This window comes from Bicyclus anynana, chromosome 19 (genome assembly GCF_947172395.1).
Source record: "Bicyclus anynana chromosome 19, ilBicAnyn1.1, whole genome shotgun sequence".
Taxonomy (NCBI): Eukaryota; Metazoa; Arthropoda; class Insecta; order Lepidoptera; family Nymphalidae; genus Bicyclus; species Bicyclus anynana.
In genome coordinates this window covers 6,133,225-6,248,706 of record NC_069101.1, presented here as the reverse complement: position 1 = coordinate 6,248,706, position 115,482 = coordinate 6,133,225, and the positions used below count along the sequence as shown (strand labels likewise).

The 115,482-nt window shown below is 36.4% G+C and overlaps 2 protein-coding genes across 2 annotated transcripts; both read right to left on the bottom strand.

The window, feature by feature from the left end:
• Window positions 1-1,185: 1,185 nt before the first annotated feature.
• On the bottom strand, window positions 1,186-91,286 carry LOC112055165 (monocarboxylate transporter 3-like). The gene is made up of 12 exons (XM_052887430.1): window positions 91,084-91,286; window positions 22,233-22,414; window positions 18,375-18,547; window positions 17,661-17,811; window positions 16,135-16,253; window positions 7,570-7,737; window positions 6,459-6,618; window positions 5,196-5,337; window positions 4,216-4,347; window positions 3,631-3,805; window positions 2,865-3,017; window positions 1,186-2,636 (listed from the first exon to the last, which is right to left on the bottom strand). The coding sequence occupies exons 3-12, from the start codon at window positions 18,493-18,495 to the stop codon at window positions 2,104-2,106; spliced, it is 1,854 nt and encodes a 617-aa protein (XP_052743390.1). The 5' UTR covers window positions 18,496-18,547; window positions 22,233-22,414; window positions 91,084-91,286; the 3' UTR covers window positions 1,186-2,103.
• A 7,975-nt stretch (window positions 91,287-99,261) lies between these two features.
• LOC112053440 (pickpocket protein 28-like) lies at window positions 99,262-104,664 on the bottom strand. The gene is made up of 8 exons (XM_024092845.2): window positions 104,561-104,664; window positions 104,112-104,204; window positions 103,375-103,514; window positions 102,797-102,927; window positions 102,215-102,274; window positions 101,366-101,564; window positions 100,003-100,176; window positions 99,262-99,349 (listed from the first exon to the last, which is right to left on the bottom strand). The coding sequence occupies exons 1-8, from the start codon at window positions 104,648-104,650 to the stop codon at window positions 99,274-99,276; spliced, it is 963 nt and encodes a 320-aa protein (XP_023948613.2). The 5' UTR covers window positions 104,651-104,664; the 3' UTR covers window positions 99,262-99,273.
• Between the last annotated feature and the right edge of the window lie 10,818 nt (window positions 104,665-115,482).

The window sequence follows — 115,482 nt, the reverse complement described above, 5'->3', positions numbered from 1 at the left end:
AAACGCCTCAGTAAACGTGGAAGTGCTCGGTCGCATCCTAGCTCTTAGTTTTATGACCGGAATTTCCTTGCCACTTCCTTGTGCCTTCGCGGAACCACGACATATGTCCCACTAAATCTATGGGGAGCCCATATACAGTGACATTTCGGTTTCTGTATATTTCTGCACAGAATTCCATGGGCCCATTGTGCATATGAAAATTTTTGCAAACATACAGGCCTCTTCCTTTTGGTTTAGATATTAATAAAATAAATAAAAATAAAAAAAAATAAAAATAGCTGTAATTGTAAGGAAATAATCCTTACAATTACAGATTATTTTTTTTTTGAAAATTATTATTAAGGTTTACAAGTTTTATAGATTGTTAGTGGGTTAGTTGATATTATCTAATTTTTTTATATTGTGTTAGTAATGTTTATTTTTCATTTTATTATTCTTTTTTGTAAGGACTGCATAAAGCAGTGAAAGCCAGGTTTAGATATTGCCGTATTTATATTTTATGATTAATATAAATTATTATTATACGAATACGTATATAATATATTCGTATCTACTCAGTATCACCACAACACATTTTTATAGGGATAACTTATCCAAAACAAAACATAATTGTAACTAACTTATTACTTTTTTATATGATTGTGTATAAAGAACCAAATATCTGGAGGCACGGCAATGACTCCACCAAGTCGAGCAAAAAAAAAAGATTGACTTGTTAGGTTAGCTCAATAAGAAATATATAAAAAAAAATATATATAATAATGAAAAATAGGAAAACATCGTGAGAAAACCTGCATACCAGATAATTTTCTTAAATCTCTGCGTCTATGAAGTCTGTCAACCCGCATTGACCCAGCGTGGTAGGCTATTGGACTAGCCCCTTTTATTCCGAGAGGAGACTCGAGCTCAGCAGTGAGGCGAATATGGGTTGATAACGACGACGACGACTAAGAAATAACTTGAGATAGAAAGTACCTTAATTATGGACTGAATAAAGTAACTAAATTACGGACTGAATAAACTAACCAACATGGATCTCACAACTTATTACGGTAGAACAATTGAGTTGCGAGAATTGGTATATTTTACAAGAGTTGTTTTTAATGCCATATATGTAATATTTATTACATAATATGTTAGTAAAGTTAACATGCAGACGTGATAAATAATACGCAAAATCGATCGGTTTTCATTTAATTTGTTTCATCAATAATATAATACCTCACGTTTAGCATAAAAATAACAAACGTATGAACATGAGAAACATTCCAATGTCTGATTACTTACATAAAATATATTTGTAACAATAACAAAATTAATAATATCAAAACAATAATAAATTTCAATTGTACATAACTTACTAAAATTGACAAAATTACTTTAATACTATTGGGTTTCACTTTATTTAATTATTTTTTTATAGAATAATTTTTAAAAGTTTCATTTATTTCCTCTTATCTAAATCTTAATAAGAAAGATTGTTATTCAAAGTTTTTCTTATAATTTTAAAGACGTTGAACAAGGTACACAGAGGATTTATTTTAATTAGAATTTTACATTATTTCAATTTTAACTACATTTTTGGAGGTCCCACATTTATTTGGAGAATAGGAAAAATGGTCTAACAGTCGCGTACAAGACCCTATTTTATTTATCAACATTCCTTTTAATAAACATTCTTTATCTAAAACTTTTATATTAATAATATCTGAAACGAATTTATGAAATCATTTTGATTCAAAAACGTACATATATTTCTATAATTACTATAAATTTTGTTTAATTAGTATAATAAATAAATCATTATTAGATAAATAAAATAATCAACATTTATTTTTTTATAAAAACCATTGAATTTCATCCTACCATCGGTCACAATAACAAAAGGCTGTACTATGCCATGCTTCAATAAGAATCAGTTTTCTATGTTACCAAGATGGTGCCATTTATTGCTTCATCAATTGATCTATCACATTGACATTAAAAATAACGCCTACCGACAAAAATATTTACATTTATTATTTTACAAAGTATCTATCAGGTACCAAATTCACTCTGAACAAATCAACACTCAAAAGTCATTAGGTTAAAGTTGAATTTGGATTAGACAGACGTCGTAATTTGTTCTATTAGGTGGTGTTCGCGGCGATGACATGGAGCCTTACAAGAGGCCGAGCGACTGAAGGTGCTGCCCTGACGTGCTAAACCTTCTGGAACACTTCGCGAAGGTCGCAGCAAAGCAGCGCGACGACAGCACTCAGGGTAATGTGCTGCTGAGCAGCAAGTGCGATCTAATGGAGCAGCGTATGACAGTGACTTGGGCAATCGCGACGTACACCTGGGCCCAGGCCAAGCACAGTAAGCAGTTGCTCCCCCTGCACTGCACGCACACCAGGCTGGCTCACACCTCGGTGGTGGAGTCACACACAAGCAAGCTTCTGATATGGTAGGTGCTGGCGCCGGCGGCGGTGGTTCTGGATCTCGTTTGGAGAAACCCACGAAGAACAACATCAAGGCGCCGGCTAAAGTGGCAGCTGTTGAAAAATAGAATCCCGCTCTTGGTGCTTGCTGATTGATGTAACCTGTCACAGGTACTCCAACTATCACAGGAATTGCCTCCGCTCCTTGCACGAAACCTGATAAAGAAATAGTTTTTATTGTTGATGATGACAAAGAAAACAGATAAATATTGAAAGTACTATCAATTATTGACACTATTGGAATTACATACTGCATTATAAATTATGATGTTATTAAATTACTTATCAAAAAAAACCTAGAAAAAGAGAAAGAAAGGGTTATGTTGGTCACTAATTTTTAATTTGGCGTGGACGTGGCGGTGGAAGTAATCAAAGACCACTTACTCCAAACTTTCGTAAAATGTCTTCCTCGAACTCGTTCCATAGTTAACATTTTCATTGAATACAAAAATCCTCCCAGGCATAAGCCATACATCCAAGCAAAAAGTACGTATCCATGATATCCTTCGACACTGCTTAGAGCGAGCATGGAAATTCCTGCAAACAAACAATACTCTAAATAACTGCACCATGAACTAGTATAATAAAAATTTTAATAAAAAAAATACAACCGACTTCAAAACCTAAAAACGTACCCACTAAACTAAAAAGTGAAAAATAACATCATAATATGTTCTACCTGCTGATCAGTATGAAGGCGGTGTTAAGCCGGTGATGTATTAATTCAAGCCATGTGAGAATATCTTATTGATTTAGATTTTGCAGACAGTGTTGTTTCATGTGGTCCTGTCAGAAATGGCTGGATACCGTTTCAAACAAAAAAAGAATTTTTGTAATCGGTCCAGGCGTCTTTGAGTAATCGGTGTACATACATAAAAAAAAAATACCGACCGAATTGAGAACCTCCTCCTTTTTGAAGTCGGTTAAAAACAAATCAATAATGCTTTGATTGCGGTTGTACAAGAGTATAAGCCATCTAAAAATGAGTTGTAAAACAATGTCCATAGATCAACACATTGTCAAGAAGTTCTTACAAGTTCTCTTAGAACAAGATGTACGAGTAGAAGAAATTAAAGAAAAAGCTATAGGAAATAAACTTGATTTTGAATCGAGAGCTATAAATATTTTGTGATACAAAGTATTTGCTTACCTATTCCCAACATGGCTGTTTGACACAAGTACTGCTTGGACACAAGGCACTGTGCTGACGGTCGAACGAGCACGAGCCCAAAGCCAGCACAACCCAGCACAGCAGCAAATCCAAGGAACGTTTGCAACAACACCAATGCACTCTCTTCCAAACCTTCCTGGAATCCTTGTAAGGCCTGAAAAGAACAAAAATAACCATGCAGAACTATGTCAGTAGATTGACGTTTACTGTTCGACATAAGCATTTCGTAGGAACTACCGAATACGACGGTATTGAGCCGCCTACAAACAGCGGCTCCCTACGTTTGACGTCTTCAGTCAAGTTGAGACCCCAAACGTCATATAGATCTTCGAATTATGTGCTCCGCCCAATGCCACTACAGCTTTGCGACTACAAGTTAAATAACTTTAGTTCTTCTGCGGACCTTCTCTTTTCCGATTCGATCAATCAGACATACTCCAAGCATAGCTTACGCAATCGGCCGCTGAGTGACTTTGCCTTCTGGAGTTAGCGACCAAGTTTCAAAAGAGTAGTAACTAGACTGAACTTGGGATTCACACCTTTTTGCTTAAGATATAGACTTACCAGAAAAAACACAGGAGTGTAAAGCCCAAATGCTGCAAGTCCAGCCGCTAGCAACAATACTTTCGCTGATCGTGAGTTTAATGGAGTTAAATCGATAAATGAGGACGATTTTAGGCCTTTCTTCTCTTTTACCTGCCAAACAAACGAAAATCCTTATATAAAAATCTGTACAAAGTTATCAAGTGATACTTCAAACGTGCAATGATTAATTTTATGGGGTCGAGTGGAATGCTTTACCGTGTTAGTCGTGTAATAATTGGAGTTGACAGGGAAACTGTGAATAATTAAAATGAAAATTTTCACATTGAATTTCACAATAAATTATTATTTTATTAAATCTCGAGATTATGAACTTGTTAAGTTGCAAAAATTCTAATTTGATAGAGGATTTAGAATTGAATTACTTATTTTGCATTGAAATAGTATTGGTCCCTCAACACTCAACTATGTGACCTATTCTATATCAATGCTATTTTTAATCGACTGTTCTTAATCGAATTTTGTGTTTAAATCAAAATAACTGAAATACGTCTTTGAAGTCGGTTAAATTTTTATGTAAAAAAGAAGTTAAGTATATGTTTTTTTTATCCTTTACAAGATAGCCCTTGACTACAATCTCACCTGATGGTAAGTGATAATGCAGTCTAAGATGGAACCGGGCTCACTTGTTAGGAGGAAGATTTAAATCCACACCCCTTTTCGGTTTCTACACGACATCGTACCGGAACGCTAAATCTAACTATCTACTACTATCCACAGCCGAAGCTTCCCATCAGCCAGACCTGGACCAATTAAGAAAATCTCAATCCGCCCAGCTGGGGATCGACCCGGGGACCTCCGTTTTGTAATTTCACCGCGCATACCACTGCGCCACGGATGCCGTCGAATGTGTCAACAAGTCTTTAAATATAATACTCGTAGAATAAATACAAGAACATTGATTTGTAGATTTTTAATCTCTTCTATTGGTTACAGTATACCTTTCTTCGTTGATTCTTGAGATGCAAAATGGCGCGTCGCTGCGGATGATAGAGGGAAGCGCTTCGGTAAACAGCGCTGAGAAAAAATGCCAACACCAACACGCCCGTCACAGCTTGCAACCCTAGTCTCCAACCTAGTTTTCTGTGAAAAAGTTGTACCAATATTTACATCAAACAGACTGAGGGATTAGCTAACATGATCCAATATTTGTAATCTCCTTTAGTGCGTAATAGTCGTAAAATCGACAATTGCTGCCAGGAAATTGTATTAAAAGTTTAATGATCTATTTTATTATTCAATAAGCTTATTGAACAACCGTGAAGTAGAGCCTACTTTTATTTAACTTTGATGATCGTTAAATTATGTAATGTAATCTCAAGCTTGGGGATAAGAATGTATGCATACATTGCCTAGAAATACTCTGCTTGCCTAATCTCGTACTTAACAAAATCTTAATTCAGAGCAATCATGTCAAGGTCAAGACAAAACCCAGCAAATAGATAGACATAGTCAAAGTGCATACACGCCTCTTCAAGAAGAACATCATTGGTAGAAATTGATTGTTTTTCGAATAAATTCTTCCTCAACGAAATCAATCTTAATGAAAACAAAACTAAGGTTTTGCTTACAGGTATACAAATATTTTGTTATGATCTTTCGTTCCGTGGTAAGTTGGTTCAGATACGGATAATGTGGTCCAGGGATTGAATCCCCGGTCAGCCCAACAAAAAATACGTTATTGGGATTTTTCTTACAAGAAAAACCTTAATAGCAGCTTGGTGTTGGGAAGTTAGAATAACCCTGTGCCTCGGAGAGCACGTAAAACCGTTGGTCCCAAGCCTCATCTCTCACCTCTGCTATCCCATCGGACTATGAGAGTGAGTGAGAGGAATGCATCAGAGTACATCTGTGCTTGCGCACTGACACACTCAGGCCAAAACACACATCCAGAATGGCCCTCTCAGAAGAGACTCTTTAGAGAGTCGTTCTGCCTACATCTTCTGCTTCTACTTTCGGGCCCCATCAGGCGATGCTTATGCGCTCGCCCAAAACCCCCGGTGACGCCGCTGAGGTCCTATAAAGGAGCCTATGGCACTTACAAAAAAAAGTGCAAACACACACACAACCTTGTGCACTTGTAATATCTCCTGCGTACATGGTTAATATCAATATTAGATTGATCCGCCGTGGTCGAATAATTCGGTTGGAAGCAAATCATTATTATTTTATTTTGTTACATATTCATAATGTCTTACTCTTACCCCACAGCTTCCTTGTAAGCTACACTAAACAGTGCGATGCCAACGCCGCCGCCAGCGTGTGCCACCAGCTCCACAAACTGCCGACGTCGTCTGAAGTAAGTGCCCAGCACCAGACCAGCGGCTTCGCGCACTAAGCCACAACCCACCCCTAGAACCACACCTGGGAAATTTAAAAATACCATGAACTATTTCGCTCTCCAGCTAGATGGTCCGACGACATCAAGAAGGTAGTGGGAAGTGGTTAAATGCGGAAGGCGGAGGATCGTGTGTGGTGGCGCAATCTTGGAAAGACCTAGCAGCAGTTGATGATGATGAACTATTTGAAACACCGAAAGAATGTTCCATTTTGAGAAGAATATTTTCAGGAGCTATTTCTGACTTCGACTGACATTATAGTTTCATAAAAGAATTTTAACGGAAGAATCAACATTTAAGGAATATCTATTAAGTGGGACAGAATAACTGAGGAGATAAGGGTTAGATTGGTATAGTCATTTGACGTGGAGGGTGAAAGGCATGTTGTTACCAAAATAATGTTAAAATTCGAAGGCTAAAGAAGAAATCGTTGGAATGTGTGAGAAATATGTGTTTAAAAGGTGTAGATGATAAATTGTCGAATAATGGAAGAGATTGACATATTTTGCCGAGCCCACGATAAGTGAAAGGAGATAAGGAAAAGGAGATGATGATGACTGTCAAATGTTAAGCTTTTCTTATATTGAAGTTTATGATATTAGACCGCCATACACAGGTCATCATCATCATCATCATTAACAACCCATATTTGACTTACTGTTGAGTACGAGTCTCCTCGAGAAAGGGGTTAGGCTAAGAGTCCACCACGCTAGCCCAATGTAGACTAGCAGAATTAAGATAATTCTCAGGTATGCAGGTTTCCTGACGATGTTTTTCTTTCACCGTCCGATACGTGAACTTTAACTTCTTAAAATTCACAAAACCCTCATAGCAAAGCGCCATGATAGTACAATGGGTGTGACATCTGGCTTTAGTTTAAAGGGTTTTTGTATGTACCTCTAACTTTTCAGCTATGTGCATTTTAAGAATTACATAAACCAATGCGCAGAGAAAATAACATAATAATAATAAGTACCGTAGCTTAAAAGAGTTTGATGTAGTTGCGTAGCGAAGGACGTGAAGAGACAAGCGAGCGGCAAGAGCAAGCCTCCGATGAGAGCGGCCATGCGCGGTGACTTGCGTCGCGCGGCTACCAGAGCACCGGCGGCGCGGGACACTCCCACGCAAATAGCTCCAGCCCATACTATATAAAACAAACATTACATTTCTGGGTCATCATCATTATTATTTACTTATTTTAAAGGCCCACTAAAGCCAGGTCTCTCTCCTTAAAGGAGAAGAGATATTGAGCTTAGACCCAATGCCCAATGGGGATGATGACAAGGTTTGAATATATTATTTTTATTCATTCATTCGGGTAAATAGGGTCAATGTTAAGTAATTTATACATAAAAAACAAAGATTGTCTGGATATTTGCAAAATAAATGAGATTATAAAATTTCAAAATCTATTAAAAACTTTTATCGGAATTAGATGAAAATTCATACAGTTTTAACTTCATTACATTAAATTAATACGTGAACTATGAACATAAACGCACAAATAACAACGATACTAGTTATTTTGTTTGAACGCACATACAAATCTAACGATCATTACATTACCTACGACGTCATTAGTTCGTGCCATTTTGCATGGGGCGTTTTTCAGGGATCCACGGCAGCGCCGCAAATCTGACTCTTAAAATCCCTATAGCTCCGAAAGTAATGATCGCAGATACCCTGTTCCTTTTGCAAAATTGCTTTATATTAGCATACTCTTAATTTACATACAATTTAAAAAACTGTCAGGGATTTGGGGTATATTGTTAGATTAATATCGGCCACTTTATAGATGCTAATGATAGTATCCGGGACCGACGACTTCATGACTGAGTAACGGGGTGCACCTAATACCACTAACGATCTTACCATCTCCGGGCTAAAAATGTTTACTGAAAATATCTTAGAAGAAAGAAAACCTCAGTAGGTAGGTATTCCAATGACCCGACTCAGGACCTCGTGATCTCCATGATGCCATATAAAATATTCTGTGAATATATATCAATATTTGAATCTAAATTCTAGTGTCTTCAAACATTCGACGCTTTGTCGCAAAATATAGACTTTATAGGACTCAAATCCAACTTTCGTTGGCGTGAGTTTGGAGTATCTATAATATTAAAGTCTACCTAAACCTCAATCGGCCCAGCCGGGGATCGTACCCAGGACCTCTGTCTTGTATATCCACCGCGCCACGGAAGCCGTCAAAATACACTCCTAGATTATCCATCATCATGCAGTCACAGAAGTTTGACGTGCCCTATGATAATAATTATTGAAAAATCAACGTTCCAAATAAAGAAAATGATGTGATGACTGACACTTATACATATCTGGTTAATTTCTCATTATTTCAACATAAATAAGCTTAATGTATTTAGATTTGCAAAGTTCAGTTAAGAAATTTATAAAATGCGAGCAGTCAATTAGTAACTTTTAGTTTTACAAGAATTTTAATTGGCTTGGCTCGATATAATAACTTTTTTAATTATTTACGCTTGATATCCTACTAATATTATAAAGGCAAAGGTTTTGTGTATATGTGAAATTGTGTAAGTACGTTTGTTCCTCTTTTACGCTGCGGCTACTAAAGCGATTTGGCTGAAATTTGGAATGAAAATAGATTTTACTTTGAATTAACACATAGGCTACTTTTCATCCCGGAAAAATTCACGGTTCCCGCGAATCCCACGATTCCACACGGACGAAGTCGCGGGCGTCCGCTAGTATTACATAAAATGTAATAGAATATTCTAAGACTCGTATTCTACGAATCCATAGTAATATTATAATTATCTATCTCTATTTGCGTAAAACAAAGACGAATCAAATCAAAAATCTAGTAAATTCGTTTATTTCAAATACTAGTTGATACCTGGGCTTAGTTTACACTTCACTTCAATTCACATCCCTTCGGACACTTTCGAAACGTGAAGTTTAAACATTTATAAGACTCTACCACCGGTTCGGAAGGTATGTTCAGCTCAGAAGAGCTTACAATAAACTTAACTGTTTCTTTTTGAAAATCATTATTTTTCAATATAAAAAAATATTTACTACTTGTGTGAAGATGATAGCCGATCAACTACCCAAATCTTTGTTAACTCATTTGGAAAGCTAAGTTACCTTGACTAGTTTGCTTACTTGAATTTATTGTTGACTATTAAAGTTATTAATTTATTAAAAGCTAAAATTTGGAATCGTGACTTTTACTGGTATGAATATTTATAAAAGGTATTACAACACCACTATAAAGGTCGTTGTTCCATTATGCCTCCACTAATTCAAACTTTGCGCCATCGATAACAAACGTTGCACAGGATTTAAGGCAATGGCAACACAGCTTACGTACACTTTTGTTATGCACATCGTATTTATAATCAATTGGAGCTACTGTTTTTAAGTGGTTCATCTCGAAAAGACAGCTGTTGTCACCAATACGGCAGGTCGTTGAAATCGGGAATAAAACAAATCTTCAAGAACGAAAATTCCCTGTACGTGGAGTCAACGAGAGCAGTAGCAGTCCAAGGTACGTAGTGCATTGTATTGTTATTGTCTAGATCTTGTAACACGTCGTTATCGTCAAACACCCAGCGCGGAGTTTGAAATCCCAGTGTAGCCGGGCCACAAAAGTGCAGGTTGCTACAGTCGTGTAAACATCCACATCTGAACTAATCTGAGACGTTTTAGATAACCGAATGCCAATGTACATCGACGGGCGATCTGAAGCACGGTGTTTTTGGCCAAAAGTCCGTCAACGTGTGTAAAATAACAGTTACCTACAATTCTTATTAGTGTAAGTAGGTAATTACACTATATATAACTGTAAAATGTCTATCAAAATATATACGCAAATCAATATTTGCATGTAAAATCCATACAACCAAAATGTCGAAGTTAAGAAAGATTATTGATCTATTTTCTACATTTGACTGAATAGTAAACTATCCCTTGCAAGGTGTCGGTATGGGAGTTGCCATATGTATAACTAATGTAAATCCGGTTTCTCTATTATTTTGACGACATAATAGAAGTACTTACTACTGTTTTAGCAACATAATGGTGACAAAACGGTCCAGTTAATCACATTATTATGCTCTGTGGGGATAAGATCGTATATTATTCTACAATGGCTAATGTGCTCGGACGTTTACGCTGGATTAGTTTGTATGAATGGGATGAAAGGGTGGATAATATAGTATAAGGATATTCTACATATTATCTACTGTATTAACGAAGAAGTGTGTATTTGTGTATTTATAAAATAAATAAATTAATATTTTTAGATTTTTGTGAAAAATAGTTTTGCAATGGTTTGACTGGTTTGATACATCTTACTCGTAGAGCTTGGCACATAATGTTATGATCATTATAATTAAAAAAAATAGTTAGTCATATAACTTTTTGAATTATACAGGGGCGTAGATAAAAATTAGTAAAATGTAGGTCTCAATCACAACAATCTCCTTTTTTCCATGGTTAAGAGTGCGCCCAAAAGTTGGAAACATATAGATCAACTCACTATCATATTTATTGTAAGCGAGCATCTTTATTTATATTGTAAGAAATCTTTACCTTTCATTTGCCCCCCCTCCCCCCCAAATAACTTTAATTCCTAGGCTCGCTACGCAACCGGAATTTTACCATATGATTTTGTGTATTTGTTCTTGAAAATCTATTACAACGTTTTTACGTAGGTATATGCCAGGCCAAAGAAAAGGCGGGTTTAACAGAGAGGACTCGAAGTTACACTCATTCTATACCTACCAAAACTGTCCTATAGAATTGAATATGGAAATATAAAAAAATGCTCGTAAATATATTTCTGTTCTGATATTATATGACAAGCACTTATAATTTTGTTAATAGTAGTAATGTAAAGTACCTGTAACTTAACAAAATTCTATTTGGAAGATAACGCAAGTAATTTCCAACTGTCAACAATAACGACTAAGTTAGTCAATCTATATTGTCACCTTAATATTCAGAACAGACCCTGAAACTTAATTAAGTCAATAATTCAATTGAGTTTCTCATTGAAAATATTGACTAAGCTGAAATTAATTTTCTACTTCCTAGAATACTGTTACTTGTTCATTTTGATAAAAATGTTTATTAAAGTTGTTTCTATTAAGTTGTTCCTTTTGTTGTCGATGTCCAGTCGACTCGCACAAAACGTTTCTAATAAGAACAGCGAAGATGTGGAATGCCCTTCCGGCTTCTGTGTTTCCTAACACTTATGATTTATGCACCTTCAAGACAAGAGTGAATAGGCATTTTCTAGGCAAGCGCGCCTCATCCTATAGACCTCATCATTGCTTTCCACCAGGCATGATTGTAGTCAAGCGCAAGTCTATTATGAATAAAAAAAAAGTTACTAACGAACGAATATGTGAACGGGCGACAAAATGAAATTGTAAAATATTTGACAAATTGATAGAGTGGCACGTCAAATCACACTGCATTGGCTAGTCCGTATAAACGAGCAAAATAGTGAAAAACATACGAGGGAGAGTGTAGGTACCACCTTTATATCGCGTACCTATCACTCATCTATGTCTTTTTCCCCTTATTTTTCATACAGTTATGGTAGGCGTCCACAGATCCGCATCGTATGCATCGGACGCATTGCATCGAACGGATTTTAATATTCTTTGTATATAAAGTTATACAATTGCGTCCACTGATCCGGATCGTACAGATCGCGTCGAACGGATTTTATTTGCCTTTAATTCCCTTTGATGCTCCATCCGATACGTACGATACTTATCATAAGGTGAGATTGTAGTCAAGGGCTAACTTGTAAAGAATAAAAAAAAAACAATGCGGGTAAGTGGACGCCTACGTTTATTCGACATGTCCTGAGCCCACAATCACTGTTCTTCCCACGCATGTATGGCCAACTAGTTGGTCACGCTATTCTGCCTCGTAGGTCCAGTGCTCAGCATTCAGCTTTTGACTTTTAGCCACTTGAACGCCACTTATTGGATCAAAATTACGCAGATATGCCCACGGCGCGAGTTTTCGCAATTTCCGTGCTCTAACACTATAACACCGATTTTAAAGTAAATTATATCGGCATGTAGGTAGGTTATTGTTTAGTGACTAAATTTATCTATAAATACATACCGCAAACGGTGTTTAACACTTCTTTACAGGTTAGCCCTTGACTACAATCTCACCTGATTGTAAGTGATGATGCTGTCTAAGATGGAAGCGGGCTAACTTGTTAGGAGGAGGATAAAAATCCACACCTCTTTTCGGTTTCTACACGACATCGTACCGGAACGCTACATCGCTTGGCGATACGTCTTTGTCGGTAAGGTGGTAACTAGCCACGGCCGAAGCCTCCCACCAGGCAGACCTGGACCTATTAAGAAAATCTCAATCGGCCCAACCGTGGATCGAACCAAGGACCTCCATTTTGTAAATCCACCGCGCATACCACTGCACCACGGAGGCCGTCAATAATAAGATGATTATAATGATATCATAATTGTTAGTAATTTTTGAACTCTCATTGTTATATTATTACATAGCTCTTTTTTTTTTTTTTTTATGCTTTACAAGTTAGCCCTTGACTACAATCTCACCTGATGGTAAGTGATGATGCAGTCTAAAATGGAAACGGGCTAACTTGTTAGGGGGAGGATGAAAATCCACACCCCTTTCGGTTTCTACACGGCATCGTACCGGAACGCTAAATCGCTTGGCGGTACGTTTTTGCCGGTAGGGTGGTAACTAGCCACGGCCGAAGCCTCCCACCAGCCGAATCCAGCCAGCTCTATGTTACTTATTATGTTTTTAATCAAAATTAACTCACCTGGAAACATAATCAAACTAAGTTTTATTTCTCTGTAGGTAACTGCCCACGGAATAAACTTTGGTGAAATTTCGCAAAAGAAACAAGAAAAATACTTACTCTATTGAAACTTTTACCTGCGCTTGATGGATGATAAATCTTCGCCTATTAGGTAAACCGTCCTACATTCGTGGAAACATCAGTCAACTTCATGAATTGTTATAAATCATTATATTTTTTTGTTTATATATTTTACTACCTGACGCGTCGTTTCCGTTTTCATAAGAATACGGGAATAAATTATAGCCTATAGCCTTCCTCGATAAATGGGCTATCTAACACTGAAAGAATTTTTCAAATCGGACCAGTAGTTCCTGAGATTAGCGCGTTCAATCAAACAAACAAACAAACTCTTCAGCTTTGTAATATTAGTATAGATTTCACGTGTGTGTATCTGTGAAGTTAATTTATTTCTACGTGTTTTTGCAGCGACGGGGATTGCCCATTATTTTGTGGTCGGAAACATCTGGTGCAGGTCCCAGGACTAGTTGACCTTGGGTAAAGGTACCTTTCAGAATACATCACACACACACACACTCATGCACACTTATGTTGTCTGCCCGATATGTTCTCCATGCCGAAACTAAACAAATTATGATCAATAACACCGCGAAACCATCAACGTGAACCAGCAGCGTGACGGTGTGAACGCTACTCAACAATGAACTGTACACAAATCAACAACCACCCTCTTTTAGAATTTAAGCTATCGTGAGTGTTATTCATATTAATTGATTATAAAAAATACGGCTAAAATTCACGTAATATAAGGTCGGAGTATGCCCGACTAGTTTCAAACCCATACCCTTAGTCATGAGCTGGTGCAACGAGGCACGATCCAAATGATGAGTTTGGATACTCCGACGATATATTACGTAAGGTTTAGCCGTGTTTTTATAATCAACTAGCGGACGCCCGCGACTTCGTCCGCGTAAATTTCGATGTCAACTTTACTACTACCCCTACCCTACCCTACCCCTACCCCTACCTACCACTACCCCAACCCTACCCTACCCAACCCCTACATCTACTCTAAATACAAATACCCCCTACCCCTACCCCCACCCTACCCCTATCCTACCCCAAATCTACCCCTACCCTACCCCTATCTTACCTTCACCCTACCCCCATCCTACCCCTACCCTCCCCGTACCCTATCCCTTTCCTACTCCTATCCCACCCGTACCCCTATCTCACGCCTATCCTACCCCTACCCTACCACTTCCCTATCCTACCCGTACCTCTACCCCTACCCCCACCCTACCCCTATCCTACCCCAAACCTACCCCTACCCTACTCCTACCTTACCTTCACCCTACCCCCATCCTACCCCTACCCTCCCCGTACCCTATCCCTTTCCTATCCCTATCCCACCCGTACCCCTATCTCACGCCTATCCTACCCCTACCCTACCACTTCCCTATCCTACCCGTACCTCTACCCTACACTATCCCTACGCTTCCCTACCCGTACCCTACCCTACCCTGTAACTTCTCTATCTTACTCCTACCCTTAGCAAAATCGGTCCAGTCCTTCGAGAGTGGTGGTATGACCAAGAGAAATAGAGACTTCTGTGCTAATAATATAAAGAGGTAAAGTTCGTGTTCTCTGGATCTACTGGACCGATTTGGAAAATTGTTTTACCAATAGAAAGCTACGTTATTTGCGAGTGTCATAGGCTATGTTTGATCCCCATATTCACACGGGAACGGGAACTACGTAAATGAAAGCGCCGGGCGTCATATAACGGAATTTCTGCGTTTTTTAGAAATTTTGTATTATCTCCGAAACTATTTAAGTAATTAACATACTGTAAAGGGCAAATCTTATCTCCATAATATCCTTGTGATTATTAAATAATTTATTTTAATAAGGATTAAAGTTTAGTTGTATAAATAATGACGTAAACCTAAGTATATAAAATTAATAATTTTTAAAACACAAAAGGTACTATATCTGCTAATATATAGAAGATAGATATACGGTGTCGCGGACTTTTTTGTAGAACTTTTAAAGATACATAAAGTCTTCATACATTAATTTCAATTTTACACAATAGTTAACGCAGCGCATGCGAATAAGTCTGTTTAAGAGGAGTTCAGTCCGACCTGTATGACAAAAACTGTAATAGCTCGGCTAATATATATGATACCAATATAAAATATAGCCTATAGCACTCTCCGATAATGTAGCATTCTACTGGTGAAAGAATTTTTAAAATCGGACCAGTAGTTCCGAAGATTACCCCATTTAAAAAATGTGACAAACTTACAAACTTACAAACTTTACCTCTTTATAATATTAGTATAGATATAGACTAGTATAGATATAGATTAGTATAGATTAGTATAGATTATAATATTAGTATAGAAGTATAGATATAGATTAGTATAGATAAATACCCTCTTGTTTAAGTATATTATCGATGTTATAACACCTTTATACGATACAAATACCTACCTATTTTGAATAAAATATAATTATATTCGTATTCGAGGAATTCTGGTTCTTCTATTTCCGGAAGTGGTTTCCCTTTGAGTGTATTAATAATAGTGACATCACTAAAGGCTTTGTATGCGTGACGTATAAGAAGGTCAATGTAGTAGAAATCTTCTATGAGGCAGGAGGCCTGATTCAATTCAAATATGCTGTTGTTGATGATGTTATTGAACTGACCAGCGTGGTCGGCAGCCGGTCCCAGGTGCCGCAGCGCGTATACATGCAGAGCTCCGTAGGCTAGCTGTAGCCCCGTTGACAGCAGGTGGGCCAGAAAAGCCGCGCCGCATACGATCCAACTGAAATTAAGATGTACATTTAATAAATCCTTGAAACCTAACGTCATCATTATCAACCCATATTCGGCTCACTGATGAGCTCGAGTCCCCTCTCAGAATGAGAGGGGTTAGGCCAATGCGGATTGGCAGACTTCATCCGCCAGCATCCAGCGGCTCCCTGCAACCCACTTAATATCCTCAGTCCACCTAGTGGGGGGTCGTCCATCATTTATATTAGAACAAACACTTGATCTGATTTAAGTAAATATTTCAGATTAATTATATTCTTGGAAGCAAACCTTTCAATCTTAAGTGCTTTTCTCTGAAACTGTACATAGCTAAAATAATATTAAGTTTCCTGTTACATTTTAAGATTTCATACATTATGTAAATTGCGAGCTCATCTCTGTAGTTTCTCGGAATTGTTTATAATATTATCATCACAACCCGAGCTCGCTAAATTACGCTTTTGATTTAAAACTTTCGTGTTCTACTCTTGCTGGGTTATTCTATTATGCGGTACTACGTCGTCCACATTAGGTGCTCTAAAATAAAATATTTACATTTTAAATATTACAATAAGATACCGCACTTTACCGGTACCTTTGTGAATGACTAATTTCCATTTTATGACATTAGTGCTAAATATTTCTTTAGTTAATTCAACGCTATTTTAAAATAGGTTGTGTATATCTGTTTCACTTTTTATCTTGCGACGAATTTTTTTCTATAAACATCACCAGAGAATAGATTATATCTTATAACAGATATAGTTAGTTAATTAGTTATAAGAAACAAAATTCAAGGTAGAGTCCTTTTCATGAAAGAAGTCCCGCGGCTAAACCTGAAATAAATTGACAGCGCCTTACACAAATGACAATAAGACCGCCATTATCAAATGACAGTATGCGCCGCGTCTGGGGGACTTCTTTCATGAAAAGGATTCTATTTAAATAATATTATTCTTGGGATTCTCTAACGCCATCTTAAGTCGTTGTTTGGAGGGTATAGTTATTACCACGAACCATAGTAGGTATAGACTTTGATAGATAATAGATTAGGTAATATAGTACTAAGGAAGGTTTTGATGATTTAACCCCTAAATATAAGTGCTATAGGGGTGCAAGTTTATAATTGTGAAAATAACATAGAAAATGCCTCAAGGCATTATGTTTCGCCTGTGTCAATTTTTAGTTTAATATTAACTTAATTAATTAGGTACAAGATTAATAACCACTAAACAAACGAAATTCTTCAAAGCCGCGTGCATCGTTTGATGCATGTACATATATGCACATAAGCACATAACAGGTAACTAAAATATGAATAAATATTATGTACTTAACTAAAACATTCATCGCGTACACACGCAAAACACTATGAACATGGGTAGACTAAGCTTCGCGGTAATACTTTTTTAAAACTTACCCCCACCCACCCTCGGGGTAGAAATGGTGTTTGATTGCGCGGGTGTCGAGCTCCCGGCGCCGCAGCGCGGGCACGGTGCGGTGTAGGGAACGCAACTCCCTCTCCCGGAGCGCGCCCCCGGTGGACTCGTCCTCGACTTCTGGCCATCCATCTGTCAGCAATATCGACTGTGTCAAACTGATGGTCGCCAACGATTTATATGCTATTTTCGGTTTGTAGTGTAGTACATTTTTGTGTTTGTGTTTATTTACTAAGCCGCCACACTATGCTTTACGCTCTGCGGTGATGTTGCCCTGTACGGTACGGTTTACGGTAGGCGTCCGCAGATCCGCTTAAGAATCGGACGCGTCGCATCGAACGGATTGTTGTACTCTTTGAAGAAGTAGAAAGTCATACAAGTGCGTTCACTGCTCCGCATTGTACGGATCAACGCAATCTATCATAAAATTAAAAAAAAGAATTGTGCAATGCGTCCGCTACGTACAATGCAGATCAGTGGATGCCTGCCTTTGTAGTGCTCTAGTCGCGGGAATAGTCTCGTGAATATTCGTGGAAATATTTCCATGAGTATTCGTGGCAAGAGTGCGAGTAACGTGGCCACGTTTCAAGGCCGATGCCGACGGCGACCACCAGCCCGCGTCCATCAACCCGCCGTGGCCATGCTCGCACCCGCACCCGCGCGCACCTAGTGCTCGCAGTATACAGACAGCGTACCGTAGTGAGGCAAGCAGTTGTAGCTGTTGGAGAGCGGTCGGCAGCGGCAACGCGGCGGCGGGGCGCGGGGCGGCGGCGGCGGCGAGGCCGACGGCGACGGCGACCACCAGCCCGCGTCCATCAACCCGCCGTGGCCATGCTCGCACCCGCACCCGCGCCCGCACCCGCGCTACCTGCACAAAAAGAACAATACTATAAATCTCGCCGAACTTCTAGACAGCTCCAGAAGAAGGGTGTGACAGCGTAGATACAAAATATCTCAACAGAGCAAAAACACCTGTGCAGTTGATTCTGCGACGATCACTATAAGATGACCAGAATAGGGCCTAGGATTGGACTGACGACGCAGTTATTCCAAGATTAGTTGAGACTTCATAATCATCTCTTGAGGATGCTTCGATTCAAGTTTTATTATCATATCTGATTATTATCAATTCAACAAATTTTAACAAATTAAACTGAAATAAGGTCATAAATAGTAGATCTATCTAAGACCCACTCTAACTTTGATCCAGACATTTGGCATTAACACAATATATCGCATACCTACTTAATATTAATTAATTCCATCATTATAGTATCTACAAATTAAAATTTTAAACAAAATTTACAAATGTACATTAATTGACTTGTTTAAATAAAGAAGTTCTCAAATTCCTCGTCGAAGCTCTAATTTGCAAAAGACACAATTTGCATATTATCTACTAATATTTTGTCCTTTGAAATTTAAAATTAAGCTTACTTCACAAGGTAGGTCCCTGAAGTTTTGTAATGTATGTCCAACAAAACTTGTCTCTTTCTGTTATCCTCGACCAACACGTTGAAACACATAGGTATGTGATTATCACTGTTTCTAAAGTTCTCAGCTAGTAGCCATTTGAAGCAATGTTCAACATCGTAGCAAACGGACGATATTACGTTGAACGTTACTGCAATAACGAAAGTTTCATCTCCACAATCTGTAGAACTGTCGGGAGATTTGTCTTTAAAGGGTTCTTACAATTCTTCGTAAGTGGATATCGTTTTATTTATTTTACGAGTATCTTCAGCAGTCTTATGGTATTTTACGATAATGTACAGTTCAATTTAAATTATTTCAATGATTTTTTCCATAATTATAATGAAATCGTATATTTTCCTACTATTAAAGGTGCGAGACATACGTCTCTTAAATATACTTACAACTGAAGGCGACTCGGTAAATCGATTGAAGTATACGTTCAACCCACGCATTTTGTCCGCCCACTTCATCTCAAAATAGACACTAGTTTAACAACCTTAAGCTACTGTTACACATGCTCAATTCAAGCACGAAAGCATGCTACTATTGTGCAGTTGCTACTTATTAGCATGTGTATCTCAACATTGCTAATAATGAGCATGCTTATTTCGAGCTTGCTCAAGAATCAACAGTCGTGCAATTTATGAGCATGCTAAAGGGGGCGTGCTTTTAACGCGTCTGAACAGGTTTGTTTATTGAGTATGCTAGTCGATCAGCATTGCTATTCTGTATTATCTTCACCTTCATCTCTCCCTGTCTAACACGATACTATAGACAGACAGCGATAGATACAAAGGGTTTCTTCTTTTCGTTATCACACCATTTCACCTAGAATAATGTTTAGTACTAGGTACAGCTATGAATGTTATTTAAACGGGTACATACCACGATAAAACGACGAAATTTTTATTGTCGATATTTCGAAAGTTGCCAGTTGGTATGTACCCGTTTAAATAACATTCATAATGAACAACCACGATACAAGTTTAAAATCATTAGGTACAGCTAGTTATATAGAGCAATTTATTCCCAAGCTACTACTACTAATATCCTGTTTTGAAAGTGTTGAAAGGTTAGCCTATATGATTGTGAATCTGTGTTATATCAGCGCTTATCATCCGGCCGGATTGTAGACAAGTAACTACACCGGCAAACATAACCTACATAAATTAGCTACGTACGTAAGGAGCTTGCAATTTACTTGTACTACTTACTACGGGTGCAGCTTAAAATATATGCTGTATAATTAGTATAGTAATGGTGCTTACTGTGCCGCTTAGAAGCAACACCGTTTTATATAAGGAGCTAATAACAACATAACCAGCTACAATAGTAATATTGTTTGGTTTGCTACGTATTATAGTGTTAATGATTATATAAATGATAAAAAAGCTTGGTGCTAAACTGCATTATACGACTGTGTGCTTGGTTTTAAATCAGTTTATAAAATGGTCGTACACAAAAAAAACCTTGGCTGAGTTTGTTGTGGGCTCTTCTCGGACCAAGGCACGTTTGGAACACTCGTAACTTTAATTTTTAGTTTTCGACTATTATTACCATTAGATTAAATACTATATATAAGACATAATTCAGACATTTCAAAAGTGCTTGTAAACTAAGCTTAATTGAAATAAATGAATTTTGAATTTTTTAAATTTAATTTTATGTATGGCGGTCCAGTATTTTTTTTTCAAGTGTAGCCTTAGTAAACTATCTACTATATTTACATAATCCATTACTAACCTAAAACTACAGTTTATTTTGCTACTTAGAACCAACATTATGTTACATAAAGATCGTCTATATTACATGGTGCCGGCTACAAGCGTAATAGCTACGTATTTTTAGCGTAGCGTAATAGTTACGAGTCTGATTTGCTACGTATTTTAACGTGGCACGTCGATTCTCTTTCTACGATCGCAAACGCTTCGAAAACTAGATTAGAATGGCAGACCTTGATCACGTGACCTTTCGATAGCAAATATCATTCCCATACATTTTTCTAGTTTTCGAAGCATTTGCGATCGTAGACAGTTCGTAGACAGACAAATCGTAGATCGTACGTACAGGGGCAGGATTTTTTTCTCAGTGTAGCCTTAGTAAACTATTCACTACCGTCCCAGTCTTCTTACGCCCATTTGCATTTAAAAGATTACATTCAGAAAGTCGCCGTTACACTCTAATTCTTCTGTTTTGTTGAAATATAGTTTTTCTGCTCTCTAGTATCACATCTCACTCGGTAAGTAAGGACACAATTGCGTTGAAACATTCAAATGCGACACACTATGTCCCCGTATTACTCGGATGCATCCAAGTCGTACTGCACGCTTCTTTCGTTCGTTCCACTTTGCACCTGACGTATTTCAAAACGGACACTTTTTGTTAGGCTCCAGCTGGCACGGTGAATAGTGAATTCTGAAGAGAGCATTCCCATTTTGTAGTTACTTTCAAACTGTAACTGGAAATCCTCTTGACGCGTCCTAATCGAGTTTTTAACATAGCTTTTTCTGAGGTTATGGTAACTAATCTAATTATAGTGCTGTGTAAGTCTTCGTTAATAAACTTTGTTGAGAGTATTTTACACATAAATAAATTAAATTATGTTTAAATTTTTTTAATTTTAGTAAACGTTCTAAAGTAGTCGTTGATCCATGTTATGTCAACAACTACTTTAGAAATCTAATAAACATGTTGTGGTAAGTTATAACTTTAGTTAAGCCTTATACCTAAGTTACTTTAATTGTAAGTTTTCAACTTTGATTATCACCATTAATTAACTCATGAGAAAACATGGCATTTCAAAAATGCTTGTAAAATGAATTTTGACTCTGATTTGTAGTAACATGTCGTATAGTTACATTAAGATCTCCTATAGTGGGTCCAATAAGACCAGAAGTAATCATTCACCAAGTGCATGTATTAGGTACAACACCACTCAACACTTTTTCATTGCCGCGACGCATCCGACACGACTTCGTCACGCGCGCCTCTCCCACATCTCCCCCCGTCTAAGCGCCCTTCAGCACACTGCATTTCCTAACGCTGCACAATCGGTCAGTCTACAAGTAGTCAGTTACCTAGTGCAGGTACACCGCTCCACGCCTTCGCACACGCTGTACACACTGCCCCGACGCATCCGACACGACTTCGTCACGCGCGCCTCTCCCACATCTTCTCCCCGCCTCAGCGCCTCTCAGAACGAACACTCCATTTCACTGCACATCAGACGGCGAGCGCAAGTGTTAACTTCATTTTGTACCTGGAAATATTAAAACAATAGGTTAGTTAACAAATTAGTAAATTACCTAATCCTTACTTATAGTATAAGCAGGCCTGGCGCACGTGTTTTAGCGCAAACGTACATGGTCGAGGTTCCCTGGGGGTGACTTAAACAGGCGAGTGTCGCCGCTCAGATCGGACGCTTTGCACACGCTGCGCGACGTGCCTCGCCCTTTCGTTATCGTTCGTCGTTTGTAATATTATTAACCAAAAATGGGGTAAAAATTGTTGTGCATTTGGCTGCCTTAATAATAATAAAGATCGGAGACTCGCGTTTTCAAACTTCCAAAGGATGTAGGAAGGTAATGAAAAAGACAAGACAACCCTAATGTTGTTTGAGTAGATGTAATAAATATAAAAACTGTAGGTAAATAAAACGGCTTGCTTATAATTTTATTCGAACTGAATTGCACCGTATTGTGTCGTAGCGAGAGTCGCTTTTTATTTTAATAACGTTGCGGAGTGAATCTTCTGTACTTGTACATATATGTTTTCTGTGGTATAAGCGATCTAACCCTTCAGTTTCATCACGTTTCCGTGGCACTATCGGAAAAATAGCCGTGCCGTACCGTGTTCCAGATTACTCTATCTCTATGACAATTTTTTATTTATATTCATTCAGCCGTTCTGGAAGTCCTAACTAAAAAATAACTGGATAACTAATAACTAACTCGACATTGTTGTACGTGGTGTACAGATGTTAACGAGTTACATTTCATTTGTCAATAATATCGCAAATATTTTTGCCAACTATTTTAAGCATCCGATGACACTTTGTTCATGTTTCCATGGCAGCCGAAGAACGTTAGCAAAAAAAGTTTTAGTAACCAGAGAACAAACTGTTAGAAAAATCCAAAATTTAAACGAGTTAACTTTATAAATCATTTCAAGTTTTTTACATTAGGTACAAACCATTCACACAGTAACAAATTTTCAAAAATAAATAAAAGTTGGCTACAAATGTCTTTGTATGATTATTCAGGCATATGAAGGCAGTGTAGAATGAAATTCAAACAAGAAATCTCAAGTCAGACGCGAAAATCGTTTAAGCCTCTTTCTTATTCGGCGCTTATTCGCACCCGTTTTAATGGTAAAGTAACAAGGGATCTACGAGTGACGGGAAATCTTTGTGTCATTTCTGTTAGAACTGTTATTTTACACATTGATATCAAGCTTTTTATGTCGTTTAGGTATATCAGGGCTTGCGTGGATTGCATTTAAAAAAAAGTTGATTTTAAGCAGAAGGTATTGTTCGTTCATACCTACTCGTATGTAGATATCTATAATAAGAATCTGGGCCTGTAACTACAAACGCTTAATGCTTCGAAAACTGACAAAATGTATGGGTATGACAGATCCGATCGACGACTTGGTCACGTGACCTGTCGATAGCAAATATCATTCCCATACATTTTTTAATTTTCAAAGCGTTAGCGTTTGTAGATAGACAATCGTCGTGACACATACCTACCCTGACAAGTAAATTTGAAGTGATGCATTTACACGGATAATTTGAGAAGAACGGACAATTATTGCTTGGCAACGCGTAGGTAGGTAGATAGATCAATCTGAAGCAATTCATTAAAATTAGGCAACATTTTATACTTTTACTTAAATCCCGGAAAAAATCCACGGTTGTGGGTTTGAAAAACTGAATTTCACGCAGACGAAGTCGCAGGCATGCGCTTGTATAATAATATAATGCGAAGTGAAGAAAATGTCATCCGCAATGACAGATCGCAGCTGGGGAGCGGATCTTGAATGAAATATGAGGGGCTTTAAAATATTGAAATCAGCATTTTAGTTTAATAATAAAAGCTTTTCCACTTCATTAAGCCTCAAAAGATGCGTTTATTTATAACATCATAATGACGGCGGATAAGAGAGAATGGTAGAAATTTGCATAAAAGATCTCTCCATTACGGAAATAACCAAAGTCTTTAGAGACAAGACTGAACACGAAACATCGACACATTTGAAAACAAGAAGTAGGTTGGTATTTATCCATCTTATTTATCTATACCTACTAATATTATAAAAGTGGAAAGTTTTGATTGGTTGTTTGTTTGCATTTTGATTCTCTGAAACTACTGTACTTATTATGTTACAATGGAGATGATGACTAGGTTTGAATATATTGATTTTTATAATACATTCGGGTAAATAAGGTCAATGTTAACTAACTTAAACATAAAAAGCAAAGATTTTTTGGATATTTGCAAAATAAATACGATTATAAAATTTCATAATCTATTAAAAATCTTTTATTGTAATTAGATGAAAATTCATACAGTTTTAGCTTCTTTACATTAACATAATTAATTGTGACATTTTTTAATATGTGAACTATAAACATAAACGTAAAAATAACAAAGATATTAGTAATTTTGTTTGACCACCCATACAAATGTAACGATCATTATATACCTACGACGTCATTAATTCGTACCATTTTGCATGGGGCATTATTCAGGGATCCGCGGCAGCGCCGCAAATATGACTCTTTAAATCCCTGTAGCTCCGAAAGTAATGATCGCAGATATCCTGTTACTTTTACAAAATTGCTTTACTATTATCATACTCTTAGTTTATATACAATTAAAAAAAATTGTCGTCATCCCTATTGTTTTCAAATATTCTTAATCAACCTAAAAATTATACAATAATGTCAAAACTAATATTAATGTATGTATATCAATGAGTAAGTGATGGGGAGCTAAAACAAAACGATCGAAATCAAGCATAAATTAAATGTTAAACAATCACTTACTAAATTAAAATTTATCTAGCGAGAAATTCATTTGTGTCAAAGAGCAACAGAAAAGTAGACGTGGAAATTTGTTTTTCGCTGTCATTTAAATACAAAGTTCAGGGACGGAAGTGTTGCAAACAGCTTTTAAGATACTTCCCGGTATAAAGTCGATAAAACAGACAAAAGGTGCCGACGCGCTCGATGGTCGATTCTCTATAGACTTTATAAAGTCAACAAGTCAAACTACCCGCTTTTGTATCGAATCGACGGAGTTAGTATTGAAATATTCAAGTTCGAAGGTGTAAGCAAGTTTGCGGAGTATCGCAAATTTGGTTCACCACCAATTTAAGGCTTGTTCTATTACTACGAGTAAAGGAATAGAACAAGCCTCAAATTGGTGGATGAAAATCCTTTCGGTTTCTACATGGCATCGTATCGGAACGCTAAATCGCTTGGCGGTACGTCTTTGCCGGTAGGGTGGTAACTAGCCAGACCTGGACTAATTAAGAAAACGTCAATCGGCCCAGCCGGGGATCGAAACCCAGGACCTACGTCTTGTAAATCCATCGCGCATACCACTGCGCCACGGAGGCCGTTAAATCTCCATTTATGAAAATCCCGTCAGTAAATTTTATGCAGGATGATGATTGGAAAGGTTTCTGAATTAAAAAAAGTTAATGTAGGGACAGATAAATAGATGGAATGCAACGAAAAATAGTCTGGAATATAAACTCTATGTCATTTTCTGTTCCCAATTTGTATACATAACTTATACCATATCAGCCGATGGACGTCCACTGCAGGACATAGGTCTTTTGTGGGGACTTCCAAATGTCACGATACTGAGCCACCTGCATCCAGCAAATCCCTGCGACACGCTTGATGTCGTCAGTCCACCTGGTAGACGGTTGACCAACACTGCTGCGCAGGGTCGCCATTCCAGCATTTTGGGAACCCAGCGTCCATCGGCTCTTCGAACTATGTGCCCCGCCCATTGCCACTTCAGCTTCGCAACTAGTTCAGCTATGTCGGTGACTTTGTTTCTTATGCGGATCTCCTCATTTCTGAATCTATCACACAGAGATACTAAAATATACTCCTAGCATAGCTCGTTCCATAGCCCGCTGTGTGACTCTGAGCCTTCTTATGAGGCCCATAGTTAGCGACGAAGTACATAACACATAGTCACCATTTAAATAAACACATTTAGAATATTAGTTTAGATTAATAAAATTACCGTAGATCTTGTAATTTAAATAATACAACCTAGTGTGATACAAAAGTATGGCTGCTCAGTTAAAGTTGCCGTGCCAAAATTTCAACCAGTGTTGAAACGCACAAGTTTAATTAAAACGTCCACTTTGGCTTCTGTACAACCACACTGAAAAGTTTAAATATTAAGGTGTATCTACACTTTACGTTATTGAAACTCTAAGACTCCATTCACACTGGAACAAACAACTTCGAGTTTTTACAAGTTATATTATTAATTAATTCTGAATAAACCGCTATATATGAGCCAAGAGCCGTGATAGCCCAGTGGATATGACCTATGCCTTCTATTCGGAGGGCGTATAGGTTAAAATCCGTTCCGCGGCATGCAAAGATTTAATTAAGAAATTGAATAGTTAATTTTGTGTGAAAATATGTTTGGCATCAATTTAACTAGATAAAATATTTGCAGTGTGTCACTGTGAATATTATCTATCATTAATTTATTATCAGTTATTATCAGGGTGAGGATCCTGTCCAGGGCATGCACCTCCAAAGTGGTCTCGTGCTCAACAGTGTTTATGATGATATTACGTATACGTTATATTATAGTTATAGAGATTCGTAATTATAGTTTGTTAAAAAAAATTACAATGCTTAGTTTCGAATCTTCATCAATGTGAATGGAGCCTTAACTTCTTCTAATTTGTTAGTCAGGGCAGACAGACAAAGTTCTTCATTCCTAGTTTCTGTTCATAATAATATGTATGTTGTTCTTTAAAATCTATGTACCATAGCACCAGGTAGCAGGAAGCTCTGACCGTAGAACTGAGAACGTCTAATGCTTTCTGGAATGAAGGACCTAAGGAATAATAAAGCAGAAGACTCAACATAAATAAACAGAAGTGTAGACGCGCCTTTAGACCAGCCACTTACATTTATAAGGAGGCGTACATACAAATGGCTGCTACAGTAAGAGCATGTGAATTAATGAAATGGCTTGTTACATTTAGAAATGCATTCCATGCATGATATGCGGTGAGTTTGCATGCCGCGGCGTTTCCTGTGATGTGGAAACCTCGCAACGTAAACGGACGCTACCGCTTGTAAGTAATGTGAGATCAATGTAAAATGTACATTTCATTGTTATTTAACGCTAGATTTTGCTAGAACAAGGCTTGTGGAATACAGATAATTTCCATTTTTATTTTATTCTTTACAAGTTAGCTCTTGATTACAATCTCATCTCTTACTGGATGATAAGTGATGATGCAATCTAAGATGGAAGCGGACTAACTTGTTAGGAGGAGGATGAAATCCACACCCCTTTCGGTTTCTACACGACATCGTACCGGAACGCTAAATCGCTTGGCGGTGCGTCTTTGTCGGTATGGTGGCCGAAGCCTCCCACCAGCCAGACCTGGACCATTTAAGGAAACCTCAATCGGCTCAGCCGGGTATCGAACCCAGGACCTCCGTCTTGTAAATCTACCGCGCATACCACTGCGCCACAGATGCCGTCAAATTGTGTATATATTTAAGCACTAGCGAACGCTCGTGACTTCGTCCGCGTAATGTCAGCGTACACTTTCTTTCCCTATTTCCCTATTTATGTTTATGGTAATAAACACACCAATTTTTATGAATGAGTTATTTACTCTATTTAACTCCCGTCTATTTTTATTTTCGCGTGATGTATTTTAAATTTATAACACATTTGCTCGTAAAATATCGCTTATTTCACCAATTTCAATATCGCTATGTATTTGTTGGTTGTCTGGAAGAGATCGCTCTTTAGCGATAAAACCGCCATTTGTACATTAGTTTCTAAGTGTTATTATAAGTTATCGTTTATTTTTGTTTTTAATGTACAATAAAGTATATTTCTTCTTCTTCTTCTTTTATTTCATTACGCACATGTGCCGTCACATCAATATCAATCAATCAATCTTTCCGGTCAAACTATGCGAAAAATCACTAGCTAATTACTTACTAGGGTAACATTAGTCCAAGGAATCATTACAAGGAAATATATTTTTTATGACTTACACCCCAATGATTTTTCAATTTAATATCAAGCTTAAACTGAACTTTTAAATGTGACATACTTTTTTTGGTGTCATGTTACACAAGAAAAATTTGTATAATTAAATTAAAGAAAAATAAACAAATTATTTCGAAATCTCTATACTCAACACAGCAATAATAACGTTTCTTTGAGTAATGACGAGATTCCTTTCTCAAATAGGGAAAATTGTACGTTTGATTTTCTTTTCAAAGCAATTCCTATTTTGTTTATATCGCGGAATTTCTTTTGATGGTGATAAAAGATAGGAAGAAGAAATAACACTCGTCAAATACCTATATAATGATGTTTTTGACGAAGTTTTAATAGAATATCATTATATTTCTTGATGAATACTTTGAACTTAATTGAATTGTTTGTTTGAATACTGTTTACCAACAAATAAATTAGAAATAAAGGCAGAAAACGAATGTCATTTCATAATTTATTTATTTTAAATTATGTTACGTTTGTTTATAAAATGTTATGTAAAATATATTAAATCTAATTCTAATGTAATTGTTCTAAGCTTATAAATCAATAAAAATCATTTTCATTAATTTAAGAACAAGTTAATTATAATTATTATTATTAGGCGTGGAATGACTAATGGTTTATACCCTCATTTTCAATTTGTTTGTTGGTAAACAGTACTAAGAAAGGCTGTAGTATAGATAGATTTTTTTTAATACAAATAATTTTATATTTTGTTATGGTAGGGGAAAAATGGTCAGTAAGAAAGAATAATGATGGCAGCTGAACTATTTTTTGTATACAAACCTACTAATACTTATTATAAACGAGAAAGTTTGTATGGATGTTTGTTACTCTTTATCGCCGCAACTACTGAACCGATTTGGCTGAAATTTGGAATGGAAATAGGAAAAAAAATCATCCCAGAAAAATCCATGTTTTCCGAGGGATTTGTGAAAAACTAAATTTCACGCGGACGAAGTCGCGGGCGTCCGCTAGTTACTAAATAACTGGCATTATTAGACAAATTAATAAATGCTGGTATTACTTTTAAGAAGGTCATTATAATAATTGAATAACTAAATATGTTTTGCTCAGAAGAACTAACGAATCTAAACGCAACCCAGATCCGACAAAAAACCGTCCAAGTACATTTTAATTTGAAACCGGAATATTCTCATGGGGTTGGTTGTTCTCAGGACTCTACAAAGCTCAAATACAAAGTAACTTAGCATCGCAAAGTTGGTTATTCTGTAAGAACAACAAAACAAATAATTTATTCATTGTTCTACAAAACAATTTTGTTTAAAAAATCTGCTTAACTAATTTACAAGAAAAATAAATTTTTAAAACCTGTTAGTAGTACGGATAAAAATAATAAAAGGTATGAAAGAGATAAAGGACCAGCCTTTGTAGCCAAGAGGCACGTCGATTCTCTTTCTACGATCGCTAACGCTTTGAAAACTAGAAAAATGTATGGGAATGACATTTGCTGTCGACAGGTCACGTGATCTAGATCTGTCATTCCCATACATTTTTCTAGTTTTTGAAGCGTTAGCAATCGTAGAAAGAGAATCGACGTGCCACTTGGCTACAGGGGCAGACCGGCAGACATGTACTGGAGTGGAGACCACGTATCAGCAAGCGTGAATAATAAATAAGGGCTCTAAAGTGGCCCTATTATGTAACTCTGTGTATCATTCAAATAATAAGTCATTACACCGTTTTTAGTCGAATTTTCGTTTTTGTGATCATCTAACATAGTAATTTCAACGAAATGACATAAACTATGTTACATTAAGTGGCAGTGATTTTTTATTTTTACGACCATAGATTATGATTATTTCAACAAAATTACGTAAATAACGATTTTCGTTAAAATAACGGTAATACTTGCTACTAACACCACTAAGTGCTACTTAGCGTAAAATTACCATGATTAATGCACAATACTGGATGATTGCAAAAACGAAAACACGATGAAAAACCACGTAGTGACTCTTAATTTTTTTTTTTTAAAGAATATTTGCCATATTTTTTATAATATGACCAATATTCCCATTGCCCTCCAACTAGTCGGGAAAGACTGTGCTAATAGTGGGTACGACAATAGACCAACGGGACGGGGATCGAACCACCACCCCTCGGTGATGAGTCCAACCGCTCTTACCGTTGAGCTATTGAGGCTTATTTGAATGGTACATCGAGATACACAATTATAGATACAGAACCCCTTTGAAGTGGCTGATAAATAAGGTTTCTCCAGATCGATGATCCCGTGGGTAGTGCCTGGATGAGGATGGCGAGGTCATGGAGAGTCCATGCTACACGGTAAACCAATTGTGGTGACAGGTCGGTCTAAACCGACACCAATCTATATGTAAGTCCGCTGATTCTGTGGCTATAGATGGGTATTATCAAAATAAACTGAAAAAATGTAATAAAAATACACAACAATTCTATAAAATCCATGTGGGATCGCACGCTCTCAGAAAATGATATTTCCAACAGTGTATATACAGGCTGACTTTTTTATTTTATTTTATTCTCTACAAGTCCGGTAAGTGATGCAATCTAAGAATAAAGCGGGCTAACTTGTTAGGACTAGGATGACACGACATCGTATCGGAACGCTAAATCGCTTGGCGGTACATCTTTGCCGGTGGTAACTAGCCACGGCCCAAGCCTCCAGACCTGGACCAATTAAGAAAACTTCAATCAGTTCAGCCGATTATCGAATCTCCGTCTTGTAAATCCACCGCGCATACCACTGCGCCACGGAGGCCGTCGAAATGAAGAAAAAAGGAAAACGAAACTCCTCTTATTTTTGAAGTCAGTTAAAATGTTATCAAGTTACGGGAATCATAATGATAAATCGATTAACATCTTAATCATCAAAATCGGAAGAATAGAACGCTACGGATAAACATACGTTAATACAAACACACATATTAGACTGCTAAAATTATTACCCTTACTTTTGGCTTTGCAGTAAAATGAAAGTCTACTTACACGTGTTCGTGACCATCCATTGTTAGTTTTAATTAGAGGCGATGTCACGTTATGATTTCCGAAAACCCTTGCTCGAAGTTCTATTCAACCAATTTAATTTAAATTCCGTACAGCCAAATTAATTTCTGTAATGGCTCACTCTGCATTATAAATCGGCGTAGATGATAATGCGTAAATGGGAATCGTGTAATACGGGTCGAGGGATAATAAAATTAATTATTTCTGAGGGGAAAAGTCGCCGTTGTGTGTGCTTCAATTTCTCTAGCTTTACACATCATTTTGACCATTTCAGATTCGTTGTTTTACTTATACTAGTGGAGCCTGTGATGCTAAATTTGTAGTTACTAAAGCGTCACTGAAATCGATTAGATTTGGTAGATTAGATGATAGAAAGAATAAATGGTTATGTACTTTTTTCGTTTTCAGCGGTGGGGAAAAATACTCCAGACTTTAAAGACAATTTTATTACTTTGGCTTACTGAAATCGTCAGAAAATATGAACGATTATTCAGGAGATTATTTCATTCAAAATCAGAAAAAAATTAACCACGGTCGTGTCTCGATAACAGACATATAAGGGTTTTATTTTGTAACTTTGGAACCCTCCCATTCCTTTACGTTATGTTTAAATTGTCAGATTTTCAAAATGCACGCCTTTTCCTGACCTGACCTACTTTATCCTAATGTAACGTGCACGTTGAGTATTTCTGTTTTTTTTTTGTTTGCCCTAAACGTTACCAACTAATATTGGGGGCTCATGCTTGGTGGAGGTACTCAACAACAGGTATAGTCCCTTATGTTTGTCTGCCGCGCTCGAGTAACTGCAAAAATCTCCTCTTCGGCTTCCCTACTATTAATAATAATAGCCAAACATGAAATTATAGTGGTCTTGCTCTCCAGCTTGTTTCCAGCAACATTGAACGGTGTGCTGTTTTACTTAGGTGTTTGTAAATTAATTAATCTTGAAATCCTGAAAGTTCTTTTTTGCAAAACATGTCCTTGAGAATTTTTTTTTTTATTTTTATACCATTAAAAGATTCTTTTACAGAGTATAAGATGATGTTGAGAGGCTTTGTAAAAAGAACCCCTTTCTACGCTTAAACTACTAACCTTTTCCCAGCCAGGTTTCCAGTTATGAGTTAGGGTAGCATTACTATACTTTTTAGCAGACTCAACTCAACAAAGGTTATGATTCACCACATTTGTCAGGACAACTTAATTAACAAATCAAACTGTAACCAATATAAGACCCTAGAATGGCAGAGAATGTCCTAAAGTGAAGTCACGCACTTGTGAACGTTGTGTGTAGGTTTAAAAGTACCTCAAGTCACTCTCCCCGCCTATCCCAAACAACCCATAAAGAATTACATAAAAAGAGATGTGGACGGCTCGAACGCCACGAGCACACAAGTCTTCCGTATCGCAAGTCGTTGCAACGCGGCGATAACATACTTGAGTTAGAATATATTGTGCTCTACTTGGTACAAGAAAAGTTTTCAGCTTGCCTCAAATACCTACCCAAAAACAAGAAGACCCGAACTGGGAATCGAATACCTTAAACAAGTTACCTTAGTTATAAAACAAGGTATTCCTGAAATTAATAGAACTCACTTACCTTCAAAATTCAGTTAGGTATTTCCATCGTATGCTCAAACAGCAATATATTTCCAATATTTGAATTATAAATAAAGTAAACTCATTTATTATGAAGGAAAAGAAAATGTAGGAACCCTTCCCGTTGATGAGGGTAGTCTGTTTTATTCAGATAAAATGAAGATTTCTCTGAGGAGTCTAATTCGGTAGCGGTTCCGGATTAGTGTTTGTTTTGAATAATTTATTTATAATATTCATTCTTTTAAATTAACAACCATTTTTACATTTCAGAAAATCCTCGGCTTTTCATCAGTTGTTTTGTGGGTAGCAATTTTATCAGTTGTCAGTTTGAATTTTTAGGTTTATTCGAGATTAGATTTGTACCGAAAAAGTAATTCAATATGTGTTCAAACTGTATTCACGCTTTATATGTACCTGTCCACCTATAACTACTTTGTTTCAAAGGTAATTGTTACAAAAGTAAGTCAAAACAAAGGATCAGCCTGGCTGTCCAGCGCGGAAATGCAGCCAGTATTCTTGCCACCATTCCACGTGGGCATGATTTGTTTAATTATTAGGATAAGTTAGCTTAAGTTCTTTATTGTATTCTTACTCAATAAAAAAAAAAGTCAATTACGTTGCGTAGTTAGTAGTTATACTTGTACATAATTATGTTTTCTGTAGTTACTCGTAGGTCTAGTCGTGGCTATAACTATTACTCTACCGCCAAGTGAGTCGTTTTTTATGTTGTATAGGCTTGCGCTTGACTACAACATGAATGATGGAAAGTTATGATGAGGTCTAAGATGAAACGAGTTGTACGTGATTATGAGTATGTATTTTGTAGTTTAGGGGGCAATTAATGAATCGATTTTGAATTATCTAATACAGTCACGAAAATTACAATGAGAAACTCAAATGCTTATTTATCGCTCGTCTTTAAAAGCAAAACCATAATCAAATTTTGATTCAATCGCTAAAATTACTACCACAATGCATTTGCTTTATAGTTCGCTTTATTGTGATGTGATACAGAACGGATTGTATGCTACAAAGCGACTTCATAAACAATATAAAGTCCATCGGCTGTGAATCTATTATCTACCTACTCGGAAAACAGTATTACCGGTCTGGATAAAATAGATAAAGGCAGAAAATTCCTGTTTACGTAGCCTACGCATAGTGTAAGTAAAATGAGGTAACCTAATTTCATTTACACCGTTGCTACAGCACGTATTATGAAGTTACTTCCTTATGTTCTTGCATTTAATATGTTATTTAGTAATATCCGAAGTTCCGCGATTTCGACCGCGTAGTTCCTGTTCCCGTGAAAAAAGCGGGGATTAAAAATATAGCTTATAACACTCGAAAATAACGTGGTTTGCTAGTGGTAAAAGAATTTTCAAAATCGGTTCAGTAGATCCAGAGATACCACAAATTTTACTTCTTTATAATATTTGTGCCTATAGATGTATGTACATGTTTATGGAAACAGACTGCTTCCATGTTACTTTTACCGTAACATGCCTTCATCTGTCTCTAATAAGATACCACTGAAAGGACTCTAGCGCTGTACAGCACCAGATAAACGACCAACGTAGTAATGATGATAGATGACTACTACGTACTATATTTATTGGTCTATCAATATACACATAAAAACAGATGCCCCATCTGATAGTAAATGTGATCCCTAATACCTAACTGAACATTTTTTTTTTAAATTCATTACTACTGTGCAATCAGCTGCAACAGCTTTAAGCAAATTGCTTGTGGGTACTACATAGCATGTGTAGCTGACCTTCCATTGAAGGCCATGCTAATTTACTTTATTTGTTAAATTTTGTATTTCATTTGTACATTTGTACATTCTTATTATTTTGATTTTTTTTTACAGGAGATCCCATATGTAGGCGCGCTTTAGCCTTCTAACATCTATTGGATAACCGAGGGAAGTAGCAAGTTTGTTTTCATGGGTGTTAATGCGATTTTTATAGCACATTGATCTGAGTTCAACCTCTAAAACTTTATTCTGAAATCTTTGTAGTATTTCCAAGTTTGAGTTTTGGGCTGTGCCCCACAGTTCAATTCCGTAGGTCCACACTGGTTTTATTACTGTTTTATAAATGAGCAATTTATTACTGAGTGAGACATGCGAATGCCTTCCCATAGGCCAGTTAAGTTTTCTGAAGGTTTGATTTAGTTCATCGCATTTTTTTTACTATATTCCTAACCTAACTGATCATCCTTTTTTTATTGAGAAAGAATATGGAACTAATCCTAATAACTACACAAATCATGTCCACGTGGAATGGTGGCAAGAATACTGGCTGCATTTCCGCGCTGAACAGCCAGGCTGATCCTTAGCGCAAAAAATGAGCCAGCCCTTCTGTCACCAGTCGAGGTAACTAGCCGCGGTGAAATAATTCGGTGAAATTTTTTGGCACTGCGACTACCATGGCTTAAGGGTCTCCACGGCAAAAGGTACAAATAAGTAACTCTCAGTCAGAGAGGCATACTTGTGCCACTTGATCCTGCATCTAAATTAACCTTTTTGGTAAAATTTAATTACGAAATCTTCTTCCAATTTTAGCCAACTAAAAGTACGCAGAAGTTCACCATAATTGAACGAAATTTTGACATAATCTCGACACAGACATATTTGCGTAAACACGTAATGTACGTTACATATTCGAAGAAAAATATCATAAGTTTTTACGTAAATACACAGCGTTATTTTTCTAATATTCCGCTATGAAAGGAAATATTACGAAAGGTCAAACCGGACTGGTCATTGAGTAGCTGTTTCAGGGATCGTTGAGCATTGGAACCAATATTGGGACCAAAATATAATAGCATTGTGTAGGTAACCAGTAAGGTTTGCTGGTTCAACAATTTATACGCGTCGTTTATCCGATCCTCGGCGTTATCCCGCTTGATCGTGTTACGGTATTGAATAATGAGAGTCCTTGGAATATTATATCCCAATAAAATAAAATATAGCTATATGAAATATTATATTCCAACAATCTATCAATCTATTTAATATTTTAATTTTATCTCAATAAAAAGTTTATCTTAAAATCTCTTCACTTTATCAAGAATAATATGAAAATAAATATACACGGTACTAAAAACTAAAAAACTATTTTGAATTTATAAAATTAGTTTTTGATTGTTTGTCTGTTTGTTTCGGCTAATCTAAAGTTGAACCAATTTTGACGGGACTATCACTGGCAGATAGTTGATGTTTTAAGGAGTGTATTGGTATAACTTAGACTACGTATTCCGATATTCATACACAAATGCACAGTTCAGCTAGTACCCTAATAAAATATCATAATACAGAATACATATAATTAATCCAATATGGTTCCGAGACTAGGTCGCTATGGGCCTCATAAGAAGGATCAGAGTCACACAGCAGGCGATGGAACGAGCTATTCTCGGAGTATCTCGATCGCGTGATCGAATCAGAAATGAGGAGATTCGCAGAAGAAGCAAAGTCATCGACATAGCTCAGCGAATCGCGAAGCTGAAGTGGCAATGGGCAGGCCACATAGTTCGAAGAGCCGGTGGACGTTGGGGTCCCACGTCGCTGGAATTTGACGGCCTCCGTGGCGCAGTGGTATGCGCGGTGGATTTACAAGACGGAGGTCCTGGGTTCGATCCCCGGCTGGGCAGATTGAGATTTTCTTAATTTGTCCGGGTCTGGCTGGTGGGAGGCTTCGGCCGTGGCTAGTTACCACCCTACCGGCAAAGACGTACCGCCAAGCGATTTAGCGTTCCGGTACGATGCCGTGTAGAAACCGAAAGGGGTGTGGATTTTCATCCTCCTCCTAACAAGTTAGCCCGTTTCCATCTTAGACTGCATCATCACTTACCATCAGGTGAGATTGTAAATTTTGTAAAAAAAAAAAAAAAAAAGAATGACGACCCCGCACCGGAAAGCGCAGTGTTAAAAGACTAGGTGGATCGAGGACATCAAGTGGGCTGCAGGGAGCCGCTGGTTGCTCGCGGCTCGAGACCGGTTTGTTTGGAAGTCCATGCAAGAGGCGTATGTCCAGCAGTGGACGTCCATCGGCTGTCAATGACGCGAAGTTTCACACGCATAGTGCCCGTTCCAGTACACGAGGATTAAATATAGCCAGTGTTACTCGCTGATAATGTGGCTTTCCATTGAAGCAAGAATTTTTAAAATCAGTTAAAATGGAGCGTGAAATTAAACTATTTTTTTAATATAAGTAGGGATGTCAATAATCAATGTAAATAAAAAATCGTGTTTATTTCTTGCATGTTTTTGTCATCCACTCAATGACGTAGAGGAAAATAAGAAAAAACTAGCATGAATAGTATTGACGAGCGTCAGTAATTGCATATTGTTGACTGGATTTGCCGCAGTCCACCGAACGCATTGTTATGGATGTGCATATGATGTGTACCGTGTATCGCATCGCTCGCTGTGGTTCCGTCGAGGATGTTTTTTGCATGCTTCATGACATAGGTAGTTGAAAGAACTGTTTATAATCCAGTTTTTTATTTATTTACTAGCCCGCGAAAGAGAATCACTTTTTCACAAATCCCGCTTATACCATGGATTTTTCAGGAATAAAAAGTTGCTCAATAACTTCCCCTATTTTTCAGTGAAACTAACAGTAAAAATGGTTTAGCCGATGCAGAGTTAACCCGGATAAACAGACAGACAGAACGACAAAATTAGTTTGTTTGTTATTTTATATCCGTGCCTTGTAAAGCGACTTGGCGGGGAGGATGGCAGTGATACTGATAACACACAAATTACACAGTACATTACACACTTAAATTTTATATATATAATATACATAATTTTTCAAAAAACCAAAGTTATTAATATTTATTTACATGCATTCGTACAGTAGAGCTAGCAGGAGTTAAAAAGTCCTACGAAGCGCTGCCCTGTAGGTATCTAAAATTTCATCTGTTTTGTGGCTGACATTTCATCCATTGATCCCACGAGGTAGTAACGAGCTATATGTAAATGCGAAAACATGTAGTAAATGATTAACTTACAAGATGAAAAGGGTGACTCGTAACAAGGGTCTAATCTGGTTCGTTCCAACAAGTTATCTTTGCAAAAAATGTGAAAATGTACCTATAACATGTAGAACTATGATAATTCAATCAACTAATGTGGATCACAATAAAATTTAATCCTAGCTCACGAAATGAGCGAAAAAATTTGTTTATCCAATACTGAGAAGGACTCGATCGATACTGAATAAAGTTAAACTAAGGGTTGAGATAGATTTCTTCTTAGAAAATTATCGCTTGTTAAAAACGGTTGAGAACCTCTGCATTATAGTTGAATAGGTAGTTATGCTTCAAAAGTTCACGTTTGCTTACATGTAAGAAAATCTTGTAAACGCGGCTATGAGAGTACGTTTACACTTAAGGTAAAGCCATCTGCTAAACGTGAAAAACATGCAGTTTAATGTCGACTAGCTGACGCCTCACGGTTTCACCCACGTGGTTTCCGTTCTCGTAGAAATACGGAGATAATATATAGCCTATAGCCTTCCTCGATAAATGGGTTATCTAACAATGAAAGAATTTTTCAAATCGGACCAGTAGGTAGTTCCTGAGATTATCGCGTTTAATAAAACAAACAAACTCTTCAGCTTTATAATATTTATCAACTATTCGGCTCACTACTGAGCTCGAGTTTCCTCTCAGAATGACAGGGGTTAGGCCTTAGTCCACCACGCTGGCCCAATGCGGATTGGCAGACTTCACATATGCAGAGAATTAAGAAAAATCTCTGGTATACAGGTTTCCTCACGAAGTTTTTCCTTCACCGTTTGAGACACGTGATATTTAATTTCTTAAAATGCACACAACTGAAAAGGTGGAGGTGTATGCTCCAGACCGGATTTGAAATCACTCCGGAATCGGAGGCAGATGTCATATCCACTGGGCTATCACGGCTTTAATTAATTGTAATATTAGTATAGATACTAATTAAAATGTTCACACCGAACCAATATAACGATAGTACGTAGCCAGATATTGTTTTTTTTTTTAGTCTTTACAAGTTATCCCTTGACTACAATCTCACCTGATGGTAAGTGATGATGCAGTCTAAGATGGAAGCGGGCTAACTTGTTAGGAGGAGGATAAAAATTCACACCCCTTTTCGGTTTCTACACGACATCGTACCGGAACGCTAAATCGCTTGGCGGTACGTCTTTGCCGGTAGGGCGGTAACTAGCCACGGCCGAAGCCTCCCACCAGCCAGACCTGGACCTATTAAGAAAATCTCAATCGGCCCAGCCGGGGATCGAACCCAGGACCTCCGTTTTGTAAATCCACCGCGCATACCACTGCGCCACGGAGGCCGTCAAAATATTGTGTCAAGTACCGAGGTTTAACTAGCGTCTTTGAGTACACTTTTCATATATAATAATGTCGCCATATAATCAGCAATATTAGCAATTTGGGCCGGTAACGTGATAGACATGGAAACACTTGAAACCTCAAGCGCCATTGAGTGCCTCAAGACCGTCGGATATTACGTACCGCTTGCATAAGCATCTACTAAGAACTCCTCTAAAATGAGGTCGCAGTGCCACATTTCTTTCTAGTCATCTATTCTTTGAGCTTAATACCGGAGATTGAAAGCCGCAGTATATAAAAAAAGTAATTTCTTTTCACTATATTATACTGAAAGAGCTTTAGTTTGCATTCAATTGTCCGCAACTCGATATGATTTTGCATGCGACAAATTTAATTTGTAGCGTACAAAATAGTATTAGAAAATTTTTTGATTGCCAACTTGAAAGCACAACAAGAACGATTGTGAAATATAAATCTTGAAAGCTAATCAAAAGGAAAAATTAGGATGTTGTTATGAATACTCCTTTTTAATATACGATGGAAACTTAACGCTTAACTGTGATCTAATATGACTGTTGATAGCTCACATAGATAGACGTCTTATTAAATCTTATATTATAAACTAGCGGACGCCCGTGACTTCGTCCGCGTGGAAATCAATGTAAACTTTCGAACCCTATTTTACCACTTTAGGGGTTGCATTATAATTTTCTTTTAATCACATTATATTTCGTATTTTTTATGATTTATGAACAAATTTTTAAAACTGTAACTCTAAAAATGAAGGACTTTCTATACAAACTTTCAACCCCTATTTCACCACCTTCTTATTTTATTTTCGCAATAAAACGTATCCTATATCCTTTTCCATATTATGGTCTCAAACCAAGCAAAAGTTTTATTTGAATTCATTCAGTAGTTTCAGCGTGATACCCGAATAACAAATGATATAAGTAAAATCTCAAATTGCGAATTAATGTATAGAATATGATAAGTTTTATTATAATTATAGATATAGATAGAAGATAGATACAGATCTTTCATCAACCGACATAGATGCACCAGCAATGACGTGCACAGAGTATTGAATGTGATAGGCACGTGATAAATAGTAATTTTTCCCAGTCAACATAATTGATTCCACTTCAACTATCATCGTCATATTTTCACGAATTAAAAAAAAAAACATAAATTAATACTTAACCTTTCTATTCTGTCTTAACTCTATTCGTATAATAAACAGTCACAAGTAGCTACTGTACAAGAAACAAAGTCCTATAATAACGTACGAAAGTGTAACAGGATGTTACCTACACGCAAAGACATTTCAGTTGCGTCGCCGACTGGGAACGATAAAATTGCGGTTATATCGCTACCATTTACTCGTAGATTGGAATTGCGTTGGTAACGTATGGTCATGATGACCCTACGAAATGTTCCACATAAGAATCTATTTGTAACACTGAATAGAATATATGCTGCGTCATATCCTTATTGGATGATAGTATAATAGAGGTGATATTACTACCCATTTTTGGAGAGGGTGTTTTATGTTGGGAGCTACGGCTGACAAGTCATAGTGTTTTTTATTATAGAGGATCTGTTTGTATAAAGGCTACCGCTCATACTATCCAATGACATAAAACATAGTATAATTAATGTTACGAGTCATCATCATCATCATTATCAACCCATATTCGGCTCACTGCTGAGCTCGAGTCTCCTCTCAGAATGAGAGGGGTTAGGTCAATAGTCCACCACGCTGGTCCAATGCGGATTGGCAGACTTCACACACGCAGAGAATTATGAAAATTCTCAGGTATGCAGGTTTCCTCACGATGTTTTCCTTCACCGTTTGAGACACGTGATATTTAATTTCTTTAAATGCACACAACTGCAAAGTTGGCGGTGCATGCCCGGACCGGATTCGAACCCTCACCCTCTGGAATCGGAGGCAGAGGTCATATCCACTAGGCTATCAAAGCTGTTAATATTACGAGAACTGTATAATTATTTTTATGTATGAATATAAATTGGAGTTTTTTTATCTACAATAATATTATAAACTCGGTTTCTATTTAGCAGCCCTCGCCTTACGGCTCGTGCCCTAAAAAATACCTAGTATATAATGAGTCTTTTTAGCCCCTTGTATAACAATCTACTATTTAATGTTTTCTAAAAAAATAAGAAATTGAATCACTTTGTGATAGCAACATAATATTAAACTGTTTTTAACTAAAAAAAACTATGCTTAGTAAATTTGTATGGAAAGAGCAATTAATTTAAAATACACAATATCAAAGTGAACGAGCCGTCACGTACAGAAGTGCCGTTACTGGGAAATTAATGACTCAAATTATTTAGTAGAAATTAAGACATTCTTGGGGATTCAATTTGCTCGTTAATTTAAATGCATGGTCCTCAACCGTGTGCTAATTGGAAGTGCTACTAATATGATGAACTCTTAGATGCAGGCTTTAATCTTTAGCTTGGTAAAACTCATCACACTAATATTGTGAAGGCGAAAGTTTGTGTGTGAATATATTTGTTCCTCATTTGCGCTGCGGCCATTGAAGCGATTTGGCTGAATATTGGAATGGAAATGGATTTTTATCTGGATTAACACATAATATGGTATTTTTCATCCCGGAAAAATCCATGGTTCCCTCGGGGTTTGTGAGAAACTGAATTCCACGCGGGCAAAGTCGCATGCGTCAGCTAGTCAATATACAGAGTGTCCCGTATTTATTGGATAAACGCAATTATTAGTTTTGGATAATTAGATGGTGTATTATCCAAAACTAATTTGAATAGTTTTCAAATAATACCTATGGCCAAGTTATATTTTTTTTTTCGGATTTTTGAAATTTTTCTATATTGAATAATTTTTTTCAATACTGTAGCTGCTGTAATTAAGATTTTAAAGATCTGATTTTTGTAGAACTTTAGAGAATAAATTACCAATGTATTGTGATACTATTTTAACCGACTTAAAAAAGGAGAAGGTTCTCAATTAGACCCGTATGTTTTTTTTAATGTTTGTTATTTCATAACTTCGTCATTTCATAACTAATTTTGAAAATTGTTTTTTTTTTGTTTGAAAGAATACATACTCCCAGATTGGTCCTATTTTAATTTTCTAAAGCAGTTCAGTAATTTTGCGTAAAAATGAAAATAACGAAATTGCCCGTATTGTGGCTCTTTCATTCACTATGCTAGAACACACTAAAAACAGTAAAATAAAATCTTTTTCACAAAAAAAATTCAACCAACATATGGAAAGACTAGCACATACACATAACATCGTATGTGTATGTGCTAGTCTTTCCAGGAGAGAAATGGAAATATTATTAATATTTAAAAGATATGGAAAATGTTCTTTTGTTTAAAAAAAAAAGCCTACTATCGAACAGAACGCTTTTTCCTTATTCATAGAATGTCAATTACTGGATGCTAATTAGCGGTTTCTTGGTCGGATAGTAAAAAAAAGAAACTAGCATTCAATTGTACTTCGCACATCTGCTCTTTCCAGTGTAACTGAAAAAAAAGCTATCTGGATTTAATGAAATAGGTATCCCTGGCCTATTTGTTTTAACAGTTCATGCTTTTGTTCTGCAGAATGTTCAATGAAAGAATATTTTAATTTTCATTCTTAGAGTAATTTACTAGGCCTTAAAGCGATGCAAAATTTCCTATTGTTTGAAATACAACGGTTTGTTCTAAGAATGCAAATATAATACTTAAAGAATATAAGAACTCACTACTGCTATCATCATCATCAAAGAGCCGTGATAGCCCCGTGGATATGAAAAAAGCCGTGATAGCCCAGTGGATATGACCTCTGCCTCCGATTCCGGAGGGTGTGGGTTCGAATCCGGTCCGGGGCATGCACCTCCAACTTTTCAGTTGTGTGCATTTTAAGAAATTAAATATCACGTGTCTCAATCGGTGAAGGAAAACATCGTGAGGAAACCAGCATACCAGAGAATTATCTGAATTCTCTGCGTGTGTGAAGTCTGCCAATCCGCATTGGGCCAGCGTGGTGGACTATTGGCCTAACCCCTCTCATTCTGAGAGGAGACTCGAGCTCAGCAGTGAGCCGAATATGGGTTGATGACTGCTATCATGTTAATTTCTGCTTCCTACGACTAGCAGCACCGGTTTTTGATTTGAATTTTTTGGTTGCTGGAAATCTATACTAATATTATAAAGCTAAAGAGTTTGTTTGTTTGAACGCGTTAATCTCAGAAACTACTGATTCGATTTAAATTAATATTTCAGTGTTAGACAGCCCATTTATCGAGGAAGGCTATAAGCTATACTTTATCCCCGTATTCTTACGCGAACGGAAACTACGCAGGTGAAACCGCGCGGCGTCTACTAGTACAGAATAAAACGACACGTAGGGTTGACAAACCTTGTTCTAGATAGGTAGGTACTCTATCAACATTTCTGAAAGTCTTTTTCTTTGATTGAGGAAAATATCCTTATTTATAGATCACAGTTACTTTTGAAGTGTGTGGGTCAAGTTAATTCTGTCGAACGTCCCGAGATGCACACGTTTCTTTTTTTCATTTGAATATATTTATTGACGTGACAACGTCTTATAATTCGATGGAGCCGGCTGCACACTCGAAAAAAGATGACGTCATCCGTCGTTCCCTCGCTCTAGGGTTGCCGACTTTTTATACAAGAAATAAAGTATATTCTGGTCAATGAAGATTATTAAACAATATTTTAGAAAAACGAACATTTCCTTTTTAAAAATGGAACCATTCCATCAGTATTTTCTTATTGCGTTGTCACGTTCAACTATCGTCAGTAAACCGACTTTACAGACAGACGGTTTTTTTTTATAATATATAATAAATTGCAGAGTTTAAGATAAAAGCGCAGTGTTAAGCGACCCCCCACTAGGTGGACCGAGGATATCAAGCGGGTTGCAGGGAGCCGCTGGATGCTGGCGGCTCGAGATCGTTGTGCTTGGAGGTCCATGCAAGAGGCCTATGTCCAGCAGTGGACGTCTATCGGCTGATAAGGTAAGGTAAGATAAAAGCGCATTTATAAGTAAGTGTGTGGCTAACCAGATTCTACGAAGCATAGTACCGTGACTAAACCACTTAGCAGTGAACGCTGAGCATTGCATTGAAGTACCTAACTAACTACCTCCCAGTGGACACTCTGTAGACCAGAGCAAATTAATACAATCAAATTTGTCCCTTGTGGAATAATAGAAATCTATAAGGCATCATGCACATTAACTGTTAACAGCGTAAGTTTATATTTTTTACGAATATCATAATTGATTTAAAAAAAATGTAATGAATGATATTCACGTATCTACATTTTTGATGTGACAGTAATTGATGTCAAAAATGTAGATACGTGAATGATAAGAGACCGCAAATAGTTCAACAAATATACTGTCATATGTATTACATTTTTGTAAATTCTTGTAAGCAAAAGTGCAAAAGAAAATGTATTTTTTGGACTAAAACTCTCTTTCCTTGGGAACATCACTTTTTTTCAAAATGAAAAATGTATTTCTGACTTGTGTGTACCACACACACGAGTATGTAATGTTGTAAATATAGCTTACCCAACTTTATTATATTAAGGAAAGTTACGTATGTTATAATTACAAAAATAGTCCTTATTTCACTTGGTCACACTGTTTGAATTAATTTATCTTATTATTTTTTTTTTGTTTTCGAGTACTTTGGAGAAAGATTTGGAAAATTGTGCAAAAAGTTGTTAACTACTTCGGTTATGAGCACAGTTGTAAATTAATCATTAATTCTAATTTTGTTTAAGGAAAAAATATCAAAAAGTGACAGGTCAAGTTTTTGATCGGATCTGTCATTCCGATATTTTTTATTCGTTTTCGAATTTATTTATGAATATATGAAGAAGTCTGTTATCCACTAGATATCTAAACCAGATACAATATCGAATATCTGTATATAGCTATCCTATCCTAGCTATAACGGATTCCTTGTACAGTCAAGTAAATAATGCAATTATTGTCCACGAAGTTTAGACGCAATTTGATATGGCGCTTATACAAGTACCAGAACTTGAAATTGCTTTAGTTGGACAATTAGTTTTCAACTTATACTGCTTCGGGATATATTAATAAATGAAAATCTTCTTAATCTTTAATAAACAGTCATTTGCGTAAAATTATCGTTATTTTGCGGAATATTAAAAATATTCAGCCTTTATATTTATTGTTTTATTTTTATTGCCATTTAATATTTATTGTCGTAAAAATGTAGTTTATGAATTAACCAAAACATGGTTAAACCGTTATAACCACAACTTCATTTACTCCGAGTTTTATTATACTCAAATCCATACTTACAATAATTTTATAGAGGTAAAGTTTGTGCTATGGTAAGAATAATCTCTGGAACTACTAAACCGATTTTCAAACTTCTTTTACCACTAGAAAGCCACGTTATCTTTGAGTGTCACAGGCTTAACATATCTCCATATTCCCACGGGAACTGGAATTACGCTGGTGAAACCGCAAGGAGTCTGCTAGTATATTATAACATTCTAAAAATCTCTTGTTTGTGTCGCACTCCTCCGAGACGGCTCTAACGATTTTATTGATTTTTTACTATTTATATTTATTGAAAAAATCACTAAAATTGTTCGAGTTTATATGTAGTAGTAATAAACTTATCAATTTTGTCAATTACTATAAATTTTCAATGTTAGGTATATGCTTTAAAAGGGCAGATTAATAAACTTTTTGTCCCGCAATATTCAATGTTTATTAATTAAATAAAATAAAATAAAAAAAGTACAGGAAAAAAGTAGCTCTATTAAAATAAACCAAATTGGAAATACGTAAATTGATTAAATTGTTTGCCGAATGCTTGTATCCGCAGCTATGCGCGAAATGTTTCAGGCAAATGCTCACGGTTTGTTGGAGGTATGATATGGAATGTTAGTTACGCCACCATTTTAACTGCGTAGATCATTAAATCCGTCAGCCATATGAAAAGTGTGCTCGTGGAGTGTGTATTTTCAAATTAAATTAAATGCACACTGAATTGAGAACTTAATTTGTGGAAGTTGGTAACCTGTCTAGAATGATGGATGGATGGATGGATGGACTATGAACTTCTGTCAAAACTTGTTTTGTTCATTTTCATTTTAAATTCACTTTAGTGTAATAATATTGTGTAATTTTAAATTTTAACAATATTAGTTTTGGTGACTTGTAACATGTCTTTTGACAATTTGATAAATAAATCCTGAAAACAAATGTTATTTTCCAATTAAATAAATGACGAGTACCTACATGGGGGATCTAGCTCCCCCACGAGTGTATGCTTTGTGTCTAGAATGACGAGTGGTGTTAAAGGTTAGCCTAAAGGAGCTTATAATTACACCATCAATCCTGTTCAGACTGGAACACAACAATAAGCATAGGGGTTGTACATCCCCGGACGCAGTGGCGGATTTAGGCCCAGGTCTAGAACGGGCAATTCGTGATAAAAATCATTCATACGTGATAAAAAAATCACAAAATCAAATGATTTTGATAAAAAGCAAAAACAATAATTTGTCATTTCATATGATCGGTGCTCAGAGACGGGAGGCTGGCCCCTTGAACCCTAAAGGGTAGCCATGACCACAAATTCGCCACTGCCCGGATGAGCTCTATCACAACTCTACTACTAAACCTATATTGATTAGTTTGCTTGATTGTACAGTACAATATTGTTTTCAGTCAGACCGGAATATTTTTATATTCTCTTAGTTAAAATCGGGAGAGTCCCGTTCAAAGCGGAGCTCACTGTCACATTATGTATTCCTGAAAATAATGCTCCCAATAAATTAACTCACGCTTACACGGACCAAGTGTAAGACGCACAGACATTCTGGACGTAACGTATATTAATGTCCGTTAGTAAATCCTGTAGTCGTAATAACTGGGCGTAAACTTAATATATCCCTGTCTCTTTAGACATTACTGTGATGTCGCGAACAACATTCGTGTGTTATTTAGTTCGTGTGATACTCGTCAGTTTATAATGCTAGATGTAGTTATACAAGTATTCAGACTGAAGAAGGCAGTCATAGAGAAAGTAATCAGTTCAAGTAATCAATCTCTTTTCAGTTCATTAAGCAGTCGGGTTTTTTGTTTTTATAATAATGATTTTTTTTCGAACTTTTAGTTTCTTCAAGACATACCTTTTATTTTAAATATAAGTAAGCACAGACCAAATGCCATTCCTGACTTGAATACTTTCTAGTTAGTAAATTTTACTTCGATGATCCCAATATAATTAGTACGCTTTTTTGATAATTTTTGTTAAATCAGTTATAAAAACATAATATAATATATATATATATGTATTTGAAATTGTCTTTTTACGACCTTTCATTTAATACCCATATTATTAGGGTAAGGTAAAAAAAACTTACCCACCCCCCCACCTTTTATTCATTTACAGCCGCCATTTTGAAAATTAATATAGCGCATGTCACTACCATGATTCTAACGAACTCAACGACACCTCATATTTCAAAATCCGTCCAGCCGTTTGGGCTATAGGACGTGACAAAGAAATGGATATTAAAAAACATTACCCTCCTTCTGACGCAGTCGGGTAAAAATTACAGGCAATATGTTTTGTTAGTGAAACATTATAGCAGTAGATTTAAGTTGTGCCAACGACATAATGTCAGTCTAAGATCTGGCATTAGAAATAATTACCCTCATCTATTATTTATTAGTGAAGATAAATAAATTATAGACAATATTCACAATGACACATTACAATAGAATGCATACATTATACATACAAAATATACACATGGTCAAAACAACTAAAAAGTATACATTGGACACATTAGACGACTAAATAATGATTAGGGTATTTAAATAACATTTATCCGTTTACATCTGGCATCATCACAGTTGCAGTGGTGAAAGCTGATAACCTTTAATTTTTTAATTATATTGGCTATATTCAAGACAAAGACATAGCAAGACATACGTTGGTACATAATAAGTCCATAATTACATTTATATTTGGATTTCCTATTTATAATTGGATCAACCAAAATGAAATCCTTTGTAATTCAATAAAATGAAATCAAGTTAATTAAAACGAAATCAATTGTTATTTCATTCCACGATAAGCCACATTTATTTATTCATTCGTTTTACACCAACGCGTCGACTCGAAGGTAGATATAATTGACCAAATTAACAAAATTTATATTAACCGTTTACAAGTATTAAATATAAAATTACTTGGATCCTATTTTGAGGCGTTGTCACAATAATATCAAAGTTAAATAAATCAATTAAAACAGTATCGTTTGCGTTTGGATTTTCAACGTAGTTTTTGAACCAAATAGCAAATGTGTGGTACCTTAGGTCGTCGCACACGGGCCGCATGCGACAGCCACAAACGCCGACACAAGAAGAAGGGGCCACAAAAGAAGCTGAAGCGTGCGACAGATATTTGTGGCCGATGGTCAACACTTGCGGTCGGTGGCTGCTACTTTTCGACTCTAACAGGTTTACTGAGATATAAGATCACAAATGCAGCTGAGACATGGACTATCAAATCAGCTGATCGGCATCGTATAGACCCTTTGAGATGTGGTGTTGGCGAAGAATGCTCCGTATTCCGTGGACAGCGTATAGGACCAATGCATCGGTGTTGAAACAACTCAACATCTCGAAAAGACTTTCCACCACCTGTCTTCAGAGGATCCTCGAGTACTTCAGTCACATTGCCAGGAGAGAAGGATAATCTCCATCTCAGGATAACCTAGAGATGGGTGCGGAATCGCGCGAGTGGCGTGTGGCGGCGTTTAGTGGACGGTGCAGGCCACGTGAAGCGAGCAGCGACGATTGTAGCGTGTGGCGGCCACCGGCGTCAACCGTGTGCCATTAAAATGTATGAAAACTACAGGAAGTATGCCGGTAGCGGCGTTTTGTGGTTGTGGCCGGTGGCCCGTGTGCGGGAGCCCTTAGGCGTTCGTTTTCTGTAAAATAATTACTTAAAGCAAATTGGTTTCTTCACAGCTTCCAATCTCTGAAAAAATTGGGCAAGAAAAATCATTGGGGCCTCTTACAAAACACAACGACTCTTCAAATTACTTCAGCGAGTTGGTATTTGGAGACGAAATTTTTACAAGCTTCTCTTTGAAGTAACGAAATGATACTTGAAAGGGTGGCTTACTGAATAAAAATATGTTTTAATGATTTATCGGTACTGGATGGCGTTGGATTTTTCGGGTTTTTGCAGAAAATTGCAAAATAAATCAACTCTTACTAATGAAGTGAATGGATTCTTTATTATGATGAATAAGTCGTACTCTTGCTTCAATGATACTGTAAGTCTAGGCGATGGTTCAAATTGCTATCAGTTGGTCTTTCAGATTAGTCCGTTATAAAAAATCTTATCGCAACTAGCACCTGATTCCATTCAATAAAGCGTTTTGTTAATGCGGATTCCTAAAACAGCCCCTGCGTTCTGTAAAGTAACTTCGCTGAGACATCGTTTGTTTCCATGACAACATCGTTGTTAGTGACATTTTAATTTTGGCATCATGTAAACATAAAGTTCAAATTCGAATAAGACCTGTTAGAGGCGAAATTTCGTCGACGAGTGTCAAATACCGGAATCGCACCCCTGACCTGAGACACATAAGACATCTCTTAAGTCATAAAGATCGCATGTAGATAGTATGATATGAACATTCGCAATTTCTCGCACGATAGTTATTACCAATTGGTGTTATCAGTCTCCTTGATCCGTAAGTGAGGAATACTCAGAATGTACCGACCTTATCGTGATCTAATGAGATCCGACTCTCCGTTGCTCCGAAAAAAAGGTAACTTTGCGGGCCATTAAACGCCGTCAGGTAGGTATTAGGTTGGGAGATAGAAAAAACCGTGACATTAGTAGAATTAATTGCGTTTTTTGTTACCATTACCGTTTTGGTGTAATTTACTATGTAACAGTATCCAGAGGGTACCTAATAGCGCGTTTTGAGTACTATGCTTAAGGGTGAACGATTAGATGGTATAGATTTTACATTATGGCATTAATATATGACAGTTTAATTTTTTTAATTCAAAATTCATTTATTTCAATTAGGCTTAGTTTACAAGCACTTTTGAAAAGTCAGGTATATGTCAAAATTTAATTTAATCTAATGGTGGTAATAATAGACGAAAACTTAAAATTAAAGTTACGAGGGTTCCAAACGCGCTTTGGTCCGAGAAGAGCTCACAACAACATTATATATCGGCATTAATACTTATTAAATTGGAAAAATTATACGTAACAACGTAGGTATGTTAATATTTCTAAGAACGGAAGAAAGAAACTTGGGTAGGTATATGAAACGGTAAGACGAGATGACCTTTATTAACATGGGGAAAACCTCATGGATATATTCTCGCTATGGGAATGCCAGATTACCAGATTCAGGAACGTTAAACCTTTAAATTGATCCCACCCATTTTCATACTTATTAATCGATGTTTAAACAAAGGTCGAAAACTTAATGATAAAAAAAAAATCTGAAGATACTTTCGATATGAAATTATAAAATAATTTATAACAAGCCGAGGACGTTTTTTCTTAAAGTGAAATGTTAAACAGGATCCCAAAGTAGGGTTCCCAACATTTTTTCCGAAAAATATAGTAGTAGATTTAGCTACAAAAAAAAATGTATATCTGTGTAATCTTGTTGCATTTTACAAAATTTGTTTGAATTATGAGTGTCATATGCTTTATCACATTTGATTTTTAAATTTTTGAAAATAAAAACGATTTTTTTTTCTAATTTGTTTGTTTAATGTTTGGAACTCAGTAAGATAGACAAGTTCGGATAGGCTAGAACTATTGCATCCGTCAAAAACTAATGTTCATAAATGAAAATTTTGTTTGTAAGATTTCAGTGTTGATAATATAGTATATCTGCGTACTATATATTTTTTCAACAGTATATAGTACGCCAACCCGAAGTATACTACAATACTGTATATTATAGTACTGTTGGCAACCCTATCCTAAAGGTCCAGTTTCAGAATTAATGTTACACATGTCTACGACTTTTACCCCAGAGAAGTAATTAATTACATTTTAAAACCCTTAACCCGTATAATATGACCCACGTCTACGAATCGTATAAATCAACACTGATTTATCTGTTAGCTAATACCGGAATACATGAGTACCTAAATAATATTGGAATGTTTATTTAAACTTAAAGACTACAGGATTTCGTAAATTTGATTTTTTTTTAATTTGTGGGTATAATCAGGGATGTTAAAGAGCTTCGACTCCGGCTCCGTTATATCGAAACTTCCGATTATTATTACACCTTCGGTTCCGACTTCGGCTCCGACACTTTTACATCGGGGGTTTTAATCGGAAGTCAAAGCTAATTTGTTACTTTTATATCAATTAATTTAATTTAATTATTGGTCCGTAACTAAAAAATCTCTCTCCTGGCACCACTTCTGACCCTGCCTCCGACTTCGTTTTCGACTCCGGTTCCGACTCCGATAAATCAAATTTAAAAACTCCGACTCCGCCTTCGGTTCCGATACATTACCTCCGTTACATCCCTGGTTTTAATTATTATTTAACTAAATATTTATCAAAAATAGGTAAACTTAATGCATTTTTTTGACAAATACAGACGAGGTACATAATTACTAGTAAGATATTATGAACTGACCTTAGACATTATACAAAGACTAATGAGACTAATTATTATTATTCAAATGAGATTAATATTTTCATTTAGATCATATTTTGCAATATTATGCGAATTTTTAGAGTTTTTTTTTATTTATTACAAGTTAGCCCTTGACTACATTCTCACCTGATGGTCAGTGATGATGTAATCTAAGATGGAAGCGGGCTAACTTATTAGGAGGAGGATGAAAATCCACACTCCTTTCGGTTTCTACACGACATCGTACGCTAAATCGCTTGGCGGTACGTTTTAGTCGGTAGGGTGGTAACTAGCCACGGCCGAAGCCTCCCACCAGCTAGACCTGGACCAATTAAGAAAACCTCAATCGGCCCAGCCGGGGATCGAACCCAGGACCTCCGTCATTAAATCCACCGCGCATACCACTGCGCCACGGAGGCCGTCAAAATAACCGTTGTTTTAAATAGATAACTACTTTCATGTCAAAATGAAATTTCCAGTCAAATATTTTAAAAGTAAATAATGTCGATAAAGATTAAAAATTAACGTTGAATATGTAACTTGGATATTTTCGTTAACATGACGGTAGATTTACCATAAAACAAACAGCGGCTTTCATTTATTTTCAGTTGAATTAATCTGTACCCTGCATGTGAATGGTTTTGAATAAAATATCGTGTGTGAACGTTACGCAAAAAGAACGATAAAGATTCATCGGTTTTTATTCTCTGTGTGTGAACTGTGAGTTGGAGGTGTTGAACTTGTGTGTTTTAAACGTTTGTGTTTGACTGAGATTTACTAACTTCCTAAGAGTTACTATAATAACTTTCCGGACTAAAAATTTGTAGGATCATTAACAGTCTTTATAAATGGCCTATTACAGGACCTGCAATTTATAGTATGGCAAGTTCGTTGATAACACTCCTATGATATGCGGGCGACAGGGGGAGACTGCGCGAGTGTAAAATTGTGCGTATGCGTGGAAGTGACGTGCAATTATTGTAGGTTTTTCATTCATCGCAAACAGTGATTTGAATTTAGCCACTCCACTGAGCGCAAACATGCACAGTTTTGTGTTTATTTACATTATATATCTAAGTATATATAGTTTTTACACTTCCTGTCAACTCGACGATATTTATTTATTTATATTTGTTTAAATAAATTTCGTTGTTTAATATGCGACTAAATGAAATTAAGACTATTATGCACATTTGTCCGCCTAAGTTTTGATATGCTAGTGCCCTATCTCTAGTATAAAATATTGTTGTCTCTAAAGGCATTATCTGCTTTGAACCAGATTTTAGACACAAACTTCCTCTGACCAACCATTATTTTATGCACAAGTTTCCGCTTTAAATGGAGCATAGCGACTAAAATTCACTGAATGCAATCTAAATGTATCAACCCATTCCACATACTTACATGACTCATATCATTTTATGGAGATGTGTTTTATGAATGCTCTTTATGTAACTTGGGATTTACTTTCTCGTATTCTAACGGATCTGGGTCAGTTTTCTGGGCTTTAGGCCAACTGTGCTGTTGCACAAATCTATCTGTTAAAAGAGAGTTGAAGAGTAGGTTACCCACCACGCTGCTTCAAGGTACTTAGGAGTTAGTGGACCTTGGAAGTTAATCAAACTAACTAACTTAGGTTAGAATTACTTGTAATTCAAAATAACAAAGCCGCTCTATGTTGATAACAGATAACTGAGCATGCTTCTAGTTATGTTTTTACCTAAGTATTCAAAGTTAATTTAGTAACATTGCCCTTCGCTTTTCCTATCACTCAAATAAACTCATATGGTTGTGAGCAAGATAGAAGGATAAAGACCAGATATTCACGGGCCTCTTACAACGGCCATCAGAAATAATAATAAAAAGTTAGTATAAAAATACAGAGCAAATTTTAATTAAAAAATATTGTTTTAAAAACAGTTTTTAGTAAATTTACAATTTTCTCAATATTTCTTCGAGCTAAAGCTCCACTCCAAGAGTCCACTTGAAAATTGAGGTCGCAACACTATCAGCTGCCTTATCAATCTTACGAGATAATAATTCTAAGAGATGATAATTATATATACTAAGTTTTTATCACTACTTTTCAGGCGTTTTCTAAATAAATATGAAAAGTTACGCCTTATCAATAATATTTATTTCCGACCTGTTTTCGAGATCAAAACATATTTAGGTACATGATAATAACAAAGAAAAACTAGTTGACACGGCAAACGTTATTTTGCCTTATAGAAAATAGGGTATGACGGTAGAAAAGGTTTTATGTATTTTTCAATGCTAAATCGTGAAAAAAAAAATAAAAGAACATTTTAGGTTGGGCCACCCTTATCACTTAAGGAGAAGAAAAATAGGTGTTAGCCGATTCTCAGACCTACCCTTACCTGGAAATTTCATAAAAATCGGTTCAACCGTTTCAGTTTGGTTACAATTAATACACTGTATACACTAACTTATACTATGAAAACCTAGTACAGATTATACATTATTAATATGTGCAGTATGGAAACACGTGTAAGCAAAGACCGTAATCCATAACTCATATGGACTATCGATTTGCAGGATTAGTAGTCAAAGCATGAAGGTAAACATTGGGAGACATGGATGGCGCGGCATATTGGCAAACTACTTAGTTTTAACAATGTAATAACTTTCTTCGCCGCGTTCGGATACTTTTTGCGTAACCTTCCACGTGTCGACTATTTTTTTGAAGCTGAACTTTTTATATGGTACGAGTATTATATTTTGTTAGAGAAACAATAAACAGTTGCTTATTATTAAAGTTCATATAAATCATTTTAAATTAAGTTGTTCTAAAAGGTAAAAAAATATATGAATGAAAGTTCAAGTAAATATTTGTACAGTTATTTCCGGAAATTTTCATGATTTTTGATTCAGTAGTTTAGGCATGAAATTGTTATAAACAACGTATACAAAAATAAATGAAAAAATAAAAATAATTTTCTTGAATATTTTTTTATTTCTTTCATTTATTTTTAACCCCCGATGCAAAAAGAGGGGTGTTTGTCTGTCTGTCAGTCTGTCTGTGGCATCATAGCTCATAAACGGATGAAGCGATTTCAATTTAGTATTTTGCTAATGATACATGCTCCTCGGCTGGGCTGCATTCGGGAAACTTCGCGACATCTTTTCGTCCGAAATTCCTCAGTGCCTGAAGACAAAAGTCTTCGAACAGTGCGTGTTGCCAGTGATGACCTATGGTTCCGAGACTTGGTCGTTAACTATGGGCCTGATAAGAAGGCTCAGAGTCACACAGCGGGCGATGGAACGAGCTATGTTAGGAGTATCTCTGCGTGATCGAATCAGAAATGAGGAGATCCGCAGAAGAACCAAAGTCACAGACATAGCTCAACGAGTTGCGAAGCTGAAGTGGCAATGGGCGGGGCACATAGTTCGAAGAGCCGATGGACGTTGGGGTCCCAAAGTGCTGGAATGACGACCCCGCACTAGTAAGCGCAGTGTTGGCCGACCCCCCACCAGGTGGACCGACGACATCAAGCGAGTCGCAGGGATTCGCTGGATGCAGATGGCTCAGTATCGTGATGTTTGGAAGTCCCTACAAAAGGCCTATGTCCTGCAGTGGACGTCCATCGGCTGATAGGATGAGGACATGCTCGTACACATACATTTTGTAATAAGAAAAATATAAATAAAAAATGTTTGTTAAAAAACTCGGTAGATTTTACAGTCTTGATTGATTACCTAAACCACAGAAATCATACTAAGAAATTAGTTTTTGTGGGAGTTTTGCCTTTTCTTTTTCAAAAAAGCCCCAAATTCAGCGTACACAAATGCCAAAGCCAATAAGATCTCGGATAATAGTTCCCACAACCATAAAGGAAAGTCTTAGGATGTACATTTTCCTAAGAAGCATCCCTAAATTTTCGTGTCCCTTTAATTATACATGAAAGTCAATAAGGCCAACAGCTATAACGGCAAACGACACGACATCCTAAAAGGGATGGAAATTGTGCTCATATACAAGACAATATACAAGGCAGTAAAGTAAACCTTCTTAACCTCAGACCAATACTCGTAGAACAGCCTGTGATTATTTTATAAAGGCTGATAGTTTTTCTGCTTATACTCCTACCATAGGTAGGACTTATAGAGTATACCTTAGACTTAGAGTACCTATGACAGCCAATTATGGACTTTGGGATTTGGTAGCTATGAAAGATAGTTTGGAGGATAGTAGATAAGATAGATAGTTGGGCTTTAACGACTATAAACTCAATACTACTAAACCGATTTGAAAAATTCTTACATTAATAGAAAGCTACATCATTAGTGACTAAATTAGGTATATGCTTTAATGTAATACGGGGATAAAGGAAATACTTTATCGGTTTATCCCAGTATTAACACGGGCCACTGAAGCCGCGAGGTTTTGCTAGTAGTCAATACACATAAAAGAAAAAGTATTACGCTTACAAAATACGAGGACAGGATTTTCTCGTTGGAAAATAAAGAGCTATTTTGCATTTACGAAGAGGTTACTTCATTGTAACACTATCACGTTTTACAAAATTAAATCTTGATAGTCCGAATTGATACTGTCTCGTACATTTGCTGCTTGTATGCACGGAGTGCATTGTAGTATAAGATCTGGTATTAGAAATATTAATCTCATCTGTTATTTATTAGTGATAAAAAATAAATGATAGATAATCTTCACGGTGACACGTTGCAAATATGTTGCCTAGTTAAATTGAGGACAAACACATTTTTCACACAAAATCTAGGAAACTATGAACAATGAAAGGCAGCTTAATACAGTTGAATCAAGCATAAAATAACCCTTCATTTCATAAATTAGACGCGTAATTAATTGTTTATATTTAAAAATCCCACAGTTGCAGTGAGAAAGCAGGCTACCATTACGTTTTCATTTTTGTTGGGCTATACTCTTTTAACTAATGTACGATTTTTAAATAAAAACAAAGAGGGAAGTAGTTTAAATAAATTGAATAACAAAATAATCATTCAATAATCACCGAGGACAATTTTATTATGCAACTTATTTGCAATGTGTCAATGTAAATATTTTCTATCATTTGTTTCTTATCCAAAATAAATAACAGATGGGGGAGTATATTCCTTATGCTGGATCTCATACTATAGACACTGTGGGAAAGTGCAGTTTAGGCACGCCAAAGTTAGTGACTAACACATTTTTCATTTTTCATAATGGCCTGCGATAGTCAGACGTACCTCATTTTAGGTTGGCTGAAAGTTTGTTAACCCATGCTCCTACTGTTGGTACGTATGGCAGCCAATTATTCAGTAAGGACCGTGGTAATCGATGGTGGCAGGTTTCAAGTGTCGAAAGTCCAAGTATAAAACGTGATTGTTATGATATTTGATCGTGATAATTCTCTTTATAAAATAAACTAATATTACAAATAGGTAACATTTGATGTTTTTTTAACTAAAAACTACTTGACCGATTTCAAAAATCATCATTGGAGTACTTGACAGAATCTATACTAATATTATAAAGCTGAAGTGTTTGTTTGTTTGTTTGTTTGATTGAACGCGCTAATCTCAGGAACTTCTGGTCCGATTTGAAAAATTATTTTAGTGTTAGATAGCCCATTTATCGAGGAAGGCTATATATTATCCCCAAATTCCTACGGGAACGGGAACCACGCGGGTGAAACCGCGCGGCGTCAGCTAGTAATATATACTTAGGCTAAAATTATTTTATCCCCGTATTCGGGGTTAAAATAATTAACGAGGAAGAGAAATATGCGGGTGAAACTGTGGAGTGTAAACTATTATAATATATATGTCGGAGAAAACGGGTTTGACATCAGATGCGGCTGTCTGTATAAGACAATAATTGAATGAAAGTCTGTCAGGTCTAACAATTCCCACTAAGAATGTTACAAGTAAACCCTGAGTGGCAAAGAATGACTTTGAGTGGAATCACGCACTTGTGAGCGATAAATGTAGGGATAAAGGCGCCTTTGACTGTCAACAAACACTCCCCTTTTCCACTCAAGTCACTCTCCCCCGCTTATATCGCCACACTCGGTCTCCCACTACTCCCCCTAGCCTAGCATTGTACTATATCAACTTATGACAACACGAACCGACTGATGAAATAGCTTACTTGCGCCGACATAATATATAATATTAGTATCCCTTTATCTAATAATACGGTTTCCTGACGAAATTGAGAAGTCAGCCAAGTGTCCAAAACAAAACAACCAAACTTATAAGTAATCAAATACCACCTACATCCCGAAGTAGTCAAATTAAAGTTGTGAGTATCCATTTCATCGGATGATACTCTTAACAGGGATCTTATTCTAACCCGCAGCAAGTTGTTCGGCGATTATAGAGCAATTTCGGCGAACAGCGGCTACAAACAGAGATGGTAGGAAATGAAATTCCGGGCGAACACAATAAAGACTTTATCAACAAGTTTCGCAAACAACTCTGAACATTTTTAAACTACTTTCCTTTACATGAGTAAGTATTCAACAATGGACGTTGTATTGTAAAACACATCGTATCCCGACAATGCTTATTTTATGCTACAGATATGTTACGTGCCTACAAAATCACCGCAAAAAATTATTCGAATTTATCGTCGTTATCAACCCATAATCGGCTGACTGCTGAGTCTCCTCTCAGAATGAGAAAGGTTAGGTCAATAGTCCACCACGCTGGCCCAATGCGGATTGGCAGACTTCACACACGCAGAGAATTAGGAAAATTCTCTGGTATGCCGATGTTCCCTCACGGTTTCCTCACGATGTTTTCCTTCACAGTTTGAAACACGTGACATTTAATTTCTTAAAATGCACACAACTGAAAAGTTAAACGTGCAAGCCCCTGACCGGATTCGAACCCACACCGAATCGTAGGCAGAGGTCATATCCACTGTGCTATCACGTCTCTATCCGAATTTAACGACTGCTTAAGTCGACATTTTAGACAATAATTAGGTATCATATTGTGTTTTTTTGTTTTTTAATGAACTTTTGTTGTTTAATAAGCGACTGACGGACAGTTTCTTCATCGCAAGTAACAGTCAAAGTAACGTCATAAATCAAAAGCGACGGTCTTATTCACTGAAAAATAAAGTCTTCTTTACTACTTACTACTTTTACTGTTACTTTAGCTTTACATGAAGAAACTGGCTGTGAGACAAATTATTATGCACTTTTGTCCGCCTCAGTTTTGATGCGCTAGTGCCCTGTCTCTAGTGTATAATATCATTGGTATCTAGATATGTGTTTTATTTAAATTTTATTATTTCGTTATTGCTACTGTGAGTGGTACGACAAAATTGTAAATAGCGATACAGTATGCCCGGGGTGTTAAATATACAGTTACTATTGAAGCTTGAGGATCGATAAGATTTGGTAGAAGGTAATAGAATTTTTTCGCTTTCATCGATGCGGGAGAAAACAGCAAGACAACATTACTTAATTAGGCTCAGGTACTGATATTGTCAGAAATTATTACAAAATAATCACTAATTATTTTTATAAACTTCATAGTTTCCTAGCTTACTTACTTACCTATAATATTATTATTATCACGAGCTAACAAACTTACAGCTTTCGTAAAATGTAGAAGGTCTGACCACCACGGAGATTCGCCCTTTTACTTACATATCTAATAAGTATCATCATAATCATCATCATTACCAAACCATCTTCGGCTCACTGTAGAGCACGAGTCTCTTCTCAAAATGAGAGGGGATTGGCAGACTTCACACACGCAGAAAATTAAGATAATTCTCTGGTATGCAGGTTTCCTCACGATGTTTTCCTTCACCGTTTGAGAGACGTGATATTTAATTCTTAAGCACACAACTGAAAAGTTGGAAGTGCATGTCCCGGACTGGATTCGAACCCACACCCTCCGGAATCGGAAACAGAGGTCATATCCACTGGGCTTCACGGTTCCGAGTATAATAAGTATATCAATACTTACTTGCATGATAAAGTAACAACCTCGAATTTACACAATCTTTATTATCACAGAAGTTTGACGACTGAACTGAGGGCCTAGTGGCAGTTTGATACTGTTACTTAACTTGTTAACGTAAACGCGAATTTCTAAGGAATTGAAACAGCGCCATCTAGTGGCACTACTGCACAACTGTTTCAATTCAATATAAATTCGCGTTTTCGTCAACGCGATAGTAACAGTATGAAAATATTGAAAACTCCCACTAGGCACTCTGGAGTGTGAATTTTAGGCCAACGTTTGCAAGTAATAAAATATTTCATCCCGAGACGGAAACGCGTCGCCATGCTTGGAGGCAATCCCAAGCGCACACCAAATATCCGAAATACCAACATAAAACTGGGAACAGCTTCCGTTTTACTTCTTGTCCGCTACAGGATTCATAACGGGATAAGCCACAATCTGTTCACGACTTCCGTTCTGATAAGAGTGATAAAATAAATAAATATGTATAAAACATTAAAAAAACAAAGCTTACAAAGTTACAAGATTTAAAACACTCTTACTCGAAAATAATATATATGTGTTAAATATTATAATGGAAATGTAACTCAAATGAATAAATAAATAAATAATATAGTTAATTATATTAATTGATAGATTTTATTAAAAAGGTGTAAGTAAGTAATTACATATTATCTCACTCCTAAAGTAGTCCTATGGTAAATAAATTGTTATCTACCCCTTTTATTATAAGCTTAGATCATGAACTAACCACTGAACAGCTCATTAAGCGTGTAATTATAAAAATAGTGGAGATAAAATATCAGAAACATGCAAGACTTGACGTATAGTCCAGGATACGTAGAGCATTTTAGTAAGTAAAAAAAGCAGCTGGTTAGTAAACATTTTTGATGAACTCCCTCCTCCCAACTACTTAACCAGCTGTTATTTTTTACTGTTGTTTAAATAATAATTTTACAATTTAACAGCCACATTGTCCTACAAATTTCGTGATACGTTATCTCGTTCCTGCTTTCAGAAACTTTTATTACCCAGTAACCCAGTTAGCTACCAAAATCAAGAATTTTCGTTAATATAAAAATTGAGCATATCATCAAGATGAAGCTAGTCACGGAAAATTAACTTGATAGTAATCAATTGTAAAAATGTTCCACGGATTCTGGACTAGTAACGACGTGTGACATAAAAATCGTTGATAAAAATTAAAAACATAACCTCCATAAAGCAAAAGTTAATCTGTCGCTTAGCGTAGCGTGATTACAGGAGTTTTTATAAAAATAAAAGGTGGAGCCCATTAAAAACTCGCCGTTCATTTCAAAGTGTGTTAAAATTAACTACATTTTTTAAAAATAAGTCCATAATTCTACTCTTTAAACCTTATTCGTAATAGAACCTAGTTAAAAGTCTTTTAAAAAGTAAAAAGCTGACGATCATAAAACCCCTTTCAAGAAGAAAGCAGAATATTCCAGGGAAGTTTTTGTTCGTTTGTAACACAGTTATGCTCTTAACGCTTGAATGAGTGGGAATTAAAAATGGCACTGCTGTTAAATAACTTATGTTCTGCGGTACCACAGAGTAAGAATGAACGTAAAATAGGTGAGATAGTTCTTTAAACTGTTTTAGTTTTCTCAATGAATTCAAATGAAAAATTTAAATGATTAGATGACCAATTTCGAAGTTTCTCAAATAAACATAATCAAGTACGTACAATCCTGAAATTATTGTGTTATAAATAAGTTCGATTAGCAGATAGTATACTTTTTATCTCGGTATGTCTTAATTGATCATCATGTATCATCATCATGTGTCATACTAATATTTCTGTATCATCACACTGATATCATTACCAACTCATATTCAGCTCACTGTTGAGCACGAGCCTCCTCTTAGAATGAGAGGGGTTAGGCCAAATAGTCCACCACAGAGGCCCAATGCGGATTGGCATACTTAACACACGCAGAGAATTAAGAAAATTCTCAGGTATGCAGGTTCGTCACACACACCGATAAATGAGTACATAATATACATACATATAGGTACTACTAATAAATAAAGGAGTAGACTAAAACAAAAACAAAGTATTGCTGATTATTCACAGCAGAACCTGCTTTCCAAACCGATGGTAGAGTCGAACATGACTTTTCAAAACCGCTTGTAAACTATAATAATTATATTTATATATACTATATTTATATTAACAATATTTATTTCGATTTTCAAACGCATCATAAATTATGATATAATACACATTTTTTATTTTAATGTATCACAAAACGGGTTTGATGTTTGATGAAAAAAAGTTTGATGGATTCATTTGAATCTACTCGTATATTAAAAAAAAATCTGCTTATAATTAACTCCCTGAAAAATTAAAAAATTCACAGGTGAAGTCACGAGCGACCACTGTTTTTTATAAACCTTAAATCAGAGCAACAATTTCCGTTATAATATTGGCAGAGATTTCAAGTAGGTACATGTAAGCCAAAAGCCGATAGGGCTGGGGCAAACAATGCGTAAAATATTTCGTCGAGCAAGCAATCACCTTGAGCTTCGTAAACTATAACATTCAGGTCCCAAACTCGACGATCCTCGGAATAGCCACTTTATGCTTCATTTATTATTTGTCTAGCTAGTGTGTTTTTTTCACGACGTTGTTGCGTGAAATTGGAAAAACATGCGAAAACAGGTTTGCGTATTAGGTATGCGTAAAGTAGAAAATTGTGCGTCAATAATCATTTAGCTTGTCGCCATTCAAACACGCAAACAAAGCAACCGAAAAATGAGAACCCAGTATTGAGCTATGCTATGTTTTTTTTTTAAATTAAAAAAAATCGTTTATCTTGTTGCCATTCAAACATAGCATAGCTCAACAGTGAGTTCTCATTTTTCGGTTGCTTAATATTATGTCCTCCATGACGTCTCCGGCAAAGGCGATATTTTTTTGGTTTCAACATAATATGCGCAATACCAAACTTAATTGCAAAATAACTGACCATTACTATTGTAATTAAATTGTGTCGAATGATAACTTAGTATTACATTAAAAATAATAAAAGCAATTGAAATCCAATCCATTAAATTTATTTACCGGATGATATATTATCACCATAACTTTTTTTATAATAATGAAAAAAAAAATAACAATAAAAATCATGAAGTCTCAAAATAAACGAAGAATAAAAAAATGTTGGCTTTGAAGTTGACTTTATCGTTAAGCGTGTGCTTTTGAAAGCTCCCGTACTCAAATCTTCTACTTCAATATCCTATGGCATTCCCAATCCGTTGCATGATTTTATGAAGTGGTACAAAATCAAATGCTGAAATTGCTGACTTTTACCGACCGGCTCAACTGAATTAAAGTTGGAATGTAGGTATACACTAGCCTTAACTAACTTAATTATTGTTCGACAAAAAATGACAAATACGCATATGAACACGGCAGCCATGCTACAAAAAATATACACAAAGAATTGGTTTGAATTTTTGTATTACAAAAATATTTTTTTTAAAACAGGAAAATATTTCTAAAATAACTGAAATATGTCTTTAAAGTCGGTTCCATTTTTATGTTATATAAGATTGTTTTGTATGCAGTGTATTTTAATTGAAAAGTATTGAATATATATTGGCTGGTAGGAGGCTTTGGCCGTGGCTAGCTACCACCCTACCGACAAAGAGGTACCGCCAAGCGATTTAGCGTTCCGGTACGATGTCGTGTAGAAACCGAAAGGGGTGTGGAATTTCATCCTCCTCCTAACAAGTTAGCCCGCTTCCATCTTAGATTGCATCATCACTTACCATCAGGTGAGGTTGTAGTCATGTGCTAACTTCAAAAAAAAAATCATCAATTATACAAAAAACAAATTATCTTAAAATACTTGGCGGTAGTTTCAGTAATAGTAATTCACTTTGTATTTGCGAAGTTATTACTTCACACATACTTCCATCACCAGTCCAATAAAAACTTTGTGTATAATGATATATTATTATAGTAGTTGCTTTGTTCCACTTTGATAATAGAATAGATCTTCAGGTTAGTGGTACAGTGTGTCCGCGCCTGGCACAAATCCAAATTCAGCAACGATTCAGATCGCAATTTTATAGTATCTCGTTGACAACCGTCCTAAAGGGAGAAGCCACACGGTGCGGTGAGGAAGCGGTGCGGCGCCGGAGCGGCGTCGTTGCGGCGGCCTGCATATGAATATCCGGCGCCGCACCGCAGGCACACTTTTTGCCACGGCGCCGTATCACCGTGCCGCATACCATGTGTGTACAGCCATGCAGCAAAACGTCTCCGCCGCGGCGCCGCACCGCACAGTGTGGCCTCTCCCTAAGGTGGACTAGTGTGGGTCGCACCTAGTTTGAGTAAAGCGCGCAACATGAATGTGCTGGTTTCCTCACGATGTTTTTCCTTCACCGTTTTGAGACACGTGGTATTCAATTTCTTAAACACACACAACTGAAAAGTTGGACGTGCATGCCTCATACCGGATTCAAACCAACACCCTCCGGAATCGGAGGCAGAGGTCATATCCACTAGGCTTTCACGGCTCTCTAAGTATAATATACTTAATAAATAATGTCGTGTTTCTCAAGTTTCAGGCGTCCGCTAGTTAGATATGTAAAAGTTCAAAAAAATTTAAATTGCATTTACCTAACTTCATAAATTGATATGGTAAGCGAAGGCTTATAAATATAATATACTAGCGGACCCGCTCAAGCTTCGATTTGACTTATTAATTTATTTATTTGCACTTCTTCCCTATCCCTACCTTACACTACCCTACTCCTACCCCTACCCCTACCCTACCTCTACTCTACCTCTATCTTAGGAGTCCATTGAGGACAAACATTGTGACACGAGATTTATACATATTAAGATTGTTCCAACAACCTTTAACGATTTTCCGGATACGGTCAAAAATCTTCTAAAAGATACTAATATATTTACGAACGTACAAAAGCGGAAATTAAAGGAATATTTTTTGGGACAGCCTGTGTAGCGTCGCAGCAGCGGTTCACTTACACTTTTACGATATTTATGTAACTACCCGCTAATGATTGTTCTTGTTTTTCTTCTCTTTTTGTTTGTTAATTATTTTTGTTCTTAAATATTGTACTTGTAATAATAACCAGTGCACAGTAAAACCAACTGTGGTTTGTGTTGCACTATGGTTAGGCTTAATTTAAATGTGTATTTTTTTGTAGAATAGATAAATAAAAATAATAAAGAAAAAAATTTCAGTTATTTTCCGAACATCTGTCATAAGCAATCCATGAAAATCTATCTAGAGTAGGCTACATTATTTAAGATCTGAACAAAACGTATCATTACGTAGGCTGTCCTCGCCCGCCCGCCCTATCTAGGCCAGCAATCCCATTTTCCGTAAAGATAACGGATTCATTGTGGCCGATCAAATATATAATCAACAAAGTTTCACAGAAGGATGTTATTCGCTCTATAACCTTGAGCTACAGTGTGTGATAGTGATAAACACTTCGTAAGAAGATGATTTACGTATTACGCCTTTGCGTATAATAATAATATAGAAAGACGCTTTCATTGAGTGTTTTTATAACATAAATTTGGCTTACAACTGTGTGCCTAGTGGGAGTTTTCAATATTTTAAAATCAAATCAAAATCAACGTCAATTCACGTACACTTACAATATACATATAGAGACATACACAAATAATATATAACTAGCTCACATTGACTTATACGTACATCTATGACAAGTGCACACAACATTCACTAAAAACAAAAAAAACATGTAAACAGTCAAATATCACACAAGGAACAAAAGAACAGGTATTACTTAACTTAATTATTATCGCGTTGACGTAAACGCGAATTTATATGTAATTGAAAAAGTTGTGCAGTAGTGCTACTAGATGGCGCTATTTCAATTCCTTGGAAATTCGCTTTTACGTTAACGCGATAGTAATAGTATCAAACTGCCACTAGGAACCTCTGTTGTCACGCAGGATGTTTGTTATTAAATCACGCAAAAACTACCGAAAGGATTTTGATGATATTTGACATAGAAGTAGACTGTAATCTAAAATATCACATACATTAAATAATTCCCGTGGGTAAAATTAATTATGAATTCACGCGAATGAAGTTACCGACTAATATATCCTTTGTTTGTTACGCTTCTACGGCCAAACCACTGAATCTATATTAATTTTTTTTTAACCAGTGGTACCAGCTACAGTATTAGCGAGTAATATAATCTATACTAATATACAAATCTGAAGAGTTTGTTTGTTTCTTTGTTTGATTGAACGGGCTAATCTCAGGAATTACTGGTCCGATTTGAAAAATGATTTCAGGGTTAGATAGCCCATTTATCGAGGAACGCTATAGGCTATATATTATCCCCGTACTCCTTTGGGAACGAGAACCACGCGGTTGAAACCGCGCGGCGTCAGCTAGTAAAGGATATATTTTATTGCCGTATTTTTACGAGAATAGGAAACCGGAAGTCCATTAGTACAAGTAGTACCTACAGAATAAATACAAATGAAGATGTCATATAAATAGAGCCTTCACAATACATTTAGTTATACGAAGCTAAACGTTAGAAAACCTATTAAGCCCAAGCGTGCAAGTGGCGTATACTGAACAAAACCAGACAAGAGTAGCATCGCGAGCAATAACGAGTACAAAGCTGTCTGTATTTTTATTACTTCCTAGGGCTTTTCTGGTTACCAGCGAATAGCCCAACTGTGTCGAATTTGCTATCAACTTTGAAATTACATTTTTTTTTTTATTTTTTTTACAAGTTAGCCCTTGACTACAGTCTCACTTGATACAAGATAGAAGCGGACTAACTTGTAAGTAGGAGGATGAAAATCCATACTCCTTTCGGTTTCTACGCGACACCGTAGCGGAAAGCTAAATCGCTTGGCGGTACGTCTTTGTCGGTAGGGTGATAACTAGCCACGACCGAAGCCTCCCACCAGCTAGACCTGGACCAATTAAGAAAACCACAATTGGCCCAGCCGGGAATCGAACCCAGGACCTCCGTCATTAAATCCACCGCGCATATCACTGCGTCATGGAGGCCGTCAATTTTTTATTACCATTACAGGTTTTGCATTTAAACCATCATTTCGTTAAAAAAACACAAAGTTGGCCAAATTATGTAATCTATATAGTAAAAGCTCTTTTTCGAGCTTCCTTTATTCGCGGATTAAAAAATTGCGACCCAATTCCTTTATCGCGGTTACAAAATTCGCGGTTCTGGCTGCCGAAAATGACGTAAAATCTGATTCTGATATCTTTGATTTGATTAATTCTGATCTGAATCTGATAGACAAAAAATGATTTAAACTTTAACTTGCAAACATTACTCAAATACCGAATGGAATTATAAAACGGAATCGGATAGTAGCTGTGACGTATGTCATGAGTGAGAACTAACGTATTTTTAACCGACTTCCAAAAAGGAGGAGGTTCTACGTTCGGCTGTATGTATGTTTTACAATTTATCGATAACATAGGTACGTAGGTATATAAAAGGCTCTACCATGACCATTTTAGTACCTATGCATTTCCCAATTTCTATCAGAAATATTTTCTTGTTTCGTCCTTTTTAAATTACTTTTTTATGTGCATCAATAAAATTTAAATATCAACTAACTAGTGTATTGTGATTATATATTTAGTTTGCCCTGTTAGAAAATTAATTGTGTTGAATGTGGTTAAAAGTCAGCAAAAGCTGTTGGTTAAAAAGAATTCTAATTCTTATTAGAATTAGAAATCTGAAAAGAAATGAGATTTACAAACTTAACGATTCAAAACTTTATAGTTTACGCAATGTTACTTATATTTTATCTCATGTTAGGCCATTAATGTTATAGGGATCATGTAACATTCCTATTGCAAGAACCATCGACGCCCTCTCCACTCGAGGCAATTGAGACCAACATTTCTGCTGAGGGCTACTTAAATCATCGTGAAGATGTCAACTCTACAGTCTGTTCTAATAGTAGGGGAGACCGGGATGCTTATTTGCAGTTACTAAAGCGTCCTGGGAATTGATTAGATGATAGAAAGAATAAATCGTTATATACTTTTTTCGTTTTCAGAGGTGGAGAAAAAAACTATAGACTTTAAAGGCAATTTTTGTTATTTTGGCTTACTCGATGGTCGATATTAAATTTTACTCTTTGTCAGCTAATTAATTAAATACATATTGTATTTAATTAATTAAAAAAAAAATGCGGGTTCCAAATTTTTTTTTATTTTGGGTTATATTTTATGTTCTTTTAAGATAAAAATAATTTCTGCTTAGTTGACACTCGGAATAAAGGCCCAGCCTCCACACAAAATTGGGACATGTCCTTTGATATAAAACACTTTTCGCTTTTCATCCATTAAACAGATGGGCAAAGGCCGTTTCTAATTCAAATCTTCTACTAGGACTTTGATTCCGATATTTTATGGGCTCATTCCAACAACTTTCGTAGCCATTCTGAATCAAGGTTATAACGCATATAAAATATTATATTAAGTGTCTTTTAACGTAACTTTGATATATTATCCGGTCGTTTGCTAGATAACTTTTGTTTTAGCAATACTAAGGAAGTTATTTGATGTACCTGTAAATAAACTCTGTCAATATAAATCATTTTATATTGATTTTAACTCTGTCAATATACATAATAATTTTATATTGACAGAGTTAACTACTACGTTAGTACTACTACTACTAAGTTAAAAGTATTTTATGTGTTTTGTAAAATACAAAGAATATTTACCCAATAGAACTAACTATCGTGTAGATGCTTTAATAATAAAGATATAAGATAGTATGATAGTAAATAGGTACTATTGTATGTGTTAAAATCTACTATCGTGCACCCCCATTTTCATTTCGTGGACCCCCCAATTTTTTTTCGCTGACGTAGACCCCTTGCAGGTTGTCATAGACCCCTAGTGGTCGATATAGACCACTTTGGAAATCACTTGTGTAGATAAAAAGGCTAACGTTTAATAAATGTACAGCTAAAATAATTTTCAAAAACACAATATTTATAAAACAATTGCGATAGATTTTCGTTTTGTAGATATTAGATATTATTTTAATTTAGAAATGTTCAAAAGATTTTCAAAACTTAATCTCTTTTCTTGTGTGACCCTTCCCTAAATATGATTATTTATTATTTACTCTACGAGTATCAGGTTGTCTGGGAGATCGCCTATTGTACCTACTTAATTAATTGCGTTGCGTTAAAAAAACAAAGAGTATTTTCATTTCATTTCAAAAGTAAATCATTGTAATGCCTATAAAGACCCAGATAACAGAGATGTCTTTACAAATTTTTTTTACGCGGAAAACTTGATTTTATGTCGAAATCTCTTGGGCATCCCTAAAACACAAAGGAATGAGATATATGGCGTACTAAAAAAATAGAGAAAGGTGTTTCAGAGTGTGGACGGGCGTATTTTTTATGGTCGCAGCGTCGAGATTCACCGGACGAAATTGTGGTAATGTGAGCGCTTGACTTGAAGGACACCCGCAGTGCGTAAAATACTTATGAGTGATCTCACGTAACATAAAGAGAAAGATTTTCATATGTATAGGCTTTTTTAACCCCCATAGCGTGCGATAAGACAGTGACGTAGCGTGGGTTCTGGGCATCTGGGGCAGACTGGAAATTCACCATTTTTCCCATTTCAATTATCTATACTAATATTATAAAGCGGAAGAGTTTGTTCGTTTGTTTGATTGATTAAACGCGCTAACCTCAAATACTACTGGTCCGATTTGAAAAATTCTTTCAGTGTTAGATAGCCCATTTATCGAGGAAGGCTATAGGCTATACATTATCCCCGTATATCTACGGGAACGGGAACCACGCGGGTGAAACCGCGCGGCATCAGCTAGTTATTACTATAAAGTAGATCAACTTAACGTGATAACTATATCATCATCATTATCAACCCATATTCGGCTCACTGCTAAGCACGAGTCTCCTCCCAGAATTAGAGGGGTTAGGCCTTAGTCCACCACGCTGGCCCAATTCGGATTTCACACGCCTAGAGAATTAATAAAATTCTCAGGTATGCAGGATTCCTCACGATGTTTTTCCTTCACCGTTTGAGACACGTGACATTTAATTTCTTAAAATGCACACAACTGAAAAGACAAACAGATAAATAATATTTATGCAGAGATTAAAATAACAGGAAACTCATAAAATTCATTTCAAGGGGAAATAAAAGACCGATTTATGTATAACAGTAACGGAAAAGTATCCAAGTGCCCTGGACCAGTTCCATTCAATTTGTCTTTATTTTCCAATTTCAGGAAAACATAAATGTTTAGTGCCACAATGTAACTGATTCCTTTTATGGGGTTATTATTTATTTTGTAACGATCTTGTAACATATTACCATTGAAACTTGTAGTCTTCATGAAATTCAATTTAAATAAAATAGAAGTGTTTGTCTGGAATTTAAAGATACCGTGTTTTTTAAATGCTTTTGAATATATACCTACACGAAATTAAAACATAATCAAGCTTTTATAAAATGTTTGTTTGTCTGTCTTTCTGTTTTTCCGGGCTAATCTCTGGAACGGCTGAACCAATTTCAATGGGACTTTCACTGGACGATAGAGAAGGGTATAGAGCAACATAAAATGGCTACTTTTATTGTGAAATAATACATGGTTCCCGCGGGATTTGTGAAAAACAGAGTTTCACGCGTACGAAGACGCAGGCGCTAGTCATAAATAATATTAAAAAAAATACATAAATAATTTATTTCAATTAGGCTTAGTTTATGAGCACTTTTGAAAAGTCAGGATTAAGTCATAATTTAATTTAATTTAATGGTGGTAATAATAGTCGAAAACTTGTTAATAGTAGTTCTATGCCACAAAGACTACATTTGAAAATGTACGAACCAAATGTCAACTTTTCAAGGTACACATCTTGTATGTAACTTTGTAGCCTAAAAGCTCGACTAATTAATCCGTAGCTGGATTATTTTAGTTAAGCTTTGTTATGTCTCTCAGGAATATAGAATAATTATATTATTTTGCACAGAGTAGCTAAAGAGCAAGTGTCTCAGAGCATACAATGGCAGATCTTCTTAATTTAAATCAGAAAATCAGCCCATGCGTCATCATTCATTGCTTCTTCATTCATATAAAATATATATAAAGGTGACTGACTGACATAGGGATCTATCAACGAACAGCCCAAAGTACTGGACGGATCAAGCTGAAATTTGGCATGCAGGTAGCTGTTATTACATAGTCATCTGTTATGATAGGATTTTGATCAATTCTACCCCCAAGAGGATAAAATAAGAGATGAAAGTTTGTATGAAACTTTGTCAATTTTGCGGCGAATTGGCTGAAACTTCGAATGAAAATAGGTTTTACTCTGGATTAACACATAGGCTACTTTGCATCCCGGAAAAATCCATGGTTCCCGCGGGATTTGTGAAAAACTTCATTCCACGCGGACGAAGTCGTGGGCGCCTGCTAGTAGGTCAATGAGTACGATAGGTATATAATTATGGAGTTTGTACCATGTTGGCTTTAGAAGAGGTATACAAAAAATAATACAGAAAGGAACTTAAGCTAACTTATGCTAATAACTATACAAATCATGCCCACGTGGAATGGTGGCAAGAATACTGGCTGCATTTCCGCGCTGGACAGCCAGGCTGATCCTTTGTGCAGAAATAAGCCATCCCTTCTGTCACCAGTTGAGGCAACTATGATTGATTGAACCGCGATGAAATTTATTCATTCCATGGCCCAAGGGTCTCCACGGCAAAAGGAACAAATATGTAACTCTCAGTCAGAGAGGCATACTTGTGGCACTTACCGGTTTCAGCTTTTTCTACTGTAGCTTCCGGTCTTGATTCTGCCTCCCTGATATGATGCAATACTAATGTGTCAACGCAATGTAGCGTCCCACATCAGGGCTCACCCCATTCACCAGGGAACCAGCGTCAATCCATCAGGTCTCTTGCCATCATTCCGACTTATTCCTCACGGCTCAAATAGCGAGGTATAGTACAATCAGGTATCAAGTAGTATTAGGTATCAAAGGTTAATTTTTAAGTTTTCTTCGGTATAGTTTTACCCCACAATTAGCCTCGATCAACCCTTTTCAAGAGACCCTTAAAGGTTTATAGGTATTTAATGGTGTTTTTCGAAGGGAAGCGAACTTTCAGTTTAAAGTGATATGGCTCATAATCTGTAAGTAAATTAATTTTCGGTGACATTTTAATGGGCGGTTGTCCATTTTTGAGGGAGGCAAATATTTGTTTTTAATTTATTCATAAAACTTTATAACTAGAAGGGTAACAGTTAACAAGCCTAAGTAAGCAATTTGAATTTGAAATTTCTGAAGTATTCTCTTGTTAACGTTTTTGCGTACCTACTAGCAAATTGATTAAAAATGTATCCCAATTTTATAATAGCTTTCAAATCTATAACTATTTTTTATAGATACACTTATTTATGGACTTACACACTTACACACGACGTTTACACTTATAGCGGACGCCCTCTACTTCGTATGCGTGAAATAGACTATATGTTCCTCCATAACGTTCATTGATTTCCAATGAAAGTCCCATTAGAAACGGTTCAGCCATTTCAGAGTTTATCCCGGACCAACAGAAAGACAGACAGACAAAAAGTTTCAAAAGCTTGTTTTCATTTTAGTGTCGTGTAAATAGCTATAAACACTTAAAAAAATACAGTTATTTTGAAATTACAGACAGACACTTCATTTATATTTATATTATATAGGTATTGATGTATTGATTAAGGACCTGAGATAGTCAAACATACCTCATGGTTCATTATAATGACTGAAAGTTAGAATAGGTACTTACTCTTCTTTTATCGTATACATTTTTGGTAAATTCAATCAATGTACAGTATTTTAGTGCCTACTCTGTACTGGTGCAATGGTTAGTCTATGTGATTTTGGTCAAGGTTAGTCTATGAGGTTTAAGTCCTAGATCGAGCCGTCGAATAGTTGAGATTTTCTTTCTTCTCAAAAATTCTTAATTGCAGCCCGAATTGAGAAGTTGTTCTTATCTACGTGAAGAGCATGTTAAACGTCTAAACCTTACCATTCACGTAATATTCTAGTGATTGCTAGAGCTCAGACCAATTAGCTATTAGACTTGTGTCGCACTCAAATTCACCTACAAAATTGTCCGACGTTTTTTGGAGGTACGAGTTACACATCGAAAATATTTGACACCAATAAATATATCCTGCATACACATTACACACAAAGAAACATCGATTCTAGAGACGCAGTCTGTATAAATAAACACTTTAGATCGTGATCATATAATTTTGACAGAGAGTAATCTAGCGAGGCTGGTCCTATAGTAATTGGTCTGAGCTGAGTCAAAGCACACATTAAAGCAGCGTGATCGGTTAAAGCGACAAATTTCGTACCATATCAGAAAAGAGGCATGGCCGGTTCTGGCCATGAAAACAGGCAATATTTACTAACACCGTAGAAAATCAATATTAAGCTTTACAAACCAAAGTTTAGTACAGTAATCGAAATGTCACGATTGCGCTAGTTTAATATAGCCAATATTTTTATATACAGGGTGTGCAGTAATTAATGGATAATACGCAAGTGGTAGATACACCGTCTTATTATCTAAAACTAATTTTAATACTTTTCCAAAAATCCCTAGGGTGACTAAGTTATATTTTTTTTTTCAGAGTTTTCATTTCTTTCTTGAATCAGTTTTTCAGAAATCAGAAAAAAACTGACTCAAGAAAGAAAAATTTTAAAAATCCGAAAAACAAATATTGAATTAGGTGGTGTATCTACCATTTGCGTATTATCCATTTATTATGGGACATGATGTATATAACTCCATAATTATTACCAAAGCTCGAAATTAGTGCGAATGTTAGTTGATAAGATACGAGTTTACGAGTACGAGGCCGTTTTAAAAGGGGTGTCCATATCTACACGCCACTTATATTAAGTTACTATTCTTAATATAAAAATGAAAATCAATTTCATATCACGTCTATGTAACGAAAAAATGATTTAGGCAAAATATACACTAATAAGATCCAAACAAAACGCGTTAACCATTTCAGAAGTCAGATTAAAATACCTGGCACTGCGAAAAACCAAAAACAGAAAGAAAGGGTGTCTAATTCACGTTGCTATTCTATAAATAGATAGTCCTAGCTGATAATAGTAAAAATTCTTATATACTATAGTTTTGCAATTATATATATTCATCGAATAACATCCCTATAATAAGCTGTCATATCAGCCTTCATAGCGTGCCGCGAACATAGTTATTATCCTAATAATAATCATAGACGATATTTGGAACAATTTCAGCAAATAAACCCTCACTGTAAGCTGGATATAATTGAGTACGAAATGACTTTGGCAATAATATTCTAACCATTGATCGGTTATTCGGATACTCAGCTCTACGCTGGTAACTGCTGAATAATCCATTGACACACGAGTATTAATAGAGCTTAGTCATATACTGTAATCTGGCTATGATTCTATTCTCTATTGTCCAAGAGTTGTACGTTGATAATAATTGCTTAATTAACACAATACATCGTAGGTAGGAGTACCTACTCTATTATAGTACCTACTCTAGTACAAGACATGTTCATTATAATATAATTCATCGCAATGATATTAAATACTGTTAGATGTGTTACTAGCTTATGAAATACTAGCTGACGCCGCGCGGTTTCACCCGCATGGTTCTCATTCCCGCAGGAATACGGGGATAATATATAGCCTTTCTCGATAAATGGGCTATCTAACACTGAAAGAATTTTTCAAATCGGACTAGTAGTTCCTGAGATTAGCGCGTACAATCAAACAAACAAACTCTTCAGCTTTATATATTAGTATAGAAGTATACATATAGAGGCGCTGAAAAGAGGAAATTTATAGTGAACTCAATGTTTATTGTGGTCAATAACGTTATTGAAATAAATAATACCTAAATATCGTCTTTTTTTTATTATTATTTACAAGTTAGCCCTTGACTACAATCTCACCTGATAGTAAGTGATGATGTAGTCTTAGATGGAAGCGGGCTAACTTGTTAGGAGGAGGATGAAAATCCACACCCCTTTCGGTTTCTACACGGCATCGTACCGGAACGCTAAATCGCTTGGCGGTACGTTTTTGCCGGTAGGGTGGTAACTAGCCACGGCCGAAGCCTCCCACCAGCCAGACCTGGACCGATTAAGAAAATCTCAATCTACCCAGCTGGGGATCGAACCCAGGACCTCCGTTTTGTAAATCCACCGCGCATACCACTGCGCCACGGAGGCCGTCTACAATGTCGAGTTGTGTTTTCAGGATGTGTAAAAACTATATATACGTAAATATATAATGGAATTAAAGATAATGTTGTGCTTATGTGCGCTCAGTATTTTAGCCTATTCTTCGGATCATTTTTTGCGGTGATTTTTGTAGGGACGTAACTGATCTATAAAATAAAATTATCATTGATTCATCGTACTAATATATTTTCGTATCATAATAATATGTAAATCATAAATAATCGCAGTTACGTAATTACGCAATTGCTTCATTGCTCCAGTAGTTTTGCATTACATTGCATCCAGTAGCGTTTAGTTATTTTTTTATTCTTTACAAGTTAGCCCTTGATTACAATCTCATCTGATGGTAAGTGATGATGGAAGCTGTTAGAATTAGGATGGAAATCCACACCCCTTTCAGTTTCTAGACAACATTGTACCGGAACGATAAATTGCTTGGACGTACGTCTTTGCCGGTAGGGTGGTAAATAGCTTCGGCCGAAGTCTCCCGCCAGCTAAGTTACTTCATGATGAACTAGATATGCTGACAATGACCATCACTTACATGAGTAAAATTTGTATTTTCAAGTAAAAATAATTCTTTAAAAAGCTGTAGCAAGTATAATATGTTTTTTAACTCGAAAAATTAATAAATAAATTTATAAAACATGATGTTAAATGCAGAAATTATTATTTATTACAATATGTAGGTAAGAGAGTATTTACGTACAGTAGATACGCTAAAAACACTAAAAATATAAAATTTTGCAATAACTATGATAATATTGGAAGCTTATTTTCGCAAAATATTCATAAATAGCCCAGTACCTAGTAGCCCAGTGGATATGACCGCTGCCTCCGATTTCGGAGGGGTGTGGTTTCGAATCCGATCCGGGACATGCACCTCCAACTTTTCAGTTGTGTACATTTTAAAAAATTAAATATCATGCGTCTCAAACGGTGAAGGAAAAACATCGTGAGGAAACCTGCATACCAGAGAATTTCTTAATTATCTGCGTGTGTGAAGTATGCCAATCCGCTGTGGTGGACCATTGGCCTAACCCCTCTCATTCTGAGAAGAGACTCGAGCTCAGCAGTGAGCCAAATATGGGTTGATAATGATGATGATGATGATTCATAAACAATGTTAGCACAAAGAACATAATAGTACAAGCTATTAGTTAAAACCATATAAAACTCCTGCAAAAGTTACTGAAATTAGCCCGAACAAATGCAAACTCAACGCTGCGGGCTTTTATTAACTGTTAAAACTTATTTACGCGCTATTTAAGTGGAAACAATAGTCATATAAACCGTAAACTAATTTTCCAAAAACTAGTGAACTGTAATTAAATCAATCAAAACTTGGGTACAGATTTAAAATTGAATTAATAAAAAGTGCTTGTGTTGTAACAAGACCTACGGCTTTTTATAAAAGCAGAAAGTTGAAATACCGGCTATATGGTGCCCAAAATATATTATAAATAACGGACGCCCGTGACTTCGTCCGCATGGAATTCAGTTTTTCACAAATCCCGCGGAAATTATGGATTTTTCCGGGATAAAAAGTAGCCTACGTGTTAATCCAGGGTATTATCTATCTTCAGTTTAAATTTCAGCTTAATCGGTTCAGTAGTTGCGGCGTTAAAGAGTAACAAACATCCATACAAACTTTCGCGTTTATAATATTAGTAGAATTAGTGGGATAGGATAAAATCAAGTGGCTCAAAAAAAAAGGAGATGTAAAGGAGTAAAGGAGTCTTCAAAAAGAAATTAAAGAAAGTTTACCTTGTGGACCCCATCATTGATTAACGGATTCACACGTTCTTTATGATGAACTAGCTGACGCCGCGCGGTTTCACCCGCGTAGTTCTCGTTCCCGTAAGAGTACGGAGATAATATATAGCCTATAGCCTCGGTAAATGGGTTATATAACACTGAAAGAATTTTTCGAATCGGACCAGTAGTTCCTGAGATTAGCGTGTTCAATCAAACAAACAAATTCTTCAGCTTTATATATATGCATAGATATAGATAACAGAAATAGAATTTGTCTATTGTCTTTATAAATTGCATCCCAATTCCGTGGGAATACGGGGATGAAATATAGGCTATGTCACTCACAAATGACGTGGTTTTCTATCGGTAAAAGAATTTTAAATATTGGTTCAGCAGAGCCCCCTACAAACACACAAAGTATAAAACGTTAGTATTTAGATTATAATAATGTTAATACCTATTAAGAGATATATATCATAACCAAATCACAACACAAATCACAGTTAAGTTTACTATTACTACGAGTATTTACTGGAAAAGTAATCCTCTATAACCCATGAAAAAGTTGAATGAAGTTTGCCAAACAAAAACATTCATTGTAACTGTCATCCACTTGTAAGGTTGACATAGAAACCCTTCTGCATATGAAATGTTTTAACATCAAAGGGACGATATATTGCGTCACACTACTTGATCCTCTACGTGCGTCTGATTCCAACTGCTGGGGCGATGGGAAGTGAATATAAAACGAGGGACTATAAAAGAGTAATGTATACTGCCGACTCTGCAATTCAGATTTATTTCAATGGCTATATGCTTTATTGATTCTAATTGAGTTAGACTTAAGATATATTGTAAATACAATTCCAAAATGTCTTCCAAAATCACAAACTATATAGCATATCAATCAATCAATCAATATTCATTTATTTCAAATATAATACTTAAGGTAATGGTGACAAGAATTAGTCGAAAACTTAAAAATAAAGTTATGAGGGTTCCAAACGCGCCTTGGTCCGAAAAGAGCCAGGTTTTTCCTTTTTTAGTTTATCACCATTTAACAATAGGTGTATGTAGCCTGTCATGTAATTCATTTCATTTCCAAGCAATTTCGTTTAATCATTAACATTATAATATGGAATGTGGAATGTTGAGTCAACTATTATTGTTCCGATAGTTGTTTCAGTCAATGGTCTTATATCGAAAAGCTTCGACCAACACCTTAAGAAGCTTTCGCTTAACTGTTGGATCAAGAGTCGGATACAAAAGGCAGTGATTCTTGAGACGACGCGTATTGTGAGGAGGTTCCTCACTCTGGAGCCCTGACCACCGGTTGCTTGGGCACTCAAATGTCCCGCAGCGGGAGGGTGAATTTAATTTATAATACGACTTTAATAAAAGCTTGCGTTTAATAAAAACTTTGAACTTATTGATAGACATGCCAGTGGTTTAATGTGGCAGTTTATTATAAAAACGTATACAATTACCCTTAAAGGTATGATATTATACATAATTTAAAGATTGTACTATTCTATAACAAGATCCAAATGACATAGATAGGTACTATTTGGACTTGCCAATGCATAAGTTTAAGCAAAGATTTTTTTTTTTATTCTATACAAGTTAGCCCTTGACTACAATCTCACCTGATGGTAAAGATGATGCAGTCAAAGATGCAAGCGGGCTAACCTGTTAGGAAGAGAATAAAAATCCACACCCCCTTTCGATTTCTACACGGCATCGTATCGGAACGCTAAATCGCTTGGCGGTACGTCTTTGCCGGTAGGGTAGTAACTAGCCACAGCCGAAGCCTACCACCAGCCAGACCTGGACCAATTAAGAAAATCTCAATCTGCCCAGCCGGGGATCGAACCCAGTACCTCCGTTTTGTAAATCCACCGCGCATACCACGACATTATTACAAAAGAACCCGCTAATCCACATCGGAGACGTGTGGTGAGTATAAAATCCAAACCCCCTTTTGTATAACAAGAGAAGCCTGACCCTGCAGTAGGCCATTGACATTACGGTACTGATGATGATTGTGATGATGTACCTACTTTAGGTAGGGATTATTTTTTTCATAGTATAATTTAAACAAAGAGGATTTGAAAAACTACAAGTATTTTTTATTTATATGAGGATTTACTAGGTATGAGGTAAATAAAGAATGCAACAAGGTTAACCCTTATCTCACGTTCTATTCTATAACAAGATCCAAATGACATAGATAGGTACTATTTGGACTTGCCAATGCATAAGTTTAAGCAAAGATTTTTTTTTTATTCTATACAAGTTAGCCCTTGACTACAATCTCACCTGATGGTAAAGATGATGCAGTCTAAGATGCAAGCGGGCTAACCTGTTAGGAAGAGAATAAAAATCCACACCCCCTTTCGATTTCTACACGGCATCGTATCGGAACGCTAAATCGCTTGGCGGTACGTCTTTGCCGGTAGGGTAGTAACTAGCCACGGCCGAAGCCTACCACCAGCCAGACCTGGACCAATTAAGAAAATCTCAATTTGCCCAGCCGGGGATCGAACCCAGTACCTCTGTTTTGTAAATCCACCGCGCATACCACTGCGCCACGGAGGCCGTAAAACGAAACCTCCAAAACGACATCCAAAAGACATTATTACAAAAGAACCCGCTAATCCACATCGGAGGCGTGTGGTGAGTATAAAATCCAAACCCCCTTTTGTATAACAAGAGAAGCCTGACCCTGCAGTAGGCCATTGACATTGTACTGATGATGATTGTGATGATGTACCTGTCTGATGTCTTTCTTTCTTTCTTCTTACTCTAGGTAGGGACTGAATAGTCATAGTATAATTTAAACAAACAGGATTTGAAAAACTACAAGTATTTTTTATTTATATGAGGATTTACTAGGTATGAGGTAAATAAAGAATGCAACAAGGTTAACCCTTATCTCGCGTTCACACTTGACTACCTAAATCGAATTCAGCCTCCCCTACAAAATTGTTGAACCTATTGAATTATTATCTTTCCGTGTATTTGAAGAGCCAAGTTTTCGAAGCAATATTGGATATTGTTTTTGGATAGTGTTTCACATTATATGAACGCTTCTCATCTATGTATTTCAAATACTAACTATCCTACAGAGATCTTCAACTTTTCTTCATTGTATCAGGTAGAACTAAATCCTACATTCGAACTAGTACACACACATGAACACAAACACATAGTTCGAAGAGCCGATGGACGTTGGGTCCCAAAGTGCTAGAATGACGACCCCGCACTAGTAAGCGCAGTGTTGGTCGACCCCCCGCCAGGTGGATTGACGACATCAAGCGAGTCGCAGGGATTCGCTGGATGCAGGTGGCTTAGTATCGTGATGTTTGGAAGTCCCTACAAAAGCCCTATGTTCTGCAGTGGATGTCCATCAGCTGATATGATGATGATGAATAAATCCTAAATACAGCTCGTGCGGATAATCTTGGCTTGAACGATGTTTGTACAGTGTTTGGTTGTGTTTCGTAGCCAGGTGTCAAGTTAATTTGTCGGCCTCCGTGGCACAGTGGTATGCGCGGTGTATTTACAAAACGGAGGTCCTAGGTTCGATCCCCGGCTGGGCAGATTGAGATTTTCTTAATTTGTCCAGGTCTGGCTGGTGGGAGTCTTCGACCGTGGTTAGTTACCACCCTTCCGACAAAGACGTACCGCCAAGCGATTTAGTGTTCCAGTACGATGTCGTGTAGAAACCGAAAAGGGGTGTGGATTTTCATCCTCCTTCTATTAAGTTAGCCCGCTTCCATCTTAGATTGCATCATCACACCATCAGCTGAGATTGCAGTCAAGGGCTAACTTGTAAAGAATAAAAAAAAATCATTAAGTTTTAGGATTTTCAGACGGTTATTCATATTGGGAATTTTAAGAGGTATTACAGTTTTAAAATTAAAATAACTCTACATAGTAACATCAGATAATGAAGATTAACCATGTTACAGAATAATAGGTCAAGTAACCGTACATGCCAAGCGTCCCCAATATAGGTCGAAAGGCTTTGAGGTCATTCCGCATGTCAAGGGTCTTTGTAATTTGACCAAAATATTTTACAAACTTAATTTAATTTATATTATACTAGCTGACGCCCGTAATTTTGTCCGAGTTTTCGTTTCGTGGAATTTTGTTTTTCACATGAGTTTTTTACGGGATGAAAAGTAGCTTACGTGTTTATCCAGAATAAAATCTATTTCCATTCCAAAGGAGATGGTCCAAAATTGTATGGAGCCCAGGATCAGTCACTGTACCCTGGCGGAAATAAAGGAAAATATTTTTTTAACTATTTTTGACTATACGAATCTACGAAATCTTCAATGTTTTTGAAATAATATTAATTCTCTCCCAAGAAATGTAACACTAAAATGGGTAATAATGGATTGATGACGTTTTCAATGCAGTAGTCAATTTGACGTTTGCTGTCAATTGTCTTGTCTAAGTTGCTGTATGGGAGCCATCTTGATATAATTCAAAAAGTTGGGTTTTAATTTTATTCATTTCTTTTTATTTAGTTAGATTTATTTTCTTATTTAGATTTTGATGAAATCCTTGTATTTTTTAAATTTTGATGATATGGGGTACAAGAGTTCACCTGAAATAGACCATCTCCTTTCAGCCTAATCACTTCAACAGTAACATACCTAAAGGAAGAACATATATACACAGTTACTCACCAATTTTCGTCTGTATAATAGTGGTGTGATTGTGATATTTTAACTAAGGATACTTAATTTACACTGGCTTTGGCAAACATAAACGGTACAACAAGCCACATCTTTGAAACAGGACATCAAATTATCTAATTAAGAAAAATAATAAAAAAACGCCAGTTACACTGTTCCATTAGACCTTGAACATCACAAATGACTTCAAATTACAATGAAACTTATTATTTTTCGATAAAATATTATTAACCTAACCTTTCTTAGCATAACAGCCTCTTCGTAAAGTTTCTGGATGCACAATAAAAAATATAACCCATATCCTATTACTGACTCTACTATTTCAAAAGTTTTTTTATCTACAATTTCCTCAAAATTTCCACAATTTTAGTAGAAAACGTAAGTAACGGACCTTGATATATCTAAATAGCCAATAATAAATACTACATAAGGTTCCAACTTCCACGTAAAGATTACACATAACCGTAACGCCCACATAAAATAAATAAAGTCTCGGATTTTATACGAATATATTCTTCGGTTTTATAGCCAGAGGAGTATACCTAATCTAAAAGGCAGATATTGGAACATTAGGCGTATATTATGCAAAAATACCACAGCAAGCTTTGCCTCTTCTCAGTTCATTCAAATACAAAAGCTCATAAAATATGCATTCCTTAAAATCTAATTTATTTTGATTAAACAGAAACGCTATGCCTCATTTTCTTGATATAAACATTTCCGTCCACTCGAAGTGAAACCTGACTATACATTGAAGTTTCAATTCAAAGTTTTGAGTACAACATATTTATCACAGAATAGATCCAATATCCGTTACTAGGGAATTTAGGAAACTCTGATCGCTAATTCCAAATTTCTTAATCATAATATGGTAAAAGCAGAATAATCTTCCTACATACATGCTAAATATGTTTCAATATAATCGAATTTCTAATATATAAAACTGAATCGCCAAATGTATTGGCGCAAATCTCGAGAACGCCTGAACCGATTTTGTTAATTCTTTTTTTAGAATATTCCTTGAAGTATGGTTTTTACGGAGAAAATTTAAAAAAACGGTAGGGAAGGGGTAGTGTAGGGGAACGGTAAGGGTAGGGCTTAGGGGTGGGGTAGGGTAAGTCAAACCGAAGCTTGACCGGGTCTGCTAGGTTCATATAAAAATCTCGGTGTTCAATTCCCAAAATCATCTGTTTGTACATTGACGTCTAATAATATAATACAAATTCTTATCCCATATAGTCCTATTAAGTATCCCTGAAGATATACGTAAATGGGAAAAGCAATCTTAATACTACGCTGGAGTACGTAAATATTATGGATAATATAAATATTTCATTGTTGTATGCTAAAAAGCAGCTACCACGTATCAACTTATTCATTAAATAAGCTGCCGGTATGAACATAATGAGTTGACGGATTAAAAAGGGTAAAATGAGAACTACACTTATATTATGTAGCTCTCGCCTTATTTTAGGGTTGCCTCTTTTTCATTTTCACTATTAGTTCTATGTTATTAATACTCGGAAACAAAACTAAATAACTAACACATCTTATTAGGTTTTTGAACACAACCGATAAATAAACTATATTTCTTTAAAATATATAAGAAAGTATATGTAATTCGTACCCTCCATTTTGTATTGAATCAATTCAATTATGATACGAATTAAATTCAAAAATATTTTGAAATCTCGGACAGTCATGTACTGAGTTAGAATAATGGCTTTTATTGACAGAAATTATTGCATCATATTAGAAAACCCAATATTTTTCATCGAATAAGCTAGGTACCATTCCAATCTCATAAGCTTTAAACTAAATGGACTTTTAGTATTTGAAGGACCTCTGCCTTCGATTCAGAGGGCGTAGGTTCGAATCCGCTCCAGGGCATGCACCTCCATCTTTTCAGTTACGTGTGTCTCAAACGGTGAAGGATAAAGGGAATCGTGAGGAAACCTGCATACCTGAGAATTTTCTTACTACTCTACGTGTGTGAAGCCTGCCAATCAGCATTGGGCAAGTGTGGTGGGCTATTAGCCTAACGCCCTTACCCGTCTAATTCTGAGAGAAGACCCGTGCTCAACAGTGAGCTGAATATGGGTGGTAATGATGATGATGATAATAGACAAGCCTAATACAATCCCTCCTAATTTATGTTACGTCATAATGACGCTACGTCGTTAGCCGATGTTTCAAAATTAATAAACGAATAGGTACTAACCGCATTGTGACCCAATTATTGTTTACAAAAACCGCAAACCAACCAATTTAGTTCGAAGCTACAACATAGATTGAGTCTAGCAACGTACATTCTACTGCAACTCAATCTATGCTGCAGTTTGTTAAATAACTGAGTCTTTTCCCAACCACAAAGACACGCTCTTACAAAAATATTCCCTAATGGCGTTCTTTGAGTTACACAATTGGTTTCTTTTTTAAAAAAGATTTCAAGCAACTCGTATTTTAACAACAAAAACTTTTCACTTCAAAATGCAAGAGATAAAATGTGACGTGAGATAGGTAACACTTTTGAAGTGAACTATAAAATGTTGCCAACCCTAATTATACTTAAAGCATGAAACCGAGAGCGGAATGTAAAGACCTTTCTATTTAAAAAAGCACGCATTCTATAGACTAGGACTTAATTAAAGAGAAAAAGAACTAGGCTTCGAGTTTTATTAAAGATCTTTTGAGCTCTAAGTTTCTTCTACATCTGCGAACTATTAAAAGTATGTGATATGTGACGTTCATGAAGTTCTGTAGAAATTGTATGCACTGTTTTAAGCGACATTTGCAAATCTAACTATAGATTCACTTTCTCAAAGTGTAACGAAATAGGAGAACATAATATTTTTCACAAGGAGATTCTATAGATAAGTTACAGTTTTAAATAAATTCAAACACGTAAATACTAATCAATACGCTTTCCTTGTTTAAAGGATATCTTGTTTAATGTTGTAGTTTTATATATTTTTTTGTGTTATAAAGAATTTATCTATCTATAAATGTAACGTTATTTGTATGGCCTGCACTAACCGCTGCCGTCCATACATGCAAGAGGATTTTAATAACTTATTTAATGACTATCTATTAATTTTATACACAAATTAAATGAACAACTGCATTATGGAAAAGGTGTTTTACTAAAACTTAATATTCACAGAAAACATAATGTATATTGTGAATCTATACTAATATTATAAAGTTGAAGAGTCATGTTTGTTTGTTTGCTTGAACGCATTAATCTCAGGAACTACTGGTCCAATTTGAAAAATTATTTCAGTGTTAGATAGCCCATTTATCGAGGAAGGTTATAAGCTATATATTATTTTCGTATATTTACGGGAACGGGAACCACGCGGTTGAAACCGCACGGCGTCAGCTAGTACCTTATAAACGTGGTCATTGAATTTCAATTGAAAACTTATTTTTTATTTTCAAATATATAAATATAAAATTAGACTACTGGCACGAAGTTGACCAGATTTATTATATAAAAAGTTATGTATGAAATCTGAATAAAAGCCATTGATTGTCATTTATTGTTATAGGCCAGCTCGAAAAGGATATTTAAATGCACAAAATATCATATTTCCAGATAAAAGTATGACAGCTGTGCACACAGTGGGTTGTGGGATATATAATATGTGAGGCGTAAATATAAAATTATATGGGTATGAGGGGTAAATGTAATTTATTTCTCTCGGGGAAAAGTTTGAGGCGCGCGGTATTTTTCGTTGTGGACTTTTGGCCTGTTTGACGTTGTTAATGAAACGTGATATAAATTCCAGTGCGGCGTAATTTAATGTAGGTATAGTTTAAAGTTTAAAGCTTACATAAAAAAAAATACTTGCCAAATAAGTAATCAGTGCAAAGACTAGGGGTGGGTGATTAGTGGGGTATTTATAGATTTTACTAAGTGATAATTAATAAGTATTTTTTTTTTTATTCTTTACAAGTTAGCCCTCGACTACAATCTCACCTGATGGTTTGATGCAGTCCAAGATGGATGCGGGCTAACTTGTTAGGAGGAGTATGAAAATACACGCTCCATTTTGGTTTATACACGGCATCGTACCAGAACGCTAAATCGCTTGGCGGTACGTCTTTGTCGGTAGGGTGGTAACTAGCCACGGCCGAAGCCTCCCACCAGCCAGACCTGGACCAATTATTAACTGTAACACTTTTGTACAATAAATAAATAAATTAAGAAAATCTCAATCTGCCCAGCCGGGGATCGAACCCAGGACTTCCGTTTTGTAAATTCACTGCGCATACCATTGCGCCACTGAGGCCGTCAAAAAGAAGTAAAGGAAAAACATAGTGAGGAAACCTGCATACCTGAGAATTTTCTTAATTCGAGAAGTCTGCCAATCCGCATTGGTCCAGTATGGTGGACTATTGACCTAACCCCCCCCCCCCCCCCCCTCATTATGAGAGGAGACTCAAGCTCTACAGTGAGTCGAATATAGGTTTATAAGGTTTATAATAATGGTGATGATGATGAGATAATTCTAATGTAAGCTTACGTTTATTATTAAAGATGCTTACTTGCAACATTAATGCAAAATTAAAATTATCTTAATAAATTGAATGTCTCAGTTAAAAAAGCAATTTACGATCTCGTTTAGTTATAAAGGCTTCGTTCCTTTTGAGGCTTAGTTTTGCAGGCATCTCGTCCAATATTAAGTACTTGGTCACAAAGTTAATTTCCTTGCTTAACTTTATGAATAAACATAGTGACATTAACATTTTTATTTCTGAAGTATCGCAACGATTGATGTATTATTTTATTTGATATATCTTTATCTATCTATTTATCTAATGTTGAGTAACAATGCAATTCAAGGTATGTAAAATAGCGCGTTACCTGGGGAGGAACACTAATTTTAAAGTTAAATAATTTAACGAGTTCTAAAGCCCTAAATCACTTAACGACTAGTATTTTTTATTTATTTTTTAAAGAATATTAGCCATACCTTTTTAAATATGACCAATATTTCCAATCTCCTCCAACTAGTCGGGAAAGACTGTATTAGGAGTGGGTACGACAATAGACTAACGGGGCAGGGATCGAACCACCACCACTCTTTAATTTGACACTATTGACACAAAATGTTCGGAATTGTAATAAATTCAAATTTTATATCCATTGAAATTTGTAGATTATAAAATCTAACAATAGATTTAATTGACTTAGCAATGATAAATTTTACAATTATTTAAACTAAATACAATAATATTATTTAAATTACTAGTAACTAACCTAACCTAAACTTATTATTATAAAAATAAAATAAAAGTAAATATAAGATTATATCTACAGACTTAGGCGTCGTAAAATTCATCCGAACAATAGTAATTAATGTATTATTACACAAAAATTCTAGAAATATAGTACTGGGTCAAATTTGATCAGAAAGCCGGAAACGTCAGTAATTTTGACGACACTATGAAGGTTAATTATCTATATTAGGTGCCTAATATACACCAAAGTTACTGAATAGGCCTGCTAGCTATCGCCAATTTTTGGTTAATTATCCATCGCTTTTTATTGTAATCAATAATAATCTAATCGGCGAAATTGGCAATTACCCTCGTGCGCGTCTAGATTCACGGCCTCATAATCTGAAATCGGCAGTGACGTCACCAAATGCCATCGCCACAATAAAATAATGGGATTATTACTATCGGCGCACGATGTCTATACAAAGTGGGGCAGGCGACATTTATAGCACAATAATGTGCGAATAAGTGGCACAGAGTGGATCTATTGCGAATATTTACTAATTCTAATTCTAATCCATTGATCCAGTGTTTGCCATCTTCGCAAACGAACTCACTGAATATTGGAGTAAGGTTGTTAACCCATATTCGGCTCACTGAAGAGCTCGAGTCTCCTCTCAGAATGAGAGGAGAATTTTTGGCTGGTGGGAGGCTTCGGCCGTGGCTAGTTGCCACCCTACCGGCAAAGACGTACCGCCAATTGGATGGCGAAATGTGGATTTTCATCCTCCTCCTTACAAGTTAGCTCGCTTCTATCTAAGACTACATCAACATTTACCATCAGGTGAGATTGTAGTCAAAGGCTAACTTGTAAACAATAAAAAAAAGAGGGGTTAAGCCTTATTACACACTAGCCTAATGCGGATTGGCAGACTTCACACACGCAGAGAATTAAGAAAATTCTCTGGTATGCAGGTTTCCTCACGGTGTTTTCCTTCACCGTTTAAGACACGCCCTTCAGAATCGGTGGCAGAGGTCTAACCCCTCTCATTGTGAGAGGAGACTCGAGCTCAGCAGTGAGCCGAATATGGGTTGATAATGATGATGATGATGAAATGGTTAATCTCACCATGAGATTAGCCGCCGTGACCAAAAACTCGGTCCGAAGCATAGCATAGGCATCTTTTTACTGAAAACTTCTTATAACAAAGAAAAGTTCAATAAATTATAGTCTCCTATTTAACCGAACCCAGGACCTTCAGATCCGAAGCTACATAGTTTAACTACTGGACCATCGAGTCATTTACGTTTAAGTTCGAAAAACATAGGCCTCCTCAAACAGAGTTTCCATCATGTAAAAAGGAAAATTCGCGATATCTGTGATCCCCGAGAGACGTTGAATACACAAAAAAGAAATAAATAATTCGTCAGGAATGTTGACACAACAATTTACTGATATACAATGTCTTTTACGAGTACAGTCAATGATATTTTATACTAGAGATAGGGCACTATTGCATCAAAACTGAGGCGGACAAATGTGTATAATTGTCTTAATTTCATTTAGTCGCTTATTAAAGAACGAACGTTATTTAAACAAATAATACCTATAAATATAAAATATCACCTACAATGTCGAGAGTTGTGTGTTCAGGAAGTGTAAAAATTATATAATACATAAATATATAATGGAATTAAAGACAAAATTTTGCAAGTGTACGCTCAGTAGTGTAGTTAAATTCGGATCACTTTTGCGATGATTATGTAGGGACGTCACCTATCTATAGTATAAAATTATCACTGAGTACAGTTGCAAATAAAACTCAGTTATACAAGAAAAGTTGATGTGTGCGGTGAATTTACAAGACGGAGGTCCTGGATTCGATCCCCAGCTGGGCCGATTGAGGTTTTCTTAATAGGTCCTGGTCTAGCTAGTGGGAGACTTCAGCCGAAGCTAGTTACTATCCTAACGACAAAGACGTACCGTGAAGCGATTTAGCGTTCCAGTACGATAACGTGTGGAAACCAAAAGGGGTGTGGATTTGTGAAGTTAGCCCCCTTCCATCTTCCATCATCAGATGAGAATGCAACTGCATTGTCATTTAAGGTGAGATTTTTTTATAAGGACATACATAAACATCGTCCCCTGGCCGTAAATTAAGCGTAACTTACGTCTGTATGATATTTCTCGTAGAAAATCTCACTCATCATACAAAATAAACAATTTCCAGTCGTGGAAATCGAACCCATGGCGTTGGAGGCTATAGGCAGTCACTACCGATTGCTAGATAAAAGTAAAAGTAATTAAAAATAATTCATTAATAATAATGAGATATTAATTGATGGAATGTCAATTTTTAATTAACGTCAAGTACTCATTTACATCGTAGTAGCATTTATTCAGTAGCCATTTATTTAATTTACTTTTCAATGCAAACGAGCTATGAATTGTAAAGCAATAAAAGTAGTTAAGCATTACATTCAGTCTGAACGCGCATCAATTGCCTTTTAAGTGTTTCGGAATCCTCTATCAATGTATTATTTTTCGAAAAACTTCGTACGCGTTTATTTGTAAAAAAATATTTTTTTGGACAACTTACGTCCAATTAACGAGAAAAGCTCTGTATAGTGGTGTTCCTTCAGGCTTAAGTTGAAAAATATTTTTGTGTATAGCTTAACGAGTCGCGAAGCTAAAGTGGCAATGGGCAGGGCACATAGTTCGAATAAACGATAGACGTTGGAATCCCAAGGTGCTGGAATGGTGACCCCGCACTATAGAAAGCGCAGTGTTGGTCGACCTCTCACCAGGTGGACAAACGAAATCAAGCAAGCGAGTCGCATGGCCTATGTGCTGTAGTGGACGTCCATCGGCTAATATGATGATCATTGCTAAGTCAGCGCACTTGATTACAATCTCGAGTCATTTTACAACAAGTTTAAAAACGAATTAAAACAATATCGTTAACCCTGTTAACTCTGTGACATGTTTCAATGATTATAATATTTATTAAATTATCACTATATGTTATATTATAAATGAATGAATAATGAACGAGCATACGTATCAGGAAGCAAGGACGCCTAAAACAGAACAAGGCTTCGCAGAGCTCACAAGAACGTTCCACAATATGCTATTTTGTTCCCGTATACTGAGGCGAAGTTATTAAGCATAAAACATGTGCCTGTAATTTTAGCTGAAATACAGCAATGCTGTGTGGTGGTGGTGGTAGGTAGAAATTATGGCGGTTATGAACATGTTCAAACAAAAATATCTCTTTTAGGCATTATTCTATTTAAAATATCTATCTAAGTATTTTATTGTTTTATTAACTGACGAATTACGGGGGTAGTCTATGTCACTCAGAGTCACAATTATCGTGGCTTACTAGTGGTAAAAGAATTTTCAAAAACGGTTCAGTTCTGATCCAGAGATTACCCCCTACTACCCCTACTACACCACAAACTTTATTTCCTTATAATATTAGTCTAAAGATGAACGCAATATTTTTTTTAATAATAACCGGCGCTCCACCTTTAGTTTCAAAAATGTATATTGCATATTTTTTTTAATCACATACATCTATATTATTGGGAGGTAGTTCAAGAAATTTAAATAGTCATTTCGTGAATTTCGTACAGTTAGAGCTAGTGTTTGTGCTTTTTAAATTCAGTAAATGTGTGTGCGTGTATTTCGTATAAAAATTTGTTTCATCTTGATTAATAGTAAAAATTGTGAACCTTTGTTCCACATTGGTGTACTTATTTTTAAATCCACATCCTGAATTTTCTAAGAATATTATACTTAAAGCAGTATGTGATTAAACAAATAAACACTTTAGGTAGTCAAAAAACACATTTTTATGTTGAATTTTTACCTAAAAAGGTAATACGAATAAAATACTTACTGAAAAAAAAAATCTTCAATAAGTCTCAAAAGTTTATCAACACAAGCACTCTCACTGCGAACGAAAGAATATATCCAATGTAGCGGGAGAATCGTTCAAATTGCGCCGAACTGGGCGGGAAAATTTTCACGAGCGAACGTAACGTAACGTAACAACGATGTTCTCGTCACGGCGGCTAACGCGACACTAGACCTGTGCCCGGCCGCCCCGGGCGAGCGCCCCTCTTTCCACGTCCTACGAGATCCAACTTAACCCTGTGCAAAATGCTAAACCCGCCACGTTTTGCAGGTGCTTTTTCGTGCAAATACACTCAATCTTTCCGATTTACACTGGAGTTTTAAACACTCCAACCTTGTTTAAAAACGTGCAGTTTTCGATGCTCGTTTGCATTCATCGTAGTAGTAGATATCGTTTATGTTATATGTTCCCGACGCCCCGCGATTTCACCCGCGTCGTTTCCGTTTTAGTGGGAATACGGGGATAAAATATATTGTATGACACTCGCAAACCGATTAACTAAACCGATTTTGAAAATTCTTTTACCATTTATAAGTAGATAAATAATTTTAAAAATCGGGAACAATCTGTATATAACATATCCTTTTTGATTGAAATACACTTAGGTTCGAGTTCACCGACATTCGTTTAAACATAATCAACCGTTTAAACAAGTTAAACGCCGTTAAGTCCAAATTTCCTGTTCACCACAGCCCATATGCCGGTTAAGGACGTAAATCGGGCGGTTATGTTAACCGAGCTTGCATACCCCGTTTATTCTCCGTTTAAGACGTCTTTGACATATATATTTGCAGGCTATGTTTTTGTAACGCTAGCTAGTTTCGTGAAGATTACTCTCTCAACTACCAAAATGCAAAGGGCCCGTAAAATTATAAAAGAGTATATTTTTCATCTCAGAAATAATTCATTGTCTCGCATAAATATATCACTTCCTAGCTTTGAGGTTTTATGCCACTGGACATACAAAAACAAAAAAAAAATAATAAAATGACAAATAATTGTTAATTTGACATGGTAAATAATAAACCGGTGTTGCCAAGACATATTCTTCTAAATCCCTACAAATCGAAGCGAAAACTCCCCAAATTGGGGAAAGAACATTATGTAAATTTCCCAAAAAAATCCCCGCCATTTGAGGAATTCCTAGCAAGTTGGCAATGTTGTTATAGATAATAAATAAATTGTTCATAGATGGTTCACTCGCCGTTCTTAATCGCTCAGTTTACAAACAGAAGTCGAAAAGCGTTTGGTGAACAGGAAAAAAATGCTCCTTGTTCAAACTACGTTTAATATTTGACGGGCCGGTTTTGAAAACCCTGTTTATATGAAAGTCGGTGAACTCGGGTCTTAATCTCTCTGATTTAAACGGAGTTTCTCTCGTCAGAAGCGTGTAAACTTTAAATTTTAATTTTAATCATCTTAATCTTAGCCCTATGCGAAATACTTCCACATTTTTTTGGTGCTCTTTCATACAAATATCTCTCTTGACTCTATTTTTCTGAGTTTTAAATACCTGTAGCTATTGTTTTTCTTTTACTATCATATAACTCATGTGCAAATGTTTAATGTAAAATTGACAAAACTTAGCACTACTATTTACTTTAATAACGACATTCTCTAATCAAGTTTCTGCAATAGTTTCAAGCAAACTTTTTTAATTGGATATACGAGTATCTGCTAAACTCCGGGTGATCTGCATAAATTCTTAACCCCGCAAACCTCCTTTGGAGCTATTATTTATACAAAGCTGACGTAAGCCAAAATAAATTGCTAGTTACTTTTTGTTATCGCCGTTTAGTGTTGGAAATAGTAGTCTGTGACGGATATGACGTCGCTCGATCTCGTGTTGGTTTCAGTGTGCTCGTGGCGTTCGAGCCGTCCACATCTCTTGTTGTATAATTCTTTATGGTTTACTTGGGATAGGCGGGGAGAGTGATTAGAGTGGAAAAGGGGAGTGTTTGATATCAGTCAAAGGTACCTTTAACCCTACACACATCGTTCGCAAGTACGTGACTTCACTCAAGGTCATTTTCTCTGCCATTCTGAGGGTCTTATTTTGGTTACAGTTTGATTTGTAATTAAGTGTAGTGAATCATAACCTTTGACATTAGTTTTCTTATATTTGTAATCACCTTTAGAGTCCTATAATATTATACAATGTAAACTTTAATTGGGCCCACAATCAATACCTACTAATATATGATACTGCAAATGTGCTGATATAACTCCAACTCCCTCAAGCTGAACAACTTTTTTCGCTTTTTAGTTTCCTAATTACGTTTGTGTTTTTGAAGTCGGTTGTAATTAATAATATATATGTTTATTTTTATTTTTTTTTGTGCAAATTTAATAAGTGTAAAAAAATCAAATGTATCTAACCACCCTTTCCAATAAAAAAGAGATATCAAAATCGGACTACACTGCAAAAAGTTATGCGTGCTTTTACATTACAATTAATGAGTAAACAATAAATCCTCCCCTGTTTTCCTACCCTTAGGGTTGGATTATTTTTTAATTTATATAGGACCAACTTCGAAAAATACCCTTTCCAATAAAAATAGAAGTAACAAAATCTAAACCCTCAGTAAAAAGTTAGTCGTATTCATACTTTAAAAATATAGGCGTCCGTTTTTTCCTCGTTTGAAAAAAGTTTTTTATAATGACGATATTTCTTTCTGATTATATTACTGTGCTGTCAAAGCAATCCTATTTACGAACTGCCTCTCCAAAGTTCAAAGTAATAAACATTTTTAATCCCGTTTTCAGGTCCTATTCCGGTTTTCGATCAAAACCCTGAGCTCCCAATTTGCAATCTGTGATCTGTTAAGCCCCGGTTTAGCCTCCTTTTGGAAAGCAGTTTACTATCACTATTTGTACGTTACCTACCTACAAAATGTTTTGTCAAAAATAACGTAAATAAGGTGTTTGTCTTTTGAGCAACTGTTGAGTTTCTTGCCGGTATCTTCTTAGCAGAACCTGCCATCCGAACCGGTGGTAGAATCTTTACAAATAGTCAACTGACGTGTCAAAAGTGCTTGTAAACTGAGCCTACATCTTCAATCAATCAAATAGATCATCAATTTCTCTAATATCACTAACTCATCAATTGACTTGACTCCAATCGCCAACAGTCGTGGTTAAACGCGCACTTATTTCAAACGCGCTTAAGTGAAACGCGTGAAACCATATCCCTACCCTACCCTACCCCATTTTTTTTCAACGTGGGGAAATCCTCATGCATACCTTCTCGGCACGGGGAGGCAAGAAGGTTATGTCGGAATTCAACCGACTAAACCCCACGGTCAGCGCCGGACCGAGGTAAATTTTAGAATGGAGCGAGATCCAATTATGGCGCCTTTCCTGTTTGCTCCTAACATTATATACTAGGGACGTTTGAAAAGTTCGTAGCCTAACGTATATCGGAATGTCATACATTTTTAACCGACTTCAAAAAAAGGAGGAGGTTTCTCAATTCGACCGTTCGATTTCGATTCGATTCAAGCCGTTTAAATCATAAAGATTTTAACTGGATTTTCAGACACTTCTTTCAGATACGGCTTTAATTAACACAGCACTAACTTGGTACCGCCTTCAAACTGATCAGAAGATAGCACATACGATGTTACGTTTCGCTTTTAATTTAATCAAAACTTTTATATGATATAGTAGTATATTATAAAGTGCGCGGCCGAAGGCCGCGCGTTTTTTGCGCTTAGGTAAAAGCCCAGCCATAATCACAGTCGGAAGCCCTATTACAAAACCCCGGCCGAAGGCCGCACGTTTTTTGCGCCTGGGTAAAATGCCCAGCCATAGTCACAGTCAGAAGCCCTATTACAAACCCCCAGCCGAAGGCCGGTTCACAATAAAGTTTGCGGCCGAAGGCCGCGCGTTTTTTGCGCTTGGGTAAAATGCCCAGCCATAGTCACAGTCGGAAGCCCTATTACAAGCTCCCGGCCGAAGGCCGGTGTAGAATAAAGTTCGCGGCCAAAGGCCGCGCGTTTTTTGCTATATATCCGATCTTAATGAAACAAAGCCTATATGTTGCCCTGGACTATGCTTAATCTATTTGTGAAATCCGCATCAAAATCCGTCCAGTAGAACCAGAGAATAGCGCGAACATACAGACAGAAGGACAGACAAAACAAAATAAGTGTATTGAGCTCTAAATAAAGTTGAAAAATAAATGAACTAAAAAATTATAGCTTTGTAGTTTCCTGGCTTACTTAGGCTACGAACTTATGGAACGCGAAGATTTTGACCATACTCAGGCCAATTGAAAATCAGGCACAATACCGTCTCTCGATCACGTAGTGCCCGGGTGCAATCATCACCCTAGCCCTAGCGCCCCCTAGTACCTATAGAACCCGCGCGGCGAGTGGCGCTTGGGCGCCCCTGAGATCGCGGCACCCGGGTATAACGCACCCCATGCACTACAGGTAAAGACTCTAGCTCACGTAGCGCCCGGGTGCAATCATCACCGTAGCGCCCCCTAGTACCTATAAAACTCGCGCGGCGAGTGGCGCTTGGGCGCCCCTGAGATCGCGACACCCGGGTGTAACGCACCCCCTGCACTATAAGTAAAGACTCTCTAGCTCACGCAGCGCCCGGGTGCAATCATCACCCTAGCGCCATCTATTACCTGTATATACCCGGGTTAAAATCAACGCACTCCCTGCACCATAGGTAAAGAAAGACGCCTCTATTAGAAGTAAATTCGCGCACGTCGCTTTAAATATAGACGATCGAAAAGAAATAAATTTTATTTTCGATCTTGTCTTTACCATTTCGGCGCCCCCTAGGATTTGGTGCCTGGAGCGACCGCTCCGTTCGCCGTATGGACGGTCCGGCCCTGCCCACGGTGCCTGATGACTGAGCCACGACTCGCCGCCTGATGACTGAGCCACGGGAACATTTCATAAGCTACCGCAACTCAGCCAGCGGCACTCGTAATCAAGCTCTCTTGATGTTGTGTTATTGAAATCGCTTCGGGAACACTAAAAACATCCACAACTCGAGGCTTTATGTCCAGTGGGCGACAGATTCTACGTATCTGTCACCCGGAGCCCTACCCTACCCCTACCCTAACTGTCCTATGTCTGTCTCCTGATTCTAAGCTACCTCCGATTTTCAGCCAAATCAGCTAAGCCGTTCTTGAATTATCAATAGTGTAGTTACACGCTTTCTTTTTAGATAAAATAAATTATATTTTAAATTTTACCTATTTTATGTCTCACACTATCAGGGATTTATATATTTCATTTATAAAACAATGTATAACATGACAGGAAATCAGAGGCTCGTATAAGTATAGGTAAATTATGAAACCTCATCTGTATTGTAGTCACCTTAATTGAAAACCCAGAGCGTAATTATAATTCTACATTATTTATTACCACGTCGTCGATTCAATTGTCGCTATACACGCTTGTAGCTAATCTACATATTCATCCCTTCGGCACATGCTTCGATATAGTTTAAGGCCTATATCACACGCATGAGTAATTATTATTTGTTCATAATAACATACAATTGAAAATTTTGAAAAACCCCCAAAAGTGATTATTTTTTTATTCTTTACAAGTTAGCTCTTGACTGCAATCTCACCTGATGGTAAGTGACGATGTAATGTAAGATGGAATCGGGCTAACTTGTTCGGAGGAGGATGAAAATCCACACCCCTTTCGGTTTCTACACGACATCGTATCGGAACGATCCTTTGAGTGAAAAACATAATATCAAATTAAACTTTGGTATTGCATCTAACTGGATACTCAGTTAACTGACACACCTTCTTAAAAGTAGGTCTGTATGTGGTTAAAACGTTTGCCAAGAAATATGCATAGAATGGAACAAAAATGTTCAAATGCTTAGGTTGTTTGTTAAAGATTTGGCTATTTTCCAGCCGTCAGCTTGCCAGATATAAACATTTGAACTTAATCTCTAAGCACGTCAGTAGGTACTTGACAGAGAATGGTGGAAACTTTAATCAATTTTGGTTAAAATTGCAAACGCGTTCTTAAACAATACCCTATATATTATTTTTCAAAGCAAACATTCCCTTTCCATTCGGAGAAGAGAATAAGGTCCAAGGGGGGGTTGACTGTTGTGTCTCCGACAACCACAGCACTATCAACTCCGCCACAAAAAGGCTTTGGAAAAGGAGAATTATAAAAAACCGCGGATGACCGCCAGAAATAAGTTCTCCTAACCTCGAACCTTCCGAGTTCAAATTAGACGGTGCACATTGCTCATTGACGTAAATTATTGAGAATCCAGAAATATGTACCTTTTTAAATCAAAATATTCCCAACATCAAGGAGGTCTAGGACTTTTTCTCGTGAATATAAACAGGTCCCGTAAACAACATATCAGCAGTAGGATATAATGAGTAAGTAAATACAAAATTCGAGGCAAATTATTTCAATTTATTGACGGTATCAAATGTAGAAAATATTCTCGAATATTTTACGCAAAATGTTCAGGTAAACGCTACAGCGGGGAATGGAGGTCTCTGAGGTTTTTGAAACGTGTCTGTGCATTAACCCACCGCCACTTTTGTACCCTAAACTTTCCCGAGGCATTTCTTGCCCCAGTTTGCTTGTGCTGCATCGTGCTTTTATGCAGCACTCTATTTTAAAATTGAGAGAAAAGCAGTTTTTTCCTGATTGTGTAAGTGCCGTAGGCCTTTCTTATAGGGATCTCAACAGAATTAACGGAGGTTTTGGACAAGTGCAAAAATCGCCTGAATAGTACGAAGGCAAAATTATAAATGATGGGCGGAACGACTATCTAAAGGCGTCTCCCCTGACACACTGACCTTGGCTTAGAGACAAAGGGTGTTTAGGCCAGATTATAACAGACAATCAATCCGGGCACCCCCCAGATCTTGGTTAAAAAACCCACGTCCGGATGACGTCAGATATCGGGGAGCTCATCTTCGACCGGCGTAGACGCTGTTGCGGCTTGTGTTTGTGTTGTCTGGGTTGTTGTCGGTCGTAGGGTAGTAGTTCGCTGATTCTGTACTAGTAAATTAGGTTTAACCTCATCTATAAGGAGGGAGACCTTGTTCTGTAATGGGTTGTTAAAATAGGCTGATAATGAAATTATATGCATTGGGCCAGCGTGGTGGACTATTGGCCTAACCCCTCTAATTCTGAGAGGAGAATCATGCTCAGCAGTAAGCTGAATACGGGTTGACAATAATTTTTTTGTTGTACTAGGAAGATAACATTACACTTGATTTTTAAAGACTTATCTGGCTCAGTAAATAAAGCCCTTGGTTTAGGGATGCCGGGTTCAATTTTAATCTTGCTTGGATCGATTTTATCTTTTCTAAATGGGCTTAAATCTGAGTGGGTTTCGACCGTAGTTATCACTCTACCGGCAAAGCCAAACGATAGGGTTCCGGTAGGTTGCCGTAGGAACCGTCAAAGGTATGGGTTGAAATTTGAAACCTACATCTATACTAATATTATAAGATCTGAAGAGTTTGTTTGTTTGATTGAACGCGCTAATCTCTGGAACTACTGGTCCGATTTGAAAAATTATTTACGTGTTAGACAGCCCATTTGTCGAGGAAGGCTATATTATCCCCGTATTCTTACGGGAACGGGAACCACGCGGATGAAACGGCGCGACGTGAACTAGTGTTACATACTTTTACCAAGTTGACCCACTACCATCTCTTAACATCATTCTGACTTGTAGTTAAATGAAATGAAAAAAGAAAATGTTTGTGAGACATGTTTATTAAGTTTAAAAATTAATTATGAGGTACACCTATTTATTTTCCTGGAAAAGAGAAAATTACTGCCGTCGGATATTATAAGTGTCTATGTACATTGTACAAGCCAGTGTTACAGTCCCAATTTAACTCAAAAATATGACTTTAAAAAAATATCTACTTAAATAGAAGACGAGATAGTGTTTGCTTACTGAATAATATTAATTTGATTTAAAATTTACTTATTAATATAAGTTTATTTATACTTTACAACTTATGTTCTAACAATATTATTAAATAGACCTTTTAATATAAAAAAGTAACTCCCTGTCTCGCATTTTGTTGATATAAGCGCGACTAACCGACAAGGAGTATCTTAATCAATAGCTTGTTCAGATTTCTTTGTATAGGGGCGTTCTTTTAAGGTCCTTCACCAGGTGATCTAGCTTTCAAAACTTGTCCTTTGAATGTTCAAGTTCTTCTTCATCGGGATGTCTTTGAGCAGTTTTATGTCGCCGGCAAATACTACAGGAGGAATAAGTTACGTTAATTACAAATTATTCTTATATTATACCTACTCGCATATTAATCGAGGTAGGTAGGAAAGTTAATATCATTTTAATTTCAAAGAACCTAATGTTACAAGTTCTCAAATAAGGATGTTAACAACATTCATTATTTGTATATTATTATAAAAAGGAGGTATTGATAAGAAGTTGTAACAACAGTGATGGGATAAATGAGATGGTATTTGATGATTCGAATTCAGTTCTTTGTTAGTCAGCGTAAACGCCGTCATGCTGCTAGTCGCATTAGTAATTTGAGCAATAATGTTTCGTGTTGTAATTATTTATATTGTTTTATGTTGTAATTAGTGATTATTGGTCATAAATTGTTTAGTGTGGCCATGTAGAACTTGTCGGGCAGGGGAGGTGAGTGTTAATGCATTCTGAAAGGATTCTTTAAACCCTCACCCAAGGTCACAAGTCCTGGGTTGAAGTGCTTCTTCCACATGATGGTACAATCACTGTCGCTGCTACACATACAGAATAATCTCCAATGCAAGCGTGAATATAATGAAGATATACATATAGAGATAAAAGTAGTATAATTTACTTAAAAAAGGCAATGCAGGCCCTGCAAGCTTTTTAAAAAATTATGGTAATTATTTTGGTTACCTTAGTATGCAAAAATATAAAATTTCAATAATGTTGATTACAGAAAATCCCATGAAAAGTCCCAAAAGTCCTTCGCAACTTGCAAGTATATCAGATGTGCCATATAGCTCAGATCGTATCCATAGTTCAAATTGGGATTTTTTAAAAAATAACATAATATTAGACACTTTATATCTAAAACAAACAAAATTTCGAATTAAAATATACTTTTATTATTTTTACAAGTAATATATTCTGCAAAAACTAATATTATATAATTCATAATTGTATTATTGAAATATACAAGTTACAAATTGGTTATAAGAAACCGGCGGTTTTATCTTAAGTAAAAAAGAATCCCTGGCAGAGTTTTATGTGGGTTCTTCTCGGATCAAGAATCTTTTCTCGTATCTTTTGGAACCCTCATAACTATAATTTGAAGTTATCAGCATAATAACAATAATAATAATAATAGCATAATAACAATAAAATAAGGAGCCGTGATATCCCAGTGGATATGACCTCTGCCTCCAATTCCGGAGGGTGTGGGTTCGAATCCGGTCCGGGGCATGCACCTCCAACTTTTCAGTTGTGTGCATTTTAAGAAATTAAATATCACGTGTCTCAATCGGTGAAGGAAAACATCGTGAGGAAACCTGCATACCAGAGAATTATCTTAATTCTCTGCGTGTGTGAAGTCTGCCAATCCGCATTGGGCCAGCGTGGTGGACTATTGGCCTAAGCCCTCTCATTCTAAAAGGAAACTCGAGCTCAGCAGTGAGCCGAATATGGGTTGATGACGATATCAGCATAACAACATAACCTGATGTTTGAAGTGCTTGATATCTTAGCCTACTTGAAATAAATTAATAAATATTTAATTTTGAATTTTAAGTAATATGTAAAACTTTTCGTGTAGCTCTAGGACTCAGATTGGGTACACCGTTGTGCATAGAGCACGAATGTTTATGAGGAAAAGAGGTAAGTAAATTCGGAATCCACAGGCTTTTAGGCCAAAGGGCTCTTGCCACCATAAAAAAATACTGCGCTAAACGAGCCATCGTAAGTCGGGATGATGGCAAGAGTCCTGACGGATTGACGCTGGTTTCCTGGGAAATGGGGCGGGCCTTAATATGGGACGCTACATGCGTTGACACATTAGCACCGTGTCATATCAGGGAGACAGAATCAAGACCGGGAGCCGCAGCAGAAAAAGCTGATACCAGTAAGTGACACAGGTATGCCTCTCTGACTGAGAGTTACATATTTGTACCTTTTGCCATGGAGTCGCAGTGCTAAAAATTTCACCGAATTTCACAGCGGCTAGTTGCCTCGACTGGTGACATGTGTATATACAAGGTAATATGTAAAGTTTATAACTTACGTTTCTAAATCAAAGTCTCTCCAATTTAGTCTGAAAGTGTGACGATCTTCGTCATGTAGTACACTCAGTGTTGTTTCTGTCTCGTATGCTATAGAATTACAAGCTGGCAGGCAATTGCACTCGATCGCTATGTAGAAGGCTTGCTCGATCGTAACGTTACCCCGTTGTTCATCATCAATGTCAAATGTAGCCAACTCCGCTTTAAAATAAATTTCAATTTGAGATTAGTTTGCTCTTAAAATCATGTACATATTTTGTTGTCATCATCATCATCATCATCATATCAGCCGATGGACGTCCACTGCAGGACATAGGCCTTTTGTAGGGACTTCCAAACATCACGATACTGAGCCACCTGCATCCAGCGAATCCCTGCGACTCGCTTGCTGTCGTCACAGTCCACATGGTGTGGAGTCGACCAACACTGCGGTTACAAGTGCGGGGTCGCCATTCCAGCACTTTGGGACCCCAATGTCTATCGGCTCTTCGAACTATGTGCCCCGCCCATTGCCACTTCAGCTTCAGCTTCGCAAATTTGTTGTAACGTGATATAAAAAAAATATTAAAGAAGAAGTCCAAAAATGGTCCCACTCTTCAGAATGGGACGGAAATGAAAAATGTACTAAAATCTTGTATTTTTTACTAGTTTACTCCATCTGAATTTTAGACAAAATAATATTTGCCAACAGGGAAAATAAGCTGTATTTTTCATAGTGATGTTTATTATTAATATTATTATTATATACTGATCCATAGATCAGTCTAAATATAATAATATTCATACTGACCCAGCTTCATGAATGACTATTTCACTGATTGGCATATACATTTAGGTATAATTATACTCACTTTCAGCTTTGTTAATACAATCAGTGCTCCCTACATTACATATCGCCATATTCGGGCCGTCTGAAATAAATACCTAAGTAGTAAACAAGACTAGTACAATATTATAATTGAGTAACGGACGAAAAATATAAACATTTCACTGAATAAGCAGGGCCTGTAGCCACGTGCCCGTCGATTCTCTTTCTACAATCGCAAACGTTATAAAAATTAAAATGAGTATGAGACAACAGGTCACGTGATCAAGTGACAGCTCAAGTTATCGATCGGATCTGTCATTTCGATATTTTTTATTCGTTTTCGAACCGTTAGCGTTTGTAGAAAGAGAATCAACTTGCCATGTGGCTACAGGCCCTGGATATTTATTATATCGGAGTTCAGAGATAGATATGTAGGTCTAGACTCCAATATATTATATAGTTGTCCAATAGACTCCGCGCCATGAAAGAAGTCCCGCGGCTAAAACTTGAACTAAAATTGACAGCGCCCTAGATAAATGACAATAAGACCGCCAATATCAAATAGGAACTACGAGACTTGTTTCGCGGCGCGGTAGTAGTCCAGTAAATGATGTCATAGACTTACGTGGCATACTAAAATGAACGCATCCACATCTAGCGTAAGTATAATTCGTTAAGCATTCAAATTCACAATTCGATTGTGTGTACTGTCTAAAATATGTTAATGTACGCTCTTCTGCGAAATAACACTGCCGTCTGTAAAAAACAAATCATTCAAAAGGCCGCCATTTAGTTTTTTTTTTTAATAGTAGTATGCGCGGTGGATTTATAAAACGGAGGTCCTGGGTTCGATCCCCGGCTGGGCAGATTGAGATTTTCTTATTCGACTGGTGGGAGGCTTCGGTCGTGGCTAGTTACTACCCTACCGGCAAAGACGTACCGCCAAGCGATTTAGCGTTCTGGTACGATGCCATGTAGAAACCAAAAGGGGTGTGGATTTTCATCCTCCTCCTAACAAGTTAGCCCGCTTCCATCTTAGACTGCATCATCACTTCATCATACCATCAGGTCAGATTGTAGTTCAGGACTAACATGTAAAGAATTAAAAAAAAATGATGATGATGATTTATAATCTAAACGTAATATGATTCATATTATAATATGTTATTTATTAAATATGAACGGAAAACAATAATTTCATACCCTGTAGGAGAGAATACTTCGAGTCCTTCAGATGTCATTTCCATTGATGCTATGAAGGAGAGTGTCACGTCTGCATACGTAGGGATTCTGATATACTGCTGGGATGGGCGCGGTAGATCGCATGGATTGTGCAATAATATCTGTAAATCATTAATACATCATCAATTTGAATCTGTCTGTGATTTTTAAAATAACTGTGTTCTGTCAAGTGCTTGTATTGCTCCTTGTCTGTCTGTTTGTCTGGACTAATCTCTGGAACAACTGAATCGATTTTAACAGGACCTCATCCTGAAAAATCCATGATTCCCGCCGTATATATGAAAAAGATATCTAGTACGAGTAGATCATCATCATCACCATATCAGCCGATGGACGTCCACTGCATAGGTGAGCCACCTGCACTCGCTTGTTGACGTCAGTCCACCTGGTGGGGAGTCGGCCAACACTGCGCTTACTAGTGCGGGGTCGCCATTCCAGCACTTTGGGACTCCAACGTCCATCGGCTCCTCGAACTATGTGCCCCGCTCATTGCCACTTCAGCTTCACAACACGTTGAGCTAGCTAGTTGTCGGTGACTTTGGTTCTTCTGCGGATCTCATACGCATTTCTGATTCGATCACGCAGAGATACTCCTAACATAGCTCGTTCCATCGCTCGCTGTGTGACTCTGAGCCTTCTTTTGAGGCCCATAGTTAGCGACCAAGTCTTGTAGCGAGTAGATAACTTATAATAAATACCTTAAAACCCGAAAGTCTTCCTTTGCAAAAATTGTCCAGATGTTCTTCCAACTCAGTCAATTTCAGTTCCAACCCAGCTTTTGCACCAGCACCCTAAAGAACGACAAGGGTAAACTTGAAACTTTCAAGAAAGAACGAATAGCTCAGTATTTCATAGCCTGACTCGAACACAGGTACTCGAGATCTGAAGCCATATAGGTTAACCAATGGACCAACGAGGCAGTAGATTATTATTTTTATGCAAATAGGCTCGCGTGAGGCATGATCTAACCTGATGGTAAGTGTAGATACAGTCTAAGATGGGACACGCTTGCCTAGAAGGTGCCTATTCACTCTTGTTTTGAAGATACCCAAGTTATAAGTGTCGGAAAACACAGACTCGGGAAGGGTATTCCAAACCCTAGTCGTACGTATGAGAAAAGAAAATATCAATGAAAAAACGCACTTACAGAACCTCTTTCAGGAAAAGTCTGTTCATAGTCTGGATAACCGTCCTCCATAGTCCAACCTTGATTTCGTGTTCTATTTAGTTGAGCCATGTATTTGTAGTCAGTATGCATACTTGAAACAGATAATACTTATTATTTACGTGCATTCTTATATTCTAACTAGCTGACGCCACGCGGTTTGATCCGCGTGGTTCCCGCTCCTGTAGGAATACGAGGATAATATATAGCCTATAGCTTTTCGCGATGTATGGGCTATCTAACACTGAAAGAATTTTTCAAATCGGATTAGTATTTCCTGAGATAAGCGCGTTTAATCAAACAAACTCTTTGGCTTTATAATATTTGTATAGATTCTTATGCTATCCGTCCGCTAATTTGTCCGCCTGAAATTAGTTTCACAAATCCCGCGGAGACCATGGAATTTTCTGATATAAAAAGTAGCCTATATATTGCACTATAGCTTCCTATGTCTTCCGAAGAAAGTCCGATTTAAAACCAGTTCAGCCATTCAAATGAGCCTAGACAAACAAACAGACAAATTTTCGCCAACCTCCTATTACGCTACTCGACTAAACTGATAAAGTAGTTCGAACAAGCCTTAAGTGATTTTACATACTTCTCAAGCCGAAATAAATCTTCAGGACCAATAGTATTAAACGTAAAGCAAATTCCTTCTTCTGTGAGTATGGGTGTAAAAATGTTGCTGCATATTCTCTGTTCACCTTGCCAATTACATTTTTTTATAACTTCAGTTAATCTTACTGAAGCCTGAAACAAATACATAATATTACAAAATCAGTCAAGTACGAGTTGGTCTACGCGTAGTGTAGGGTTCTTTTTCAACCCATATTCGGCTCACTGCTGAGCTCTAGTCTCCTCTCAGAATGAGAGGGGTTAGGCCTTGGTCTACCACGCTGGCCGAATTCAGATTGGCAGACTTCACACACGCAGAGAAAACTTGCATACCAGAGAATTTTCTTAATTCTCTACGTGTGTGAAGTCTGCCAATCCGCATTGGGCCAGGTGCCCTATTAGCCTCTTTTATTCTGAGAGGAGACTTGTCCTCAGCAGTGAGCCGAATATGACTTACTTGTAGTAGTAGAAATAAGATATGTTATAAATACCTTCATGATATTTATGACCGTCTCATTGCCCAGTGAAAAATTTCTTCCTTGTCTTAGAATATGGTCGTAATTACAAATTAGAGACATATCTTCAGTCATATACAACCTACAACGAAAATAAATAAAATTAATAATCAGAATCAGGTTTTGTTAATTTTAAAATTCCATAAATTACAGTGATCTAATCCGCATGTGATAATACGGATTATGGATATTTAATAAAAATAAAATACACTTACTCTTGTTCTGTTAAGTTGAGACTTTCACTTTCGTTATTATAAACTTCGTAATAATGTCCAAAATCGAATACTTTTGACCTAATTTTTCTTTCAGGACAAATAGTTATTGCCGGAAATGGAATCTGAAAAGGTTGAAATCAAGAAAAAAAATAATATCAACCATAATTTGTAATATTTATTTTTGAGTTTAATTTTCATCATGGCTGCGCAGTTTTTGCTTAGGTATAGCCAGTCCTCAAGTAATATTTTTTATCAAATAATATTTTTCCCTATTCATATTAATTTTCCGTCAGTCGGTCCTTAGTCAAGTCATGACATGCAAAAGGCTATAAAAATGTAAGTCGAAGGCAACCTAACCAAAGCTTTTGATAGAGTCCATAAAGAAAATCGAATTAATCACTTAAAACACTCTTCCTTAACCTCCACTTCACTTGTGCACCTTTACAGAACTATATCCAAACGTCACCTTAATGGCCCCATGGAAGACCAGCGCACGGATAGTCAATTTCCTACAAATTTTCAAAAATATTTAGTGTAAAAACTGCATTAATACCTCGTTAATTCGGTTAAACCCATCATTATCGGTGAGCCATACAATTGCAGGACTTTTCATCCATTTCGTGTATGACTTCCAAATCAGAAAACCACAATAAGTGAAGCATGATATGAACATAAGAAGCCAGATAATTCTGAAATAAAGATCACATTAGAAATAAATATTAAGAGACTAGAAAAAAGGCTGTAAATACTTTATGCGTTTGGACTACAGAACGAGTACGAATAGACATACTTATCGTTATTTTTAAATGTATTAACATTATAAAGAAGTAAAGTTTCTGAGGTTGTACCTAGGGGTAATTATGAAAATTCTTATACCATTAAAAAAGTTATTTGTGAGTATCATAGGCTATACTTTATCCCCGTTTTTCTCAGGAAACGGAAACTACACGGATGAAACCCGGCTCCTTTAGGGGCCCATAAGTAATCATGATCTTGTTCATGACACGCGGCGTGAGCTAAACTGTATAGGTAGTTGGCGAAACCAGTCGAATATGTCAGTTATAATATAAAATTTTATTAACTTTTCGGTAAGTGTAGTTTTCTTTTCCCTCGCTTCCTTCAAGCTAAGATACCAATCACTAAAGAATTTCATGAAGCTTTCCTTCATTGAGCTTTTATTTCGTTTTGTTGTAGTCTCGTCAGCTGGTTGCTCGACATCCACCACTATAACATGTGAAGTGTTGCGTGATCTGAAAAGTTTTGACAAATTTTTAAACCAAACGCCGTCTCGAGATAGCCCAGTGGATATGACCTCTGCTTTCGATTCGGAGGACGTAACGTTCGAATCCGGTATCTATATCCAGGGCATTTATGTGCATGCTTTTCAGTTACGTAAATTTTAGAAATTAAATATCACGTGTCTCAAACGTTGAAGGAAAAACATCGCGAGGAAACCGGCATATCTGAGAATATTCTTAATTCTCTACGTGTGTGAATTCTGCCAATCCATTGAGCCAGCGTGGTGGACCATTAGTCTAACCCCTCTCGTTCAGAGACTTGTGCTCAACAGTAAGCTGAATGGGTAGTTAATAATGATGATGATGAAACCAAACGCTCTACGACTCACGAGAAGTACTATTACATTGAGAGACTGTTTTAGACTGTCCTTTTTTTGACGTCACTGGGACCTTTAATATTATGGAGTAGAGTGCATAGGGCTCTTGCAGTTATTGATGCTTTTTCACAAACGGATCCTAAATTCGGACCGAAATGTAGTCGACACTCTAGCTTTACGTCTAGGTAGGTTACGCGGTATGATGTTTTAATCGTCTGCCCTCCACAGTCAAATTGATTGTTTATGCTATGTGCTACTACTAAAAGTAAGTATACTATGGGTTAGAACGGTAGACATAACTATGGAGATTGGCAGCATTTTTTTTTTAATTTCCTCGGCATTATATGAAAAATCATGTCCATAGTTATCAGTTACTCAATTTGCGCGTAGATAGTGGTGGCTAGTATGCCCTGCGAAATGTTGCTTACAAGCTATGGTATTCTTAACATTAATAATATGGCAAGTTTGTTGCCGGCTCTTCTCAGCAGAACTTGCCTTCTGAACAGATGGTAGAGTTTTTTATTTTACAAACAAAGCAAATTTTGATTTTTAATCTACTTGTTTCATCAAAAATTATCTACTACAAGATACGTAGCCAGAAAATTATTCTTGTCATTCGTTACTGTGGAAGTAAACGTAAAAACACAGTCACATAAACAAGTTTAAAACAATCGTAATGTTATAAAGGAAAAGGAAACACAGACGTAAATTGCACATAACATTACACCCGAGACAAGGCACGCGGCCTTTGATCAATTACTGATGCTGATTTAGAATTTGTTGTTGAATAGAACGAGTATACTGCGTGATCGTATCAGAAATGAGGAGATTCGCAGAAGAACCAAAGTCACCGACATAGCTCAAAGAACTGCGAAGCTGCAGTGGCAAGGTGCGGGGCATATTTATAGTTCGAAAAGCCGTTGGGTTCCTTAATTCGACACCGTTAAAAGTTCCTAAGGTAGCTTAAAAAGGCTACTCTAAGCCTCGTGCCCGAAAATCGACCGATAAATACTTAGGTAAAAGCGTATCAAATTGTCATCGGAAAACAGGCAAACATGCAAATTCATTTTCAGAAAGTGCGACCAAAGTGTGTTTCTTCGAAAATGTGTTATAAAACATGTGTCGTATGACATACGTGCGCTTTGATAATTACACTTTCTGCTTTTTTTTACTATAGCTCTCGCCTGCGGCTCGAGCTAGCAATATCTCCTCGACTGTAATTTTCAACTTACCGCATTTATATCATAATGTACTATTACAATTTTACGGTGACATCTATAAATATGCAGTAATTTATTTAAACATTTTAAATGCTTACCTCAGCTGTAGCTCTTCCATATTTTAAATGTAGACTTCTTTCTATGAATATTTAAAGGTAACTGACGTTTTTGCGTTGAAATAATACGTAACGTGTTCATACTATATTCCCCATGGAGTAATTATATGGAGTATAGAGTAGCTTTTATATGTTAACTAATAATATTATTTGCGTGAGGTCAAGGCCGCTATTCCACGCAAACATTCCATCGTTATCAACCTATATTCGGCTCACTGCTGAGCTCGAGTCTCCTCTCAGAATGAGAAGGGTTAGGCCAATAGACGGATTGGCAGAATTCACACACGCAGAGAATTAAGAAAATTCTCTGGTATGCAAGTTTCCTCACTATGCTTCACCGTTTGAGACACGTGATAATTTCTTAAAATGCACCCAACTGAAAAGTTTGAGGTGTTATACCCCGGACCAGATTCGAACCTACACCCTCCGGAATCGAAGGCAGAGGTCATATCCACTGGGCTATCACGGCTCTCTAAACTAAACATTCCATAAACACTCGATAAATTGGTACTTTTTATAAAACTGACTGACTAATAAAATCCAAAAATATAACAAGCTATGAACAACCTAGAAGAGTAAATGAAATTGTCTTTGTTTGGTAGTTTGGTCCGTCATATCGAGCAAGGTACGTTTCATATTTGCTTACAATGACAAATACGACAGGATAGGTTCATGTTGAATGTTGAAACAATCTATTATACGAGAATTTTTATTTTTTGTTGCATGTAGTTTAAAAATACGACAGTAACACACAAAATCCGGTCCGGGGCACCTCTAACTTTTCAGTTGTGTGCATTTTAAGAAACTAAACATCACGTGTCTCAAACGGTGAACGAAAAACATGGTGAGGAAACCTCTATAATACCTCAGAATTTTCTTAAGAGCGCGCAGCGCGTCGGTACGATATGGATAAAATTCGAAGCGCAAACGAGACGCCGAATTATGACTTTGACGTGAGTGAAAAGCACGGAGCGATTGACGCGCGACGTAAATTTTATGACGTGAGCGCCAAAACCATTTTTACCTAATTGCAAGTAAATTAAACAACATAACGAAAAACAAAATGGCCATGTTCAAGATATATACCTAATTTTCTATACAAAAGCAAAATGTGAGCAAAACATGTATTTAAAAAAAAAAATAAACTATCGAGAAAAGTTTTACAAAATATGTATTTTGTATAGTCATAACGAAGCTAACACTTTGAAATATCATTTACCCAAATATCAGGCTCCTAACTTTTCCAGAATCTGAGATCCAGAACCATTTGTAACCAAATTACATATGGCACACTCTTAATTCTCTGCGTGTGAGAAGTCTGCCAATCCGCATTGGGCCAGTGTGGTGGACTATTTGGCCTAACCCCTCTCATTCTGAGAGGAGGCGCGTGCTCAACAGTGAGCCGAATCTGGGTTGATAATGAATGATGAACACACAAAATGAGTAAAACCAGATACTTAACTAATATATATTTTTTTTCTTGTACGGCCAATCTGCGATCAGTCCTAAGACTATAAACAAATATGTTGCGAGTGTCTTTGTCTTGTGGAGGTCGATCCTCATTAGGAGTCGGCGCTCATTTGGTGCGTCCTGTTTTTCAAATGTCCAGGTCGAGTATGCGTTTCCTTAACTAATATGTATCTATTAATTAAACTAAGTGCCAATCTAATTTAACATTACAGGTGTGGCTGAAACGTATCGCGTGTAGTTTGAAGTGTTACATATGTTATTAACCGAGTACAAAAAACACTCTTAATTTATTAAAAAGCCATAAAATAACGCTTAATGATAATATGGTGAAAATATTGCAGGTCATACTACCAGGTAGTACTGAGAACTGACTATTATCAGTCCTGTATTGGAGGAGGATTTCCATTTAGAACAATTGCTTTCTACAATACCTACCCTAGTTAAAGAAGGTGTGAAGAACAGTGGAATTAATACAGCATCGACTTAGAACTGCCTTCATACTGATCAGCAGGTAGATCAATTGTATCAATAAATAGTTAAATACATCAATGTTAAGCTAAAGCTAAGCCTATCAGGTATCGGTAGTTCACTGTTAAAAGATAAAAGCCGTTTCAACCTTTTTTCACCTTTAATTTAGTTAAGGAGAATTTAGATTCCCCATATAAAACTATTAAGAAACCTTTTTCTATTACGTTTAATAGAAAATTACGATATTGCCCCTTTACCATCGCACTGTAAGACACCGTGCGGGTTTTCATACCTATGTCATTGATATACCTAGAACTTGACCAAAGTATTTTCCGTCTTCATCTCTTAAAGCATCAATACACGGTCAATTTGTCATGATGCGGAAGATCTGATCAAGTCGGCAGAACGGAAATTAAATTTTTACCTTGATTATACATGTCACTGCACACTGATTACACTTGACGGTACATTTGACCGTATGTGTCTGGCATTACACTCACGCCTATAGTATGTATCCTGAAGTCTGTATTTTCTGATTTTATACAATCTAGGCATCTTTAGACAATAGTGAATAGACATCTTCTATCTTCCAGGTTCCAAGTTCCAACTTAGACATCTACACTTACCATCAGGTAAAATAGAGGTCAAACTCAAAAGTGAGCTTGTCTTGTGTATACATTTAAAAATATCATATAAATATCACATTAGAATTTTCATACAAAGTAATTCAAAAAATTCCGACTATCCTTGAAGCACATTATCTATCTATCGTTGCATTTTAAAATTTTGACTACGTCATTATTATAAGGATGCGTATAAGGGACACATTTGATCTATTTACAAAAGAAATATTATTTAGTCCGAAAATATTCATATTAGAACACATGTTCCTTGAACACTTAGAATAAGTTTTTGTTAAAGATTATAACTAGATTATAACTACAGTTAAGTTCCAACTTAGACATTTACACTTACCATCAGGTGAAATAGTGGTCAAACTCAAAAGTGAGCTTGTCTTGTGTATACATTTAAAAAATATCATACAAATATCACATTAAAATTTTCATACAAAGCACACGACTTTATCTATCGTTGCATTTTAAAATTTTGACTACGTCATTATTATAAGGATGCGTATAAGAGGCATTTGATATATTTACAAAAGAAATATTATTTACTCCGAAAATATTCATATGAAGATATATGATAGAACACATGTTCCTTGAACACTTAGAATAAGTCTTTGTTAAAGAATATAACCCTAGAGTTAAGGGAAATACTCCCGAGCACCCTGTATAAGCACTACAGACATAGATGTGCACAATGTTCACGGAAACTCATAAATAAAAAGTAGTGTGGCTGAAAGTCGGATGTAATTACAGAGATCCAAACCAGTGCAAATGGATGGCGGCCGGGGCTTCGCTCCCTAGATAATGACCCACTTTACACATTTCCGGTTTAGCTGTAACAAAGGTTCCTCGGTGAGCCTCTGTTTGTTTTGTAGCTTTCTATTATAAACAACGAATAGCCTCAATAGCTCATAGGTTTAAAGATATTATACTTAATTTTAGCAGACGCAGGTTATGATTCACAACATTAGTCAGGACAACTTAAAAATAAGTATAATAAAATAAGACCCTAGAATGGCAGAGAATGACCTTGAATGAAGTCACGCACTTGTGAACGTTAAAGTTAAAGGTACCTTTGACTGTTATCAAACACTCCCTTTTTCCACTCAAGTCACTCTCCCCTATTCCAAGTAACCCATAAAGAATTACACAACAAGAGATGTGGACGGCTCGAACGCCACGAGCATACTGAAGCCGTCCGTACCGCAAGTCGTTGCAACGCGACGATAACATTAATTAAAGAAATCCTAGTTTCAAATCGCGTCCTCACCATACTATATCACTAACTCGTAGCACAAGCCTTATCTTTAATGTATTAATTCATCACTATTAAATATTAATATCACACACATACAAAAACAAAAAATGTTTACAAAAACAAAGAGTCGTACATGCAATGCAAATATCATGTAAAGCTTCTACCTTCTTAATATTTTATTCTAATGTGAATTACGTCACTTCAAGCAAGTGCCATCAAAGTGATCACAAGGTAGTACGTACGATGTTATTTTTCGCTTATTAGTTTAATTTTGTGATTTCAAGTCTGTTTGATTGTTTCTCTAGACCCTTTTTTGAGGCACGCGTAGAGGTATCAAGTTAAAATGAATATCATAGGTTATATACTCAGATCTCCAACCCTCTAATTATCATTGTTGATTACAGCACTTTGAAAGCACAATATGCAGATTCAATTCGCACAAAATCCGGTCCGGGGCACCTCCAACTTTTCAGTTGTGTGCATTTTAAGAAACTAAACATCACGTGTCTCAAACGGTGAACGAAAAACATGGTGAGGAAACCTCTATAATACCTCAGAATTTTCTTAAGAGCGCGCAGCGCGTCGGTAGAATATGGATAAAATTCGAAGCGCAAACGAGACGCCGAATTATGACTTTGACGTGAGTGAAAAGCACGGAGCGATTGACGCGCGACGTAAATTTTATGAAGTGAGCGCCAAAACCATTTTTACCTAATTGCAAGTAAATTAAACAACATAACGAAAAACAAAATGGCCATGTTCAAGATATATACCTAATTTTCTATACAAAAGCAAAATGTGAGCAAAACATGTATTTAAAAAAATAAACTATCGAGAAAAGTTTTACAAAATATGTATTTTGTATAGTCATAACGAAGCTAACACTTTAAAATATCATTTACCCAAATATCAGGCTCCTAACTTTTCCAAAATCTGAGATCCAGAACCATTTGTAACCAAATTACATATGGCACACTCTTAATTCTCAGCATGTGAGAAGTCTGCCAATCCGCATTGGGCCAGCGTGATGGACTATTTGGCCTAACCCCTCTCATTCTGAGAGGAGGCTCGTGCTCAACAGTGAGCCGAATCTGGGTTGATAATGAATGATGAACACACAAAGCGAGTAAAACCAGATACTTAACTAATATAATTTTTTTCTTGTACGGCCAATCTGCGATCAGTCCTAAGACTATAAACAAATATGTTGCGAGTGTCTTTGTCTTGTGGAGGTCGATCCTCATTAGGAGTCGGCGCTCATTTGGTGCGTCCTGTTTTTCAAATGTCCAGGTCGAGTATGCGTTTCCTTAACTAATATGTATCTATTAATTAAACTAAGTGCCAATCTAATTTAACATTAAAGGTGTGGCTGAAACGTATCGCGTGTAGTTTGAAGTGTTACATACGTTATTAACCGAGTACAAAAAACACTCTTAATTTAAAATTAAAAAGCCATAAAATAACGCTTAATGATAATATGCTAAAAATATTGCAGATCATACTACCATGTAGTACTGAGAACTGACTATTATCAGTCCTGTATTGGAGGAGGATTTCCATTAAGAACAATTTCTTTGTACAATGCCTACTCTAGTTAAAGGAAGTGTGAATAACAGTGGAATTAATACAGCATCGACTTAGCACCGCCTTCATACTGATCAGCTGGTAGAACATTAAGCTGGTCCCTACTTACCTATATTATATGCAGTGACATGGCGCAAAAACTGTTGTTTAAATTTTAAATTATATTAAATTTGTATTTTTTTTAATTTTAATTTTTTTTTTAATTTTCCTTGACATTAATTTTAAATTTATTTGACATACAATAACATTTATTTGATGTTTATTGACATTTAAACATTTTGTTTGTTTCTTTGTATGTTTGTTTGTTTGATTTGCTTGAACGCGTTGATCTCTGGAACTTCTGGTCTGATTTGAAAAAATCTTTCAGTGTTATATAGCCCATTTATCGAGGAAGGCTATATTTTCCCCGTATTCCTATTGGAACGGGAACCACGCGGGTGCATGTAGTGTTTTAATATACGTATAGAGATGGCTTCGTTTCGCACTAGCACTATTAAGTTTTCATAGTATATAAATTTTTAATTATTATTATATATAATGTTTCTTGTTCCCATTGTTAGTGTATCATTAAATAATTAATTAAATAAATAAATAAAGCTAAGCCTATCAGATATCGGTAGTTCACTGTTAAAAGATAAAAGCCGTTTCAACCTTTTTCACCTTTGATTTAGTTAAGGACAATTTAGATGTCCCATATAAAACTATTAAGAAACCTTTTTCTGTTACGTTTAATAGAAAATCACGATATTACCACTTTACCATCGCACTGTAAGACACCGTGCGGGATATCATACCGAACCGTTTCATATTCATTGATATACCTAGAACTTGTCCAAAGTATTTTCATTTCTTAAAGCATCAATTGCCATAATGCGGAAGATCTGATCAAATTGGCAGAATGGAAATTCAATTTTTACCTTGATTATACATGTCACAAATCAACCGTCCAGTATAATTACACTGATTACACTGGACGGTAGATTTGACCGTGTGTGGCTGGCATTACACTCACGCCTATGGTATGGATCGTGAAGTCTTTATTTTCTAGGCATCTTTAGACAATAGTAAATAGACATCTTCTATCTTCTAGGTTCCAAGTTCCAACTTAGACATCTACACCTACCATCAGGTGAAATAGTGGTCAAACTCAAAAGTGAGCTTTTTTTCTTTGTTTTTTATTCTTTACAAGTTAGCCCTTG

Bases quoted from the DNA above. Each gene is read 5' to 3' on its own strand.
- LOC112055165 (XM_052887430.1), bottom strand. From the start codon at position 18,495: ATGGACGCGGGCTGGTGGTCGCCGTCGCCGTCGGCCTCGCCGCCGCCG. The intron at 6,619-7,569 runs GTACTTATTATT...TAAATTTCCCAG, and splicing joins TCAAACTCTTTTAAGCTACG to GTGTGGTTCTAGGGGTGGGT. The intron at 2,637-2,864 runs GTAAGTGGTCTT...TTTCTTTATCAG, and splicing joins ACATTTTACGAAAGTTTGGA to GTTTCGTGCAAGGAGCGGAG.
- LOC112053440 (XM_024092845.2), bottom strand. From the start codon at position 104,650: ATGGCTCAACTAAATAGAACACGAAATCAAGGTTGGACTATGGAGGAC. The intron at 104,205-104,560 runs GTAAGTGCGTTT...GTCGTTCTTTAG, and splicing joins CTTTTCCTGAAAGAGGTTCT to GGTGCTGGTGCAAAAGCTGG. The intron at 100,177-101,365 runs GTAAGTTATAAA...TGTTTGTTTTAG, and splicing joins AGAGACTTTGATTTAGAAAC to ATATAAAGTGTCTAATATTA.